This window comes from Cetorhinus maximus, chromosome 17 (assembly GCF_964194155.1).
Source record: "Cetorhinus maximus chromosome 17, sCetMax3.hap1.1, whole genome shotgun sequence".
NCBI lineage: Eukaryota > Metazoa > Chordata > Chondrichthyes > Lamniformes > Cetorhinidae > Cetorhinus > Cetorhinus maximus.
Window position 1 is genome coordinate 58,817,222 of NC_135895.1, and position 144,179 is coordinate 58,961,400.

At 41.7% G+C, this 144,179-nt stretch overlaps 2 protein-coding genes across 8 annotated transcripts; one reads left to right on the forward strand and one right to left on the reverse strand.

Moving 5' to 3' along the window:
• The first annotated feature begins 2,630 nt into the window (after nt 1-2,630).
• LOC144692429 (guanine nucleotide-binding protein G(I)/G(S)/G(O) subunit gamma-12) lies at nt 2,631-105,939 on the forward strand. 6 transcript variants are annotated; one of them, XM_078561264.1, is made up of 6 exons: nt 2,631-2,781; nt 18,750-18,791; nt 24,133-24,191; nt 98,653-98,709; nt 98,815-98,922; nt 103,368-105,939. In XM_078561264.1, the coding sequence occupies exons 5-6, from the start codon at nt 98,842-98,844 to the stop codon at nt 103,491-103,493; spliced, it is 207 nt and encodes a 68-aa protein (XP_078417390.1). In that variant the 5' UTR covers nt 2,631-2,781; nt 18,750-18,791; nt 24,133-24,191; nt 98,653-98,709; nt 98,815-98,841; the 3' UTR covers nt 103,494-105,939. The 6 variants fall into 6 exon arrangements, 3 of the variants coding, with proteins under 3 accessions (XP_078417390.1, XP_078417391.1, XP_078417392.1); XM_078561265.1 differs by lacking the exon at nt 18,750-18,791; XR_013579319.1 differs by lacking the exons at nt 98,653-98,709; nt 98,815-98,922 and having other exon boundaries at nt 103,368-103,469.
• An 18,658-nt stretch (nt 105,940-124,597) lies between these two features.
• On the reverse strand, nt 124,598-126,625 carry LOC144692430 (growth arrest and DNA damage-inducible protein GADD45 alpha-like). Of its 2 annotated transcripts, none has more exons than XM_078561269.1 (4): nt 126,444-126,625; nt 126,046-126,267; nt 125,728-125,941; nt 124,598-125,278 (listed from the first exon to the last, which is right to left on the reverse strand). In XM_078561269.1, exons 2-4 carry the CDS (start codon nt 126,180-126,182, stop codon nt 125,168-125,170), a joined length of 462 nt encoding a protein of 153 aa, XP_078417395.1. In that variant the 5' UTR covers nt 126,183-126,267; nt 126,444-126,625; the 3' UTR covers nt 124,598-125,167. The 2 variants fall into 2 exon arrangements, with proteins under 2 accessions (XP_078417395.1, XP_078417394.1); XM_078561268.1 differs by having other exon boundaries at nt 126,046-126,147; nt 126,444-126,624.
• Nucleotides 126,626-144,179: the final 17,554 nt, after the last annotated feature.

Sequence of the window (144,179 nt, forward strand, 5' to 3'; positions counted from 1 at the left end):
GTAGTAATCCAGAGATTATAACCCTTGAGGACCTGTTCTTTAATTTAGTTCCTGATAATCCCCAAACAGGTCCTCTTTCCTAGTCTTACCTATGTTATTTGTCCCGACATGGACCACAACAACTGTATCCTTCCTCTCCAATATCCTTTCAAGCCGGTCAGAGATGTCCCTCACCCTGGAACCGGGCAGGCAACATACCATGCGGGACTCTCGATCCTGCTTACAAAGGATGCTATCAATTGCCCTAATTATAGAATCCCCTACAACTACCACTTGCCTTTTTGCTCCCCCCTCTTGAATGGCCTCCTGTGCCACGGTGCCGTGGTCAGCTGGCTCATCCTCCCTACAGCCCTGTTCCTCATCCACACAGGGAGCAAGTACCTTGTACCTGTTGGACAAGGTCAAGAGCTGAGGCTCCTCTGTTCCTGAACAAAGGATCCCTCTATCTGCCTCACTTGCAGTCACACCCTGCTGACCCTGACCGAATTTGAGGTACTTAATCTACCGGGTGTGTCCGCCTCCTGAAACAAAGCGTCCAGGTAACTCTCCCCCTCCCGGATGTGCCACAGCATCCGGAGCTCGGACTCCAGCTCATCAATTCTGAGCTGGAGTTCCTCCAGCAACCAACACTTGCTGCAGATGTGGTCACTGCGGCTCGCATTGGGATCTGCCAGCTCACACATCATACAGCTACAGCACATCACCTGCCCAGCCATCTCTACTTAGTTAATTAATTTATTAATTAGCTTTGCAGTGTTTTTTTTCAAATTTGGTGCAGATTTCCTTCCAACCAATCAGGTCACAGCTTTCCTGTGATGTCACTTTTTCAGTCTTGGCTTCAGTTACTCTGTGCCCCGAGGTCACCGCTCTGGTGCTCCTCCCTCTGAGTCTGCTCCCTGGAGACAAGGACGCGAATCCCCAAGGTAAGATAGATTTATACTCACCGCTCCAGTGCTCCTCCCTCCGAGTCTGCTCCCTGGAGACAAGGCTGCAAATCCCCGAGGTAAGCTAGATTTATACTCACCGCTCCTGTGCTCCTCCCTCTAAGTCTGCTCCCAGGATTTACTCACCAATCAGCTGCTTTTTCTTTAAAATCCACTTTCAGAAGGGTGTCCCTCGCAGGTCTGGTGCACTCCTGAAAGCACTGTGTCTTCATCTCTCTTTTCTTTTAGGTTTGAGGAGGAGGGAGGGATGGAAGCACTACAGCAATGTAATGTTTGGGGCTATTCCGTTCTTTGACAGTGGGTCCTCCTCGATTCCCTCCTGAGTCATGGTGTCTGCGGCGACTTCTCCCAGAATGCTTCAGTCACTTCTCACCAGCGCCCTCTGTTGGATGCTCTTCCTCCTGTTGAGTGCAAGAGTCCTTCTCCTCGATTCCCTTCTGGGTCGTGGTGTCTGTGGTGACTTCTCCCAGAATGCTTCAGTCACTGCTCACCAGCGCCCTCTGTTGGGACATGAAGTGGATGATGCACCTCCAATCAGCTTGGATTGTTTACCACCTCATTTAAGTTGGCATTCTTAAAACAGAAAATGCTGGAAAGACTCAACAGGTAGGGCAGAAGGTTTTTTATCCGATTATCAGTGTTGCACTAACTGTGTCTTTTGATGTTTTGCTCTGCTTCACTCCAATTTCATGGAATAGGTGTGCCCAACCTGTGTTTATCTTGATTTGGAAATAGAATCCTTCCCAGTGCTGCCAAATCACAACTGTCAAATCATCTCCTGCTCCCAGATTCCAGAATGCTTCCCTCCATTTGCTGCTAAATCCAATGAGCTCCATTTCTCTAGTTGTCTTGTGTCTCGTAGTGTGCCAAGGGTACAATCGGGGTTTATGTCATGTAGGCTATAATGGTCTGAATGGCCTATTCTTTTGCAGTGAGCGACGTCCTTTCAGTGTTTTTAATAGCTCAGTTGTCCAGTTAACATGAAATTCAACCATAATGGTCAGAGATGGGTCTCGGTCTTACCAGTCTCTGCAGGGTGAGAAACAGTACACTGACGTTGGGGTTCCCCTTCCCAATTGCTTATTCAGCGAACGAAAAGCAGAATACCACGAATGCTGGAAATCTGAAATGAAAACAGAAACGCTGGAAATAGTCAGCAGGTTATGACAGCATCAGTTGAGAGAAACAGTTGATGCTGCCATAACCTGCTGAGTATCTCCAGCGTTTTCTGTTTTTATTTCTTATTCAGTGACTCTTCCTGGAAGGTGGAAACCTGTGGAGCTGAGATAAGAGTAGGATTGCCTCCCACTGTTGACCAACCTCCTTACACTCACTGTCTAGGTTGTTACATTAAAAATGACACAAAAAAATTCCAGAGAGATTCCTGTCTTGTGTGGAGCATTGTGTCAGCGAGAACTAGCACCTTCAGGAGAGGTTGCAGAAATTTATTTTTAAAACTGCTCAGTCGGTACAATTACTGAATTCCAAAACAAAACGAAGGCGAGTAAAACCTGCAGAGGGCGCAGCTCTAGCGACAACTCATCAACCTGTCATTCACCATTTCCTCCCCTTCCTCCAGTCGTGGTTGGGAGTCCTCCGGAGGAATTCTCAACTATCCCGGCAATCCCAGCGGCTTGCCTCCCCGCGCCGCTCCCCCCCGCCCCCGCCCTCCCGGATTGTCGGGAACGAGGCTGGAAAAGAGGTGAAAGGTCAGCGGTGTCGAGCAGCGGCTGGAATCGGGGTTTAAAGAGGAAAATTAGAAGTGAAGGACGGGGTAGCGGAGTGAGAGTCGAAGGCGGCCGGCGGGGAAGTTCACAGACAAGTACCCTTGGTTGAGGTCGGTTTATATTCGCCTCCGCACCTATAAAATAAATGATTTCGGAAGAGTCTTAACAGACAAACACTGGGGGAGTGTTGCAGTGTTTGGAGCTCAGACAGCGCGTCTCCCCAGGAGCAGAGGCTGTGGTTGGGGGAGGAACAGCAGCCTCAGCCTGACTGCTAACTTCGTAAATAACTCCCTAGTACATTATTATTTCAGTTGACCTTGAGCTCAATTGAGTCTTCGTTCTGGATTAAGTTTTACTAATGGGCTAATGCTCTGTGTGTTACATATTTTGGACATAAATATTCGTGATTCCATTTTCATAGCGCAGTCAGGTGCTAGTTACATTTTTTTTAAAGTGTGATCTGCTTTTTCTCCCCATTAATTCAAGGGATTGAATGGCGGAGCAGGCTAGTAGGGCCGAATGGACGACGACTATTTCCTATTACGTTTGGATGTTGTTTCTCCCCCACCCCCCCCCCCCCCCCCAAAAAATGTAGAAGAAAACATTTATATCTGAGACGAATACTCTTTATATCTGATTCTGATTTGCTGTGGCTAGTTTTCGTTTGTTGTTGATTGAATCTAATTTTATCCGTCATTAATTTCTTCATTTCGGGGTGTATAATTCCACTTGTTATATTAGACTGAAAACAACTAGAAACAACAATTGACATCTAACTGTTCTCATGGGTGATATGCTTTAAATAGGAAGTTCTGTTATGGTTTTTGCTGTTTGATTTTGGTGTCCTTTGGTAATGCAGGATATGAACTGTGCTTATCTTGATGGTGACTTCTGAACAAAGACTTGCAAAATTTAATTGCAGAATCAAAATGATGATTATCTTCAGATTGAACATGAATAAGCAACAATATTATTTTAAATTGATTTTGCCTAATACACAAATGTTTTAGTTTTGTCTGCTTATTTCAGTATATATCTGGCATGTTTAGACAGTCACAGTGTGGTGGTAATTAGTCACTTTGTTTTATTAAATCCCAGTATTAGTGTTGTAAGAATACTTTGAATATACATATACCTTTTAAAATTGTTGTACCAATTTCCACACAAATTAAGTACTTTTTATTCTTAGTCATTCTCTCACACAACAGCATTAATAAATCATTAAAGTGCATCTCATCCTCAGGATGCCATTTCCAGATCAGTCAACAGTAGACAACTTGTGTTTGATCTTTTTGGTTTTGTATTATTCTGATGAATAACACTTTAACTTTAGCTATTTCAGAACTGTGTGAATTAAATTTAAAAATTGCTTATTTTATTAGTTCCTTCCAACCTGTTACTGGTGTTAACTAAAAGAAAATAGAAAAGCAACAGGGATAAAACTATTCCATTTCTCTAAGTTGATATTTTTCATTTAAATGGTTGTGCTGGACGCAAGGATAGTTCTGTGTGACAGATGTTGTAGTAATATTTATTAAGATTGTGAAGCCGGTTGCAAAATGGCAATTGAAAATGCATGTGTGTTGGGTGTTGCCTCTGATGTAGTGCATTCCCGGCTTCCAGCCTTTCCTCTTCCAAACGTGAGAACGGTAGAACTCCCAGGGGGAAATCCATTCTTGATCATGCAGAACTCCTTTTAAATTCTTTCTGCAAAATTCAGTCAATACCATTTTTAATCATCATCTACTGCACCTTTTTCAGTGTTGGAAGTGACTTCCAGCCAAACAGTTACAGTATTTCTCTCTTGTAAGTAGTTTGAGCATCTTGTGTTCGGAGATGTGTCCATACTACCAAATAGTTAACTCAGTGATAGGGTAAACCAGGGCTGCAACAATAGTAAGCATTTTGTCTTCTATGTAATAATGTAAAATAACACATGCAGCACATTTCGCCGCACCAGAGGTCACCATGATAACTTGCACAAAATAAATTCTAACTAGCATCCAAACCAGGATCTTGCAAAAGCATGCTCTTGCAGCCACTGATTGTGTTCTTTTTTTTGTTAATCCCCTTATGTTCACAACCCAAGGGGGAAGGGTTTATGCCAGATGATTCCTACTGAGCACCTGGGATGAGACACATCCCAAAATATTGAGGTGTCAGTCAGTTACTGACAGGCTAACAAATTGATTCTAGTTCATAGTCTTTGGGGAAATAACTTGAAATCCTAGCTTATTAACATTTTAACCACCCTTTCTTTCATTTTGGTTTGCCACGTTCATGTTTTTGTTCCACCAGACTCAAGTATTTCAATACACTCTAGGCCAGTCTTCTCTCTCACACCCTCCATAAACTTGAGTTCACGCAAAATTCTGCTCATTTCCTAACCCACACTGAGTCCAGCTAATCCTGTGGCTAACATATGCTGGCTCCTGGTTCACCAGCACCTCAAATTTAAAATTCTCATTCTTTTGTTTGAGTTTCTCCATAGCCTTGTCCTTCCCATCTCTTAACCTCCTCCAGCCCTGCAACCCTCCAAAAAGTCAGTGTCCCTTGAGCTCCAGATTCCTGTGCATTTTGACTCTCTCTTCCTCATTCTAAAAATGTCCTTCCTTCTGTCTCATCTAAATGTGTCTTAGTTCATGGGGAGTGGGTTCTGGCCTGCACCTGCTCAGAACCGTAGAAGGGAGGTCAGCCGCCTTAGAGTGGGCACAACTTTTTATTTAAACCCCTCATGGCACCTGAAACAATGGATGATGAACATGCCTCTTTCATGACATTGGACTTGTCTTTCTAAACCTCATTCCAAGCTATTCTGCATTACGCCTTTTAAGCTGTGGAGGCAGTTGGGATTTTGAATGATGGCTGCCAGAATGGGCTACCCACAAGCTGGGTATGAAAGCATATGTAAGTATAATCAAAATTCAATGTCTGTCATGATTGATTTTGAGAGGCAACCTGCTGATGGTACATACCCCCACATGGTGGACCTACCATTTGGAGTATTATGATATGTGCCTTTGTTGAGATTAGATGATTAATGGCAGTGCAGTCAGTTATGCTGTTCAACCCTGTGTTTTCGGTGTAATTACTAACTATTGACTATCTCCCAAGGTAAGTGGGTTATTTTTGGGATTAAAGTAGCTTGAAGGTGAAACTTTGTGATGGAAGATTGGAACTATGTCAGCACTCTACTTCTCCATTTCCCTTCCTTTCCAGCACCTTCCTACAGCATCTTTTCATGCAAGCAGAGGAAATGTAACACCTGACCTTCTATCTCTGCCTTTCTCACTGTTCATGATCCCAAATACCCCTCCCAGATGAAACAGTAATTTATTTGTACTTCTTTCAACTTAGTATGCTGTATTTGCTGCTCATTCCCTCTACACTGGGGAGACCAGACGCAGACTGGGTGAGGCTTTGCACAGCACCTCCGTTGAGTCTGCAAATGTGACTTGAGGCTTCCAGTCACCTGTCATTTTAATTCTTATCTTGCTCCCACTCTGACCTTTCTGTCTTCGGCTGCCTATAATGTTCCAATGAAGCTCAACACAAGATGGAGGAACAGCATTCCATCTTTCAATTGAGCATTTTACAGCCTTCTGGACTCAACATTGAGTTCAACAATTTTAGATTATAACCTCTGCCTCCATTTTGTTTTCTTTTTCCTTGCTGGTTTGCTTTTTTTCCCCCCATTCGCCCATCACTCCTGTCCTTGCTGACCTAAGTTGGCTCCTGGTTAAACAGTGCCACAATTTTAAAAATTCTCATTCTTGTTTTCAAATCGCTCCATTGTCTTGCCCCTCCATATCTCTCTCATCTCCTCCAGCCCCACAACTCTCCAAGATATCTGTGCTCTAATTCTGACCCCTTGAACATCCCTAATTTTGATTGCTCCACCATTGGTGGCTGTGCCTTCAGCAGCCAAGGCCATAAGCTCTGGAAGTCCTGTCCTAAACCTCTTCATCTGGCTCCCTTGCTTTTCTCCTTAAAACAACATCTTTGATCAAGCTTTTAGTCATCTGTCCTAATATCTCCTTATGACACTTGGTTCAGATTTTGCTTTATAACTCCTTGCAATATTTTATTATGTTAAAGGTGCTAAAATGGGTTGATGGGTATGATCAGGTGATGTGAGAAAACTTTTTGTTGGAGTTCAGGATCTTGGGGCAGCATTAGGAATAAATATCCCACACGAAGAATCCCTTCTCCCAGTTGATGGGAATTATCAGATAATAAAAGAAGGCATAAATATATGGTGCAGTAATATCCTAGTAGGGATATTCTGGCTTAACCTACTATGTAAAGCTGCAAGTTGTCGTTTCTTATCCCAGGTCACATTGCCCCATCCCACCCTCTCTCTTCTGTGCTTACCTGGATGTTTTCTTTGACAGTTGTAACTCAGCCCCATTTGATTTCCTGGCCTGGTCTGACATCAGAATTGTTCTGGTCTGCTGTACTATGTTGTACTCTTAAACTGCTTTGACTGTACGGTACCATTAATTCTCCAAGTTTAAGGTAACCAGTGCCCGCTTGCCTCTTGAAATTTGCCAACAAATCAATAATCACTGCCCCTCTCCATATCTTCCTCCAGGATGTCAGTTCACTTGCATACAAGGCCCTTACCATCCACAACCTTCTTGTGGATGATGCATTGGTGTTATGACCTTGACAAAACTTGGTTCATGTGTTACTGTCCTTACTGCAGTCCCCTGCCTGGCTATACTTTCCACAAACTGCTTTAACTTCCCATTGCGGTGGCAGTGCGGCCTTTATCACCAAAGCATGCTTTGACCTCTTCCCTTACTCTTTAGGCCTACTCTCTTTTCAACATTTCACCTTCTTTTATCCCTCTCAACTCATTGTTAAAATCTTTTGTTCTCCACTGCCCATCCAGTCCCAAGTTTTGCATTGAGATTTCCTCATCCCTTTCCTCCTTCAGCTTGTGCAGTGTGACTTCTCATCATCTGTGATTTCAATCTCCATCTTAACTTGCCTTGCCCTCTTTGAATTAATTGCCTCTTTTAGTCTGTCCCTCCATATAAACTCTGCTACACAAATGTTTGACAACTCTCTCAATCTTGCCATCTCATGGCATACTAGCCTGAGGACCCTCTTAGCTACCCAACTCTGGCCTCTTCTGCACTCCCACTCCCTTTTCCCTACAGTTAGCAGCTGTCTAGGCCCTAAAGCCTGTAATTCCCTTCCTAAACCTCTGTCTCTCCACCTCTCCATTTAAGACTAAAACCTACCTCTTTGGCCAAATCTTTTGTCCCTATAAATTTCTCCTTCTTTGGCTTGGTATCAATTTTTGTTACTTACATTTCCATGAAGCTCAATGGGACAGTTGTCTACTTTGAAGGTGCTATATAAATGTAGGATGTTGATTGCAGTGCCCATCATCTACCTATTGCTGTACTATCTGAGCACCCCTCTTGGAATTCACTCCTTATCCATTCTGTTGAAAGTCCTTTCTCTTACTCGTGCGCCTCTTGAATGCCAGGATACTGGGAGAGCTCCACTGTTGCGCTCTGAAAAATGCTATGCGATCTTTTATGCCCAGTTGAGAGGCAAACGGAACCTTGGTTTAATGACTCCCCAGAAAGTCTGCACTTCGGGCAATGCAGTGCACATTCAGTTTTGCATCAAAATGTCAGCTTAGATTATGTACACAAATTCATAGTTTAACTTGAATCCAGGATTTTATGATTTAAATCAAGAGTGTGCCCACTGAAACAAACATGGTATTTTTTTAATGTAAAGAGTCATGTATGTTCTTTTATTTCCTTCTAAAGGTCTACTTAAGTTATTGTATGCAGTATGAGAGTGGGCTAGTAAGTTCTATGTAGAAGGAGATGTAACCGGATATTATAAGGGAAATGGGTGCCATATAATAATAATAAAAGCAGAAACTGCTGGAAAAACTCAGCAGGTCTGGCAGCATCCTATGACTCTTCTTCCTCACCTTCAGCATTGAAGAGTCATATGGACTCAAAACGTTAACTCTTGTTTCTCTCTCTCCACAGATGCTGCCAAACCTGCTCAGTTTTCCCAGCATTTTCTGTTTATATTTCAGATTTCCAGCATCTGCAGTATTTTGGTTACATCTGGCTGTCATACTACTTTTGTATGCTGGCTTTACAGGACATTCTCCTTCATTCTGTTTGCACATGAAGCCTGACTGCTCTACTGGGGGTTTCAATTGAGACAACTATAAATAGCATTCCCTTTAGTGACTTAAGCATTGGGGTGAATGCTACCTGTGGTGGTTGTTGAATCTATTGCTCATGGGTCTGAATTAGATTAGATATCTGAAGGCTGATGGCATTCACTTATCTTTGGGCAGCCAGGGTTGTGGAATAATGAGTGGATTTGAATTGTAAACGAAGCATGCTGCCGAGGACATCTGTGGAAAGCATGTATTTGATTAAGAGGTATGTGCTTCTTAAGATTCACTTATAAAAGAATAAGTGAGTACAATTTACAGAAGTCGTGCAGATGTTTCTGAAAGGGTATCATCCAAGAGAGCTTTCTGCAGATTAACATTGGGTACAGTGTATTTGTGTTGTGCCACATAAGTTTGTGCTAAACTCAAAGGAACTATACAGCACTTCCTTAGGTTTCATCCTTTATCTGGTTTTGCCTTTTTTGTTTTTTTCTCTAACTAGCTGATTTGCAAAGCCCTTTTCTTTGTAGTTTTTATTTGTTCCAAATTGTGTTTGTACGTAGAAGGTAGTGAATGTTTTGCTATGATGAACTGATTCCTCTGGATGTTAAGTTAAAGCTAAGAATTTGACATATTAGTTGTGGCTTTCTGTGTACTGTCCTTCATTGGTTTTTAAAATATCATAAATTGAATGATTTTGCTTCAGATTGACTTGATTACAGAAGGAATTTGATCTATGAACTCAAAACAAAGGTCTTGGTGTATGTACAGTATATGTCATCCAGCTAATTCTTAACACTGATGCTTTTGCATGCAAATCTAAGGTGTCAAAAGCATACTGACGCATGTGCTGGCATTACTGATTTATATTGACATTTTGGATGAAAAGGTTGGCTTCAAATGTATTTTTTTTTAGTTGAAAGTGGTGAAAGGTCTGATATTTTGAAAAATTTGGATTATTTGTTCACTTGCGTGGCATGTTGGATGTTATTTGAAACTGCATTGAATTCCTGTCGGCAATTTGATTAAGCAATGTGTTTCAGTATCTAATGTTTCATTTGTAAAATGTTAAACCTTTACAGTTGAGAGTTCTGAATTCTTACTGCATTCTGTGCAGACCAGTAACTGTTCAATGCAGCCATTGTGGATGCATGAATTGCCATGGTTTAGATTTCTAAAAAGCAAATAAAAAATCTTGCAGAAAAAAAGTCTCTACTCAAAGCATAATAGAGAAGAGAAAGGTTGGTCCATTAAGCTGGTCATGTTGTATGTTCCTAAAATTTATCCTACCCACCATTATTTTCTTGGGGATTGCAAAATATTCTTTTCAAAGAAGCACTTGACCAACTCTGGGAAATTCCTCCCTTTAAGCTAGGTCATAATCTATTGACACACCTGTGAATCTTTTCCAGTCGTTCTAAATCAGCCGCCATGTCTAATGACCAAAACCAGATACGGTATTCAGGGTGAGACCTTTAGAGTGAGTGGTAGCCTGGTGAATATAGTGTTCTGCTTTAGATTCCAGAGGTTATAATTCAAATCCCACAATGGCAAGCTGGCCGAATTGAATCTGGTGGTTTGAGGAATGACACTAGATAATTAACCATGAAAACAGCTTGAATACCCAGTTCAGGAAAGCAACCTGTCACCATGGTCTGGCCTAGATCAAACTTCAGTCCCACGCTACACACTGACTCTTAATGCCCTGGGAAATAAATGTGGATTTGCCAGAACTGCACACATCCCCAGAATATAAAAACACACCAAGACCTTTTTTATATTTATTGAGTTGCCCTAATACTCTTAGTTGCTTTTGTTATAGTCTTGGCACTAGGTTTGAACCTTTAGAAACTCATGCACTTGGATCTCTTTCATGCTCAACAATGTTTGTTGCCCGCATACATAAGACAATATTTATCAAAAATAAATGTAATTTGGTAGCATCACTTCCTCACTGTTTAAAATTCCAAACTCTGTTGAGATAAAGGCCAACTTTCCATGAGCTAATTTGATTACCTATTGTACTTGTGCACAATATTTTAGTGATTTCTGTACTCTGGCACCTAAATCCCTTTGTTCTTCTACAGTTCCTAGTCTTTCAACATTAAGATAATAGTCTTATATATCTATCTTTGGTCCATAATGAATGATTTCACCCTTGCTCATAGTTTTGCCCCTCATTCAATCTGTCTATATCCCATTGTAACTTCCTGCCCTTATTTACGGAACTTAAAAATAAAAGTCTTGCAAACTGAATTACGTATATAACATGGACGATTAAAAGTTAATAAGCATTGAATGTAAAGTGTCAACTGCAAACTTTTTGGCCAACAATTTTGTATTCTTTCATCCAAGTCAGTAATATAAAGTCAAGTAATGTACAGTCAAAAACTGAGGCCCCAGTACTGATCACTAAAGAACATCACTTGTCACATCCTACCCTATCTCCTACCACCCAACCAAGGACCAGCCCATGTCACAGTTCATTTTTGCTAATAATTTTTTGTATGAAACACCAGTCAAAGGCTCCTGAGATGGTAGCGATTATTGACGAGGTGTGTGAACCAGAGGTGGCCTAGTTGCAGTTTGCTGCATTTTCGTAGCTTGGAGGATGGTTTGGGCTTTCATGCTTTCAGAATTTATTGAGCATGTAAGGGGGCCGAGATATTGCTGTCTCTCTGGGTGACAACCTTATTTGTACCCATCTCACAACTGTCCCTCTTATTAGGCCCACATTCACTGACCTGCAGGAGAAGAGACTTGACAAAAGGATTGAACTGATTCTGCCCCCCATTCATTCATATGTCTGAAACTGACACTAGGAGCATCTCCGAGACCTGCTCTCACTTGGAGTTACAGGTTTTGTCGTGGGGATACAGGTGGGAATTTCTGAAGTAGATGGCCTTGAAGTGACCATATCTTCCATGGCAGACTGCAGAGTTTAATTTCACATATCAGAACCTTGCACATGGGATATAGAATACTGGAGTGCTCCACAATCAGCACCATGAAAACTCATATTGCTGAAGGCAATGGGCATTGTGCCTATATATCAGGCCTAAAAGTATCCTTTTAAAAAGTCTGCATCCCTATCCTCAACAGAAGAGAGCTGGCTGTTGTGAATAGCTAATTCATTTTCCTCTGTTCCATCATTGCTTGCTCTATTGATTATGATCTGTGAATCAGACAGTTCGCTTTTCTCCATGTCACCTTTTTAAAATCATGTAGGGTACGTTATCTCTGAGCTGGTACTTGCAGAGTATGAATGAATGTCCTTGCACCTTCAGAAAAGGTTATTCACATTACCCTCCATGAATCCCAAATGAATCCCAAATCCAAGGTGTTCCACAGGAGCTTCATAAAGCAAAATTTGACTGAATCACATGAGATATTAGGTCAGATGACCAGAAGCTTGGTCAAAGAGGCTTTTAGGTGTGACTTAATGGAGGAAAGTGAGCCAGAGTGGAGGAGAGGTTTAGAGAGGGTATTCCAGAACTTAGGGCCTTGGCAATGGAAGGTATGGCCACCAATGGTGGAGCAATTAAAATCGGGGATGCTCAAAAGGCCAGAATTAGCAGAGCATAGGTAGTTTGGAAGGTTGTGGGGCTAGATGAATTTGCAGAGTTAGGGAGGGGGTGAGACCATGGAGGGATTAGGAAACGAGAATTAGAATTTTAAAACCGGCAGTGCCTTTTATTCGTTCGTTCGTCACGGGTGCCAGTGGCAAGGCCACCATTTGTTCCATATTCTTAATTCCCCCTGAAAAGATAGTGGTGAGCCAGCTTCTTGAACCACTGCAATCCATTCTGGTGTAGATATGCTGACTGTTGTTATGTAGGGAGTTCTAGGCTCTTGATCTAGCAGCAATGAAGGAATGTCTATATTTTCCTGAGCCAAGATGATGTGTGACTTGGAGGGGAACTTGGAAGGTTCTTGTGCACCTGCTGCCCTTGTTCTTATAGGTGGGGAGTTTGCAGGTTTGCTGTTGGAGTCTTGGTGAGTTGCTGCAGTGCACGTTGCAGATGGTGCACATGAAAGCCATTGTGCACTAGTGGTGGAGGGAGTGAATGTTTAAGGATGGGATACCAATCAAATGGTCTGCTTTTGTTCTGGACACTGTTGAGCTTCCTGAGTGTTGGGGCCACCTCATCCAGGCAATTGGTGAGTATTCCATTGCATTCCTCACTTCTGGTTTGTAGATGATGACTTTGGGGAGTTGGGAGGTGAGTTACTTGATGCAGAATTTCCAGTCTCTGACCTGCTCTTGTGACCACAGTATTTATGTGGCTGGTAGTTATGTTTCTGCTCAATGGGAACCCTAGGGTGTTGATGGTGGGGATTCAACAGCAACTTATGTTTAAATAATGCCTTTAATGTAATACAACTTTCCAATGTGCTTCACAGGAGCATTAGAAAACACAATATGACACCGAGCCACAAAAGGAAATATTAGGTCAAATCGGCAAAAGCTTGGTCAAAGAGGTAGGTTTTAAGGAGTGGCTTAAAGAAGGAAAAGACAGTGGAGAGGTGTAGGGAAGGTATTCTAAAGATTAGGATATCTGCAACTGAAGGTCCAGCCACCAATGTTGGAGCGATTCAAATTGGGGATGCTCGAGAGGCCAGAATTACAGTAGTGCAATTATCTGAGGGTTGTGGGGTGGGAGCATCTTATAGAAATAGGTGAGCCAAGGAGGAATTTGAAAACAAGGATGTGAATTTTAAAATCAAAGCGTTGCTTGACTGAGAGACAATGTAGGTCAGTGAGCACAGGGGTGATAGGTGAAAGGGGCTTGACGCAAGTTAAGACATGGGCAGCAGAATTTGTGATGACCTCAAGCTTAGAGAGTAGAATGTGGGAGTCCAGCCAGGAGTGTGTTGGAATAGTCGAGTCTAAAGGTAACAAAGGCAAGTGGTAAATCAGATAATGTTTCAGTGGTGGAATTAGGTGGTCTTAGTGATGACACAAATATGAGGTCGGAAGCTGATCTCTAGATTGGGTATGACACCAATGTTGTGAACAGACTGACTTAATCTCTGACTGTTGCCAGGGAGAGGGATGGAATCGGTAGGAAGTGAAGTTTGGAGTGCTAACCGAAAACAATGCTTCAGTCTTTCCAATATATAATTGGAGGAAATTTCTGCTTGTCCAGTACAGGCTGTCGGATAAACAGTCTGATAATTTGGCGGAATCAAGAAAGGTGGTGGTGAGGTCGAGCTGGGTGTCGTCGGCATATATGTGAAAACTAGTGTTGTGCCTTCAGATGATGTTGTTGCTGAGGGGAAGCATGTAGATGAGAAATAGGGGGCTGAAGGTCGATCCTTGTGGGGGACACCAGAGGTAAAGGTGTGAGAGTGGGAAGAGAAATCATTGCAAGTGATTCTCTGTTTACAATTAAATGATATGAATGGAATCCAGCTGGATGACAGTGGAGAGGCTTTGAAGGGTGGTGTGGTCAATCAAAGGCTGCAGATGGTTTGAGGAAAGATGGGGAGGGAAAGTTTACCTTTGTCACGCATAGGTATGATATTTGTGGTTTTGAGAGTTGTTCAGTACTGTGGAAGGGGTGGAAACGTGATTGGAGGGATTCACGCATGGTGCTTCAGGAAAAATTGGAACGGATTTGGCAGGTGACAACTCATCCAAGAACTTTGGGAAGGGATGTTGGAGAGGGGATGGTAGCTTGCAGGGGCAGTGAGGAGAAGGATGATTTTAAAGGAAGGAGGAACAGTACCTGAAGCGGGAGAACTGTTAATATCATCTAACATGGGGACCAGGAGGAGAAGTTAGGTGGCTTGCAGTTTAGTAGCAATAAGGTCGAGGGAGAAGGTGGTAGTTTTCACGGACAATCGGTAATGATAATGCCATTGAATGTCAAGAATTGGTTAGATTCTCTCTTGTTGGAAATGGTCATTGCCTGACACTTGTGTGGCGTGAGTGTTACATGCCACTTATGATTCCAGACTGAAAGTTGTCCAGGTCTTACTGCATATGGACACAGGCTGCTTCAGTACCTGAGGAGCTGCGAATGGTACTAAAAACCGTACAGCTGCCATCAGTGAACATCCCCGCTTCTGACCTTTATGATGGAGGGAAAGTCTTTTGTAAAGATGATTAGGCCTGGGACCCTACCCTGAGGAACTCCTGCAGCGATGTCTTGGGGCTGAGGTAATTGACCAACAACATACCCAGCACAAAGATAGATGGTTGACTCCAACCAGTGGAAAGTTTTCCCTGATTCCGATTGACTTCAGTTTTATTAGGGCTTCTTGACATCACACACTGTCAAATGCTGCTTTGATGTCATGGGCAGTAATTTTTGCCTTCCTTCTGGAATTCATCTCTTTTATCCTTGTTTGGACTAAGGATGTAAAGAGATCTGGAGCTGAGTGATCCAGGTGGAGCCCAAGCTGGACATAGGTGAGTAAGTTATTCGTGAGAAAGTGCTGCTTAGTAGCACTGTGAAGAACACCACCTTCCATCATTTTGGTGATTGAGTAACTGATAGTGGTAATTGGCTGGTTAGGTTTGTCTTGCTTAACTAGGAGCCAACCTAGGTCAGCGAACACAGGTGGAAACTTGAACATGGGTAGCAGAGTTTTGGATGACCTCAAGTTTACGAAGGGTTAAATATAGGGACAAGAGTCAGCCATTTAGAACATGGAAAACTGGCCAGAAGTGCATTGGAATAGCTGAGGCATGGGCAGAGTTGGGCAGTATTATGAAAGTAGAGTTAGATGGTGATGGTGCAGATATCTGGCTGGAAGCTTATCTCTGGCTGAGATATGACACCAATGATGTGAACAATCTGGTTCAACCTCAGATGCCAGGAAGCGGGCAGGAGTTGATGCCTAGGGAACAGAGTTTGTGATGGGGTCTGAAGACAATGGCTTTGGTCATCCCAATATTTGGTTGGAAGAAATTTCTACTCATCCAGTTCTGAATGCCTGACAAGTAGTCTGCCAATTTAGAGGCAATGGAAGATATTAGGGCTCAAACCTGAGCCTATTACTGTACTCTTCTCTCTGGACCTGTCCAGTGAGGATGCTCAATGGTTTTTCAAGAGGACCTGCTGTAGGTGAACCCAGGGGCGCCAACAAGCTCAATGCTCCACTTAGCTTGACAGAGCTGACCATTGCCCTTGACCAGTTCTTGAGAGGCAAGTCCCTGGGGCTGGATGGGCTGACAGTGTAGTTCCACAGGGTATTTTGGGGCATCCTGGGGAATGACTACAAGTAGGCCCTGGAGGAAATTTTACTGACTGGGGAGGTGCCACACTTGTGGCACAGGGGTGACATTGCCCTGCTGCCTGAGGGCATCTCTGCCTACTTAAGAACTGGTGCCTAGTCTCCCTTCTCAACACGGATTATAAGATCTTTGTCAGGGCAATGTCGTCTTGCTTGGCGGAAGAGATGATTCAGGCTGCCAAGGTGACCAGAGTCAGTGATGTGCTAGATGGTGGAAGTGAGGGCTGGATGGCATCAGCCAAACTTGTGTGTCATGCGATGGTGGATGTCCAACTCACGGCCAAAGCTGTCCACAGCCTTAAAAAGGCCCCAACTGCACTTTTAAGCGGCTCAATTGTGCGGCGCACTTCCATCCAAACTGACCTCCGTTTGGGCAGAATTTCTCATTGGCCCCAGGTCCCGAAGCCTCCCTTGGAAACTTCAGCCCCACAATCCCCTTCATGCCATTCCACCCTGCACAGAGAGGTTTCCTGTACAGGCTGTGGCTGCACTCCTTCCACTTCTTCACCCTAGTTGGCCGTAGCATTCTGTCCCGCCAACCAGAGGAGGTGGGGGCGCTCCCAGTACAGGGCCCTCTACTCAGGAGCCCTTCCCTTTTCCATTCGGGATTTGGCATGGAGGGCATTCCACACAACAGTCCTGTGCAATCATAGACTAAGTTGGTTTACTGACACCCAGGCCTCCTGCAATTTCTACAGGCTTGCTGAGTCTGTGTTCCATGTTTAAATAGGTTTTGTGAGGTTCCAGTCCTTTTTTATCTGAGGGGTCTGATTTTGGTTCCACTTCAGCTACATGCTCTTGATCCTTTGGTATTTGGTGCTGAGAGGTGAGGGCAGACCGGAGAACCACCTCATTAGTCTGTTCCTAGGCCTGGATACAGTGGCCATTAGCAGGCCAGGCAGCAGGCAGTTGAGGGGGCTGTTCGACTCAATTATCTGCCTCTCTTTGGTGGTTGCGTTCATGCCAGGGTTTTCGTGGGGAGAGAGCATGTGTTGTCCAATGGTACATTGGAGGCCTTCCATGACCGGTGGGCACTGCAGGAGCTGGAGTGTGTCATCAGTCCCCAAAACAATATTTTAAGTTTTTTGATAAGTTTCCTTTCCCAGTTTTGATTTTGCTGCAGTGCCCGTTTTAAGGGGTTGTTAATTTAGCCTTTTTGTTTTTGTTTGCTCATGAGCTTAAAGAGACGCTCATTGACATTGGTGTGGGAGTAGCGTTAGGAGCTTTAACTCTGAATCAGTGTAAAACTGAGTAAAGATTGGTTTCTTCCCTCCTAATTCAACCGACTGACTGTCAGCAAGTTTTATCATCATGTAGGATCTCAATTCTAACTTTGATAAGAGTTGTTTGCTTCTGAAGCAGGCATGAAAACTTGATTGGGATGATTCAAACATGGAATTCCAAAGATTTCACGTATCTAGGTGTTGATAACACATTTAAGATTTTGGAGAGGAAAGGGAGTTGGAAATTGGGTGGTAGTTTGTAAGGATACTGAGGGATGGTGGTGAAGGTTTTTCTTTCTCTTTGAAGAGAGGGGTAATGATAGATTTGAAGGCGTGGGGAACCTGAAGGAAGAGTATTGTTAACAATTTCTGCTAATATAGGAGCAAGGAATGGAAGTTGGGTGGTAAGGAGTTTAGTGGGAATAGGGCCGAGGAAACAGGAAGTAGGTTTCGTGGACAATACGAGTTCAGAGGATATGACGTAAGATGGGAGTGAAACTCGCAAGCAATGCATGTTCAGGGTTGGGATAGGTTGAAATCTTGAAGGGATGTTGGAAATTTTAGAAGAGAGATGGGGGCAAGTAATTTTCATTGGCAACAGGACTTCAGCTTTGCCTTGGATATAGTGATGACAGAAAGTATCATGTAATTATAATCAATGGGTGGGGTTTTCTGCTTTAGCATACCTGGTAGGCCTTTGAAATTTTTTCTGCATTACACCCTTAGACTTGTCCTTGACATTGACTTGGTAACTTGATAAATCCTTTTTCAAACTCTTCACAGAACGTAGCATCTGTCCAAGGGGAACGTGGTGTCCGTTCTTTTCTGATTGTCCTGCCAACGTCATCCCTGCCTCAAAAGGAGAATCAAATCGCCTTGCCACATCTTGAGCCTACTCATTAACATCATGATGAACTGGAAGTTAGTTGTTTATGCTCTTGTGGCAGGAACATTGCAATGTCCCTTTTTAGAGGAAGAATTTATTGCTGTCAGTGGGCGAGCTGCCAAACCTAAGCACTATTTATGTGTGCAGCTCACCCACAATACGTAATTGAAGAGCCACCTGGAAATTCAGTGTTACTCTGGGATGCTTATCTAGCTGTTTGAAGTGGGTAGGTTAAAATCAATTGTTAGATCAAGGCCTCTGGACCTCAATGGTAGATACTTAATTAGTTTCCACAGGGCAGAGTTTATAACACAAAATGGAAAATGTTTGTGCATTGGTGTTTTAATATATTAGCCCTATTTCATATCCTGAAGGTTGAGGATCATTCTACTTAAGCTACAGCTGCTTCCTGGTTTTCTCTCAATCAAATTTCAGTTGATAGCAATTTAACTGCAGTCTGTGCTGGTGCCTTTAGAAGATTTTGCTTTGGCAGGTAGTATGGTTACTATGCAACGGTTCACACTCCTAAATTTTTGCTCCTTTTATGTGCTCCTACAGTGTGTGGAGGATGCAGAACGAAGACGATAGATTATTTGCCTGGTAAGTTAGTTTCTTTCTTTAAATGATGTGCATTATCCATCTACCACTATTGAAGTCAACTATCCCTCCAGGGATGATGTTTTGGTGAGGTTCTTGTTAACAGATTTATTAGTTTCATTTTGCTGTCCGGTCATACTGAGCTGGTGTAACCTGTAAAGAAAGAGAATTTGCTTTTGTATAACGCCTTTCCTGATCTCTAGCTGCAGAGCATTTTGGGACATCCTATGAAGTATTTTTGAATTTTAGTTACTATTGCAATGCAGCAACCAATTTGTGTATGGAAAGGCCCCACAAAAGCCAATGAGATATTTAGTAAAATCTGTTTTGGTGATGTTGGCTGGTGGATAAATATTGACCAAGGCACCACGGAGAAGTCCCTTGCTCTACTTTGAATAGAATCATGGGATATTTTATGTCCCCCGAAAAAGCAGACAGCCTTAGGTTAACATCTTATTTGAAAGCCAGCTTGTCTGACAGTGCAACACTGCATGGAAGTGTTTAGAAGATTGTGCTGAATTGTCTGGGGTGAGACTTGGAAGCCACAATCTTCTGACTCCAGCAAGAGTGCTACCACTGAGTGGAACCTTTATAGCATGGTAGTAGGAGGCCATGTGTTGGTTGCCTATCTACAGCATCAACAAATTGTATAGCAATAATGTAGTAATAATAAAAGGTCCCAATATTTCACAGGTGCATTATAAAACAATGTGACACTGAGCCACGTAAAGATATTAGGTCCGGTGACAAAAAACTTGGTCAAAAAGGAAGATTTTAAGGAGTATCTTAAAGGAGGAAAGCAAGGTAGAGAGGCAGAAAGGTTTAGGGACGGAATTCCAGAGCTTAGGGTCTAGGTAACTGAAGGCCCAGACACCAATGGTGGAGTGATTTAAAGTCGGGGATGCACAAGAGGCCAGAATTAGCAGATTGCAGTCTCTAGGAGGGTTGTGGGGCTTCAGCAGGTTAGAGGTGGGGAGTGGTGAGTCCATGGAAGGATTTGAAAACCAGAATGGCCATTTTAAACTCAAGTCATTGCTTGACTGGGGGCCAACATGGGTTAGCGAACACAGGATGAGACACGGGCAGCGGAGTTTTGGATGACTTCAAGTTTATGGAGGGTAGAATGTGGGAGACCAGCCAAGAGTGTGTTGGAATAGTCAAATCTAGAAGTCACAAAGGCATGAATGAGGGTTTCAGCAGCAGATGACTAATTCAGGCAATGTTAGGGAGGTGGAAATGGGTGGTCTTTGTGATGGTGCATAAAGGTGGCCTGAAGTTCATCTCTAGGTCAAATATGGCACCAAGAATGCAAAGATACTCGTTTAGGCCCAGACAGTTGCAAAGGAAAAGGATGTGGTCAGTAGCGATGGAATCAAGTTTGGAGCGGGGACCAAAAGCAATGTCTCTTCAATCTTCCCAGTATCTATTTGGAGGAAATTTTTGCTTATACAGTACTGGATGTCAGATAAGCAGTCTGATAATTTAGCGACAGTGGAGGAGTCAAGAGAGGTGGTGGTGAAGTAGAGGGAACTGCGAAAACTAACACTATGCCTTCGGATGATATTGCCGAAGGGCAGCATGTAGATGAGAAATAAGAGGGGACCAAGGATAGATCCTTGGGGGACACCAGATGTAATGGTGCGGGAGCATGAAGAGAAGCCGTTGCAGTGATCATGACGGCACTTTCGGGTGTGTGCTCAGGCTATGGCTTTCCCAGAAGCTGACAAGTTGAAGTTGTGTGTAGTGGATCGGTATTTGAAAAATGAAGATCCTATCGGGTAGGTTATCTCATTTTACTAAATCTCTATGGGTCAAATATTTCATGTGCTTCAGTTTACTAACTAAATTATACAGGTTAAAGTGCATCAGAAATTTACTAGGCCTTCATTTAAAGCATTTTTGTAAATTAGGATATTTTATGTTTTGATTTGTACTGAATCTGTCACTGCAATTCAACTAATAAAGGAAGCTGCTCTGAAAAAGATTTTTTTACTCATTCATGGAATGTGGGCTTGCTGGCAAGGCCTGCATTTATTGCCCCACCCTAATTGCGCCTTGAGAAGCTGGGGCTGAGCAGCTTTCTTGAAACAAATGCGTATCTGGGCCATTTCAGATGGCAGTTAAGAATCCATCACATTGCTGAGGGTCTGGAGCCTCATATGGACTAGACCAGATAAGGATGGCAAATTTTCTTCCTGAACTGGCACCAGTGAACCAGATGGGCTTTTCATCAGTCTGATAGTTACATGATTACCATTACTAATAGCAGCTTATTTATTTACTTAAACTCCCCAGCTTCCAGGATGGGATTTGAACTCATGACTCTAGGTCATTACTTCAGGCCTCTGGATCATTTGTCCAGTAACAAAACAGTTATGCTATTCCAACAGAACAGATTTCAACCTTGTTGCCTAATTGTTGAATAAAGAACATGTATCACTTACCAAGTTGCTGGTGGTTTGGACCTAAATCTGTGACCAGCATCACTACTGCAGTGAAGTTTGAAGTACAAAACATTTTGAATATTGGATTCTGACAGTTTGAATTTGGTTGAAATCTGGGCTGTGAATTATTGTTGAAATTCAATTTTCAAGCTGGCAAGTTTAATTATTTTCCTGTAAATAGATGTGTCAAATTGCGACAGTATGCCTGGTTTTAGCAATTTTACTGTATTTAGGGTGGAATATTGCATCTTGTTATTTATCCGTTGTTGTGAAGATTCTGGCATCATTTTCAGATCAGACCCACTGGGTGTATTGGATGAACTCTGATAAAGACAGGAATGGCGATTAATGACCTTGATATTGTGGGGAAGAAGTAGGGTAACCGTTTCTTGGTGGCCTGACAGGACCTCATTTCAAATCTTTTTTTCTGAATTTCCCACCTGGTAGCTGACCAGTTATGGGACAGCAAGGTTTACGGTAAGAGATGCCATCCAGGAGGATGGTGGTGTGGGGAAGAGGGTTGTAGCGGGAAAGGGAGATCATGGGGGTGCAGGGTGGAATGTGGAAGGGAGTTGGAATGGAAATTGTGGCGATGAGGAGGAAAATCGCAGATTGGATCATGGCGCCCCCCCCAGCTGAAACTGGATTGTGGGGAGTAGGGCAGATTGTGGCAGTTAAACCTGGGCCAGTGAGAAGCCCTCAGCTTCTCCTGGACGGCAAACAGTGCCTTAGCTGCTGGATCTGTCAGTTCGCATACAACCCCATCCCTGCCCCCTTCAACTGCCAGATTTCCCTAGCACTGATAGATCTGTGCCACAGCTGTTATGCTGCTAAAACCTGAGTTGGCCAGCCTCACTTAAACATTATAGTTCCTGACTCGCCTCTATAGTGCGGGGTACGTGCCCGATCCCCAACCCGCCCCAGTTAAACAAGATGTAGATGCGTTCCCAAGATTTTTAAGAACCCACTCCACTGCTGTCTATTCTGGGCATTAAAAATCCTAACCAAGCTTTTATAATAGTTTCAGTTCTGCAAGTTGAAGTAGAGGAAACAGTTAAAGTTTCAACTAATTTTACAGTCAGTGAGACTCTCTCAAATTTCTGAGTTTTGCATTCATGACAATTTTCTTTTAATTCTATTGAACATTGAAGTAAACTTAAGATAAAAGCAAAATACTGCAGATGTTGGAAATCTAAAATAAAAACAGAAAATGCTGGAAAAACTCAGCAGGTCTGGCTGCATCTGTGGAGAAAGAAAGAGTTAACATTTCGAGTCCTTATAGGAGGGCAGAGATAGGTTGGAGCCAAGGAGAAATTTGACAAAGATGTCATGAACACAGGACAAAAGGAGTGTTAAAGGAGTGTTAGAGACTAAAGAAGGTGTTGATAGTGGCGTAAAGGTAAGATAGCAAAATGTGTTAATAGCAGATTAAGGATCCATGCCCTGAGAAAACAAAACATAAAAATAAGTGACAGGTTGCCCTGTTGTTGTGGACGGAAGGGAGGAAGGGAGAGTGGGGTGGGGGGGAAAGAATTAAAAATAAAGAATAAATAAGTAAATAAATGGATTTAAGAAGGGATAAAGATGGAGGAGAGAGTTCATGGTCTGAAGTTGTTGAACTCACTGTTAAGTCTGGGTACATGTCTGTCCTTGGCTTGCTGCAATGTTCCAGTGAAGCCCAATGCAAACGGGAGGAACAGTACATCATCTTCCGATTAGACATTTTGCAGCCTTCTGGAATTAACATTGAGTTCAACAACTTCAGATCATGAGCGCTCTCCTCCATCTTTACCCCTTTTTTAAATCCAATGTTTTAAATTTTTTTTTTATCCCTCCCGCACCCACACCCACCCCCTCCCGAGGCCACAACAAAGGGCCATCTGTCAATTGTTTTTATGTTTTTTCACAGAGCACGGATCCTTGGTCTGCTAATAACACTTGTTATTATCTTACCTTTTATGCCACTATCAGCACTTTCTTTAGTCTTTAACACTACCTCTAACACTCCCTTTGTCCTGTGTCTATTTGACAAATTTCTCCTTGGCTCCTTTCCTATCCCCGACCCCCTATTTTGCTCCACCTGCTTCTTCCCCCCCACCACAAACAGTATAATGCCCATCACATTTTTATTTTTTAGCTCTGATGAAGAGTCATATGGACTCGGAACATTAACTGTTTTTCTCTCGCAGATGCCAGACCTGCTGAGTTTTTCAGGAATTTTCTGTTTTTATTTAAGTGAACTCCCTTGGTGAATTGATTATATTGTATGAGGATGTCATACTATAGTTCCCGCATATCATACTTGTAAGTTCGAAATAAAATTGGACAAATTGCGCGCGCGCACGTGTGGTGTCCTCCTCTCTCTCCCCCACCCCCCCACCCTGTTCTGACTTTAATTCTGATGAATTTGGGTTTGGGTTATTCAGCACTGGTTTATTGCCAAAAAATGTAAAGAGAATGCTTTTCAAAACAGTTATATTCACTTGTACCATGATTTTGGTTTGTGCATAAACTGCAGTTCTTTCATATAAGGATTGTGTTGTGTTTTACCAATCTGTATTTCCTATTGTGTGTAGTTTAATTTGTAAATAAATCTGGAGCAGTAGTTTAGCCTGAAGTTGTCTGATGGTACAATATTTATTTTCCAGATCCTGTATATTTAGTAAGCAATGCACCATGATTGGTTAGTTGTTAATGCTGGGCTGCACTAATTTAAATACATTAGTAAATAAAGATTTCAGTTCATGAAAGACCTCAAACTGGGTTATTGGAAACTAATATGCGATAACTTATGCACTTAAGGGGGCATGTTTAAGGTAACAATCTATGCACTATTTTCATTATCAAGACCGATAATGGTATTGACTAGTTAAACATTTGCAATTTGCATTATTTTTCAGACTCCTGCAGAATAGAAACAAGCTTTTAACCAGTTCCCTTTTAAGACTGCCTGCATCAAGTGAGTGATTTTAACTTTTTCCTCTTTACAGACTGACTGTCGCAATGGAATTATCTTAGTGCATGTGATTTAATTCATGCTGTACCTTTTCTGCTTTCTCAAATTGAATTCCAGGGGAATTTGTTGTTTAGGAGCTTTTTAATACAAATTTTTAGTTCAAAGATGAATCTCGGACAAGCTCTCCAAATATAGTCCCTGCCCTGGTTCCGCTTCAGTAACATTAGTCATAGCAGCACCGGTTCTGAGTTTAAAAGCTCCTCTGCAATATCTGCAAGCATTCTGGCTTGCCAAAAATTACCACCTTTCACCTTGCTACTGAGATTTTGTGGTATGCTCCCTCTCAATAAGGGTAGTAAGCTGTCTGTTAAATTAAACCATGGGAATCTTCTATGGCCACTTTTGAGTTAGGTGAGGAATTTTCACTGAGAATGAATTGAAGTACACTAACTAATCCACACTAAAGTATCTGCTACAAAATCTGATGAAGGATTTGACTTCTGGGCATTGCGATGTTAATTTCTCCTCAACACATATAATCCAGATAGTTATTCTCTTTTCAGTTATTGAAGAACTTTTCAGACATTTTATCCAGCTGCTGCATAAATGTGGCCTAATGTGCTGTTTTGCGAATGATCAAATAGTTCAGGCTCAGACAGGCATGTGTGCAACATTTCCATATATAGATTTTATAACATTAATTTCAGGTGCTCAGCGCAATTCATGCAGAATTTATTGTCTTCTGCCATATCCGCATATTGGTTTTGTAAGGCAGTGCTATCTCCTGTGGCTATACATTGATGAATTAAACTTTGTTTTCGTCTGTTATTTGACAGTCCTCCTTTAGAAGCGCCAAAGTAATATCTTATTTATGCTGGAATCTGGTGCCTCAGTCTGTTTGAAATCTGCAAGTGTGTGTTGAGTGGAGTTGCAACATTTGTACAGTTGATTCCATAAATGTGTGTATCCTGTCTTTTTTACACTTATATCATGTAAGTATATTATATGACCTATGTGCAAGGGAATTGCTTTTCTTGTACAGCAAATAATACAGTTGACGGGTAGAAATGCAATGGGAAATTTTTTCTGTCTTCGATTTGTGTTGCCGGGCATCTGAATTGGACACTTGACATTAATTTAACATGTAATTTGGCCTTTTTGTGGTGAATGTCATTATGCTGTTTTGTAAGTTTAGAACCATGTTTACTGTTAGATTCACTTCAGGCCCAGAAGCTCTACATTTATGGGATTGATCAGTCTGACTAGTTCACTTATTAATCAACATTAAAAATATAATGCTGATAAATCCTGGTTTGTAAGTTTAAATATATTTAAATGTTTAAAACAGAAATCAATATTGCAGCAGTACATCACCCTATCATGGTCAGGAAGACTTGTGCAACATGCTAAAATCATGTTCTCCAAATAACCTTTGGTGTAAGGGCAATGTCAGTCTCCAAATGTGTGCTCACGACAACCATCCTCCTCAACACCTTCACTGTATCTAATTTGTCATACTACTTGTCCGATATTCAATACTGGGTAAACCGAAATTTCCACCAACTAAATATTAGAAAAACCTAAGCCATTGTTTTCAGTCCCTGCTACAAATTCCGCTCCCTGGCCAGAAACTCTGTCCCTCTCCCTGCCAATAGTCTGGGACTGAACTAGACTATTTATAGCCTTGGTGTCATATTGACCCCAGGATAAGTTTCCAACCACATATTCATGCCACCACTAAGACTGCATTGTTTCACCTTCGTGACATTGCCTGATCTCCACTCTCTTGCCTCAGCTCATCTGCTGAAACCCTCATCTATGCCTTTGTCTCTGAACTTAATTGTTCCAATTTACTCCTGGCTGGTCCCCCCACAAGCTGCACCCCATAAACGTGATGTCATCCAATACCGGTGTCTGAGCTCTCCCCTGTATTTGGGACCATAGGTTTTGCAGTGACTGAAGGCATCACATTCTGTTTTTATTTCTTGAGATTGAGAGAGTTTCTGTTTTGTTTTTCAGCATTTTGAAGTTACATCTTGAATTTCTGTCTTTTTCTGTGAATGCCACAAATCACTGACTTGAGTGTTTTTTATTGGTGCAGATCAAATGTAGGACTTGGAACATGGGCAAATTGACAAAAGGACCTGCAATGCTGTTTTTTTTTAAAAGTAATTATGTCTGTTTCTTTGTAGGTTAAACTACACTAATTTCAATGAACTTGTCGAGTGAGATTGATGTGACTTTCCCCAATCTTAATGTCTTCAGCTGCTCATTTCTTCAGTGATTTGAGAATGTTTTCTGCTCATCCTGATGTATGAATATTAGGACACACACTTGGCGTAAACTTAGCCAACTGATATCCAAATGATTTTTTAAAAATCTATCAGTTTAACATTGGCACTAAGTTTTAGTGACCCACTTCCTTCCTGGTGCAAATGTTAGTATAAGATGGAACTTTGAAGAGATTGTCAGTATTAAACACCAATTATGCTTCTTTTAATGTTGTTTAGATTCATGTGCCAAACTGAGATGCTGTTTGAAAACTTTGCATGGCAATAGTGCATTGGAGAATTTTAAGTAGCCATTCACGATTTCATCTAAAAATTTGCCAGTTGTGGCTTATGTTCATGGGGGAATGGAAAGAAAAGAATACAGAAATTAAAACTTGTAAACACTCAGATTGGGTGACCGTTTTGCGGAACACCTCCACTCAGTCCGCAAGCATTACCCTGAGCTTCTGTTTTAATTCTCCACCTTGCTCTTGTGGACAGATCCTCCCTTGGCCTGTAGCACTGTTCCAGTGAAGCTCAACGCAAGCTCGAGGAACAGCACCTCACCTTTCGACTCTGCATTTTAAAGCCTTCCGACCTCAACACTGAGTTCAACAATTTCAGTCTCTAATCCCTATCCACACGTTTTGTTTTTCATGTTTTGCTTTCAGATACAGCTGTCCATTATTCTGCCATTCACACCCAATCTGGACAAATCCTTTGTTTCTTTACTACACCCATTACTACTCCCTTTGGCTTTTTGTACCATTAAAATCTTTTGTCAGTTAATCTCTCCCACTCTTTACTGTATCACAGACCTCCCCTTTCACTTTCCTAAAATCTATTGTATTTCTATCTTCAGTTCTGAAGAAAGGTTCTTGATCTGAAACACTAATTCTTTTTCTCAACAGATGCTGCCAGACCACCTGAGTACTTCCAGTATTTTCTATTTTTAATTCAAATGCCTTGAATGGTTCAGCTGATTTTTATATAACATGCATGTTTCCCTCCTCATCCCAATAGTGGCAGTTGTAAGATAAACATCATAAGAGGTGACAGTGTTTGTTTGAAGACAACACAAAAAGTGTTTTTATTGGAGAAGGAAGCTTAAAATTGCCAGGAAAGAGAAATTGCCTATGTTTTAACTGTTGTCCCTTTATTTTAAATTGACTAGAAAGCATGATATCATGCTCCCACTTACACAAAACTATTATTTTCTATCTGTATAGTCTTTGGCTTCATTGTAAAAATATGTAATACAAGGTTTTTTCTTCTAAATTTTAGGTACAGCATTTTTAAAATTTCTACATATTTTAATAAGGAAGGGTGCAGAAATGTAGTTAATACAGAATGTCAAATCAGTATTCAGCTTAAAATGTGGTCTCCCAAAATGAAATGTGACTTCGGAAAATTTTGTTTTGAATGCTTGCATGCTTCTAAGATGGAGATGAGGCATTTCTTCTCTGACGGTCGTTAGTCTTTGGAATTTTCTTCCACAGAGAGCAGTGGAGGCTAGGTCATTAAATATATTCAATGCTGAGTTAGACAGATTTTTGATCGACAAAGAAATCAACAGTTATGCAGGGCAAACAGGAAAGTAGAATTAAGGCTGCAATCAGATCAGTCATGATCTTATATAAGGGAGGGGGAGCACCTCTCATAGGTGGGTTTTCAACACTCTTTGGAGTGGCTCATCCTGTATTGACCCTCTCCTTTGCCCAGTTCTCACCTGTGGCACCTGGTAGTTGTTGTCATGTGACAATGGCCACACCCGAGTAAACAACTTTGGATGGACCAAATCAGGTGGTGGTAGCTGTTGGGTCTCCAACCCTCAGTGACTTGGGGATTTGTCTACCCTGGCAAGCAAAGACTGATTCCGGCAGACTAGGCAGATGAGACTGGCCTTGAAGATAGGTCAGCAGTGTGTTGTGGAATGCATAGAGCTCGACAAGACATTGTGGTCACTTAACTACATCCAAACCCATCTCCAGCTGTCTATACTCATCTTGCCACCAGACCAAGATGGGTCAGGACAAGAGGGTGAGGCTGATATCCAACTCCCTCTCACTATAATCCAATACACATAAGTTCCGTTGATGTTCGTTCTCTCATCTGGTTTCCATCTTCTGTCTGTCATAAGCCCTGTGACGATGAGTGAGTGATGTAACAGCAAGTGTAGATTCACTGGGAGCTGTAGTCGTGAACCTGCACGCGGGCAGTTCAGGGCCGAGTCTACACGTGGGCAATTCAGGCCATAGAGTTGTCTTCCACTTGAAGGAACAAGTGGAAATCTTCAGTCCCCTGAGCAATGGAACAGACCTTTCAGGACCACACTGCTCAGAGTATGAGGAAAGGGCTTGAAAAGGTGCCCTAAACATTGTCTGCTTCACCTGGCCAGCAGTCCTCAGTTGGCAGGGATTCCATCAGTGCTGTTTTTAAGTCAACCTCAATACAGAAAATAAAGGTGGCATCCGTCACAATTGGTGCCTGGAGTGTGCACACACTCATGGACAATCCCACAGCCAACAGACCTGAGAGAAGAACTGCTCTTTGTTGATAGAGAACTGGCTAGGTACAACACCAGATCGCCACACTGAAAGCGGCTTGCCTACCTGAGGAGGGTCAGCTCAAGGAAATCAGTGCAGGTTACACATTCTTTTGGAATGTGCATGGAAAAGAAGAACAGTGCAAAACTCGCATAGGCTTTGCTGTCATGAACCGTCTTGTCAGAAAATTGACATGCCTTCCCTAGAGTGTTAATGATCATCGGATGGTGCATAAATTCCCCCTGCATGGCAACAGGCAAACAACTCTGTGTGTATGCCCTTAACCATGACGAAATTTGCAGAAGTCGAGGGTAAGTTCTTTGATCTTTTTGTCCTCCGCTTGACCTCCTCTCCTTTGACTACTGTGCCAAAGTTAGACAAGCTAATCATTCTTGGTGATCTCAATGCAGGGTCATCAGTAAAAACATGGTTGACAGTCGTAACAGCAATGGTCTGCTCTTGCTGAAGATGTGGGCTGAGCATGAGCTGTCTTATTCTTTCATGGGATGGGGGCATCACTGGCAAGGCCAACATTTGTTGCCCATCCCTAATTGCCCTTGAACTGAGAGCTTGCTAGGCCATTTCAGAGGGCAGCTAAGAGTCAACTACATTCATGTGAGTCTGGAGTCACATGCAGGCCGGCCAGACCAGGTAAAGATGGCAGATTTCCTTCCCTAAAGGAAACTAGTGAGCCAGATGGATTTTTACAGCAACCAATGATAGACTAGCTTTATATTTCAGATTTATTAATTGAATTTAAATTCCACTAGCTGCCGCAGTGGGAGTTTAACCCTTGTGCCCTGGGTAGTAGCCTGGGCCTCTTGGATTTTTAAAATTCATTTACGGCTTGTGCGCATTGCTGGCTAGGCCAGCATTTATTTCCCTTGAGAAGGTGGTGGTGAGCTGCCTTCTTGAACCACTGCTATCCCTGTGGTGTAATTCAGTGGCATTACCACGCACCATTCGCAACCCCTCGGATACTGAAGCAGTCCATGTCCAAATGCAGCAAGACCTGGACAATATCCAGGCTTGGGCTGACAAGTGGCAAGTAATATTTGTGCCAAACAAGTGTCAGGCAATGACCATCTCCAACAAGAGAGAATCCAACCATCGCCCCTTGATGTTCAGTGGCATTATCAACACTGAATCCCTCACTATCAACACCCATTGACCAGAAGCTGAACTAGACTAGCCATATAAATACTGTGGTTACAAGAGCAGGTCAGAGGCTAGGAATCGTGTGACGAGTAACTCACCTCCTGACTCCCCAAAACCTGTCCACCATCTACAAGGCACAAGTCAAGAGTGTGATGGAATACCCTCCACTTGCCCAGATGAGTGCAGCTCCCACAACACTGAAGAAGCTGGACACTGTCCAGGACAAAACAGCACGCTTGATTGGCACCACATCTGCAAACATTCACTCCCTCCACCACTGATGCACAGTAATAGCAGTGTGTGCCATGTACAAGATGCACTTAATTCACCAAGGCTCCTTAGGCAGCGCCTTCCAAGCTCACGCCCACTACCACCTAGAAGGAGAAGGGCAGCAGATAGATGGGAACACCACCATCTGGAGTTTCCCCTCCAAGTAACTCGCCATCGTGACTTGGAAATATATCGCCGTTCCTTCACTGTCGCTGGGTCAAAATCCTGGAACTCCCTTCCTAACAGCACTGTGGGTGTACCTACACCACATGGACTGCAGCAGTTCAAGAAGGCAGCTCACTACCACCTTCTCAAGGACAACTAGGGATTGGCAATAAATGCTGGCCCAGCCAGCAAAGCCCACACCCTGTGAATGAATGAATTTTTAAAAAAAATTACCACTGCCAACATCTCCCGATCTTAATCACCAACATAGTTCCCTTAATCATAAGAAGACATCTTGGATGCCCCCCCATTCTATGCATTAGCATTTAATCAACTATATCATCACCAAGCAGAGGGCCAGGCAGGATATGTATGTAATTAAAGTCACCTGTGGCACTGACTGCTGGACTGACCACTTGTCTTATCATTTCAAAGCTAAACATAAAGATCAACCCCCCCCCCCCCCCCCCCCCCCCCAGATGCTCTCAATGCATGAAGGTCTAGACGCATCTCAAAAGCTCAAACAGGCAGTCTCTCAACAACTCGAGTCACCTGTATGCAGCAAAAATGGACACTCACTGCATTGAGACTGACTGGGTAACTTCAGGGATGTAGCGTACTCCAGTCTGTAGTGGCCCTTGGCCCTACCTCTTGTAAGCATCATGATGGGTTCGATGACAACCACAAGGGGATCCAGAAACTACTGGAGGAGAAACATCATCCCTACATAGTTTACCTCAATGACAGGTCATCCCTATCCAAGCACCATGCCTACCAAAACTCTGCTGAACTGTCCGGTGCAAACTCAGCGATGCAAAGCGCTTGGCTGAATCAGAATTAACTTCAGTCAAATGCAGATCGCAAAGACTGGAAGAGATTCTACAATACTCTAAAATCTGTCTACGGGACCGAACCTACTGGTCACCACTGAACCTCAGTGCCAACAGGTAATCACTGCTCACAGAAAAATCCCAAATTCTAGAAAGATGGGCAGAGCACTTTAATCACATCCTCAATCAGCTTTTACCCATCAGTGAAAGAATATTAAACAGGCTGCCACAGGTTGTTCTCTTGATGACCCTCCCACACTGTTAGAAACAACAAACGCAATCAAACTCCTGTCTAGTGGCAAAGCTCCAAGACCTGATGTTATCCCAGCTGAAATCTACAAAGCTGGAGGTCAGTGTCTGGTTAAGAAGCTCCCTGAACTGAGTTTTTGTGAGAGCAAGCAATTTTCCCGCAAGAATACAAAGATATTGCCATTATCCATATGTACAAGTGGAAAGGAACTCGCCAATTTTGCAACTATCATAGAGGAATCTCGCTCCTCTCCATCCTTGGCAAAATCTTCGCCAGAATCCTTCTGAAACACTTAGTGTAACATCTCGACTAAGATCTGCCAGGGAGTTGGTGCAGCTTCAGAAAATGATGAGGAACCACTGATATGGGTTTGTGGTTAGATGGCTCCAGGAGAAATGTTAAGAACAGAACATGAACCTCTACACCATGTTTGTTGACCTGACCCAGGCTTTTGAAACAGTCAGCCATGAGGGCCTTAGGGAGGTAATGGAGAAATTCATTACAATGGTTTAGTAGTTCCAGGACAGCATGCTTGCACGTGTCCTGGATAATGGAGAGTCCTCTGACCCATTCCTAGTCACTAATGAAGTTAAACAGGGATTGCATGCTAGTGCCAACCCCCATGTTTTTTTCCACCATGCTGCCCAATACCTTCATTAATGGTGATCCTCAATGAAATAATGTACTAGCCTGCCCCAGGAAAATCCTATCTTGAGCCCAAGGTTTCAGTCCAGAACCCCTCAGCAGTGGATAATTTCATTTATTTCAATAGCACACACTCTCAAGTTTCCTATATTGATGCCCTATGTAAGAATTGCCAAGCAAGTGTAGCATTCTCCATACTTCGAACATCAGACAGGGAACAAAGAGGTGTAAATCTGCCTACCAAGCCATAAGTCTCTATAGCAATCGCCCTGCTCACTCTGCTGTACGCATGCAAGACTTGACATGACACTGGCATACAGTCCAAAAAGCCCAACCGCTTTTGCTTGAGCTGCCTTCGCAAGCTCCTGAAGATCACATGCAGGACAAAATACCAGACAGAGGTGCTCACCCAAGTACATATGCCAGGCATCCACCCCATGTTGAAACAGTTGCAGCTGAACTGGGCTGGCCATGTAGTCAAAATGCCTGACACTTGCTTACCAAAACTAATCTTCTATGGAGAGCTCGAGTCTGGGCTGTGCTCTCCTCGTGGTCAAAGGAAGCACTACAAGGACACGGAAGACTTCACCTTAAAAGTTTTGATACAACTTGGAGTCCTAGGAAAAGCTTGTCCAGGATCACTGCATCTAGCACAACCAGAAAAAAAGTGTGGCCTCCTTTGAAAGCAAGCGCATATCAGAAGCGGAGAGGAAATCCCGAAAGTCAGAAACTCATCCATAACTCAAATCATCGGTGGTATCCTGTCTTATTGCAGCACAGCCTTTTGGGCGTAGATTGGCCTTGGCAATCACCTATGTACCTACCCTAACTTTACCAAATACTCTAAATGATGAACATGGGCCATCTTCGCCTTGAAGGACAAACAAGAATGATGTCTTATAAAAATTATATATTGAACACTGCAGTCTGTGAAGAAATGCAAGAACAGTGTTGCAGTGTGTCCAGTGATTGCTACCTCTCCCTGGTGGATGACTGTTGAATTGTTTCTGTGCACACTTTTTTTTAAACCTAAAAATACTCTCTGCCTAGTGTGCTCTATTTTTCTCTGCTACCCACTTTTCCATCCTTCCCCGCCACATAAAATGAATACTAAAACAAAACATATTTGGAAGAAGTTTAGGAACAATGGAACAAATCTTGATCAAATTGTTTAACCTTAACCTGTAGAACTGCAACAAGAAATTTTAATTGTGATTCTTATAGAAGTTCTTTAATTCATCATTAGGCTAGTGATATAAAACATGCTAGCCATTGAACCTGGGATAATCACTAGGCAAGTTCTATATTTTTTTCTTCTTTGGAGCTTTTACCTGAGTATGTATTTTGTCACTTCTTAATAAATGAATAGAGATCATTTCATGTCGAGTAGGACTTGAGCTCTAACAGCCCACACAGTCCAGATCCAATCCACCATCAGGGTGTTATTCATGCTTCACTTATTATGTTCTCTTGTAAGCACATCTCAGGACTTTTTACAGGTAGTGCCTTACTTTTAAATGTAATGTAAGGGGATAATGTGTTTGTGCCTGGCTTGCCTATGAACGTTAGTGAACCACAATGTTTCAAGCCCTGTGATACTGATAAACATGAATTTGGCACTATTTGTGACTATGGTTTTTAAAATTTGGACCACTCTAAGTGGGATGCAATGAGACAAGGTTAACTTATTTTCAAAGACAATGAGGAGTTTCTGTACAATGGTGGTGGAGGGGGTGGGGGAAATTATGGCTATTTGTGCTTTCTCTTTGCCTATCTCCAATTTATTTTGGACATTGTCCTAATTCACTTGCAACTTGTACCCAATGACTCTTGCTGTTCTTCAGCATCCCTGTTCTGTACTGGTTACTAGGGCAGTGGATAATTAGCTTTAAACAATAATAAAGTTAATGGCGGGGTGGGGGGTGGTTTTGCAGCCAGCTACGATTGAATGCATTCACCATCCATTATGCTTACAGTTGCCCACAGAGCTGGACTTTTGTGTGGCAACTTACAATAATTAGAGAACCATTTTAGTGTCCCATCCTCTACAGAGAGGATCTAGGACCTTGTGAACAGGGCAAGCAACAGTGTGCCTCTTCAACCAATCAGATTGAAGAATCCTTACTGAGACATGTAGCATCAAAACCAGAATGTTTAATCAAATATTAATGTACAGGAGGTTAAAAAAAAGAGAGGAAAAGAAAGCTAGGATTAAGCAAGAGCGTTAAGAGACAGTTTGTTTTATTTATTTTTTAAACCATCAGCAATAATTAAAATGAGACTCCACACACACAAAAGTAAATTTTTAGTGCCAGAGAGATTGTTTTCTCATATTTAAGACTTATCACACTATTAGAAATTGAATTATTTATGAATGGATAAACCCCAACCTTTTCTAGCAAGTTTAATGTGTATACAGTGGGTAAGTCATCCCTTCCATGTATTTGAAGGCAGAGTCTCTCAGCTAGATACTGTTATCGTGAGGCCTCTGAAGGTCAAGACAACTGTTTTCAGTCCAACTGTGCTAGATACTTAGATCATTGAAATTGATGCTCTTCTGATAAATTTTTCTTTGTCCCTTCTCATAGTTTCTTTAAACCTAATTTCATTATGATTGCTATTAATCAGAAGTACCCCCACTGCAATACAGTCCACTCTCCTTAATTCACCAGAACTAGATCCAGCACTGCTTCCTTCCTGGGATAGAAACATACTGATTAAGGAAGTTCTCCTGTACATGTTTTAGGAATTTTTCACTTTTTCTTTTCCTTTTTATTCTTTTTTTCTCCCATTCTACATTAGGGTAATTGTGGTCCCCTACAACTATTGCTGTACTAGTTTTACATTGCTCTGAAATTTTCATAGATTTGCTCCTCTCTTTCCTCCTCACTATTTGGGGGTTGATGATAAATGCAGAACATAACCGCTCATTTTCTGTTCCTTTAATCAAATAGATTTAGTCTTTTGAACACACTATATTGTCTGCCTCAAACTGTAATATTATTCTGCCTTTTTCCCCTTACTGAATACATTGTAGCCAGGAATGTTCAGTTCCCAATCCTGCCCATGTTTAAACTAGGTAGTCATTATAGTCAGTATACCATAACCCAGTGTGGCAATTTGCACCTGAAACTCATTAACCTTATTTGTAACACTCCTCGCAATAACATACATGTATTCCAACAACATGCTAGTTGGCTCTGTTTTTCTTGCTCTTTCTACTCTATTCTTCTATTGTTTGTCCATCCTAGTTTTCTTTCTACCATGTTTTTCCTTGCTACAACCTGGTGCCACTCCCCATGCCAAATTGGTTTCACACTAGCTAACCTCCCCGCAAAGGCATTGTTTACACCCTTGTTCATCTGGCTTGTAGAGGTCCTTCCAGAGCTGGCCCCAATGACTCAGGAATCGGAAGCCTTCCCTCCTGCCACTACTTACCCAGCCATTCTTTCACCTGTATTATCTTCTGTTTCTGTATTCACTAGCCTGTAACAGTATTTAAGTTCCTGACAGATTGATCTTTTGCTCAATTTTTTTTGCTGGCTTCATTAGGGGCTATAATTCTCCATCAAGATGACTTGCTCTTGGTGAAGCTGTCCATTATTCAGATAAATGTCATTCTTCTCAGTGGCAAGATGCACTTCACTGGCTCTGTGTAAATAGGAAACTTAACTGGACCAGCCACATGAATACTGTGGCTACAAGAGCAAGTCAGAGGCTGAGAATTCTATGGCGAGTAACTCACTTTCTAATTCCCCTGATATCTCTTAGTGGGAAGTATTCAGTTCCTCAAACTCTCAATGTGATACCCTGCTATAAAATATTTAATATTACAATGTTGCATATTGCATTTTAGTATTGCAAAAGCAACCCTTTAGTCACAAATCCTAACTATACTGTGATACATGAATGTGATACATGAATATAAATTAAAGAATACAGTAGGAGAGTTCTTAAATCATACATGGGAGCTTTTTATTTATCCTTTCATGGGTTTTGGGTGTCGTTGGTAAAGCCAGCATTTGGCACCCTTCCTTAATTGTCCTTGAGCAGATGGTCATGAGCTGCCTTCTTGAACTGCTTCAGTCCATCTGATGTAGGTACACTCAGTGCTGTTAAAAATAAGTTCCAGGATTTTGATCCATGAACGGTGACATAGTTACAAGTCAGGGTGGTGTGTGGTTCCCACGCATCTGCTGCCTTTGTGTTTCTGGGTTTGGAAGGTGTTGTCGAAGGAGCCTTGGTGAGTTGCTGCAGTGCTTCTTGTATATGGTACACACTGCTGCCACCGTGCATCAGTGCTGGAGGAGGTGAATGGGGTACTGATCAAGCGGACTGCTTTGCCCTAGATGGTGTGAAGCTTCTTATGGTGTTGGAGCTGCACTCATCCAGGCAAGTGGAGAGTATTCCATCACGCTCCTGACTTGTGCCCTGTGGATGCTGGACAGGCTTTGGGAGGTCAGGAGGTGAGTTACTCGTCAGAGAATTCTCACCTCGGTATTTATATGGTTTGTCCAGTTCAGTTTCTGGTAAGTGGTAACCCCAGGATGTTGATGGTGGGGCATTCGGCAATGGTGATGCCATTGAATGTCAAGGAGAGATGATGAGATTCTCTTGTTGGAGATGGTTATTACCTGGCACTTGTGTGCTGTGCATGTTACTTTTCTCAAGCATTTGGTATGTCATTAAATTTAAAAGTTAAGTTTAAATTTTATGATGTGTTATTTTAATTTCTCAACTAGCTGTTCTATGTACTGAGCGCTTATAACCTGTTGATGCAGTTGTTGCCCCTTAATCCCATTACTTAGTAATAAATGGTTTTTTGATGACTGCTACAAAATCAGTAGTGGCACATAACATCTACCGGCTAGGGTGTGTTTGTGTATCTCCGTTTTAGTATTCTGGTGGGATTCATTTAATAGACACTTCATTGAGATGAGCTGACCTGTGTTATATATGTTTGCACCTGTCATTAAACTGAATTTGATTGATTAAAAATGTCATTCAGTGTATCCGGCTATTTGTGATGGCCATTATTTCATAATTTAATATTTGTGTGTATACTTGAAGATACTGAATGAGACAAGAACAATTAAGAATTTAAAGAATGATCAAGATTAAGATTAATTTCATTGTTACTTCATACTACAAGGTTACCCCTGACATAGTTCTCACCGTTGGTGGCTCTGATTCTCCCTGAATAGAGATTCTGTTTGGTGACTGTGACTTACTGCCACCTACAGTATAGCTAAATAGCTACTGGAGGGCTGGGGTGTTGCTGACTAATCAGTTTGGCACTTTTGCCAGCAATTTAGGAACAGCTGAACATGCCAAATTGTGAATGTGAGCAGTTTTCCTGTTTGATAATCTGATATCCAGCATCAGTGGGAGCTAACTCAAAGGGATGCAGTTCATTGATGTAAAAGCGACATCAGCATGGAATATTTATTATTCCAATTGATCTTGTCCAACAGCAGAGACAAGTGATAGAAGATCATTTGATTATATAGCAACATAAGTATCAAACTCCATCTCTGGAATGATTCTACTATGAATGGTTAACAGTTTTAAAGTGCTTCCCATTGATTTTCTACTTGATTATTACATAGGTAAAAAAGATTCGTATCGAGCCATAAAACCTGATAACCCATAATGGTAGTTATAGGTCAATTGACTTAATACAGGAAACTATAGGCCAGTTGGCATAACATCTGTCATAGGGAAGGTGTTAGAGCTATTATTAAAGATGTTACAACAGGGCATTTAGATAAATTCAAGGTAATCGAGCAGAGTCAGCATGGCTTTGTGAAAGGGAAGCCATGTTTAACCAATTTTTGGACTTCTTTGAAGAAGTAACAGATGCTGTGGATAAAGGGGAACTGGTGGATGTACTGTACTTAGATTTTCAGAAGGCATTTGATAAGGTGCCTCAAAAGTTATTGCAGAAAATAAAAGCTAATGATGTAGAGGGTAACATTGGCATGAATAGAAGATTGGCTAGCTAACAGGAAATAGGCATGAGTGGCTCATTTTCTGGTTGGCAGGATGTGATGAGTGGTGTGTCACAGGGATCAGCTCTGGGGCCTCAATTCAATGTTTTATATAAATGATTTAGATGAAGGGACCAATGTTATGGTTGCTACATTTGCTGTTGACACAAGTTGTAGAAAAGTAAGCTGTGAAGAGAACATAAGGAGGTACAAAAAGATACAGATAGGCTGGGTGAGTGGGCAAAGATCTGGCAAATGGACTATAATGTAGGAAAAGGTGATGATGTCCATCTTGGCAGGATGAAGAAAAATGAAGTATATTATCTAAACGGTGAGGGGATGCAGAGGAATCTGTGTACCCTATTGCATGAATCACAAAAGGTTAATATGCAGCTGCAGAAAGTAATTAGCAAGGCTAATAGAATCTTATTGTTTATTGCAAGGGGAATTGAATACAAGAATAGAGAATATGCTTCAGTTACAAAGGACGTTGGTGAGACTGCATCTGGAGTACTATGTACAGTATTGGTCTCCTTATTTAAGGAAAGATGTAAATGGTTTAGAAGCAGTTCAGCGAAGGTTTACTAGATTAATAGCTGGAATTGGCAGGTTATCTTATGAGGAAAAAGGCTGGGCAGGCTAGGCTTGTATCAGCTGGAGTTTAGGAGAGTAAGATGTGACTTGATTGAAACTAAGTTCCTGAGGGGGCTTGACAGGGTCAGTGTGAAAAGGATGTTTCCCCTTGTGGGAGAATCTAGAACTTGGGGTCACTGTTTCAAAATGAGGGGTTGTCCATTTTGGACAGAGTTGAGGAAATTTTTTTTCTGAGGGTTGAGACTTTGGAATTTTCTTCCTCAAAAGGTGGTTGAGGCAGAGTCCTTGAATATCTTTAAGACAGAAGTAGATAAATCCTTGAGGAGCAAGGGGGTGAAAGGTTATTGGGGGTAGGCATGAATGTGAGATTAAAATCAGATCAGCCATGATCTTAATGGGGGAACAGGCTTGAGGAGCCGAGTGGCCTACTCCTAATTTGTTATTGGGGATAGGCAGGAGTATGAGATTAAAATCAGATCAGCCATGATTTTATTGGAGGGGGGAACAGGCTGGAGGGGCTGAGTGGCCTACTCCTCCTAATTTGTATGTTCGGATGTAAGCCACCTGTTTGCAATGGAAACTTTGTTAATTATTTTGTTCATTATTAAATCTGTAATATAATTAATCATGAATGATCTTTGAAAATGTTTTTTAAAAGCCAGGTGAACAAAATTAAGGCTGATGGAATAAGGAATTCCATTTGGATAAAAAAAATTGACTTAAGGACAGAAAATGTGGCAAATGGGTGTTTTTTGCCCTGGTGGATGGTAGACAACTGTGTTCCCCAAGGGTCATTGCTTTTTTTGATTTACATAAATGACTTGAAATTTTACTCTGTATTTCTATATCCAGAATTTGCAGTTGATATCAAACTTAGTTTGATATACCTGTATATTATAGATTTAATAATGAATAAAATAATTAACATAGGCAAATGGATTTTTTTAAAGCAAGTTTACAGTTTTTAACACAGATTTAAGTTTCCATTGCAAACAGGTGGCTTACATCTGAACATATGAATTAGGAGCAGGAGTAGGCCACTCGGCCCCTCAAGCCTACTCCATTCAATAAGATCATGGCTGATCTGATTTTAATCTCATATTCCTGCCTATCCCCAATAATCTTCACTCCCTTGCTTGTCAAGAATCTATCTACCTCTGCCTTAAAGATATTCAAGGACTGTACCTCAACCACCTTTTGAGGAAGAAATTCCAAAGCATCTCAACCCTCAGAAAAACATTTTCCTCAACTCTGTCCTAAATGGGCGACCCCTTATTTTGAAAGGAGGTGTGGCTGTCATTGAGGATGATACCAATTGACTGCAATGGTATATAAGCTAGCAGAATGGATAGATAATTAGAAGATGGAATTTAACACAAGTATGAGATGATGCATTTTTGGCAGAAGGGATAGGGGGAGGCATTATAGACTTAATAGCACAGTTCTAATGAGTGTGCATGGATACAAGGACCTGGCCTTCATGTGCATAGGTCTTTGAAAGTGACAGGACACATAATGAGAGAGTAGTCAGCAAAGTGTATGGAATCTTGGGTTTCATAAATTGAGATATTGATTAGAAAAGCAGGAAAGTTTGCTGAACAAGATCTGTTTAGGCCAAAACTAGTTTATTGCATTCAGTTCTGGTAACCACACTTTAGGAAGGATGAAGGCTCTTGACGGGGTGAAGAGGTGATTATGGGAAAGGTTCCAGGGATGAGAGAATTTAGCTACTATGTTAGGATAGAGAAGCTAGGGTTGTTTTCCTTGGTGGATGTACAAGATTATGACAGGTTTAGATAAAGTAGACAAAGGCTATTTCCATTTAGCTGACAGTACAAGGACACAGATTTAAGGTTTTGGCAAGAGATGAAGGGGGTTGTGAGGAAGAACTTTTTTTATGCAGAGTGGCAATGACCTGAGACTTGCTGCATGAGATGCTGGTGGAAGTGGAGCCAATCAATTGGATGGGCACTTGAGGAAAATAAACTTGGAGACTCGTGGGGATAGAGCAGGAGAATGGGACTGACTGGATTGTTGTACAGAGAACCGGCATCAAGTTGATGGGCCATTTGGCCCATCATGTCGCAATGACTCTACGATGCTATTGTCATTGAATTTGCAAGTATTTAAAATAATACTTATGGCAGAAATGAGCCTTAATAATGAGCTGAAATGCAAAATAATTTTTGATGTTGTAGACCCATTTTGTTCTCATCTAGCAGAGGAATCCAGCACTGGGGATGGAACTTCTATGTATGTTTGCTGCCCAATAGTTGTGGGAAATGGAGTTCAAAACAATTTCCTCTACTTTTCAATGGTTTCTGTGACGAACCTCATGCCACTAATTTTTTTTTTTGTCTTCCATGCACAATCCATCCTTAACTGCTTTTTTGCCATTGGACTGTGTGCCCATGGCTGTTGGGAAATATATAGGGATTGTCCAAGACTCAAGTTCTTTTATGGTTTTTGCAGCCAACTGCAATATCATTGCTGCATCTTTCATTGAATCCAAATCCCACGGGCAGATAAACTGTTCGTTAATACTGTGTCAGACAGACGCTTCACGTTCTTTTTGTGAATGGAACAAGGAATTATTGCAATAACTGTCAGATTTTGTGGCATATGTTAGATTCTTTTCATTGGCCAAAATCCAGAGTGGAAAAATGTTGGCATTCCTGGCATTATCCAATCATGAAATTTTGTAGCATAGAATAAAGAAGCCATTTGCCCATCTCGCCTGTCAGCTGTCAGAAAGCTATACAATTAGTCTGCACCCTTTAAAATTTGTATTTTTCAAATGTTTATAAGTCATAAATAGGAGAAGGAATAGACCATTTGGCCCTTCGAGCCTGTTCCACCATTCAATTAAATCATGTTCAAGGACTATTAAGATCAGACGTGCTGTTTCCTCCCAAGTCTGTCCCTTCTTTCCTGGAACTCGTGTTTGAATTCCTCCAACCTGGTTTTCCGTCCCTCCTGTACAGTTAAGCCCTCATTTAAAGTTGTGGTTGCTTTCCTGAAAATCACGACTTTAAGTGAAGCGGCTTTGATTTCTATGGGAACCCATGATTCACTTAATGTTATAGCTGGAGTTAGGTTACTTCAGGCATTTCTCACCTGGAAAAAACAATATACAATTTGAAGTACTGTACCATACATGTGCAGCACTGCATTCTTAGCTGAAATAACTTGCAACATAAAATAAATCACTAAATATAAAAAATACTTCACATTCAAATTAGATAACACTCACCAGTCCCTCTTTCTTAGGCAGTCATTCGGGTTCGGGGATGACTTGCTTCCACCCTGGCTCAATGGACTTAGCAGCTGTTTCAAGTCAGTCTCCAGACTCTGCCACGTGTGGCAAGTGTTGCTTGGAAGGTCAGTTAGATGAGTTGCTTGAAGGCTTTTGCACTATCTGCAGCCTGGACTTAGCCTCTGCATGTTCCTGATGAAGTCTGTGTTCAGTGCCTTCCCAAATGAACCATCTCCCATTTTGGTCAGTCGCCATGAGTTTGTGGAGACGGTTTGACCTCTTCAGGGATGATTTGAGGACATCCCTAAAGCATTTCACTGGAGGTAGCTTTGAGTTCTTTAGAGCCTTGATGCTGATCCCTGCTGAAAATGGCTGTTTCACTGGATTTAAAATGGCTTCTGCCTCACCTGCTGTAGACTTGAACAAGGGCCAGATTTGGGGGAGCTCCAAAATTAATCACGATTGCAGAGTCAGCTTCCCGAAAGATACATCTTGTATTTTTCATCCAAACAAACCTAAGACAAGGAAAGCAATTTTACTATACCTGTGTACAGTAGCAAATACCACTCTTTCAGACTTTGATGGCTTCTGTGCCTCAGCCACAGCAGGCAGTACTGAAGCTCTAAAATTGAAATCAGCTTGCAGAGTCAAAGAAATGAGCAGCCCAGATTTCAACTTTTTGCTTAGAAAATAAAACCCCTTGCTTTGGATGTTCTTTCTCCAGAACTTTGCCAGGTTTTTTAAATCAAAGCTCCCTCAAGTGCAAACACCTTTCTTCACACTGATGCCGATCGGGTCATGATGAGCCAATGTGCGATGACACTGTGTGTGCAATGAGGACGATGATGACAACATTGGCAATGACACTTAACGATATAAAAACAGAAATCACAATGTAATTTGGAGAAACAGGCCTTGAAAAAGAAACAACTTTCAAATGAAATGATGTTAAGCTGGGCAACTTGAAACAAGTACATTTTGTAGCCCATATGGCTCTTATCAAAATCACAAATGACATCCTTTGTGACTGTGACAAAGGTTAACCCCCTCATCCTTTCTGCAGCCTTTGCCATGACTGATCACACCATCCTCCTCCAACACTTCTCCATTGTCATCCAGCTGGGTGGGAATGAGCGCAATTGGTTCCATTCTTATCTATGTAATCGTAGCTAGTGAATCACTTGCAACGATTTCTCTTCATGTTCCTGCACCTTTACCTCTGGTGTCTCTCAAGGATCAATCCTTGCACCCCCCCCCCACCCCACCTATTTCTGATCTACATATTGCTCCTTGGCAACGTCTTCTGAAAGCACTGCATTAGTTTTCACGTGTACGCTGACTACACCCAGCTCTACCTCGCCACCACTTTTCTTGACTCCTCCATTGTTGCTAAATTATCAGATTGCTTATCCGGCATCCAGTACTGGATAAGTAGAAATTTCCTTCAATTAAATATTGGGAAGACTGAAGCCACTGTTTTCGGTTCTTGCTCAAATCTCTGTTCCCTAACTACTAATTCCATTCCTCTCCTTGGGAACAATCTGTGATGAAACCAGTCTGTCGTATTTGATCCTGAGATCAGCTTTCAACCTCATAGTCATACCACCTCCAAGAGTGCCTATTTCCACCTTTATAATATTGCTTGACTTTGCACCTGTCTCATATTGGATGTTGCTAAAACCCTTATCCATGCCGTAGTTACCTCCAGACTCCACTATTCCAATGCACTCTTGGTTAGCCTCCCACATTCTACAGTCTGTAAACCTGAGGTCATCTAAAACTCTGCTACTTAACTCGCAGCAAATCCTGTTCCCCTATCACCCCTGAGCTCATTGGCCTACGTTGGTTCCTGGTCAAGTAATGTCTTGATTTTAAAATTCTCACCCTTATATTCAAAATCCTCCATGGCCTCGCCCCTCCCTAGCTCTGTAATCCTCTCCCCACAACCCTGTGAGATACCTGTGCTTATCTAATTCTGCCTCTTGTGTGTTCCCAATCATCATTGCTCCACCATTGGTGGCCATGCCTTCAGTTGCCTCAGCCCAAAGCTCTAGAATTCTCTCCTTATCAATCTCTCTCTCTCTCTCTACTCGCTTTCCTCCTTATTAAAACCTACGTCTTTGGCCATCTGACAACCTAATATCTCCTATGTGGCTCAGTATCATTTTTTGTTTATAATGCTTCTGTGAAGTAGTTTGGTATGTTTCATTACCTTAAAGGTGTTATATAAATATAAGTTATCTGCCTCAACTCCATCTTATATTTGTTGCAAGTGCTTTGCGCATTCATACATAGCGCCTTTAGATTTAACTTTTTTTCTATGTCACCTTAGTCACTAATGCCCTATTCCTGACCCACTGTTTGTTTTTACCCAAATTGTATCTCTGCTCTACAGCCTTGACATTTCTTTTGCTGCTTTTGATCTTGCCCTTTCTTGAATACTCCCATGTATACCCCCTTCATAACGCCCGTTTACTGCCCTAGTTATTCAGTTCACCAGGAAAGTGGTCCCAGGCTAGTTTAAGTGGAGCCTGTCCCAGCTGAATAGCTCCTTTCCCTGGTACTGGTGCCAGTATTCCATGAAGCAGGAACTCCTGCCTCGTGCACCACTCTCAGCCACGCATTATCTATTTACCCCTATGCCAAATTACACCTGGCACGGGTACTAATCCAGATATTATTACCTTTTTGAGGTTCTGTGTTTTAATTTTGACCCTAGCTCCTCCAGTTCTCTCACCAGAACCTCGTTCCTATTTCTGCACATGTCATGGGTTCTTACGTGGGCCACATCAAGTGGATTCACCACCCCCCCCCACCCCACCCCCAGGCAGTTACTACAGACATGGTTGCCTGGAATCGCAGTGCTCTCCGCAAATTCCCACTTGCTGCAGTACAGCACACCACCAGCATTGCCATCCCCATGTAACCTTGTATTTAATTAAAATTAAATCGAAATTGGAGATGCCTTTTTTTAGGCTGTTCTGATTCCCACTCTTTTACTCTGGCCTAAGCCTAGTTTTTGTTTATTAGTTCCTTTATTTTCTTAATTAATCATTATTTGTCAGATTTTAACTTATTGAAAGCTCAGAACCCTTTAATGTTAGTATCCTCTATTTAGTTAATTGATCTTTTTATCATATAATTAGATTTAGCTTTTAATTAATTAAATTATACACTTGAACTGGTTGTAAAATAAATAACTGAGTTGTAGTTCCTCAGCTTCCACTGTCCCGCTAGCGTCATTTTTTTTTCAAATTTAGAATTTTTTATTCAGGTTTTTCTCCTGTCTTTGATTTATAGCCTCTCCTCAGCTGCTTCTCCCTTGCTTTACAGCTGCCTTAAAACTGTTATGGAATCTGCTTCCACAACTGTTTCTACTAACTTGAATGAGTAACAATCTTCTGCATTAAAAAAATATATAGTATCCGAACCTCTCCCTTTGTTTGGGTGTCAGCTAGAATTATGCCTACTAGTTAGCGTTTCACTGAGCAGTACGATTAGTATATCGCCGTATACCTGATCAAAATACTTGAACTCTTCTATCGGATTTCTTGTTATCTACTTTTGTTCTAATGACCAGAGCTTTGCAGATGGAAATTTTTAGAGTGGGAGCTCAGCATTTTTGGGCATGCATTGAAAACCTTGTAGTAGATCAAAAAGGACACAACAATTTCAATAATGTTTGAGATCTACGGAAAGTTGTGGAGGATCCGTGTTCACTGATGATAAAAGTCAGAGTAGAACCCTGTTAAATTCATATAGTATTGGTATTAAACTGTTAGTAAAAGAAGAAATGATTGGAAAAGGTTTCTCTAAAATAAATTCGAACGCTGCCTCAGCCTGGCACACTTAACTGAGCTACTGTTAATAGGGCATATTATCCCTTGCTGCCTGCTGTTAGTTAATCATAAACCTGTAAGATTTTAAAATAAAATCATGTAATTAAACTTGAATCTTTACATTCAGAAGCTGCATAATGCATGCACCATGGTTGGGAGCCACCCCAGCAATATGTTCACTATGAACAATGTGTAAAGTTCAGCAAACTATCTCTATCCCAGTTCTTGATTGGGTTTTCGGCAATAAGCTGTCTTCCTGTGCGCACTTCCTACATATTGTCTTTTTGTTGTTTATTATGAACAAGAATTGAGTGTGGCAAGATGATGGCTTGTTCCAAGCAGAGAAAAGAGGGTGTGTTTATCTGACAGTGCCACTAGCAGATGAGGAAGTCACAGTTTAGCAAGTTAAAATTCTGGGCTGTTAGCCAAAGATTTGTTCCATATTCTTCATGTAAGTTTCACCATTAACAGGAAGTACTAAAAATTAGCTGCATTAATTGACAGCCTAATAAAATACTACTTTTTGTAGATTAGATGCTATTGATCATATAAAGTTGAAGTCTATGCAATTTGCAATAAATATTTTGTGTTGAATTGGGCAAAGAAGATTTTGCTAGTGTGCTTAAAATGACTGTTCATTATTCTGCTCCATTACCTTCAAATTAATGCCACAAAAATCTAAATCATAATTGAATTCTTCCATTATAGTTTCCCACACAAAGCCAATAGAAGAAAAAAATCATGTTCTTCTTTTCTCATTGGCTAAATGAGCACGTAAGCATACAGATTTGTTGAATATAAGTCAGAAAATATCTCTTGAACCACACACACTGGCAACCTCAAGCCTGCAATTTCAACCAATCAGTTTTTTTTTCAGTAATTCAAGCTGCCATTTTATTTCTCTGAGCTGGGCTGTGTAAAGAACATTTATAAGTTTAAATCCATTTATTTTTATATTCTTTCTTGGGATATGAGCATCACTGGCAAGGCCAGCATTTATTGTTCATCCCTAATTGCCCTTGAGAAGGTGGTGGTGCCTGCTTAAACCTCTGTAGTCCATCTGGCATAAGTATACCCACAGTGCTGTTGGGAAGGGAGCTCCAGGATATTGACCCAGCAACAGTGAAAGAACAGCATGTTTCCAGGTCAGGGTGGTATGTGGCTCAGAGGGGAACTTTCAGGTGGTGGTGTTCCCATGCCTCTGCTGCCCTTTTCCTTCTAGGTGATAGAGGTCATGGGTTTGGAAGGGTTTGTTGAAGGAGCCTTGGTGAATTGCTGCAGTGCATCTTGTAAATGGTACACACTGCAGCCACTGTGCACCGGTGGTGGAGGGAGTCAATGTTTAAGGTGGTGGGTGTGGTGCTGATCAAGTGGGCTGCTTTGTTCTGGATGGCACTGAGCACTTTGAGTGTTGTTTGAGCTGCACTCATCGGCAAGTGGAGAGAATTCTATCACACTCCTGACTTGTGCCTTGCAAATCGTGGACAGCCCCTGGGAATTCAGGAAGTGAGTTACTCGCTACAGAATTCCCAGCCTCTGACCTGCTCTTGTAGTCATAGTATTTATGTGGCTATTTCAGTTAAGTTTCTGGTCAGTGGTAACCCCAGAGTATTGATAGTGGAGGATTCATCGATGATATTGCAGTTTGAATGTCAAGGAGAGGTAGTTAAATTCTTTCTTGTTGGAGATGTTCATTGCCTGGCACTTGTGTGGCATGAACGTTACTTGCCACTTATCAGCCCAAATCTGAATGTTGTCCAGGTCTTGCCAGAAAATAGAATTCTGATCAAAACAAATTACTGAATGCACTTAAAATCGGCCATCCTATGTTAGAAACTCCTTGAAGTTTTGTTTATGAAGGCTCTTTGAAGCTTCAATTCTGCTGCAGTCCTTGGGTATCTGACAGGGAAGGTTGGGCCCATTAGTAGAATGTACCGGTGTCACTCAGTGCATTTTACATTGGTGGAGTGCAACTCCCAGAATTCAGTCTAAGACTACCTCGCTCTTCACTTAACACAAACCTGCACAGGTAGGCAACCCAGGTACTAACAGGAAGTTATACTCTGGTCTGCAAAATTGCTATTAGCAATTCGCAAGTTGCCTGCCTTTGTAACCTGCCCCTGTATTAAGGCCTCAGAGTCTAAGCTAGGGAGTGTAAACTAGAATTATTTAATTCAATGCAAAAACCATGTACAGAAGCTAAAGAGAGGGAAACAAAGATAGGATTAAGACTTAAAAGGAAGGATGTGAAAGCATTGAGGGTTCAGAGAAGATTTCATGAGAATGGTTTTGGGGTGAGGAACTTCAGTTATGTGGATAGATTGGAAAGCTGGGACACCTCTCCTTGGAGAAGAGAAGGCTGAGAGATTTGATAAGTGTTCAACATCATGACACAGTAGACAGAAAATATTCCCATTTGCAGAAGGGTTGAAAACCAGAGCACACAGATTTAAGGTGATTGAAAAAAGAACCGAAGACAGCATGAGGAAAAATCTTTTTACACAGCAAGTGCTTAGGATCTGGAATGCATTGCCTGAGTATGTGGTGGAGGCAGATTCAATCATGGCTTTCAAAATGAAATTGGATAAACATATTTACAGGTTGTGGAGGGGTTGGAGGGGGACTAGCTAAATTGCACTTGCAAGAGCCAGCAAAGGCTCAAGGCTAAATTGTCTCCTTGTGTGCTGTGACCATTCTATGATTCTAAGTATGCAGGAAAGTTCCTAGCAACATCTCAAACTGCAAGATTATAATGAAACAATTTTTTTAACAATTCATATTTTTTGTTGTTGTGTTCATGGCCAAAATTGCCAAAGAGGTTCAAATGTACACCATTTTAACTTGGTTTATTCTTATTCTTTTATGAACTACTCCCTCCCCCAAGTAAATGTTGAAAGTTAAATGCTGTTTTTAAACATGAAGCAAGTTTTTATTTCAAGTCTGCATTCTATATTTTTGATTTTCTTGTTTTAGAAAAGGAGTGGAGAAACTTCCCTGTTGAGGGCAGAGGCTGCTGTGGCAGTGCTTTATGTTTGAACTTAATGTCTGTATCATATTACTATGCCTGCTTATAGTCCATGCATAGTACAATGAAAACTTTTTTGACATTGAACTCAACATGCTGTAATACCCAACAAATGTCATCAACAGAAGTAAAACATCGCACTTGTTGGGGCAGAAAGGTGAGCGTCCCTGAATTAAGGACATTTTTTTTTTCAGCCTGAGGAACTATTCACAAATTACTAGGATAACAAGTTCCAGTGTCCCTTATCGCATAAAATAGCATGTCATTCCAAAATATTTCAGCATAGCCTCTAGCAACTAGCCAGGTGCCAAACCTCAACACCACCTTGGATTAAAGTGAGTTGATCTTTCAGCCAGTGTAAGCCTGACCAGAAATGAGGTGGTGCAGAACTGCAGATCTTCCATTTCAAGTGCTGGCCCAATTTGTATCCCTGTGGTCAGCTTTAGTGATGATACTATTGAGAAGTTTCAGGTGTGTAAAACAACACTGATAGGAAATTAGTGGGCAGGAAATTACATGACACACCTCTGGAACAAGTGCAGAAGGCATGTGTGCTATAGGTCTCCAGGAAGAATAATTGAGATTCCCAATCCTCCTAGAATTCCCAGGAACTTCTAGAATTGGTGTTCCTCCCCCAAGTGTTGCCTTCAGCGGCCCAGGAAATCAGTGATTTTAAGTTTCCTGCCACAGTGCATCCCCCCAACTCACTCTGTGCTGTTATCTAACCATTGCTGCTGGTGAGATGCAACTATCTGGAGTGCAGTTATGAGGGAAGTGGAAAACCAGGAGTTGTAGCATCTCGACAAGTCGAGATCAGTGAATTCAGAGGGGTGGGTCCTGAGTTTTCTCTCCCCTGCTGTATTCTCCCCTGTTTCCCACCTACTGTATTCCTAGCCTGCCCCCTCTACCTGCTCATGAGTGCCTCCTGTTGCACAACAGCTGCTGGTGCAAAACCACAAGGCTAAATAATCAACTGCAGTGGATTGAACCTTTTTTAAGATAATGCTGTAATATTTACAGATGGCTTGTGATTGAGGATCACATGATCAGATCTCGGGTAGTCAGAATGTTGCATGATCAATCCTTCGAGGACAGTTCGAGGTGACCAAGTTTACGGGGAATAGAATGTGGGAGGCTAGCCAGGAGTGTGTTGGAATAGTCAAATCTAGAGGTAACAGGTATGATTGACGGTTTTGGCAGCGGGAGAGCTGAGGCGGGAGTAAAGTCGGGTGATGTTACGGAGATGGAAATAGGCAGCCTTGGTAACAATGTGGAAATGTGGTTGGAAGCACATATGACACCACAGTTGCCAATGTTGCCAGTGAGAGGGTTGGAATCTGTAGCTAGGGAATGAAGTTTGAAGGAGAGCTGTAAATAATGGCTGCAGCCTTCCCAATATTGGAGGAAATTGCTGCTCAAGCTTAACTGGATTGTTGGACAAGCAGTCTGATCATTTAGCAACAGTGGGAGTTGAAAGAGATGTTGGTGAGAGAGCTGGGTGTCATCAGCATACATGTGAAAACTCTTGCTGTGCTTTTGGATGTTACCAAGTGGCAGCATGTAGCTGAGAAATAAGAGGCGGCCAAGATTAGTTCTTCAGGGGACTCCAGAGCTAATGGTGCGGGAGCAGGAATGTACTGGATGACAAGTAAATAAAAATGGCTGGTGATGGCAGAAGAGAAACAACCTGCTATTTGGAAGGCTAGATTGTGTCTTACCTTGATGTGCTGTAATTTAATATCGATATCTACTTTGAGTATCGAGTTAATGCAACACACAAACAGTAACTCTGAAAGATGAGTCCACTAGCCATGTGTACAAGCTTGCCTGCTGGTTTTGCAGCACCATAATCAACCATGTGGGAACTCCAGGGTTATCTGTAGCGGACCCCCAGTGATAGAATCACAATGGCTCTTGGTGCTTTTCATTCAAATGCTCAAACCATTGTAGTAAAAGGTCTAGAATCTCAGAACAGAGCAACAGGCTTATTTTCCAGATTTTACGGACTCTGGGATTGGTTGGATAGAATCATGAGAGAGAGCTTCATTAATTCTATTGGTAATGTTATTGTTAATCAATGGCCATGTGGAGGCGGAGCCCAGCAGCAGTGGCATGTGTTCAAAGAATCTCATTATTAAGCTCTTTTAAACATCTAAACCACTAGCAACCCTAGATATCCATTTTATTTGAGTAGCTAAATCAGTCCTATTGCATTGGAAAGTTTCGTCAGTCATTGGAATATTATTTGAACACTGAAATGACACCACTACCTAATACAGTCGTTTTCCCCACTGGAAGTGAGTGATGCTGCAAATAAGTGGGAATGCAGCACAATACACCTCAGTTCCTTTTCCCAATGAAGTATGCTCTAGTATATTTAAAAATGTTGCATTATTGATTGTAAAATATGTCTGAAGTTGACATCTAACAACTGTGTCAGGACATGTAATTTACCCCCATGACTTTTGCAATAGTTACATTTCTGAAGTAAATGGGATCCAAAACCTATTATATTTGATTTTAAAAGTAATATTTATTCTTTTTCATGACATTTTAAATAACCTGGTTTTGTACTGTTTCATAATTGATAAATACATTAAAATTTCTGTTAATGGCAATAAACTGAATTGTAATATGAAACTTTATATATGAAAAGTGAGACCATTATCGTAATCTATATATTACAAACAGCACTTGATCATAGTAGTCCAAATGTATTGCACCTCCAGGTGGTGCTATGAGCATAAAGTTCTATAAAAGTGCAGACCACAGCAAAAATGATTAACCTGTTTTGGAGCCTCGTAAGGCGGGGGGCGGAGGGGTGGGGAGGAATATTTTAATACCCCTTCAAAACAAAATGTAGAATACTTTTTATAAAAAAAACAGTCTGCACCCCCCCCCCCCCCCCCCCACCACCTTCATTCTTATTTCTCTCCTCCTACAACGAACAAATTCATAGCCTAAAAACTCAATGTCCTCTTAACTGAGCAAGATTTTGATCCAAATCAGTCATGATCTAATTGAATAATGGATTGGCTTGAGGGGCTGAAGGACCTACTTCTGTTCCTATATGTCAACCCCTATCATCCTCCTCAAAGTAAGTTTCAGTAATGAACTCCTAGCCCATGAAAATGGCTCCCATTTCTCTCCTCAATGAGCCCTTCCTACCTCCATAACCTGCTGGATGCATTTTCCCTACCCCATTTCTACCTTGCACCTGTTTCCCCAACCCACCTACCATCTCCTCCTCCTCCACCCTTTCCACTCCTCCACGTAGGTTCAATTTCCTACCCTTAACCCTGTTTTATTGTTAGACATTAAAACTGGTCTTGACTCCCCATTTGCAGAATAATGAGCAGGAAAGCTTAAAATGTGCAGCAAGTTAACCAGCATTGAAAGAGAACTGTAGATGGAGATGATTATTGTAGATGGTTCCTTCCACCAGAGATGGCTATTTGTCATTTTTGCTTAAATTTTCCAGTATATGTAGTTTTCCTATTTACCGATATTATTCCACTTTATCTATTTAATTGTATGTGCAATTATTTTACAGTGCAGAATGCAGCATTATGAAATTAAAGGGTTAAGCACTTGTAAGCCGCACCAACAGACACTTGTCATGCCTAGTGCTGGCATGTCCTAGTCTGAACTTCAAACTAAATTTTATTTTTAAAAACTGGACACAGGCTGGGAAAGATGGCCACCTGAGTGTTACCTGCTGCCTTTTGTGGTTTAGAACCACTCCCCTGTCTTAACAGGGAGTGAAGGAACATTCCATACTGATATGAATCCATGCCTTTCCCTGAAACCAATCAAAAGGATGCTATCAGATTAAATGGGGTATTCAGGAACAAAGACATTGACTTTCTCAAACCCGCGGATGATGAACCGTCCCAGATTTTCCCAGGCCCATCCCATAATTTGGCCCCTCATCCCATGTCCCGGGTCAGGTCTTCTGGGAAGTGGTTTGTCCTGGATTTCTGATGCCTCCGAAGGCTTAGTTTTTTTGCGCATGCACCAGGTACGGAGCCAGCAGCATCAGAATTGGGGCGGGGTGCACAGTTGTGGGGGTGGCATGACCCCGCTCACCAGTATCCTTGCTCTCAGCATCAACTAACTCTCTTTCCCTCTCCCCCCACCTCCATGTGTTCTCAGGGTCCTGCCACATGTTCCACGGCAAGGTGTCTCTCATTTTTTTCACCCAGAGTTGGTCACCGTGGTGTTAACCCACAGCCCTGGATGTGGAATCAACATGACCGCTACCCCATTATTTGGAAAAGACTTTGAACTTGTGAAAAGTCACTTGGAGGGACAGCTATGTTTTCTTGGTCTGCTTAAAGGAAGAGAGAGTTGTAGTTTACAAAAGCAAAATGTAAACTAGAGTGTTTGATTGCAACCCTGTTAAGTGCATTGTGATATTTTATTATGTTAAAGGCAGCATAGTAATTGTTGTATTCAAAATATCTTTTGTCTGAAAATTAATGTTCTTGTACTTCAAAAGAAAATAAATATATTTCTGTACAAGAACATTAATTTTTCAGGCAAGAGATGTTATAAGTGTAAGCAAGTAATGAATTCATGGCCCAGCATGTACATGGTCACATTTTAGCAAATTACTATAAAAAGGAATGATAAGTGCTTGAACTAAGTGTTGCAAGTTCCTTCAATCTACATTGTCTTACTAGAAATGAATACTTCCTGTTCTTGGCAAACCTGTACATCCTTTCCCAGTTATGAAGTAAGCAACCCCGCCCCAGCCTCCCTTCGCAATTATGACAGGAAATTCAAGGCACATTACAGTTAATGATTTGTTGCTCCAACTGTTTGGATCAGCAACTATTAGCATTGTTACCAACATTAGAAGAAAGAGATTTCAAACTTCTCAATTTAAGCTTTATGCTCCCTTAAAACCATGGTGAGGATAGTGGGTTCTCAGATTTTTTACTATTAAACTTGCAAGTTTTTATAATAATTTCAAAAATCTCTTACTATTACATGCCCAAAAAACACCACTGCACCCAGCTTGGAAAATGTATTAATTTTTATGAAGGACTACATCCAAAAAAACCTCAGGCACTGAGTGACACTGCTGCACATTTCCAACATTTTAATTTTTTCAGGTTTTCAACATTTTCTGTTAACATGCTAGTGGTCGTCTTGTGGTTTTGACACAGATATTCTAGATACTTCAGTCCAGTTTCTGATGTGTATCATGCATGCAGAATGTGACAATTTACCAATCACAATAATGCACATAAATTGTAGGAGGAATATATCGCAAATGTATCAGACAAAAATATTGAAGACCCACTTAGCAGAAAAACAGGCCTAACAGACATTAGTAACACTTTTTTATGTACCAATTTACAAAAACTTACTTCATATGCAAGTAACTTTGTTCTTTCTCCCCCCCCCCCCCCCCCCACCATTGCCTCCCACCACCCCACAAACCCTTTATTTCCAATTACTTTAAGATTTTTGTTTGCTTCTCTTTCCAAGAAGCTGATGAATTCTTCCCTTCTCCCTACCCTTATTCCTTTTTCTGGTCTTTCTGAACATTTGAATTATTAGGCAAATAACCATTCAGTGTTGCATTGCACTGAAAATAATTTTATTTTGTATTTTTTTTCTTGTTATTCACTTCACAAAGTTATTTGTAAAAGCTACCTGATCTTTAAGGTACACCTTGCTTATGCTTTAACACCTTTTGTCTGAAAAATTAATGTTCTTTTACAGAAATATATTTATTTCCTTTAAAGTAATATTTTTTCTCTCTCAAAGCTATAAGCAATATAAGTTTTAAATTCCACACTTTCAAATATAAATCAGTTGAGTTATACTATTGCAAGCAAGGTGCATGCAATTGTTTAACTATTCTGGTATATATTTGAAGACCTATGCTTGCAATAGTATGACTGATTTATATTTGCAAATGTGGAATTTAAAAATTGTATTGCTTATAGCTTTGAGAAAAAACATTACTTGTACAGAAATATATTTATTTCCTTTTTAAAGTACAAGAGCATTAATTTTCAGACAAAAGATATTTTGAATGTAACAGCTACATATATATACATACGTATATATGTTGCCTTTAATGTAATAAAATATCGCAAGGTGCTTCACAGGATTCCTATCAAACAAAATTTTGCACCAAAATGCATAAGGAGATTTTGAGACAGGTGACCAAAAGCTTGGTTGAATAAATATGTTTTATGGAGTGTCTTAAATGAGGAGATAGATGTGGAGAGGTTTAGGGAGGGAATTCCAGATCTTAGAGCCTAGGCAGCTGATAGTATGGCTTCCAAAGATTGTATGATTAAAATTCAAGAAGTGCAAGAGACCAGAACTGGGTGCATGATAGAGAACTTGAATGTAACTGAAGTTTTTCACAAGGATTACTTTGTTATTTTTGTAATACTTTCATCCATTTTGTTTTCCCTCAAACCGATGCATGCGCACTTCAGTTTGGAAAACAATGCCAGTGAGACCCACATGTTAATATAGGTCATTGATCACTCTATTCAGATAATGTAATCTGGCCAAATTTCACTGCTTTACAACTTTTCCTGCAGCAACATTGGGATCTGGTATTTAATATTGTAATTAGAGGTCCAACCCAAATTTGTTTTGTTAAACAAGATTACATTTATTATAGACTTATTACTTGTTTTAACCATGAATGCACCCCTATAAATTTAATCTCAGGTGAAATTCCTTTACAGTTCTACTGCAAAAAACAGTAGATGATGTATAATCCAGGAGCATAATACAAACATACCAATGGTCAGTGAAAGAGTTAATTGTTTTCTAAGAAAGGACATATCCACTTGCGAATTAGCAAAAATTAGTAAGGTTTTGTTAGCGTGTGTTTGGTGCAGAAACTTGACAGCCTTTAGTTATAGTCTTAAATATGTAACCTATTTAATACAGCATTACTTTGTTATGTGAATGAAACTTTAAAGCATATGCCTGTGAAAAGGAGGTGGGCCATTATCAGCATGAGCATATGATCCTCACACTTCCCCTGTATAACTGAAAATTATTTGCTTGGCTTTGTAACACTCCCTCAATTCACATAAACTAGCAGAGACCCACAAAACTGTTATGGTCAAATTAGCATATTGTGACAGTGCAGTGAAATTATGATGAGTCAAACTTGGATGACACAATTCTGGTTATGTCAAAGTCAGCAATCATTCCCGCCGGCAGAATAGAAAGTCCCATAGAATGATGCCTGTGATGAGCTGAAATCCCACACTGGTAACTCCGGATTATCCAAACTTATCTAAGCACTGACAGAGCAGAGTTAGATCACATGTGAAATCATGGAGTGTTGAGCAAGCCATCGTTTGACATTGGGATCCCCCTGTGTAAGGATGTGCAAAGCTTGTGAGTATGGCTAAACCTGTGAGAAAGTTAAGAGTGTTATCAGTTGGACGGAAGGTGAGGTTGATGCAGCAAGTGGAAAACTGTGCAGCAAAGTGGACATTGTGAAGGAGTGGGAGATTCCACCGTTGAGTTTGTCGACCAATGTAAAATACAAGGCAAACATCTTGAAAGAGTTTGACAAGCAGGCATTCTCTCCAGCAAGGCGAGAATGGCTGCCTGTCCAGACATTGAAGGAAGCTCTGTTAACATGGTTCAAGGCAGCTGAGCAGAGAACGTTCCCACCTCTGGTCCAATCCTGCAGGAAAGGTCTTGGCAAAGAACCTGGGCCACATGAAATCACCTACAGCAACAGATGGCTGCACCGATTGGAGACTAGGCATGGCATCATCTGCTGCATGGCAAATGGTGAGGTCCGGAAGTTACGGCAACATTGACCTTGCTCAAGTCTTGAACAATAATACGACCCACGACTTTTTTTTTTAACACTGATGAAATGGGACTGTTTTACTGCCTTTTGCCAGACCATTTTTTGATGTTTAAAGGTGAAACACATAATGGTGGAAAGCAGAACAAGGAACGTGTCACTGCTATGGCCTGCGCTGACATGGATGGCATCAAAGAGCTGCTGCTGCTTGTGATAAAGTGCAAGATGCAAAGTTGCTTTGCAAATGTCAAGACACTATCCATGTGGTACAATGCTAACTAAACCACCTGAATGATCTGCAGCATTTTAGAGGTGTGGGTTAGGAAAGTGGACAAAATGTATCAGCGAAAGAAAAGGAAGATTGCCATCATTACAGGCAGTTGCCCACACCCTGACATCATAGGCTGTAAGGGCGTCAGGCTGTTGCTCTTGCCTTCCAACACCATAGCTAATGGGTCATGGGTGACTAGGAACCTGAAAACCCATGCAGCTAATCCCGCAGGTTATCAAGGCCATCGATAAGAAGCAGGAGTACAATCCAACTATTTTAGAGGCCGTGTTCATGTTGAAGACGTGGAAGATCATGACGGAAGCCACAATTGCTAACTGCTTCCACCACACCTGGGTTCAAACAGGTTAGGACTGCACAAGATGATGAGAATGAGGAGGAGTAGGGTGAGGCCAACCAAACTGGATGACGAGGCATTTTTTGCTCACATGCAGGAGGCTGGCATGGAAATTCCAGCAGAGACAACATGGAGGTGAATGATGCTGTACTCTGCATGACGGAACTGACATTTGATGCAATCATAGATGCAGTAGGTTCTTCAACTGAGGAGGCTGAAGAATATTTGCCTGCCTGTCTCCCTAGCTGATGCTACAAAGGCTGTAGAGATGTTCCAGGATTTTGCACTGCAGCACGAAAACACCGAAGACATGTTTGACTGGATTGACGACGTGGTGGACTGTATTGTGCAGGATCGAAGGCAGCATGCTAAGCAGAAGCAGATAGTTCTTCTGGAGTTAACTCCTGACATTTTTCAATGCAAAGTTCTGACCATTTACAAGGTCATTTATAGGGTGTAAATAAAGAATCTTTCACACATTTACTGCTCTACTCTCTTTTCATTTGGCACTTGAATCTTTTTTTTTTACGTAGACCACATTTGTAGGCATATAGAGATGCACTTGTGGAATAGAGGCCTCCTTGGCTATCATGAAACTCCACTTAACATACATTTGTGGGCGGATCCCCTGGATTTGACTCCTTGGGATTTTACTGTACTACTTTTATTACAGAATTTATAGTTACTCCTTCACCAAAGACTTTAACAGAATCAAGACTTCTCGCTCAGGATAAAGCTACATAAAGCAGTCCCATTGTGAAAACAGGCTTAGGAATAGAAATACAAATTTTGTCAAGAGTCTGGCCTTGTGACTGATGACTTGTTTACAGTTATAGAATATGAAAGTCTAATTGGGAACTGTTTTCTCCTGAGTTGAAAAGTCTGGTTTATGACTCTGTATTGTTTGAGGAATAAACACGTTATTTTCTTAAAATCTAGCTGTTATAATTTCAGCATCTATCATCAAAATAAATAGCTTCCCAACTACCAACCTTGTTCATGACAAAGTCCTTGTTTAGGATTCAAGTTTCATACTTACATTATAACTGCTCCTTCCTAGAGTCTAAGTCTGTGCGGTGGCATGGCCATTGGAGTTGGACTGTGTAAAAATTTTGGCGAGTATAGACTGTTTTTGTCACCTTTGCCTGTAGAATAGTTGCTGATTTATTCTTTTAATTCATCTGACAACTTTTCTAAAACTACTTCATTCAAATCTAGTGAAGCTTCATGTTTAGCACAAAGAGTAACTTCTGAATAATTTGTATGAAATAATTGGCCCTGCCATTTTGCCACACTTAACCAAAGCCATCATCTCATCCCATGCCAACCTTCTTGTTCCACACCCATACCATTCCCTCCATCCAGCCTATGCCATTCCTATCCCGCTCTTGCCATCCTATCCCTTCCTTCACAGAAACAATCTCTTCAGCCAGAGTAACTTTGTTGTTGGACTCCCCTCCGATGTCTCTGTCCTCCACCACACCCCGCCCCCCCACTCCAATCCCAGCTCTGCCATCACCAACATGTTAGCAGCTGCTTGCATGTCATGAGCTCCAGTCCTCCATGTGCCCCACTTACCTTTACATGCACCAAATAAACCCACCAACAGATGCGCCCCTTAGACCAAACAAAAGTCTTGCCTGACAAGACTGAGTTATTAGATTTGTAGCACCATCACATTTTCACTTCCAACAATAGTTAACATTTTATAAAGTGTTTTAAAGCCTCTGTTCATGCATTTTGTGTTTTTTTTTAGGGTACATTATAGCTTTCTCAGATGGGTTGAGTGTCAGTTTGAATCATACTTGGCTGTTGGTTATTTTCAAACTTCGAATTGTGATATAATTGTCAACCATTTAACATGGGCATCAATGACTGTAAATATTCAAACTGAGTGCTCTATTCCTCATATCTTTTAGGGACAAATTATTCATCATTAAGATGGTCCGCCGCCTTGTGAACCAAAACAGCTTCACCGATTCCTGATTAAATACTCAACTTGCACAGTGTGCATTTAGTAGCCTCGCAGAGCATTTTCAATTTCAAGAGTTGATTCCAACTGTACTTTCCACTGAGGCAGGTGAACTCTGTGCCTTTGATAAATCGGGCCTAATTTCCCAAAAGCACAGATTGGAGGCACAGAAAAATAGTTATATAATATGTTGTCTCAAATTTGGCTGTCCAAAAACCAGACATTTTTACGATGTGCGGTACATCAATTTTAATTGGAAAAAAAATGTTTTAAACTTACCTGGGCAATTTAGCTAGGTGCTGCATTGGCGCGGTTTGGGGCCAGACAACGTATCGGCTTTGCTGTTTCATGCTCTGGTCTATTCCTGCACTCCCGAGTGACCCTTGACCCAGACCGCCCAATCCAAAATCCGGCAAGATCTAAAATCCGGCATGGCCTTTGTCCTGAGGTGCCAGTTTTGAGACACTGTACCTGTATTAACCCTCATAGACAAACAACAGCTCAGAGATGAATGAAGGGTGGCACTTAAAAGGCCACAAGTCTCTATGAGCTTCACTAGCAATGCAGCCTGTTGTATGGCTCAGCTAGTAGCACACTCACCTTTTAACCCAAAATGAGTTCAAACCCCCATCCAGAAAATTGAGCATAAAATCTGCACTGATACTCTGGTGCAGTACTGAGGGAATGCTGCACTGCCAGAGGTGTTGTCTTTTGGATAAACCAAGGCACTATCTGCCCCCTCATGTGGAAAGATCCCATGACATTATTTTGAAGAACAGCAAGAGCGTTCTCTCCATTGTCCTGGCCAATTTTTATCCTTGACCAGTATCACTAAAGTAAATTATCTTGTCAAAAATAGCAATGTGATAATGACACTTTTTTTATAAAATCGACTGCTGTACTTAGTATATTATAACAGTAGATACATTTCAGATGCACTGTAAAGGGCTTTGGGTGTCCTTGGGTCATACAAGGCATTATATAAATATTAGCTTTTTGTTCTTCTCTTATGCTAAAAGTTCCTACATTCAGACAATGTTGCAGAGTATGCCTCCTCTCTTTGGACTTATTCATATTAAAAGTGGGTTTAATTAGGCCATAGGGAGAATTTTTTGTTTGTAGCATTGCCATGTTGAGATTTACCTTCAGTTAAATTATAAAAGGAACAACAATCTTGGCAACTGACTTAATCACCTTGCATGATTGATATGTGATGCCATGTAAGAGGAGACATCAAAGCGCTAAAAGCAGACATTAATACTGTATCATGAGAAGCACAGTTGCTTTTATCTCCTACACCTCAAAGCAGTCTTGATGCCTTTAGGCAGGGTTGGTCCACGTTGTCCCTCAGGAAAGACAGCCAAAACTGGAAAATATTTGGCATATGCAGGTGGGTTAGAAGTACTGGACAAATGCTAAATACACACATTAAAGCTTAATTCATGTTAAATATCTAAATTTAAGCGATAGATTTTGTTGATGAAATAAATACCACTTTAATGGACGTTTTCGAATCCTGATTGCAATTTCATCTGTAAAAATACAGCAAACATGCGACCCCCTACCTATGACTGCATCTACTATTTCCCTCCCGACAGCCTGCATCACCCTCTCTAAGCATCCTGCCCTCAGTGCCCAGCAGTCTGCTTCTGCTAACCCTCATTTCCATCTCCAGTGGTTCATCAGAGAACCTGAGGGAACTTAAAGCTACTGATTTCTTGGCTGGAGTGGAGAGAAAAGGATACTGAAAGTTTTATTGCTTTTGACATTGCTGCTATTCTTTGTGCTGTCAGGATGTGACGCTGTACTTTAGCTGCAGCAGTAGTACAATACCTATCAGGAGCTGCATTACTGCTTTAAATCTACAGCAATTGCTTCCTGCTCCCAGACACCATTATTTCTGGAGTCCCCAAGGATCCTTGGCCCTTCCTATTTCTCCTCTACATGTTGTCTCTCGGCAACATTGTTGGAAGAAACGTCAGGTTCTACCTGCACACTGAGAATACCCAGCTCTGTTTCACCACTCTCAGTCCGTCCACAGCTTGTGTTGTTGGACTGCTTGTCCAACATCCAGTCCTGGATGAACCGAAATTTCTACCGATTAAACATTTGGAAGACCAAAACAACTGTCTTGGTTGTGGATACAAACTCTACCCTGGCCAATGTCTCGGGCTGAACTAGGCAGTTAACATTCTCGCCATCCTATTTGACAATAAAGCTGAGCTTGCGATCTTGTTGTCCTCCGCATCACAGAGACTGCCTATGTCTACTTCGTATAATATTGCTTGTCTACATCCCTACCTCAGTCCATCTGCTGCTGAAACCCTCAATCATGCCTTTCATGCCTTGACTTGATGGCTCCAATGCTCTGCTGGCCAGTCTACAATTTTCTATCCTTAATAAGCTTGAGCTGATCCAAAATTCAACTGTCCATATCTTGACTCTCACTAAGGCCCTTTTACCTGTCACCCCTGAGTTCACTGATCTACCCTGGTTCCTGGCCCACCAATGACTTGATTCAGCCTCATGTTCAGGTCACTCCAAAGCCTTACCCTTCTCCTGTGTGACCTCCTCCAGCCTTGTGGCCCTCTGAATACTACGCATTCTTCCAGTCCTGGCCTCTTGAGTGTTCCTCGCTTCCTTCACCTCACCATTAGCAGCTACACCTTCAGCTGTCGCAGCCCTAAGTTCTAGAATTCCTTTCCCAATTCTCTTTGCATGTCCACCTCTCACACTGCTTAATGCTTATTTCTTGGACCAAGCTTGAGGAAACCTCTCCAGATGTTGTTGGCTTTGGCTCAGTATTGATTTATGTCTGGGTGCATTCTAGTGAATTGCTCTGGGTCATTTTTGTCCGTTAAAGGAGCTTTATTAATTTAAGTTGTGTAACAATGAGGGCCCCAGCATAAAACTGCAGTGAGTTTTCTACTAATAAGCCAATCGACAGGTGGAGAATTCAACCCAAGGTGCTTATTTCAGGCAGAGCTCAAGGGTCCAAGCAAGAAAGATTGCAAACCTTTGTTACGTTGAATTCCTTCGCTTTATGCAAGACTAGGAGTTTCATCGAAGTAATATTGTGCTTTGTGAGAGGACAAAATTGACATTTGTACTTTACCCTGCAGCATTAATGCCTCCAGTCAGTTTGTGGTCTGGAATGCATGCCTTTACACTTGGATGAACTTGTAAGTAGGTTGCAGCATAAAATCAAAGAGCAAAAGAAGGAGCAGAAAATGGAAGAGGTTTATTTGTAAAAGGTGATTTGTAGTTGGGTGGAGGCCAAAGTGGGCAGCAAACTTACTGTGGCAGCATGAGGCCTGGAAGAATTTAACTCGATCTCCCAAACCTCAGGGCAACAAGACAAGTCAATAAAAATATTTTTGGCAGACCATAACTTTTGTGCTCCTTCTGGCCTTGAATCGACTGAACTTCCCATTAGATTGGCCTGACTGGAAAGCCATAGCCACTGCTCCTTACCCAAGCCTTCAACACAATATAGAAGGAATTTTCCACCCACCTGAATTCTGCTGATTGGATGGACTTAAAATTACCCCTTAAGACTTTTTTAATATATCAAAATCTAAAGATTTCAAAGCTTTTCTATTCACTGGATCACTTCAATTTTCTTTAATGTATAAAGGCTGAGTTGAAACTTTGGGATACCTCTTCTAGTTTATTTTTGCCGCCTCTTTACCAGATCTGTGTTCATCAACTCTTTCAGTGGTATACAAGTGCTGCTCCACCTGTTTGGGATTGGGGGGGGAGAAGAGAAGATAGGTCCCCTCAAATGGTAGGTTTGGCACTAGGTATTAACTGAAGCAGCTGGTGCCAAAGCACTTGCGTCAGCAAATGCTCCACCTTATGTAATCACTGAAGGCTGTTGCTTAATACACTCTCATGCAATGTCCTAGTTCCTGGTAAACAAAAAGGAATGAAAAACAAATATCTTTTTTGCCCATGTAGTATCTTCGTATCTTCAATAAGTTTTTAAAAATGAAATATTGAAGCTCTTGGAACCCTGTTTGCATGAATCCTCAGTCTTGGCCCTTGCTGTAATAAAATTACATACTTTGAAATTATCTTAAGAGTATGTTTGCTGTAATTTGGCCTTTTCATTGTCCTTTAAAATATTTCTTTCATTCCCCCCCCCACCGACTTCTTCCAAAAGGATTGACTCAGGAAGTTGATGTTTACATGGGCAATGACCATCCTTGCTTAATTTGCTCATGTGAGTATATTTCTTTGCAGACTTTCTACCTCACCTTGACAACTTAATTTCCTACCTATGTTGGTGTCATCGGCAAATTTAGCTACCATGCATTCAGTCCCTACATCCCCAAGCCATTGACATAGATTATAAATAGTTGAGGCCCCAGCACTGATCCCTGTGGCACTCCACTAGTTACAGCTTGCCGACCCAAAAAAGACCCATTTATCCTGACTCCCTGCTTCCTGTTAGCTAATCTATCCTTCATCCATTCTAATATGTTACCCCCTACACCATGTGCTCTTGAGTAATCTTTGATGTGGCACCTTATCAAATATCTTTTGGGAATCCAAGTGCACAACATCTACAGGTTCCCCTTTATCCACCTTACTTCCTCAAAAAACAAATAAATTAGTTAAACACCATTTCCCTTTCACAAAACCATGTTGACTCTGCCTGATCACATTATGATTTTCTAAATACCCTGCTATAATCTCCTCAATAATAGATTCTAGCAATTAATTTAATTTATTAATAATTGTAAGGCTTTTTTGGGACAGAATTGGCACTTTTCAGCAGGTTTTTAGGCCATTACCAAACCATTAATAAATCCCCTTGCCTGTGCTTTTTCTCTCCCCATGCTGAGATTCCAAACATATTATTAAATGACTAACTTTATAATTGGAAAGATTCCATAGTTCCTATGTAAGTTTGTTTACAGTACACTACTTTGCAACATTCTTGGAAGACTTTTGGTTTTGGGTGGAGTGGGGATGATGGAACATATGCCTAACTTTACCATAATGCAAAGGATACATAGATATCTAAATAAAAAAAGGGAGAAAGGGCTTGGTTTGGCCATAATAGTGTAATTTTTTATTCAGGGGATGGGTATTTGTTGCCCTTGTTCAGAGGGCATTTAAGTGTCAACCATATTGCTGTGGTCTGGAGTCATAGGCAGATTTTTTTCCCCTGAAGGACATTAATTTTTACAACAATCGACAAAGGCTTCATGGTCATCATTAGACTTTGAATTCCAGGTTTTCATTGAATTCAAATTCTGCCATCTGCCGTGGTGGGATTCGAACCCAGGTCCCCTTGGATTACTAGTCCAGCGACAATACCACTAGGCCATCGCCTCCCCCAGACTGTTGCAAAGGTGAAAGTTTTATTTTTGTATTTCTATTTCAAAAACAAACATTTAAAATACAATTTTTAGTTTAAAAATAAAAAGTGAAACAATATACCTATTTTTTTTGTGCTTGCCGCCTACGTTCAACTTCTATTTAACTTTATTTGTAGCTAGTCTATTTTTGTACCTTATTTTCCAATGCAAACTTTAATATATTTTTAAATTATTTTCTTTTATATGTACCATTGTTCATTTTTTGAAATAGGATCAAGATTTCTGAAATAGGATTTTTATTGTTCTAACAGTATAAAAGTTTTTTTTAAATCAATCAAAAGTCCAGAATGTAAAATCTGACAAAATTGCATTATAGCGGCTCACCCAAACAAGTAAACTTTGTGGCAGCTTTTTGCGGTTCGTTGCCATAGATGAATAAACTCTTCTGCATCAACTTCTATGTCTCCATTGCAAAGGCATCCAGTAAGTATGCAAACCTAGACAGAAACTTCAACACTGCAAAAGGTGTAGCTGTTTATTCAAATACTTTAACCTAAGATATTGCTGACAGGTAGTTTTGAGGGTGTTTCCATATATGTTAACATACATACCAACCTAGAAAAGCACTCAAAAGCTTATGCAGCTCCTCCTAAAAAGCTGACAACTCTCAAAGGAACAGCCCACCACTCCTAAACAGCCCTAGATATAGGCCTATGGCCAAGACCATTGTTTTAGGTTGACTAAATAATTTAAATTCCATATTTGTTATACACGATCTTAGAATTTTTCACCCATGTACAGCACAGAACCAGGGCGCTCAGCTGAAATGGCCTGTGCTGGTGTTTATGCTCCTTGCTCCACTTCATCTAACCCCATCAGCATATTCTTCTATCCCTTTCTCCCTCCTGTGTTTATCAAGCTTCCTCTTAAATGCATCTTCACTATTGATCTCAACTAATTCTTGTGGTAGCTCATTCCACATTCTAGCTACTCTTTGGACAAAAAGCCTGAATTCTCCTGAATTCCCTGTTGAATTTATTAGTGACTATTTTATATTCAAGACTCCCAGGTTCAGCCTACCCCATAAGTGGAAACATCATCTCTATGTCAAACTCTTGCATAACCTCAAGCACCTCTATTAGATCAACCCTTGGCCTTCCCTTTTTCTTTCTAGAGAAATTAGCTCCAGCCTGTTGGATCTTTCCTGATGGGTATAGCTGAAGTATCATCCTTGTAATTCTGTGATTTGATTCGCTTATGTGATAACTGAAACCCATTTTTCTTATCCATGACATCTGAGAGCATAATACCTTGACTGCAGTTTGACTTTGTGCCTGGTTGAAAAATCGGGATGGGCATAAAGGACTTGTCTTAGTGCCAACCTGCTCTGCCTGGTCACCTGCATTGTGAGCACTGCCATATTAGTATAAATGGCCACCCAAAATAGGCGTGAGGCTCTCATTAATGTAAGAAAGCTGTCTAATGTTGATTGAAGGACCCCTCTGTAAAATTAGTTAATGATGAGCAGAGCAAATGTGGGTCCTGTTCCGCTCAGAATTCTTCAGTGCCTGCAACATGGTGTTTTTTAAATCTCCACTCTCAAACATTTTTTTCCTGAGTTTGTATTTCGGCCACTGCCGAACGTTAGTCATTCAACAATGCGAACTGCCTCTAAAGGCGCAATAGGTGACTCTGAGATGAAGGATCAAGTGTGACAGGAGCATCAACTCCTTTTAGGGGCTGTGTTGACCTGGTTTTCATGAATGCAGCTGAGAATTGGCTGCATTCATGACAATGGCACTTGAGGAAATTAAATTCACTGGGCTACAGGGATAAAGCGCGTAAATGGGACTGACTGGATTTGGCTCCAGAGAGCCAGCATGGATGAGATGGGCCAAATGGCTTCCTCCTGTGTCATAATAACCTATTACAAAGGTGGCTTCTAGGTTTTTAGGCCGCTTATTTCCATTGCTAAGTATGGATCCAGGATGACTTTTTTTGCCTATGCTTATAGAGCAGGCAATGCACTTTCTAGCTTGTGAGCATTAACCTCCTGACCACCATATTGGAGGCTCAAGAGGGTAGTTTTTAGTGTCCAAAAATTGGATGCTGCTTTCTAGGCCAATAATTCCAGATAAAGTCTAAAGCATGACCACGTCCACCTGCTACTTTATAAGGACTTCATTGCCAAAAACAATGTAGGAGAATTTCCCTTGTTTACCTTACAACAGGCCACCATATTGCATGAAGCCAGATGGATGAGACTAAGATGCATCTTTTTTCTTACGCTACAGGCCCCTGATATGTATACCACCAAAAGTCAAAAAGTAATCCTAAAGCCACTGATGTCCGTGAGATTCGTCTGTTGTTGAGCTCACTAGGATCCTCCCTTCATGAGGATAGAAGTCAATCTGGAACATTAAGGGTATATCAGACATCACATTCTGAGGCTGATGAATAGGATTATCTCCAAAGCAATTTGGTGACTTTGACCATTGCTGTTCTCTTTCAAACCCCATGTCAACCTAGAGCAACAATCAAACATCAATGGTTGGATTGTATGCAATCAATTGCAAGATAAAGTGAAAGTGCTGTGTTATATTTGACTTACAAAATGTAGTATTGGATAGCTCGGGGTGCATAGGAGGCAAAATTCATCATTCTAAATTATTGGTTACTGCTCCTGTTCCCACACGTACATATTTGATACCAGTGTAAGTGCTGTTTACAAAGTCGTCTGCAACATACTCAGTGAAAAGAAGCATTTGCTTTTTACTTCATAGGTAATATGGTTATTTCTTGGTTGGACTTTGTTTTACTGGTCCTTTGCCTCACACTGTTCACCCTCCTTCCTTTAAAAAAGCACCTATTTTCATGATTCACAATGATATTCTAGAGAGCAAGTGTGTGGGAAAAGAATTGAATACCAAGGCATAATTAGCTGCAAAAGAAACCTGCAAACCTAAGTTGTAGGTTTTAGCCCTAGCCGGGTAGGGATTGTAACAATAAATCCTTTACATGAGATTTCACTGGGTCTAACGTGGTATTAATTGTCCAGGGCAGGTGGCTGGAAACATCAAGTTTGTACATTTCTAAATGCATCCAATCCCAGCAGCTTAGTGAATGGCATCAGCTGTAATTTTGCAGCTGTCCTTATTTTCAAGATGGTCATTGTACATGTCTTAATATTCCCAACAATCTTGAAGAAGTAGCTGAGATGGTGATCAGCAAGTAATAAGCTATCTGCCAAGAATCCCATTTAGAATACAACAAACCAATTCTTCATTACACAATCTCTTTCAGAATCCATTTCCCACTGCTTCATCTTAATAGTTATTTTAAAGAACTTTAAGTTTAGTCATTTTAAAAATGTAGTTGTCTTATCGAACTCTGAAATATTGAAATAGTTACAGTTTATAATATTGTCCTACCCTAGATTCCATGGCTCTTTGAAATTGCTAGCAGATTTCCTAAGGTGTGAACCATCCACAACACCATTCACAGCAAGTTAAAGGATGTACTTTATAAAGTGAGGAGCTTTATACCCTGTAATGCATCATGTATTATTCTGCTGCTTAAAGTATTGGGGTATGTTGCTTAAGATTACAAGTGGTAATTGTTCTATATGTTTGAAGTCAGTGGTTAAGGTAGCTAATGTTGCTGATTTCTTTTTCTTGGAAGCACTTCAAAGTCATAAAATCTAATTGCCAAATAATAAATGGAGGCTGAGGCGAATCAGAGATGAATTATTTGGTCAGGAAATTTTGCAGACTGCGAAGAACTTGTCAGTGTCTGGTTCCAGTTAGTAGCACATGCTGGTAATCTCCATGTGTTTCTCTGATTGGAGAAGCTGGAGCAGTTACATGGGATAAACAGAATCTGTGATTGGAGGAGCAGCTCTTCACAGACTGTCTCTCCTGCGCTCACTGCTCCTCCAATCAAAATAGACATGGGTGATCTTGAATTTTTTGCTCCATCATTTGAGGTTTTCAGGGGGGCTATTTGTGAGGCTTCCAGGGTGAATTTAGTATTTGGAACCCTAATCTTACTGTAGATTTTCTATCTTGTGATTTGGGAGACGAGAGAATTTGTTTGGTTAATTTCATTTTTCTCCAGATCACTGACTTACCTCAAGGACCTGCTCCTACAATGGTGTGCTGGATATAATTTTAGATGATGGGATGAGCTGGCAGAAAGTGAGTAGAGGCGATTTTTGTAAAGATGGAAGAACTTAAATCATAAGTTAGAAGTTCATATAAAAGCAAAATACTGTGGATGCTGGAAATCTGAAATAAAAACAGATAGAAGAGTCATATTAGATTCAAGATGTTGACGCTGTTTCTTTCTCCACAGATAATGCCAGACCTGCTGAGTTCTTCCAGCATTTCCTGTTTTTATTTAGGAATTCATATGTTGTATTTCTTCAGTTTTTTTTATCTTCAAAACTTTAATAGTCATGTCCCCTGAAGCAATTTAGATGATTTTCTAAAACCATTTCTATCACATCCAAATTAATTATTTTTGTACCTATGTCTTTAAATGGAGCTTTTGTCGCTATGAATTGAGTTTCCAAAATTTAGATATGCCAATTCCAGGAGAGAATGCAATAAATACTGTAAACATGCTTTCATTCTGGAATGACTGTGGGATCTCTTAATCTGTCTAGTCTGTTAGTTTTGAGAATCGATGTAATGTTAAAGCAGGTAGAATGGCTATAATGTGAATTTGTTGTTAAACCTTTTGATGTTCATGCCAGTAATTTGAAACTTTGCACAAGGGTTTAATTGTATCTAAGTGCTGTACAGTGTGTCCAACTCCAATTGCTCTTGGTTGATTATCTCAAATGTTCAAAATGCAGCCCATTAGTGAGGGGAAATTATGTCTTTAAAGCCCATTTATGTTGTTAATCAAATAGAAACTGTTTAATCTGCTCTCTTGGTCACCCCTTTACTGTAATGTAGTGATGCACAGCTTCTTTAATGTTCAACATGAAATGTGTCATCTATACATGTGGCAGGGATTTGTGTTTCTGCCGCAGGGATGTTATTTTTCCCCCTTTCTGAAGTGTTCATTTTAAGAAAACTAGAGCTACATTTGGGAAAAATACAAATCCTTTTTTGGGGCCCAGGGATGGTAGAGGAGAGTCAGTGGTTCCACTAACATTCCGCATGATATTAACCTTGTCCATCTTTTTTGTTTGATCTGTACTACCAGCAGGGAAAATATCATTGGGCTCAATAGAAAACCACCTTTTAAGGCAACTGTAGGAAAGTTTTTGTAATTTCAGAAATTGTAAAAGAGTTTTGCAGATGAAGTGCTAACGTGTTCATGCTGTCCTCTTCTCCTGGTAAATTCAATGCACTACTTTGGTAAGGAGCTTAGCTAACTAAAAACTTCCCCCTCCCTCATGCCCCCTTTCTCTCACTCCACATCCCACCCCCCCTCCCCCCCTGCCGTTGTCCTTGTCTCTCTCCATTCCGTTGAGCTCACCTCATCTCTTTCCCTTTGTCTCTCTCTGACCTTTGCAGTCCTGGTGAAATAAACTCAATTAATTGTGTAGTTCACCTTCGATTGGGACTCCTGGATCAAAAGCTAAATCCAATACTCAGTTGACTGATATCCATGTGCCTCAATATAAGGATTTGTGTATGCGCGGGCACATATTTAATGAAGGTTCAAATTGAATTCGCTTTGCATGAGAAAAGGGAATGCTGCTAGACGACTGACAGACAGCTAATGTGACTCTTATATTTAAAAAGGCTGATAGAACAAGTCCAGGGAATTATAGACCAATTAGCTTGATGTCAGTGGTAGGCAAGGTAATAGAATCCTTAATCAAAAAAACAAAATATAATAATATTCAGCACAGGTTGCAAAGGTGAAGGTCAGTCTTGATTAACCTTATTGAATTTTTTTGAAGAAGTAATATAAAGGGTAGCCAAAAGTAATGTTGTAGACAAGACCTTTGACAAAACCCTTGATAAGGTATGCCTAGTTGACTTTCGGCCGAGGTCAGCAGACAAGAAGCAGAATGGATAGCGGTTGGCTATCAGAAGTAAACAGTAGGGACTAAAGGTAGATTGGGAGCAAAGTGGATGGTCAGGAAGAAGACTGGTTTGGTATTGGTGGCATTATCCAGACTGGCAAAAGTTGGGAAATATCCTTGAGCTGATACTTTTCCCCCAATTTCATGTAAGGATTCTTGCCTGCAGGTAATGCCCATTAATAATGTGGAGACACTTTTTTTTTTCTGGTTATTTAAATGTATGGTTGAAAAACATGGACACGTATGCCTGAATTTCCAAAATGCATTTCTGGCAGGTGAATCAGACCTGCCTATTCAATTTTAAAAATCTTTAAAATTGTTTGGTTCTGATGGATAGTATTAATTTCCGATAGTATAAGCCTCAACAGGTGGGAAGTCGCATGAGTGGTCAATAATTACTAAAATGTATCCTTGATGTCTTGGAGATGAGAGCCATCTGGACACGTGTCTCTAAATACATAAAAGGGCCAGAATTATTCAACTCTGCTTTAAAAGCAGCAGCACCCTAACTTGTTCTCTTGAGTACTATTCCTTTGGTTCCTGCTGGTAGAAGTCACAGTCACTGAATGTTGTAGGGATTAAAATAATAATGAGAGGAAGTTTGCCTTTATACTATTCCCTATAAAGGGTCAGGTAGTGCTCAATTAGGCGTCTCATATTTCTCCCTAGTGTGACAGTCGTGATTTTCAGAAGCTTTTTTCTCCACTGCCTCATTTCACGACACAGGCTACAGGATTTGAAGTATATGCTTTTTCTTATGGCTGGGTTAAGCAAATCAGCTACAGAAATAAACTTAACTACATGTATAATTTTAATACTTCCCATGTTGGGTGTACTGAGGACAAGTCAAAGGTATGATATACTAACTGCTACAATTTATGCCTTTTTTAAAAGCACATAATTGTTTCTATTCTAATTGAGGAAGGGAGTTTTTTCTATTTTTGAAAGGGTGAAGTGTGCTTTTCTTGCAGAAGGAACAGTTATTAACTCTACACTTTCTGAATTGCAATGAACAAGTCTGAGTGTTCTGTTAACCTTTTGTGGGGGTGGGCAAGTAAAGCCTTCAACCTATCAATGTCTGTCAAAAATTGCCCATCAGCAAAGTGGGGTAACTTCAGTTGATAAATATAGATAAGTTGTGAATGCGAGTCATAGAAAGATTCCAGGTTTGATTGTGCAGAATTAGCTGATTTCTGTCAATTTGAGGATCAAACTACTTAGCATCCTTGAACTATGAATTAGTCAGGGATCCCACTCCTATCTACTGTTAGAAAATGTGCATGTGTGGATGTTAGATGATGCATCCATAAATGTTCATAGTTTAAAATCACTTTTTAAAAAAAAAAAAATAGCTATTTGGAGGAGGTGCCAAAGGACATCCGACTCCCACGGGACTATGCCAAAGCTGGAACTTACACTTTCAGGGGCAAAGCAAAAAATTGAAGGGAGAAAATGTGATGCTTCCATACCTTCTTGAGTGGGATAGAAATAAACATGATTTTTAAAAAATAAAACAAGCTAAAATCCTTTTTTGAGAGAATATGGTTAGAACATGGTTAATTGCTGAGCTTTATTCTTGGGTAGATTTGTGAAGACTCAAACAAAGTATTGGGATTATTTTATAAATGCAAATTTATAAAATGACTGGAACTTATCGGAGAGTTCAGCAGGCACCGAGTTGCAGCCTGATACCTGCAGTTACACAGGCTGTGCCACTGACCCTAAATAATTAACTGGTTTAATTATGCTCCTTGTCCTTTCAACCAACTTAATACTTGGTAGCCAAAAGCAATAAGCATGCTATTTTCTTGCCATTCTTTAGATTGCTTCAGTCTTTTTAGTTAACCTTTGTTTTAACTTAAAAACATATTCAAATGCTTTGTGAGCTAACCGAGGCTACTTTGAAAAATTTCATGTTTCTGGTTGGAGCATTTTAAATAAAACTTGTACAGTTCCAAAACACGGGTTGACTGTTGCACTATAATGTGGCTATATAAACTTAGTGGTTTCCCAAAAATATGGACATGAAGGTGAGGCTAAATTGTGACATTTATATTGGAATAATGAATGGATTAATTCAGTGTACTTTGATGCCACAAAATAAATGAAACCTAACGATGCAATCTACTCCTGATAATTCACCTGCTCACTAATATCCTTTAGAGGAGGAGACCGGCTGACTCCACCCAGTGTAACCTGTGTTATTCCAGACCTCAGTAAGGTGGTTGACTCTTAATTGCTCTCTGAAATGGCTTAGCAATCCACTTGGCTGTATCAAACAGTTGGGGGGAAAAAGCATAATAAGAATAAAACGGAATAGATCACCCAACTTCGACCTAGGCATCAGGATTGGGCAAGACCAAAGACACATCCAGCTTAGTCGACCCTACAGTGTCCTCGTCACTAACATCTGGGGACTTGGTACCAAAATTGGAAGAGCTGCTCCACAGACTAGTCAAGCAACAGCCTGATATCTATATGATTCTGAGTATGATGATCAAGATACACCCCCGATTCCATTGCTGGGTATGTCCTTTCTCAGCGGCACCAGAGGTGGTGTTACATTGGTATACAGTTGGGAGGAAGTGGCCCTGGGAATCCTCAACACTCACTGCAGACCTCAAAGTCTCATGGCATTAGGTAAAACATGGGCAAAGAAGCCTCCTGTTGGTACGACATATTGCTCTCCCTCAGCTGATGAATCAGAACTGCTTCAAGTTGAACACCACTTGGAAGAAACACCGAGAGTAGCAAGGATACCGAAGGTATTCTGGATGGGGTGCATCAATGTCTATCACAGAGTAACTCCAGTAACATCACAATTGATCGAGTTGGCAGTGTCTTGAAGGAAATAGTGATGAGACTTGGCTTGGTACCGGTATTGAGAGAACTAACACGAGGGAAATAGAGAATTTATTATTTGTTGTGGGGCGTGGGTGTTGCTGGCTAGGCTAGCATTTATTGCCCATCCGTAATTGCCCTTGTCAGAAGGTATTTTGAAGAGTCAACCACATTGAACGCATTCTCGCCAGTCAACTTGCTGCAGATGCACTTGTCCATGACAGTGTTGGCAAGAGTGACCCCTGTACAGCTCTTGTTGAGGCAGAGTCCCATCTTCATACTGAGGGCAACTTCTGTCATTATTGTGTGGCTTTACCACCTTGCTAAATGGGATAGATTCAGAACAGATCCAGCAGATGAAAACTGGGCGTCTATGAGGTACTGTGGGCTATCATCAGCAACAGAATTGTATCCTGCGACAATCTATAACCTTGTGGTTCAGCATATCCTTACTCTGCCATTACCATCAACCGAGGGGACCAACCCTGGTTCAGGGAAGAGTGTAGAAGAGCAAGCCAGGAGGGGCACCTAGGTGTACCTGAAGACCACGTGTTTACTTCCCTTATTCTCGCATCCCTATGCCAATTTGCACATGGCTCGGGTAGTAATCCGGAGATTATAACCCTTGAGGACCTGTTCTTTAATTTAGTCCCTAGTTCCTGATAATCCCTAAACAGGTCCTCTTTCCTAGTCTTACCTATGTTATTTGTCTTGACGTGGACCACAACAACTGGATCCTCCCCTTCCCTCCCCTCTCCAATATCCTTTCAAGCTGGTCAGAGATGTCCCTCACCCTGGCACCAGGCAGGCAACATACCATGTGGGACACTCAATCCTGCTTACAAAGGATGCTATCAATTCCCCTAATTAGAATCCCTACAACTACCACTTGTCTTTTTTCTCCCCCCTCTTGAATGGCCTCTTGTGCCACAGTGCTGTGGTCAGCTGGCTCATCCTCCCTACAGCCCTGTTCCTCATCCACACAGGGAGCAAGTATCTCGTACCTGTTGGACAAGGTCAAGAGCTGAGGCTCCTCTGTTCCTGAACACAGGATCCCTCTACCTGCCTCACTTGCAGTCACACTCTGCTGACCCTGACCACTGACGAATTTGAGGTACTTAATCTACCGGGTGTGACCGCCTCCTGAAACAAAGCATCCAGGTAACTCTCCCCCTCCCGGATGTGCTGCACCGTTCGGAGCTCGGACTCCAGCTCATCAATTCTGAGCCGGAGTTCCTCCAGCAACCAACACTTGCTACAGATGTGGTCATTGCAGCTCGAAATGGGATCTGCCAGCTCCCACATCATACAGCTACAGCACATCACCTGCCCAGCCATCTCTACTTAGTTAATTAATTTATTAATTAGCTTGCAGTGTTTTTTTCTTTCAAATTTGATGCAGATTTCCTACCAACCAATCAGGTCACAGCTTTCCCGTGATGTCACTTTTTCAGTTACTCTGTGCCCTGAGGTCACCGCTCCGGTGCTCCTCCCTCCGAGTCTGCTCCCTGGGTACAAGGCCGCGAATCCCTGAGGTAAGATAGATTTATACTCACCGCTCCAGTGCTCCTCCCTCCAGGTCTGCTCCCAGGATTTACTCTCAAAGAAGAAGCGGTGCCAACCTAATAAAGCTACAACACAGGACTACATGTGTGCTAAACAGCAGAAGAGCATGCTATAGACAGGGCTAAATGATCCCACAACCAACAGATCAGATTAAAGCACTGCAGTGCTGCCACATTTGATCATGAATAGTGGTGAACAATTAAGCAACTAACTGGAGAAGTGACGAAATGAACACCAATCCTCCACAATGGTGAAACCCAGCACGTGAATGCAAAAGATAAGTCTGAAGTTTTTGCAACCACATTCAGCCAGAAACGCCAAATGGATTATCCACCTCTGCTGTCTCTAGAGGTCTCCACTATCTCAGATCCTGGTCTTCAGCCAATTTAATTCACTCCTCATGATTTCAATAAATGGCTGTAAAGCACATTGGATACAGCAAAAGCTATGGGCCCCAACAGCATTTGTCTGTAGTGCTGAAGACTTGTACTCCAGAATTAGCTGTACCTCTAGCAAAGCTGTTACATTACAGCTGCAACGCTGGCATTTCCCCAACAAGGTGAAAAATTGCCCAGGTATGTCCTGTCCACACAAAGCATGAAAAATCCAATTCTGCCAATACCAACCCACCAGACTGCTCTCAATCATCAGAGTGATGGAAGGTGCCATCAACAGTGCTATCAAGTGGCACTTACTCACTAGTAAGCTCTTGCTGATGTTCAGTTTGGGTTCCACCAGCATCATATGATGCCAGACCTTATTAGTGTCTTGGTACAAACCTGGGCAAAAGAGCTAAATGTCAGATGTGAGACAAGTAACTTCCATTGATTTCAAGCCAGCATTTGACTGAGTGCAGTACAAAGGAGCCCTAATGACATTGAAGTCAGTAGGAATCCTAGAGTCATACTCAGCACAAAGATGATTGTGTTTGTTCGAGCCCAGTCATCTCAGCCCAGGGACATTACAGCAGAAGTTCCTCATTGGCCCCATTAATCTTTGTCTGCTTTCTCAGTGACTGTCCCTAATTGCGGATGTTTGCCTGATTGAATAGTTTTCAGTTTCATTCACAATTCCTCAGATAACAAAGCAATTTATACCTGCGTGCAGCAAGACCTGGACAACATTCTGGCTTGGGCTGATAACTGGCAAGTAACATTTGTGCCAGGCAATGACCATCTTTAATGAGAGAGAGTTTAAGCAATTTGCATTGACGTTCAATGGCATAACCATTATCAAATGCTCAGCCAGAAACTTAACTAGACCAGCCACACAAATACTGTGGATACAAAGGTAGATCAGAGAATGAGTACAGTATTCTGTAGCAAGTGACACACCACTTGACTCCCCAGAGCCTTTTCACAATTGACAAGGCACAAGCCAGGAGTGTGATGGGATACTCTCCACTTGCTTAAATTGAGTGCAGCTCCAACAACAGCACTTGAGGAGTGACACCATTCAGGACAAACCAGCTCAATTCATCAGCAACCTATCTACAAATTCACTCCCTCTACCACCAATGCACCATGGCTGCGGTGTACTATCTATGTGGCAAAGCATCAAATCACCAAGGTTTCTTTGACAACACCTTACAACCCCACAACTTCTAGCACTTGGAAGAACAAAGGCAGCAGGTGCATGGGAAGATCACCACCTACAAGTTCCAAGTCTCTCACCATCCATACTTGGAAATATACCACTGTTCCTTCATCATCATTTGATCAAAATCCTGGAACTCACTACCTAAAAGCAAAGTGAGAGTACATTCACCATATTGACTTGCAGTGGTTGAAGTAAGCAGTTCACCACCTTCTTGAGGGAAATTAGGGATGAGCAATAAATGCTGGCCTTGCCAACAATGCTCACAACCCTTGAATGAATAAATGTGTTTTTTGTGCTTAAAAAAATTATTCAAATATTCAAATTAAGCAATACAAATTACATGGCAAAGCATGAACTTATTGCTTAAATTTTTTAAATATTTGAATGATCAGATCATATTAAGTGGCTTCAAATTGCGATGATTAGACAAACTACAGCAGTTTTAGTCTGGTTTGAGGAAAGTGTTTTTCCACACTAGTGGTGGAACTTGTGACCCAAAGTCATACAACATAGCAAAAATGACCCCAAGTACAAAATAAGTAAAAACATGAGCCACTTGAAATATTCATATCAGAATATGTTACTAGAATTGACATTGTAAGCTGAATTTCCAAGGATCCTGTCTGGTGACAAGTCAGAGACCCAAAAATCATATGTTTAAAAAAAAATTACTGTTGATGGTGTTGCTGATGCCATTTTCCAAAGGCTGTAGCGGTTAGGTGGCCAAATGCAACAGTGGCCTTATGACATGATTAGGACCTGGATGTAAAAGTAAGTGACGTTGAGGGGTGGGCCCCATCAACAAAACTTGCCAGTTTGGGCATTTAAGAGTATTCAATAGCATAGGCTGCAGTGCACAAATTGGTCAGTAGTTGTGCAAAAACTGTATTGAGATTTGGAACCTTGTGTAGTGAATACAGGCGGTTTTTTTTGCCAAACAAACCTGAATTCTGTTTTTCCTTCGGGTGAGGTGAGGAAGACCAGGTGTCATTTTAGCTACCTAATTGTGGTCATATGTCCTGGAGGATGAGGAGGATTAGCAGCAAGGAAAGCATGCTGAAGCTGTAACAGGTCAGAGTTGTGCTCAGCCATACCCTACATGTTGGGTTTATAGACTGCAGCCTATAGCTAACTGCTAAACAAAAATTCAGGACCAACCCCTTCACATCACACCTGCATTAACAGTCTTTCAGTGCCATTCGATTTAACCCTCCATGTTATAAGAACCCCCTTCCCCGGACTCTGATCGTCATTTCCACAGATGGTACCTGCCATGCTACTTACATTTGTTGCAAGGGCAATGCTAATATCTTGGGTGCTGCTGGGGCAGCCTGGCCCAGTTGTCTTTTAGGTGCCACTGTAGGCACCAGTTCAGTGCATGTCAAAGCAGCAGATGTGCTGTCATCCTGAGAGGATGTAACATATACCCTTCCATTGAGCCACTGCCTGTCCTGAGAGCCTAAATGACTTCACTCCTAATGATCAGTGGGAGAGCAGACTGTAGGAGATCAGTGGCACTTTGGAAGCTCTTATCCATGTGTTCTGCAAGCATTTTGAAGCTGGAGCACACTGATGGCACCCCGCTGTGGCTTTCGTCAGCTTCACTGTCACTAATGCTTCTGCTGTCTCCCTGGTTGTGTACCTCCACCATGCTTCCCTCCCCATGCCCCACTTCCACATTCACTCAGATGACCTCCTATTGTTGTTCACCATCTTGTTCTGTAGAAAGACTTGCAGTGTGTTTGGTATTTTGTTGTTATAACATGGTGCTCAGCCATGTGAGGCTTCTTCATCTAGAAAGCATGCCAAGAGGGAGAAGCTGCAAGTTCATAGAAAAATGTGAAAATGCTCTTGTGCAAGAGTGTGTTGTGAGTAAAGAGTGAAAAGTCTTCTGGTTGTGAGCAGACGACAGTTTGATTGTTGTGAAGGCATGAGTGGCAGGTGAGTGTCTGTTTGTGAAGAGAGAGGGAGGTGCTGGCATCGTCTGATTTGATTGGAGAAGAATTAATGCAGACGGTTATGGGGAGAACAGTGAGATGGCAAAAACTTGTGATGGAAAGGTTTGATTCATTTGAATGTAGGGAGGAAGACCTGCATATCATCCTTGCTGTCCTGGTCAAGTCATGAAACCCTTTCTGCATTGAAGCCATGTCCTGGCTGTAATGCTGCACATGCTCACCACCTTGGTAGCTTCCCTCCAGGATTGCACCTGGGTGTGTTTTTGGCATCCCTGTGCCATCCTTTGAGAGGGAGAAATGCTTCCCATCTTGTACTTGACTCCACCAGTAACTCCACTGTAACGTCACTGAAGCATGGAGTTTTTGTCCTCGTTCTGTAAATGCTGCAAGCAAATGTAGAAACACAACTTACACTTTTGAAGATCAGTGAGTCATTGTGAAATTGCTTCCAGTCAGTAAGCAACACCATTTTTGACAGCGAATGTACGTCTCTCTTTGAGAGTTGGATTCTCCCTTTAAATACTGGAGGTCTGAAACAGAAGTTCCACCTTGCTATTGAACAGACTCTCTGTCTGTCTGTCAGCACCCTGGATGCTTGGACAGCCCTGCCAATGACATGCAAGTAATATTCGGCTGTCCGAAATGGCTAGACTTACCAGCTAAATGAATAGATAGCCAGAACTGCAACGCTACCCAACAGAACTAGTCTAGGAGATCACTCTGACCCTGAATTCCTCACAATACCTACCTTTTTGTAACTGCACCCCAGCCAGGAGCCGGTCCAGGACGCGCTTGAAGGAATTCAGTGAATTAGCATTCATGGCACAAGCCAGCAGCCTGTTCCAAATGTGTACATTTCTCTGGGTAGAACAACCTTCACTTGATATCTAACCTGGATCTGGTGTTATACAGCCTAAGATTGTGACCTTGGTCCCTGACCTAATTAATTGGAACAAACTGTCAACTTGAACACAATATATTCCTTTCATTGTCTTTTAAACCTCAATCATAAACTTAAAACTGAAAAACTTTTAACTATAAGCCTTGGCAAAAAACTTAACTAGGCAAGCCACCTAAAGACTGTGGCTACAAGAGCAGGTCAGAGGATGAGTTTTCTGCAGCATTTGACTGGCCTCCTGGCTCCCTAAAACTTTTTCTTCATCTGCAAGTCAGGAGTGTGATGGAATACTAAGATAAAAGCAAAATACTGCAGACGCTGGAAATCTAAAACAAAAATAACTGGAAAAACTCAGCAGGTCTGACAGCATCTGCGGAGAGGAAGACAGTTAACGTTTTGAGTCCATATGACTCTTCAAAGGAGTGTTTGGGTCCTTGGATGGTGAAGAGGGAGGAAGTAAAAGGGCAGGTGTTGCACCTTCTGCGGTTGCATGGGAAGGTGCCTTGGGAGGGGGTTGAGTTGTAGGGGGTGATGGAGGAGTGGACCAGGGTGTCCCGGAGGGAATGGTCCCTACGGAATGCCAACGGCGGGGGTGAAGGGAAGATGTGTTTGGTAATGGCATCATGTTGGAGTTGGCGGAAATGGCAGAGGATGATCCTTTGAATGTGGAGGCTGGTGGGGTGATAAGTGAGGACAAGGGGGACCCTATCATTGTTCTGGGAGGGAGAGGAAGGTGTGAGGACGGATGCACGGGAGATGGGCCGGCCGGACATGGCTGAGGGCCCTGTCAACCACCGTGAGTGGAAAACCTCAGTTAAGGAAGAAGGATGGAATACTCTCCACATGCCTGAAGCAACTAAAACACTCAAGCTTGATGCCTTCCAGGACAAAGCAGCCCTCTTTACTGGCGCCCATCTGTCATCTTAAACATTCTCCCCCCTGGCTGCAGTGTGTATGAGCTACAAGATACACTAGCAACTTTCTGAGCCTCCTTTGACAGCGCCTCTCTAATCCACGAACTGTACCACCCAAAGACAAAAGAATACCACCATCTACAAATTCCCCTCCAATTCACACACAAAATAAGTAATTACTAAAAATGATCATTAAAAAGTGCCGTGCAGCAGAGTTAACCAATGAAAACATTTTTGCCTTTTCACTTGAGCAGAGCTGGAGGGAGTCTGATTAGGCCCCAAGACCTGGTCACCAGGGAAGGGGTGGGGACCAGAGCTGAGCTAAGGAGCTGGGTTTAATTAATACTGACCTTGCCTCTGGTGGCACAAGCGCCCTGCTGGCCTTGGCGGAATACATGAGAGTGGGGGTCAAAAGTGGCTTGCCTTTCGGCCTGGGTTTGTCTCCTCCCCTGGCCTGCTTTGTGGATAGAATTTGGGGGAGGGAGGAGAGGAGGGTGTGTATGTGTCCAACTCACTCCCTGTCTTGGGTGCACAGACTCGCTCACTTGCACAGACTTGCTCACTGCCTGGGAGGTTTAGACATCTTGCAAGGAGGTGTTCAGCACACTGTGAAGAGACACACTTCCTCACTCTACCCTGTCTGGGACTCAGCTGCCTCTGGCGGGCAGCTGGGTGGGTGCTATTGCTGCAATTCTGCTGTAACTCATGGGTTGATTGGAGGAGCAGCTTCTTGCAGAATCTTTCATTGAACTTACGGTAGTTTGAACAGTTGCTCTGTGGGTCTGTACAGAGGCTTGGTGGGCTGGATTGTGGCCCGCAGGCCATGGGTTGGTCCAGCTTGATGTAAATGGTGCAAAAGGGTCAAACCCTAGATCCTCCTACCTTCACCACATGAGCTCCAGCAATTCAAGAAAGTGACTTGACGTTGCCTTCTCAAGTGCAACTGGAGATGGGCAATAAATGCGGGCCTAGACTACATCTCATAAATGATTTTTTTAAAAATCAGTTCACCCCAAAGTAGCACTTTTCTAAAGTCTAGTGTATGAGCTTTTTTAGTCTATCATGTTAAATGAGATGTTTTAAACTAGAAATTAGTCTAGCCCCCCTCAGCATTCTTTCCAAAACCTCAATATCACCCACCATGTGAGGAGAGGCGAACTGCGTGCTCTATTCCAACTGAAACCTGACTAAAGTCTTGTATGAGGATAATATAGTTCATTCAAGGGTGCTTTTAATTCTGACCTGTTTCTTCCAAAATACAAATTTCAGTTAATTTCTAAATACTAACCTGCTTTGTACAATACCTTGTTTTAAACTAAATATGGGGCTTGGACTATCTCAAAAGTTAAAATGTGCTGACTCAAGCGTTTATATAGCACCTTTTTAATGTAGATAAATGCTCCAAGGTGCTTCAGAGGTTTAATCCAACATAATGACCAACAAGACGAATAAGGAAATATTAGGAAATACAGGCTAATGCAACTCTTGCTATTAGCTGCAAGATGATGCATCCCCCTCTCTACTGTGCAATGCAAGCCTTCCGACAATGTGAGTGCTTCACATGTGGAACTTAGATGATTTCGAACAAGTGGGGAGCGTTCAGCCTTGAGCTGGATCTGAAGAAATGTCTTGCAGTTTGGGTCTCATTCCACCCACTATTGTAACAGATCAACAGATTTGTGGACTTGTAGAAATGGCCTGAGCCAATCTGGCCACTAGCACGCAGAACCTCTTTCCAAACTCCTCAAAAGTGTGCTGTTATTTTATAATTTCATTAGTAATACTTAGATAAAATAGCTCAAGTTAATATTGAAATATGTAACAAAGCTGGTAATATAATCTTCATTGGAATTAGGAGTATCCTTTGCAAGAGAGATGAAGAAATTTTCTTCCAAAAGATTATTTTTAATGAAATCCAGAGCAGGAATTGCAGACATCTCAGATCTGTAAAAGTTTCAAGTTGGTTTTCTGTTAAACAGTGAGGTGGCACTTGCATTACAGATTCTGGTTTGTTTGATGGTTCTTGTTAATCCTGTATATGTTGTAATAACTAAGATACAATGGTTGGACATTAAAATAGTGATTTCACAGCGGCAAGATGGAAGTGTGACTTTTTGGAAGCTCGTGCTTTGCATTGCTCGTGCAAGCACTGTATTTTCTATTGTATGCTTTATAATACTTCTCCACAAAGTTAGTTAGGTTGAGGATGAAACAGCACTGGATACTAACCAAAATATGTTTTTAAAGGCATTATTGTGAAAATTAATTACAATATTGTGACAAGTGAGGAAGGATTCCTTATTTGCACAGGATGGGTGAGATATTGATTTTTGTCGTTAATTACTAAACAAATCTTGTGAATAAATCTTAACTTTCACAAGAAAATCTTTACCAATTGTGAGTTCTCCTATACAATTGCTTTGGAGTCAGGAGGAGTGAGCCACAGGTATCTCTAAAAGAGGCAGTTCCACTATATAGCCCTGTGCTGGTGAACACTCAGCCCAACCCAAACCAATCCAGCCAGAAAAAAGTAGTTGCTGCTTCTGGAAGCATTTATATTTGTCAGCAGCAGAGTCATCTAATTTATTTTACAGTACATCCATTGAGGTTTCCGTGATGAAAGAGAGCTTTAATGCTGCAGGTACTGTTTAGTTGACTAGTGAAATTCTTGCATATTGGCAGTTTGCTTCAATCCTTCATGTTCAACCATTACTAGTAGTACTCAAGCCATCATCATTGCAGAAAGGCAGCTGCTAATGTTTTCAACTACAATGCTTCAGAGTCAACTGTCTGTCATATCCATACTGATTTGTCATTCTTTGACCAACTTGTCCTCAGTTTATGACCCTACTAACCTCACATGTCTAGTACTGTTTCCATTCATGCTGTTGTTTTGTTGGTAGGTCTTGTCCAGGCTGCAACTTTAGATGGTAGGATTTGCATTGCTTAGAGCCATGCCTTGGCATCACACCTGAGTGGCAAACCGTTTAATGGACCTTAGTTCAAAGCTAGAACTTGGTGAAAGGTGGTTGAGTACCTAACAAAAAAAACCCAAAAATGTTCTTATTTAACCCTTCATTCACCATGGCAGGCCAATTTTCTGCAGATTGGTAGCAGATTAATGCTAACAACTGGATAAAGATCAAGCACTGAAATAGTCATAATCAACAACACCAACAACTTGCATTAGCATAGTGCCTTTAACATAGAAAAACGCCCTAAGGCACTTTGCAGGAATGTTATCAAGAATTCCAGGGTTTAGGAATTACTCAGTACTAATCAACCAGTTATGTGATGATAGGTTTTTACGTCAGGCGTTCTGGAGTGCACCACCTATTCCAGAGCAATTAGCAAAATGATGTTTTATTTAAACTTCAAGTTACTAAGAAGCACAAGTGATCATTATATGTTATTTAGAGGTGAAACATGAGCAATAGTTCTTCCAATACAGTGTATGCTGTAAAGAAGTATAGGGAAAATGTTAGAAGCTAATATTAAAGATGTTATAGGGCATTTAGAAAAATTCGAGGCAATCGGGCAGAGTCAACATGGATTTGTGAAAGGGAAATCATGTTAGACCAGTTTATTAGAGTTCTTTGAAGGTGTCACGTGCTGTGGATAAAGGTGGGTGTGCTTAGATTTCCAGAAGCTATTTGAATGTTTCACATCAAACTTCTGTGTGGAAAATAAAAGCTCATGGTGTAGGGGGTAACATATTGGCATGGATAGAAGATTAGCTAGCTATCAGGAAGCAGAGTTAGCATAAATAGGTCTTTTTCTGGTTGACACAGGGATCAGTGCTCGGGTCTCAACTTTTTATAATTTATATAAATGACTTGGATGAAGGAACCAATGGTTTGGTTGCTAAATTTGCTGATGACACAAGATAGGTAGGGAAATAAGTTGTGAAGAGGATGTAAGGAGGCTACAAAGGTTAAGTGAATGGGCAAAGATCTGGCAAATGGAGCATAATGTGGGCAAATGTGAAATTTGGCAGGAAGAATAAAAAGCATATTATCTGAATGATGAGAGATTGCAGAGCTCTGAGATTCAGAGGTATCTTGATGCCCTAGTGCATGAATCTCAAAAGACTAGTATGCAGGTACAGCAAGTAGGAAAGCTAATAGCATGTTATTGTTTATTGTGAGGTGAATTGAGTACAAAAGTAGGGAGATTATGCTTCAGTTGTTCAGGATACTGGTGAGACCACATCTGGAGTACTGTGTACAGTATTGGTCTCCTCCTTTAAGGAAAAATGAAAATACATTAGAAGCAGTTCGGAGAAAGTTTACTAGATTAATACCAGGAATGGGCAGGTTGTCGTATGAGGAAAGATTGGACAGGCTAGGCTTGTATACACTGGAGTTTGGAAGAGTAAGAGGTGACCTCATTGAAACCTTTAAGATCCTGAGGGGTCGTGACAGGGTGCATGTGGAGAGGATGTTTCTACTTGTGGGAGAACCTAGAACCAGGGGTCACTGTTGAAAAATAAGGGGTTGCTCGTTTAAGACGGATGAGGAGAAATATTTTCTGAGGGCCGTGAGTCTTTGGAAAACTTTTCCTCAAAAGTGGAAGCAGAGTCTTTGAATATTTTTAAGGCAGAGCTAGATAAATTCTTCATGAGCAAGAGGATGAAAGGTTATTGGGGATAGGTGGGAATGTGGAGTTGAGGTTACAACCAGATCAACTATGATCTTATTGAATGGCGGAGCAGGCTTGAGGAGCGGAGTGGCCTACTCTTAATTCGTACGTTCGTAAGTAGAAACTAAGATGCTAAGTAGCGAGAGAGATGAAACCACTTTCAAGTAATAGTTTAGCAGCTCCAGCAAGAAGTTAAAGATATTGCTGTTCTTTAAAACAATGCTTTGCATTTTGGCATGGTGCTAATACAAGCTTTTGTTTTCAGTGGCATCTTTAAGCAACCTGAGCATGTTTTATGGGGTTGAATCACACTGGGCCGTAACTTCTTTGGAGTGGCTATCAGCGTTGGATTGCCACTCCGTGCCCACTTACCTATGCCAAATTTCTTCCGTGCCTGTCTCGCCCGATCTTCGGACTCAGGCCAGTCGAGTTCCAGGCAGTGCAGCTGTCTCTAAAGTCCAGTATTGCAGTCCAGCACCATCGAATTGAAGGAGGACATGCCCCGTTTACTGCACTAACTGCCGTAAAGCAGGTACATTTTACGGTCCCATTAAAATTGACAGGCCAGGGAGAAGGTAAGTGCCTAAAGTAAGTTAAAAGGATTTGGTGGGGCAGCGGTATTCAGAGGCCGGGAGGAGGGGGGCCAAACATTGGGGTGATGTGGGGGAGTCAGACATCGGGAGGGGCTGGAGGGACGTTGGACATCGGGAGGAGGTAGAGTGGGTTGGACATTTGGGGGGCCGGGAGGTAAGTTTTGGGCCCACCGGGGTGGGAGGGTGTCGGTGGGTGTGGTGTCGGGTGAGGAGTCCCGTGTGGGTGGGTGGGGGGAATGCCATGGGGGGGTCGGCAGGTGGGGAGTACCGTGGGGGTTGGTTAGTCAGGGGTGGGGGAGTGACCTGGTGGGTCGGGGCTGTGAGGGGAGTCCTGTGGGGCATCGGCCTGGGTCTTTACAATAGTTACTCAGAAGTTAGCATAGGTTTTAATTCTAACTTTTTCTGAGTAACTATTTGTATAACCCTGATGAAACCATCCGACATTTGCAATTTAAACTGCATTTTCGGATGGTCCCCAGCGCAGTTGTCCAGAGGAAGTGTGTACTCCTGGGCAATTGCCATGCAAACCCTTACCTGGGAACTTCCCAGAGGGATTATTCAGCGATTCTTTGGGGTACCCCCCAGATCCGACACTGGGAAGTTCTGAGCTCAGGAATCACTGGAGTCAGGGAGGGTCCCGGAGGACTGGAAAATCGCTAATGTAACCCCCCTGTTTACGAAGGGAGTGAGGCAAAAGACGGGAAATTACAGGTCGATTAGCCTGACCTTGGTCGTTGGTAAGATTTTAGAGTACATTATTAAGGATGAGATTTCAGAATACTTGGAAGTGCGTGGTAAAATAGGGCAAAGTCAGCATGGTTTCATCAAGGGGAGGTCGTGCCTGACAAATCTGTTAGAAATCTTTGAGGAGGTAATGAGTAGGTTAGACAAAGGAGAGCCAATGGATGTTATCTACTTGGACTTCCAGAAGGCCTTTGACAAGGTGCCGCACAGGAGGCTGCTCAGTAAGATAAGAGCCCATGGTGTTAGAGGCAAGGTACTAGCATGGATAGAAGATTGGCTGTCTGGCAGGAGGCAGAGAGTGGGGATAAGGGGGTCCTTCTCAGGATGGCGGCCGGTGACTAGTGGAGTTCCACAGCAGTCGGTGTTGGGACCACAACTTTTCACTTTATACATTAATGATCTAGATGAAGGAACTGAGGGCACTCTGGCTAAGTTTGCAGATGATACAAAGATAGGTGGAGGGACAGGTAGTATTGAGGAGGCAGGGAGGCTGCAGAAGGATTTGGACAGGTTAGGAGAATGGGCAAAGAAGTGGCAGATGGAATACAACGTGGGGAAGTGTGAGGTCATGCACTTTGGTAGGAAGAGTAGAAGAATATTTTCTAAATGGGGAGAGAATTCATAAATCTGGAGTGCAAAGGGACTTGGGATTCCTAGTCCAGGATTCTCTTAAGGTTAACTTGCACGTTGAGTCGGTAGTTAGGAAGGCAAATGCAATGTTGGCATTTATTTTGAGAGGACTAGAACATAAAAGCAGGAATGTGCTGCTGAGGCTTTATAAGGCTCTGCTCAGACCACATTTAGAATATTGTGAGCAATTTTGGGCCCCATACCTCAGGAAGGATGTGCTGGCCCTGGAGAGGGTCCAGAGGAGGCTCACGACATTGATCCCAGGAATGAGAGGCTTAACACATGAGGAACATTTGAGGACTCTGGGTCTATACGCGATGGAGCTTAGAAGGATGAGGGGCGATCTGATTGAAACTTACAGAATACTGAAAGGCCTGGATAGAGTGGACGTGGGGAAGATGTTTCCATTAGTAGGAGAGACTAGGACCCGAGGGCACAGCCTCAGAGTAAAGGGAAGACCTTTTATAACAGATGAAGAGAAACCTCTTTAGCCAGAGAGTGGTGAATCTATGAAATTCATTACCACAGAAGGCTGTGGAGGCCAGGTCATTGAGTGTATTTAAGACCAAGATAGATAGCTTCTTGATTGGTAAGGGGATCAAAGGTTGCGGGGAGAAGGCGGGAGAATGGGGTTGAGAAACTTATCAGCCATGATTGAATGGCGGAGCAGACTCGATGGGCCAAATGGCCTAATTTCTGCTCCTATGTCTTATGGTCTTATGGTTATTGTTTTTCATCTCCTCGTATTATATAGTGCAGCCCTGACCTATTACAACAGTATATCGTATGATCTGAACTGGATATTTGTGTCTTTCCGACATTTTGTTCAGTTTCTCCTGAAGGCAGGCTCAATACTAGTTGGTCTTTGGGCCGAACCATTTCATAGCACGAATCGTTCCCTGCGCTGCATTATTTCTTGGTCATTGTTTACAATTAAAGAGCTGGTCAAATGTGGAATTTGGATTGGATGTAGTGTGTAAATATGATACACACATTGGTCTTCTCCACAGACTTGCGGTCCAGTACAGTATAAGGTAATTTAAACTACTGACCTGTTTAAGCAGCAAAATACGCCAGTTAAACATAGAAACAGAATACACCAATGCAACTTTGTTTGTAAACAGGGCTGCAGTCATCAGTTCCAGTACTGTAATATCATTTCAACTTTGCATTCTCTGTTTTGAGTAAAGTACAGGTGCTAGCATTAGCATATCCTAATCATCAAGTAAGAGGTTGTTCTTTGTCCTATCCTCACCCAACAAACATGCGCTTATCGTTTAGCTATTCAGAACTTTCCACGGGATATGTTATGAAAACATTACTGACCATGATTAGCTTTATTACCCAAGGAAGATCATAGATGGATTTTAGTGGCCTTGTCCTTTACACCTTTGATTCACTTTCTGCCAGCACTTCAGCTACGTCAATAATATATAATTTATGTCCTGTATCTTTGCTTCAATAAATCTTGGTAAAAGTGTGTAGGAAGTAGTTTTTTGATTAGCTGATTCCAATTTTAAATTTCTCATTTTTAAAATCTGGAAAGTATTTTGAGGTTTCTGTATGCAAAGCAGGGTATTGCTGTGTACTCTACATGGACTACAACCAATGTGCCTACTCCATATATTACCAAAATAGGGAAAAATTCAGATTCTCACATTTTCAATTAACTGAATATTAATTTTATGTAATTAATGATGGCATTAATAAGCATTTAATCAAGGCATTTAGCATGGCAGGTACAAAGTTTAGACGGGTATTAAAGCAACCACTGCTATAGTTGGAACTCTGAAACACATGCCTTGGAACTGATGAATAGAATAGATCAGAAGTTTTATATATTATCTGTGGAAAAACAATTAAAATAAACTTTCAAGAATATTGAAAGAAAAAAATGACATTCGTCAAGAGAAAATACTTGAAATATCCACAAGAATTTCTCCCAAGCTACTGCGGTAACTTGGCAGAAGATCGTTGGAAACCCAGAAACACGACATAAACAAAACCCTTCTACGTAGTTTTAAGAAACAGTAATAGACCATTCGGTTTGAACAAATCATTTTCTTATTCATATAGTGTTGTGCCAACTATCTGTATTTCCTGTGAGCATTCAATGAATTGAGGCCAAAGTTGTCATTTGCAGATGAAAATCAGTGGTTCTCCCAGTTACTGCTTCAGGGAATTAAGTGCTGCTGTGATTTTTTTTTAAAAGTGCTGAACTTTTAAATAGTTTTTCAGGTTGATATACATGCACTTATGACTCCAAACTTAAAGCAGACAAACTGTAACAAAGGGTATGGGGAGTGAGCAATTTAAAATTTGAGCATTCACAATTGTGACTGTGTTAATCTGCCATTCAGTCACTTCATTCTTCTGCACCAGTTTTGTTCCATTCACCATCTGCTTAGTATTGTCCTTTAATGACTTTATTCCTATATGTCCCAACGTAGCTAGCCATCTTCTCTGATGGTAACTCTTCCCATGCACACGGTCACCTCTGGCATATCCCAGAGTTCCATCTTTGCCCCATATTCCTCATCTATGTGCGTCCTCTCGCTGACACAGTCCATAAATATGCATTCAGTTTCCATGTGTATGCTGATAATGCACAGCTGTAATACTGTTACTGTTGTCTATCTACCTGTCATATACCAAGTCCTGGACGAACCAAAGCTTCGTCCAACTTGGTGCTGGCTGTTTTATTCAGCTCCCACCAGAGGCTTCTCACATTTGGCTAATGTTGGGAAAATTTAAGCAGGGCTTGAAATAGCTCTCCATTTGATCCCACCAGTTATGCCTATCAGGTGAATATGGGCTCTGTTTAGATATGAGGTCCCACAATCTCAAGTTTGAGGTCCTGGAGGTTTTCCACCTGTGTAAAATGTAAATCACTGTGGGCAGTAAAGGAAAGAAAATAATCTCCACTATTGCCACTGCCTATAATGTATTGGTAGATTGTGATCGAGTAGCAGAATCAGCCACTTGTACCAGTAGCTTTAGTGTAGCTTTCATGGGTTAATACTCTCATTGCCTTTATTGACATTGAATTATTTTTCTGTTTTAACTTACTCCACTATCTCATCCTTAACACTATTTTTATGTTTTGCATTTGACCATCATGTATTTATCAGTTTTAGTTGTCCAACATTGTGAGACCCCATTATCGACATTAATGCTTATATTCTTGCCCTAGGTCATTGTTGTGCCTCAGTTGACAAAATACTATAACAACTTTATTTTATCTCTGTATGAATTAGTGATGTCACTTTCATGTTAACATGGCTGTCTGTAGCAATTGCGCATGTTCATTGAATGTATGTTGTTGACTCTCTGCTTAGCTGATCAAATATTTGGAGAATATTTATTTACTAGGGAGGCAATAGAATAAAAATTTGATTTTAGAATTAAGGAAGAAATAAACTGCCTACAAAAGATGTAGACCCTCCCACCACCAACCCCCCTTTTATTTGACTGCTGAAGGTGGTAGTTTTTGCTGAGCTCAAGTTCCATGACTGCTGGCAGGCATCTGGTAACTTTTCTAAGTGTTCATTCATCGCAGATGAACCTAGAATGCAAGTGGGCTATTCTGCCATGGGAGTATGGCAGGCCTGACAGTCACACACATTTTTTTCAAACAGAGGTCAATGCTTATCATTAAGAAATGGGAACTCCAGGGACCAGAAATTAGCCTGGACCTGTTTTCCACAGCAAAGACTTCAGTTTGGGCCATCCGCCTCACTGGCGATGGCTCTCAGGTCACGAGGCTTATTGGCGGGGCAGTGGGGGAATGCATTGGAGACTCTTGTGTAGGGGAAAAAAGTTAAATTAAAATGTTTTCACAAAACTACCTTTTGGTTGGCAACCTTCAAGGACATTGAAGATCTCTTGCACATTGGCAACAAATTTCTAAAAGATATCCTCAACTATAAAGTAGTGATAAAGGGACCATTAATCATCTTGATATAGACTGGGACAATAATACTGTAAAGAGCTGAGAGGGGGCAGAGCTTCTGAAGTGTGTTCAGGAGAATTTTCCCGATCAGTACATTTCTGTATCAATGAGGAAGGAGGAATTGCTGAATCTGGTTCTGGGAAATTCAGTGGGTCAAGTGTCAGCAGGGGAACATTTAGGGCACAGTGATCATAGCATCATAAGGTTTGAATTAGCTATGGAAAAGGAGGAGCAGCTATCTGGAGTAAAAATACCTAATTAGAGAGAGGCCAATTTCAGTGGGATTAAAATGGAGATCTCCCAGGTAAATTAGAATCCACAATTGGCAGACAGAACTGTAATTGAATTAAATGTGCTGCATTTAGAGATGTTTTGGGTACAGTTGAATATGTTCCCACGAGGGGTAAAGGCAGGACAATCAAAACCAGAGCTCCCTGGATGATGAAAGAGGTGGCGAGTAAGATGAAACAGAAAAAGGGTGCGTATGACCGATGTCAAATTGTTAATACAATTGAGAACCAAGGCTAAAGATATATAGAAAGTTAAGAGGGTAAGTGAAAAGTATAGGAGAGTATGAGAAGAGGCAACTAACATAAAACCGACTCCAAAGTTGTCTATAGACACATAAATAGTAAGAGGGGGGATAGGGTCAATTGGGACCAAAAGGGGGTCTATGCATGGGGACATGGCTGAGGTACTAAATGAATACTTCGCACCTGTTTTTAGCGAGGAAGAAGATGCTGCCAAAGTCATAGTGAAAGATCAGGCAGTTGAGATACTGGATGGTTAAAAATTGATTGAGAGGAGGTATCAGGCTGGCTGTACTTAAAGTTGATAAGTCACAAAGCCTGGAAGGGACGGAACCAAGGAAGCTGAAGGAAGTAAGGGTGGAAATTGTAGAGGCACTGACAATCTTCCAATCCTCTGTTAGATACAGGGTGGTGCCAGAGGGCTGGAGAATTGCAAATGTTACGCTCTTGTTCAAAAAGGTGTGGAAAGTTGAGCCCAGCCACTACAGGCCAGTCAGTTTAACTCCAATTTGGGAAAGCTTTTAAAAGTGATAATATGGGACAAAATTAATAGTCAATTGGGCAAATATGGATTAATTAAGAAAAGCAAGCATACATTTGTTAAAAGCAAATTGTAATTAACTAATATGATTGAGTTTTTGGATGAAGTAACAGAGATGGTTGATGAAGGCAGTATGGTTGATGTGGTTTTTACAGACTTCCACAAGGTGCTTGATGAAGTGCCATATAATAGACTTGCCAGCAAAGTTGAAGCCCGTGGAATAAAAGGAAAAGTGGCAGCATGGATACAAAGTTCGCTGAGTGACAGAAAACTGTATGTAGTGGGGGATGGTGGAGAAGGCACACAGTGGGGTTTCCCAGGGTTTGCTACTAGGACCACTGCTTTTCTTGATATACATTAATGTCTTAGACTTGGGTGTGCAGGGCATAATTTCAAAATTGCAGTTGCCACAAAACTTAAGTATTGAGAACTGTGAGGAGGATAGCAATAGATTTCAAGAGGGCATAGGCCGGCTGGTGGAATAGACGGACATGTGGCAGATGAAATTTAATGCAGAGAAGTTTGAAGTGATACACTTTGTTAGGAAGAATGAATAAATTATATTTCTCAACAGGATTCAGGAACAGAGACCTGGAGGCATATGTACACAAATAATTGAAGATGGCAGGGCAGGTTGAGAAAGTGGTTAAAAGGCACACAGGATCCTGCATTTTATAAATAGAGGCATAAAGTACGAAAGTAACAAAGTTATGATGAGCCTTTATAAGACGCTGGTACAGCCTCACCTGGGGCCTTGTGTCCAATTCTGGATATCACACAGCAGGGAGGATGTGAAGGCTTTAGAGAGGGTGGAAAAGATTAACAAGAATGGTTCCAGGGATGAGGGCATTGAGTAATGTGGTTGTAGAACTGGGACTGTGTTCTTTGGAGAAGAGAAGATTGAAAGGAGATTTGGTAGGGGTGTTCAAAATCATGCAGGGTCTAGACATTAGATGGGAGAAACTATTCCCATTTGTGAAATGATTGCAAATTAGAGGAACCCAATTTAAGGTGGTTAGCAAATGAACCAACAGCAACATAAAAAAAATTTTTGCACGCAAGTGGTTAGGATCTGGAAAGCACTGCTTGAGATTGTGGTGGAGACCGATTCAATTGTGACATTCAAAAAGGAATTGGATAAACACCTGAATAGGAAATATTTGCAGGGGTGGGAGGAGTGGGATTAATTGAAATGCCCTTGCAGAGGGCTGGCATGGATGGGACTGGCTGAATGGCTTCCTTATGTGCTGTAACCATTCTTTGACTCCAAGTGTTAGGCCCCTCAATTAAATATTCTAAAAATACAAGGGCTAAGGGGAAAGAACAAAGAAATGGGAATAACTAGATAGCTCTTTCAAAGAACCAGCAAAAACACAATGAGCCAAATGGCCTCCTCTTATTATTATTCTGTGATGTGCATCTGTCTTAGGCATCCACCCAAAATGCCATTTTTTTTTAAATGGCCCAATGAATAGCAGAGGGTCCAACATTGCAGATTGGTAGACTTTGTACCCACTTTATGCCTGAAAGATCGGTGTAATATGTACCAATTTCTAACCCTGGTGACCCTCCCCACGGCTATCCTGGCGTGGGAGTACAGAGGCCAATTGTGATGCTCCAATTATTACCTTGGCTAGGATCAGCTAACTGCACACAGACCATGAATCAAGCTCCAGCTTTCTGATCTGTAGGGCCTCACCACATGCTGGGGAAGAAAAATAATTTATACTTCTGAAGCATTTATTCTGTCTGCCTAAATACTCTTTTGTACTCTTGCATAAATTGTGGCAATTGCAAATGGCCACATTTGCTGTGTATTTTAGGGTATATCCAGAGCATTTTACCCAGCCTGTGCAGAACTACTTAACCATGTGAAGGTCAACCATGTGAATGCAAATTACATTATGCATTATGAATGAGTATTTGAGTCACAATACAGTGCTAAAGGCATTACAACGCCCCATCCATGAGGCTGTTTGGTTTACCAATTGGAAAAACAGAATGGTGCTGTCTTAAACTCTGTGGAAGCAAAAGGGTGGAATTGCAGGAAGATAGAGACCAAACCCAGCCATAATTTTTTTCCAAATACATGTTGACTGTAAGATCTTCAACTAGAGAGCATATCAGGGTTCCTCAACTATTTTACAAGTATGTGTGACGACAGGGAACAGCTTTTGCTGTGATTACCCCAAGTTTAAAAGCTTGCTAACAGTCATTGCCTCAGTTCACACGCAAAGATTACTATTCATTCCCAAAGGGACTATCGGTGCTTGTGGGGAACCTTATGCTAATACAAACCGTCACCTTCAGGAAATGAAGGGATAAGATTGGAGGGGAAAAGCTCCCTTGGTAAGCCAAAAAATAATCATCTTGGAGCAACAGTGAGAGTCCATAGCTTAATTAGTTTGAGAATATTGCTAAGCTTTGGTAGAAAAATGTCTTGGAACATTGCATTCAGACAGGAATACTTACCAGAAGATGGGATACCAGTCCAAAAGGCTCCATCTCTGGGCAGAGGTGCCTGCAAAACTTTACCTCCTGAGGGCTCACAAGTCCCTCCGACTAAACATACTGAAAATCCAAAGCGCACTAGCCAATATTTTACGCTTTGGCCATATCCCACTGAATCTTGTTGTGGCACCAATTCCGCTTACACAGTGGTTTTCCCCTGACCCCAGCTGACTTTGATGGTGGTGGTGGGGGGAGGGTGTGGAAGAGAGAGAGGTGTCAGGCAAAACGGAGTAATGCTGGCAGGCATCAAGCACCTGATACAGTTTGGAAAGGCCCATGGCCCCCGACCTGAACGGAGGGAAATTTTTTTTCAAGTGCCTTCCCACTCGCTCCCAGCAGCTCTGAATACCAGGAACATTACTAGGGTACAAATAATGGAAAACATTGGCATGCCTGTGGAATATGTAAATTTGAAATGGATATATTGTAGTCTGATCTCCTTTCTGCTGGAAAATCCAAGAACTGATGGAAACAAGTAAGAAACTGTTAGAGAAGCTTCTGAAGAACTTACTGCCGGAGGCCAGTGTAACTGCATTGGGAGATCTAGCCTGGTATATGCAGATTTGAGAAATGGGAGCAGATTTACTCTCTCATCATTTCACATTAAACAGTCAGGTGCCTCGAGCGCATAGTGGAATATCAAGGAAGAGGATGTCCCATCCGTTAATTTTAACCTTTAAGAGAAAAAAGTCAAAACTTTGCTCGAAGATGTATCATCTAAATCTATAAAGATCCTTTTCCTGAGATAATTGTCCAAATTTAGATTTTACTGGTACAAGAAACATTTTCATAACTAATCACTGCAGAAATAGTGTTGATCTCTTGCCCTGGAAAGCTCTCTTCGAAAGGAGACCTTATGTTATATCTTTCTGCCTTGTCATGGCTCTACAACCATTTGGCTCAAACATTACAGACCATGAGAGTCAGTTATTTGTAAATTTGTAAGTATTATGGCATAGGCAGATTTCACCACGGACGTTTGAACACTATGCAGATCAACGAGTTGTTGAAAACAAAACAAAAAAATAGTCAGACCATATTTCACTTTTAAGGAAGTTTTAAGTTTCCAGACTTGTGTGGTTTGCCCAATTTATTGCTTCAACTTTTGTGGGTATATTGCAGTAATATGTAAAAGAAATCGCAGCATTTTCAGGAATAAAGAACCACAGTCATAAATTACTGCCAATTTCGAGTAATGTTTTGAACTAGAATGGGATTGATTTCTAGGAGCTCTGACTGATGTTTCAGCATTCAAAGTAGTTTCCATGCATTACTACTAACTTATTGCATTGCAGTTGAAAACTAACACGCCACATGCTGCTTTTAAAACATGTACAGACAGTGATTTAATAATGTTATTGATACAAAAATAGAAGTAAACCATCATATTAAATTAAAACAGTTCTTAATTTTGCTGCTTCAGCTGCTTTTCCATGAAAGCAATGGAAGGAAAATATTAATTTGGGATGCCAGACAAGCAGATTAAAAATACCAACAATTCAAGCACAGTGGTTGCACCATCTCTCTCTGCATATGAAAACTGCCTACCATAGAAAAGGGGCATGCATACCTGAGCAATCCAAATATTCTAAAATCTGCAGATGAACTTTGAATGGTCCCTCAGTCTTACCTTCCTCCTAAAATCTACAAGCTTTCATAGTACGAATATAGCATTATCTAATCACTTTTTCTTGATTTGCCTGGTCTTCTCTGCTGCACTTTTGACACCCATGGTTCACTTGCTGGCATTCTTTCCTCCGAGTCAGAAGGTTGTGAGCTCAAAGTCTAACTCCAGAGACTTAATTACAAAAATCCCAGCTGACACCCCAATGGAGCACTGAAGCAGTGCTGCATTTTTGGAGGTGCTGCCTTTCGGAAGAAACATTAAACCAAGGCTCTGTCAGCTCTCATGGGTAAAGGTAAAAGGTCCTGTGGCAGTATCTTGAATAAGAGCAGGGGAGTATTCTGGCCAATATTTATCACTCAATTAACACTGGAGTCAATGGAAATCAGGTGGGAAACTCTCCTCTGGTTGGAGGTGTGTGTAGCACAAAGGAAGATGGTTGTGGTTGTTGGAGGTCAATCATTTCAATCCCAAGACATCACTGCAGGAGTTCCTCAGAGTGGTGCCCTGGCACAACCATTGATGAAGCAGCTGAAGATGACTTTCCCTCCATCATAAAGTCAGAAGTGGGCATGCTTACTGCTGATTGCAGTGTTCAGCATTTGCAACTCCTCAGATACTGAAGCAGTCTGTGTCCATATACAGCAAGACCTGGGCAATATTCAGTCTTGGACTGATAAGTGGCCAGTAATAGTCATGCCGTGCAAGTGCCAGGCGATGACTGTCTCCAGCAAGAGAGAATCCAACCATCTCCTCTTGACATTAAATGGCATTACCATCACTGAATCCCCCACTATCAACATCCTTGGGATTTCCATTGACCAGAAACTGAATTGGGCCAGCCATATAAATACTGTGGCTACAAGAGCAGGTCAGAGGCTAGAAATCCTGCAGTGAGTGATTCACCACCTGACTCCCCAAAGCCTGTCCACCATCTACAAGGCACAAGTCAGGAGTGTGATCGAATATTCTCCACTTGCCTGGATGAGTGCAGCTCCAACAACACTGAAGAAGCTTGACACATCTAGGACAAAACAGCCTGCTTGATTGGCACCCCATCCACCAACTTCAGCATCCACTCCCTCCACCGCTGACGCACAGTGGCAGCCTTGTGTATCATCCACAAAATGCATTGCAGTCACTCTTTTGAGGTTTCTTAGACAACACCTTCCAAACCGCGATCTCTACCACCAAGAAGGATAAGGGCAACAGATTCATGGGAACACCACCATTTGCAAGTTCCCCTTCAAGCCACACGTCACCCTGACTTGGAACTATTTTGCCATTCCTTCACTGTCGCTGAGCCAAAATCCTGGGACTCCCTTCCGAACAGCCCCATCGGTCTACCTACACCACATGGAATGCAGCGGTTCAAGAAGGCGGCTCACCACCACCTTCTGAAGGGTAATTAGGAATGGACAATAAAAATGCTGGTCTGGCCAGTGATGCCCATGTCCCATTAAAGAATAAAATAATTCAGCCATTCTCACATTGCTGTTTGTGGGAGCTTGCTGTGTGCAAATTGTCTGCCATGTTTCTTACATTAGAACAGTGATTATGCTTCAACAGCACTTAGTCAGCATACTGCTGGGGCTGGAAATCTGAAATAAAAACAGAAAATGCAGGTCAGTCAGCATCTGTACAGAGAGAAACTGAGCCAACGTTTCAGGTTGATGATTGATGTTACATCTCTAATATTGTCAGTCCTGATGAAAGGTCACCAATCTGAAGCATTAATTCTGCTTTTCTCTCCACAGATGCTGCCTCACTGGTGAATGTTTCCAGCATTTGTTTTTACTTCAAAAGTACTTAATTGTCTCTAAAGTGCTTTGTAATATCATGAAGTTGTGTAATATCATGAAGTTGTGCAAGACAAGCCTGTCTTTTCAATCTTGGTGTAATGTGCCACAAATAAGAATTCATTCTTGACCATGGTTTCTTAAATCAAAAATAAAGTTTGATTCTCTAATTTCCATTCATCACAAGTGGCAAAAGCCACTAATTTTACCACTTCACATTTGGCGTTGCACAAATAAACTGATGTGCGACATTGTCAAATTCATTATTATGACACAACTATTACTGGAGTAGAGATGAAAAGATTTTTCAGAAATGTGATCAAATAACTGCATATGTGGAAAATTGTAAGACTTTGAAATTGAATTGGAAAGAAGCAATTAGAAAGGAATTGTTGTATACCAAGACTCTGAACAGCAGTTTACTGTGAAGGACAAAGCTGGTTTAATTTTGATGCACCACCATTTACTGATATTGAAATAATTTCTATTTTGTAGGATTTTGCACTGCAACATCTCTGAAAAAGCATCAGTTGCTTCTCAGAACCAAGCTAGGTATGTTTTACAAGCATAATGTGTTATATGTTCTGTGCTTCAAATAAATTCCATTGTTCTTCTACTATCTCACTTCATACACTACTATATGCCTTTTTGGTCCAGGTTTTAACTTTCAAAATATCATCAAAAATGGCTAGCACAAACAGCATAGCGCAAGCAAAAAGGACAGTTCGACAACTTAAAGTAGAGGCCAGTATTGAAAGGATAAAGGTAAGGAATTTGAATGTTGTAATAGGCTGGGGCTTTGTTATACTGCTGTAATTGAAAATAAGTGCACTGCAGGGTTTATCACTTTTCAAACAAATTTAACTGATGGTACTGAAATTTTGCATTGCAGTGGTAAGTCAGTCAGATGTTTGAGCACAGTTCAGCAAAGCCTTGTTGCATTTTAACTGCAAGTTTGCATAGTCAATTTGCATGTTTCACAAAGTCATAAAGGGGCTAGGTAGTTGTTCATTGATTTATACTTTGCTTTTACTCAGCTTAAAGGACCATTGAACATTGGCACCACAATTTATCCAAAGTCCTGATTTTTTTTTTTGGCAAGTTTTATGCCTTTCACCCATCTTTACCTTCAGGCCTTGGCACTTACTGAGATATAATTCTACTGGTGTCAACAAATTACCTCGTCCAAGTGGCCATTCCTCATTGGCAAGATTAGACAACAAGTATCAGCACGTTCTTCAGTTTTGGATGGCACCTCGGCTAAGTCCAATTCTGGCTTATTTGCTCCCCGTAGATCGAATGGCACTGAAACTAGCTGCTGCACCAGACATGATTAGCTAACTCAACACAATCTGTGAATCAATTCTGTTTGTTCTAGTGTATATGGTTTGTTCTGTTTTATTCTGATAGCCATGCAGGAGGCATTGTTAAGTGAATGCATTTGCTTTTTCCAGCCTTACTGTAACTATTGAAAATAGTAAAAAATCAGCCTGAGATCACCCCTTGAGTGGCCTTTTTTTACAGTACTGTTAAGGTCGTTATCATATATGAGGAATTATACTACAGCGGCAACAGTAATTAACTTTCAAACATTATGACACTGACCCCAAATCTGCAATGTGTTGCGTAGACAATAATTAAAATTATATGCCTGAAATTCTTCGTAATTTTTGCTGGTAAATATGGGATACAAGTGGTATAGTGCCAATTTTTAGCAAGGAAACTTCCGTGTACATAATTTCTTTCACTTTCTCACTGAAAGGTCACGTCATGCATGTTCTCTTGCTCCTGGCCAGTTTTCACCATCTGTTCATTGAAACTCTGTATCACTCTCGTCCATTGCTCTACACCCCCTCCCTGCCCCATCCAATGGTGCAACTGACATGAGATTTCTGCTTTAACACCACCAATATTATGTTGTAGATTTACATGTGAATATGAGGTACGGTGGGATCTCTGTCACCTGAATTCAATGTAGCTGAGAGTTTGAACACTGAAGCGCCCCCGAACTCTTTTTTTTGCTGTAGTTTTGTAACATGTGAGCTTGTGAGTTTACTGCTAACATCATCCACAGATATGGGGGTCAACTTCCGCATTTACACTGGTAATTGTCTCAAACCGAACCAAACTGTTTGCAACCTTGGACCCAATTTGATTGCAAGCTGAGCTGTTCACCCAGTATCTTCTCCATTACTTAGCTGACTGAATGCAGCTGCAACACTCAAGAAGTTCACCATCATCTAGGACAAAGCAGTCTACTTGATTAGTACTTCATCCATTTACCTACACATGCAGTGTGTACTATCTACAGGATGCCCAAGGCTTCTTTGGCATCACCTCCAAAACCCACAACCTCCACTTGCCAGAGCAAGGCCAGCAGGTGCATGGGAACACCATCTCCAAATTCCCCTCGCACCTTCCAGACATGGTCAAATGTGACTGTTCCTTCATTGTCACTGGTCCAAAGCCCTGAAACACTCTACAGCATTATGGGAGTGCCTTCACCACAGGGACTACAATGGTTCAAGAAGGTGGTCCACTACCACCACTTTGGCAACTAGGGATGAGCAATAATTTCTGGCATTTCCCACATCCCATGAATTAATTATTTTAAATTGGGGGAGTTAAGAAATGGACCAAGCTATGAGTTTTACTCTAGCGGAGTGGAAGTGCCGATATGTTCTTCGCTTTAGTGATGAGGAAAAAGAGCTGGCTGCAAACTCTGCTCAGTGACTTTTTTTTAAAAAAAATTCATTCATGGATTGATAGCATCACTGACATTTAATGCTCATCCATAATTGTCATTTAGAAGATGCTGGTGAGTTGACATTTGATGTAGGTGGTCCCAGTGCATGGAACTGGTCATGTGACTTGGAGGGAGCCTTGCAGGTTATGGTGTTTACATACACCTGCTGTCCTTGTCCTTCTAGGTAGTAGAAGTTGGAGGTTTGGAAATATTGTTGAAGAAACCTTGGCGAGTTACTGCAGTGCATCTTGTAGATGGTACACACTGCAGCCGTGGTGGTGGTGGAGTTGAATATTTAAGGTAGTGGGTGGGGTATAAATCGAGTGGTCTGCTTTGCCCTGGAAAGTGTTGATCTTTTGAGTGTTGCTCCATCACGCTCCCAACTTACCCCTTGTAAATGGTGGAAAGCCTTTGTGGGGTTGAGCGATGACTCACTTCTGCAAATTCCAAATCTCTGACCTACTCTTGGTTTCTAGCCAATGATGACTTCCAGGATGCTGTTGGGGGAATTCGGTCATAGTAATGCCATTGAATGTTCATAGGGAGGTGGTTAAATTCTTCCCTAAGATGGTCGTTATTTGCCACTTGTGTGGTGCAAAGGTTATGTTATCAGCCCAAGCCTGAATGTTGTTCAATGATGGCACTATTAAAATCAGGAATGCTAAAGAGGCAGGAATATAGAGGGGTGCAGGTCTTGGAGGATTGTAGGGCTGGAAGAGATTACAGAGATATAGAGGGACCAGGCCATTAAGGGATTTAAAATCACGGATGAGGATTTTAAAATTGAGGCATTGCTTAACTGGGAGGTATGATGGAGACAAGGTAATTGAGGAAGTGGCTGAAGATAGTTAGGTTGAGGACACTGCCTTGAGGAACTTTTGTAGCGATGTTCTGGGGCTGGAATGAGGAGGTTGAGAGGAGATTCGACAGAGGTGCTCAAAATCATGAGAGGTTTGGACAGAGTAGATAGAGAAAAACTGTTCCCGTTAGCGGAAGAGTTCAGAACCAAAGGACACCAATTTAAGGTGAATGACAAAAGAACCTAAGGTGACATGAGGTGTAGCTAGGATATGGAATGCACTGCCTAGGTGTGTTGGAGAGAGCCAATTGTGGCTTTCCACAGGGAGTTTAGAGGGCTATGGGAAAAAGGCGAGGTAATGGGACTAGCTGAATTGCTCTTGGAGAGCCAGCATGGACAAGATGGGCTGAATTGCCTTCCCCTGTGCTGTAACTTTTATTACTGGGGTGATCACTCACCTGATGGAGCGGATACAGTTTATTAATGGTTGAATTTTGGCTCTGGGTTCAGGGACAGGGAGCTTTGTGTTGTCTGGTACAGTTATTGGGTGAGGGTAGCAGTCTCTTCATTGGAGGTGAAAGCATTGTGATTCAGTGCTGTGTTTCATTGATTCTAGGATTGAAGTATTCTCTGTTCTTTTCTAGACCACTGGTACTGTCATTTCACATTTGCTATTATTGTCTCTGCAATCTTTAACTTCTCAATGTGGGTCAGGCTTACATCTTTATGACTGAGGTTTTATTGGAAATGTTGCCTGTAGCTAGCTTTATCTCTATTACAGACTGCTTCTGCTTTTTGTGATGTTTGGCTGTTGCCAGTGGAGAAGGGCTGTTATTTCTGGTTAGTGGGGAAGGGCTCTGGAATCTCTGCTCTACTTGGTTATTTTCCACACTAATTCAATGTTTTCTTAATATTGAATGTACACTCCTCCACTGGATGGGCTAACACTATCAGATTCTGTTCAAATGACATCCTTCTTAATTACTGACAGCCATGTCTCCATTTCATGATCTCTCCATTTGGCTTGATATTCCATTGTGAGGTCTAAATTTAACTGTTTTCCGGGCCTTGTTCATTGACTTCTGATTATTTTTACATTTCTGCTTTATGATTTGCAAAGGCAGATTGCTTTGAGGTTCTCGATTCTTTAAAAATACATAATTCAGCATCATTTAGACTGTAAAGAATTTAGCTGTTAGTGTTTATGTCACAGGTGCCATGTAATTTTGTATCGTACCCTGTTGTTTTAATTAGTCACGTAACATTACATTCACAACACTACCTACAAGTGCAGTGCTTTTGAAATTCCAAGACCACTCAGCATTTTTAGTAAGTAGTAGGTATATATTTTTTAAAATAAAAAGAATTTGGGAGAAGACATGAGCTTTAAAAATCTGTTACTAAAAGAGTAAACAGCCAAGGGTTTGGTATTTAAAAAGAACAAAAATAAGTTAACATTTTGGGTGGGACCCTCCATCAAGCCTGAGTCGCAGACTGACATACTGTGCATTTCTAGAAGTTTCTGTCCGCTAACTCCTTTTGTTTATGTACATTAAATGTTATTTTTAAAAAGACAGTTTTGTAATGTTCTTGTGCCATCCAGTAACAAGTTACATCCTATTTCCTCAAATATAAACAATTCGGCCTCTTTTTCTTTTGTTGCAGGTTTCAAAGGCTTCAGCAGATCTTGTCCGCTACTGTGAGGAACATGCCAAAAGTGACCCTCTGCTCATGGGCATCCCAACCTCAGAAAACCCCTTTAAGGATAAGAAGCCTTGCATTATATTATAGTTATGATCACCTTGTGCTTTTCTTTTTAAACAGACCAATATTAGAATAGATCTTAATGATGCCATTTTAATGCCCTCTGGCATTCAGACAAAACAGTTTTGTTTTTTTTCCTCATGTTGGATTTTTCATTTCTCCCTTTTTTCCCCCCAAAATCAAATTAGATTAGAGTCGGGAACAGCTTATGAATTCAGACCAAAAAGATGTTTTTAAAAAAAAGTTTATTTGTGCCAGAACAGAATAATGAAGTTCGAATGTAATAAATAACACTTACAATATGCCTTTATATTTACCATAGTTTCGGAAGTTTAAAACAAAAGTGTGCAGTTTTTAAACTTGCAAATGTATGTGTTATATGTATTTATCTGAGACCATTGTCCTCATTGTTAACCTTGAAGTAGATCTTTTCCAATTCATTGAGTGCAAAACTCTGTCTGTGGACCAAAAGTAGCCACATTTGACTTCTTATCCAACCGAATGCTACAATGCAGTATACCACTGGAACACTTGAGTTGATCCCAACGTCCTGTCTGCCCATGGTGATCTTTGTCATTCCTCTATTCATTCACCCAGATCCCATATCTGTTCAGGAAGTCCATCGGATCGAAGAAAATTAATATCTCCCCAGTCACCTGGGCTTTAACAACGCCCCTCCACACAGCTTAAAGTTACATTTAACCTTCATCAATGTGACTTCAATCCTGATGAAGCTTGGAGAGCGGAAGTCACAAACAAATGCCTCATGAAAGGCTCAATGTAGAAGATCACCTGCAAAGTTTGAGAAACCTAAAACTGCATCAGCACAAACCAAGGCAGATGCAACTACTTGATGTACAAATGGAGAAGTAAAAACCCTCCAGTGTGTGACTGTGGTTGCCTGCAACAGACCATGTCAATGTCAAATTCACAAATATAAAACAGTCATCAGAGTGATACACTCCACTATTCCTGATGCAACAATCAGGTTTAAGCACCTGAACTTAAAATGTAGTTGCTCAACATCAGCCATAAGAAACAGAGACCGTCCCATCACTTCTGACTCTCATCCCTCTGTCCACCTTATCTTTGCACTGAACCAAGTTTGTGCGTCTCACCTAGCATCCTGATGCCCTTTTGGCTCTGATCTTCTTGCCTAACCTCCTCCTCTTACCTCAGCAATGGTGACAGAACGTTTAGCTGCCTCAGTCAGACTCTTAAACCCTGCCCTTTCTCTTGCCTTCATCTTTTAAAAACCTCATTAAAACACAGGTTTTTTACAATGATTTAATTCATCTCTCTTAACTCTCCAGCCATATCTCTCCATATTGATGGTTCAATATCCATCACTTTTTAATTTCCTTCTATAACACCCATAGGGGAATTTTTTTCAGATTTATCATCACAATCATTGTTTGAGACTTCCATAACCAACATTTTCAAAACAAGGAGGAGTGAGCTTGCCTATTTACGGTGTACACAGGACCTATGTTGTCAATCTCTAATTTTGATGGCTCACGTACAAATGCAATAAGTTTGAAAACCTGTGCATGGAAGTGTAGGTCAGATCTCTTTGTGTCGGTGAAAGAAAGGTGAAATACAGAAAAATAAAAATGAGCAAACGTTGTTTTGGCAGCCTGTCCTCCAATATGTCCAACAGGTTGTAAATGGTAAGAACTGAATGTTGTGAAAACCGCTCAATAATTATTAAACTCACTGGCATGCAGTTTGAGATCGAATAATAATACTTTGTTTAACTGGATTAAGTTTTGTGAAGAAGACTACTTTCAAACCCATTAGCCCTTGCTTTTATACTTGCTAAATTTGGATCTTTGGTGGTTGCACCGATATGCTGTCCATATTCTTTTCGGTTTTTTCAATATCTAAATTCTGGCAATTGGCAGCATGATTATAATTTTTAATGGTGTTCAAAGAATTTTGTATCTGCAGTATTAACCATGGTATTGCCTTAGATCAATACAAAGATAAAATACTATTTTTTAGAACTTGCCAAAATGAAAACTTCAATGCAAATACCAGTTAAATGGTATTATATTGCCTGTGAACAATATAGAATAGCTTTAATTATTATAACAAAACACTTTCAAACATTCTTTTCATTTGAATTCCAGGAGCCAGCTCCCAGTATTTATGCTGTTAAATTGATTTTCAGTAGCCCCTCAGAGTTACAGATACATTTTATCCCAAGTCTGTGAGTCTGCCATCGCCTAAACGAACAGTAAATTTTAACAGCAAATGCACCTGTTAGAAAAAAGAGGTGCATTGAAGATGTCACCATGTGACCAGTATTTTACAACCAAACTAATTTTTGAATCATCTATTTGAGCTTACTTGCATCCATGAAAATCACCTCTTCCATTTGCATGTAAGATATTAAATAGTCTGTTCCATACAATTCCATAACTAAACATGGTTGAAGTAGAACTTGATTTCTGGTGATTTGCACAATTTGGCCTTTTAATTTCTACTCCACTCTTTATTCATTCAAGGGATGTGGGCTTCGCTGGCTATACCAGCATTTATTGTCCATCCCTAATTGCCCTTCAGAAGGTGGTGGTGAGCTGCCTTCTTGAACTGCTGTAGGTACACCCATAGTGCTGTCAGGGAGGGATTTCCAAGATTTGGACCGAGCGACAGAGAAGGAACGGCAATATATTTCCAAGTCAGGATGGTAAGTGACTTGGAAGGGAGCTTCCAGATGGTGGTGTACCCATGTACCTGCTGCCCTTGCCCTTCTAGATGGCAATGGTCGTGGGTTTGGATGGGGCTGTCTAAGGAGCCTTGGTGAATTCCTGCAGTGCATCTTGTAGATGGTACACACTGCTGCTACTGTGTGTCGTTGGTGGAGGGAGTGAATGTTTGTGGATGTGGTGCCAATCAAGCAGGCTGTTTTGTCCTGGATGATGTCAAGCTTCTTGTGTTGTTGGAGCTGCACTCATCCAGGCAAGTGGAGAGTATTCCATCACATTCCTGACTTGTGCCTTGTAGATAGTGGACAGGCTTTGGGGAGTCAGGAGGTGAGTTACTCGTTGCACAATTCCTAACCCCTGAGCTGCTCTTGTAGCCACAGTATTTATATGGCTAGTCCAGCTCAGTTTTTGGTCAGTGGTAACCCCGCCCCAGGATGTTGATAGTGGGAGGTTCAGCGATGGTAATGCCATTGAATGTCAAGGTTAGATTCTCTCTTGTTGGAGATAGTCATTGCCTGGCAATATAGCTGTGTAGACCCTAGTTTAGCTCTTCTGGTAAATGGCTACTGGGAACGCCATTGTTCTAAGGCAAGTATTTCCTTATTTACCCAAATTTCTAGTTGGAAAGCCCTGATGGAGGGTCTGGTGGTAGATCTTCAGCACCTCTCTGCCTTGAAGTTGTGGATTTTTCTTTAATTCCAAAATTGGATCACAGGAGCCTTCCTGAAGCGTAATCATGCAGTAGACCAGAAGCCAAACTCATTGATGCATTGACAATATTTATTATGGCATCACCAACCACTTCAGTCATTTCCTTGAGAAGCTTTAATTAGCTTGCACTATTTTAATGGTAAAGCAACCAATTTGAGTTTTACCTCAACTTTCAATAGATGGGCCAGCTCAACACTCGGCGAAAAACAGATACTAAGTATTTGTTCAAATCATCTTTTGTGCTCTTATCGTTTATTATTTGCCCAAGTCTCCCTCCAACTTTTCTATGTGTTCTCTAATGGACCTCTGAAACATAAACAAAAGGGGCCTTCCCTTTATTTTTACTGCATTCAAGTATTCTTTCCAGATCTATTTTAGCCTATTTAATTATTTTTGTTAACACCACATTTCCTTGTTCAAAAATCTTTTAACTTATTTTATAAGCCTTTAGTAACTTACTTGGATGCAAGTTACCTAAATCCCCGCAAAGCCATTGTGGCTTTCTCTCATCATAAACTCTTCATAGGGATCTCACAGGCTTCACATCCTTTCAGGGTTTTCTGGAAAATATTCTGTTTCCTTTGCATGTTAAAATAATGATCATTAAGCTCACTCTCTTCAGTATCTTTTCATTTTGATAAAGTGAGCCAATGGAAAATGCAGAAATTACATGCTATCCTAAATTTTTTACAGTCCCATACTTCAAATCGTGTGTAAAATAGTCCAAATCAGCAAGGTGATGGGAGCAATTATAATCAATTGCTATATCTATCCTTCAGTGGTTGTCCTCAAGCTGTATTAAGAAGCAATCATTTGAATCAGCAAATGTTTCTTGGGGGGGACTCCCCCATCTCTTGGGCTTGCTTCTTGTTTATCTTCCTTTAAGAATTGGATAACTGAGCTCCCTATCATCACCACCCTACTGAGTTGAGTACAAAACTGTAGCTTCTTTATTATGCAGCTTCATTCTTCCTTTTTCATTTTAATTATTCCACAGGTCAGTTTTTGCTTCTGGGTTGCAACAGTTTAATATCTCTCTCAAATTAGAAATCTGTAAATAAAATTAAAGCTATTATCCTAATGCAAATCATATTTTTTAATGATTCCAGACTCACATTCTTAATAGATAAGTTGCTTCAAATAAATGATCTTCACATTGATGGAGGTGAATGAGGAGGACAGGCTATCAGCCAAGCTAAGAACATAGCTGGACTTGTGTTCTTATGAACTGTATTGAATAAATCTGTTATCTATGATTTTTAAATGGCAAGGGAAAAGGTGTTTGAATTGCAATTTAATGGAAAAATTGTTTCCGGTTTAATCATGTGCATTGATAAATCAAACTTTAAATGCCTTAGTATGAAGGAAAAATATGAAGTATTAAAATTTTGTACACCAAGACTGTACGTTAACTATTTTACAGTCTTATTTATGTTCATGTTGAATGAAAAGCTTAATTGTCACAATAGTAATGTTGCCTGTGCCATAATGGAGTCTAAATGTTACTGTTAAGAGACTCGGAAACTTCATTCTTCTGTGGTCAATAAACCAGCAAAGAGAACTGTTAGAAAATGGACAAAAACAATGTAGAGTCAGTGCAATATGGTAAACGTCTGTCCATTCACCTCTGGGATCTAAGTTTGAATATAGCGCAGGCTGAGATTATGTCTCTGTTGCTGATTTAAGGATTGTATGAAATTTTAGTCTGGTTCAAAGTTAACATGAATCTGCAGTTCAATGCTAAATTGCCAAGCATATTCCAAGATTGTAAAGATCACTGAGAGTTCATACTGGTAAATGTAGTGGTTAAGACACATTATGACACTGTTTTTTCCACTCCCAACCTTGGGCATACTTGATTGGAACACTAGATTCCAATAAAATGGAATACTCTGTTTCCTAATACCAATATCCCTCTCTTGATGACCCAGAATATTTGAGAAGTCAAAACTGTACACAAAATTCATAACTCAGAACTTGAGTCTGATTGCATTTCTACATGAGGACTGCCTGCTACTCAGACTCTATAGCCATGACACACCATGCTGCACAGTGGTGATGTTTATTTTATGCCTCAGAATTAACACCTAAATTCACCATTTCATGTTTAGACTAAATCTCACAAGGTAGTAAGTAGTAAGAAAAAAATGCATTGTGTTTTCTAAGCACTGGTTCTGTACCATCATAGTATGAACTAGGAAGCCGGAGTCATTATTGAATATTCATTTAATCTGTGAATGTTGTATTTCTACTTTCTATGTATTTTCTTCCTTTGATTTAATCCTTGCAAAAAAAAATTGAAGTTCAGCTTTACACAGACATGTTGCTATTTACCGTTAGAAGAAAAAAATCAGTACTACAACTTAGAATGATTTTTCTATTAATACTATTTGCCAACACAAATTATTAGACAGCAAATAATTTTGTATACTTTTGTCTTTATTTCACCAATTCCACTTTGTGAAAAAGGAAATGCTGAAATTGTTCAGTGCTGTGAATGTAAGTATTATGGATCCAGTTACTCAATTCATTTTAGTAATAAACTCATTGCATTTTATAATTTGTTTCTTGATTTTATTAATCACTGATGAAATGTTTTTGTGCTTGTGGCAGTGTAAGGATTGGTCCTAGTTGATTACCTAAAGTGAAAATGAACCTGCCTTGCAAGCTTTCTCTGACCTCCCTCATCCTCAGCCGAAACCAAGAGAGGGCTGGTTAGTGCAATATGTGCACACATCTATATAAGCAGCACTGCTCATAAGCAATACTGCTCCCTTGGGAAATGGGTACAGATAGCAGAAGATCTGAGTAAGTTCCGGTTTGAGATATAGTAAACCACATAGTATTGAAATTGGTGGAAACAAACAGATTATCTACTGGCAACAGGTATCGAAAGTTTGAGTCCGCTTAAGAGAAAGGACTGAATATAAAATCATAGAACAGTTACAGTGCAGAAGGCCATTCAGCCCAAGGTGTCAGTGTTGGCTCTGCAAGAGCAATGCACCTCGTGCCGCTCCCCCGCCTTTTCCCTGTAACCCTGCAAGTTTATTCTCTTCAGATAATTATCCAATTCTCTTTTGAAGGCCTTGATTGAATCTGCCTCCACCACACACTCAGTGCACTCCAGATCCTAACTCCTCACCATGTTTTTTTTTAAATTCCTTAGGTCGTCATTGCTTCTTTTACCAATCACCTCAAATTGATATCCTCTGCTTCCCGATCCTTCTGTCAATGGGAACAGTTTCTCCCTATCTTTGTCCAGACCCCTTATGATTTTGAAAATCTCTATTAAATCTCCTCTTAACCTTCTCTTCTCCAAGGAGAATAGCTCCAGCTTCTCCAATCTATCCATCTAACTGAAATTCGTCACCCCGGATCCATTCTCGTAAATCTTTTCTGCACCCTCTCTATTGCCTTCAAATCCTTGCTAAAGTGCAGTGCCCAGAACTGGACATAATACTGCATTTGAGGCTGAACCAGTATTTTATACATATCATAATTTCCTTGTTTTTGTATTCTATGCCCTTTATTTATAAAGCCCAGGATCCTGTACGCTTAATTAACTGCCTTCTCAACCTGCCCTTACACCTTCAATGATCTGTACATGTATGCCCTCCGGCACCCCAATTAGAATTGTACCCTTTATAATACCCCTCCTGAATCACTGCACACTTCGGGTTCTGATTGTTATCCACACAATGCCTGTTTCACAGGCATGCTAAATGTCTGGATACTCTGACTTCATTATGGTGTTTTGGCTTCATTTGAATTTTTGGAACGGACATGGGTCTCAATGTCACAAATGGTAATGTATCACATTATTATGGGAGATGTGCAATGAGTGCATTCGTATCTCAACTGCAGACTCATAAAACCTCAATTGCCTGGTGAATTCAGGGAATCGAATTTAGTAGAATGCTCTCTTAGAATCTGTCTATCACCCACTATAAAAGTTCCTTTCAATTTCCCAACTGTCATCTTTCTGTTTCATTGTGTTCACTTACAGCAGGATGCACTGTGTGTTTGTAGGATGTATTTTTAGAGCTAACATTTCAAAGAGAGGGATATAAAATTCAATTTTCTGCTAATCTAATGCAAACAGTGGCTATGGTTAAAAGTGCCAGCCAGGTGGCAGAAAATTCCCAAATTCAACCATTGGCCTGTCGTTACTCAAAGCTGAACTCAAGACCCCTGCCTCAAGTGGCTAAAATTCAACCAGAGGTCTTCTTTGTGGTTGCTACCACCTGTGCTGGTGAGAGCATGCATTTGGACATTGAGAGGAACAGTTCAGGCTTGGCTTTGTTGCTTACTGTGGTCCAGAACCTGTTGTTTTCTATCCAGGCATATTTAAAGGCTGACGCATGATGGGTTAACAGAGGGTCCCCATGAAACTATACCCAGAATGAAAGTTGGTAACTTCAGGAGTGAAGGGTGGATACTGCATTATTCTTGACATTTTCTTTTGTTTTTACCCTTAATGGCTCAGTGATTTTTGTCAGGCATAGATCTGAAACATACAGACCAGAAAAGTCCCTAGTGCTCAATTAGTTAGGGTGGTAGCAGTAGGAGTGCAATTGGCCTCAGCACTCTGGATAAGTGAAGGATAAATCATGATCAAGAATCCCCTGTTAGAGGTGTGTGTTTGGGGAACATTTAATGGAAGCCATGTAAGAGAGATTTCAACCAGGAGTTACCAAATAGATTAAGGTGGGAGGTAAGAACACATTCAAATTTTTGAGAGATAGGGAAGGAGAAAATTGAAGGGGAAAGCTTTTCCTTTTGAGTTTTTTTGAATTCGGTTACTTGACCTTCTCAATTCGACACTGTACAAATCTACGACCCAAAACTGCATTCTTTCACTTCTGAAACTTTGTCCACTTTTGAACCTAAGTCAAGATGCAACCATCTCAAGACATGAGATAGATTTTTATCTTTACCTGGTGGAGCAGATTACCTACCCTTATAAAACCTGCCTGCTGTTGATTCAATTGATTTCAGTGGAATGAAAATTAGGAGCGGTTCTATAACTAATGAGTTCTGCTTTGCCAGTTAGTGAAGACAAAAATCTACCTCTTAATTTCTTCAATGTCACCTCGCCAGCCTCTCTAAACTCCAATTCGTGTATTCTCCTACAAAAATCCCATAACCGCCCTAACCATCCCTCCTTACCAAGCCCCCTAACATCTCTTCTATTCAACCAGGCTTTCAGTCCCCAAGTAATTATTTCACTTTAGCTAATATCACCACCATCAACACCCCTTTGACCTTTTGTTTATGACGTCTTTGGCAATCTCTCCTTTGCCTCCACCTATCACTGGCCCTCTATTCAGCTCCACCTGTCCCATCCCCCAAAAACAGCTTATATTTCACCACATTTCTATTTCTCTTCAGTTCTGACGAAGAGTCATACGGACTCGAAATGTTAACTGTCTTCCTCTCCACAGATGGTGTCAGACCTGCTGAGTTTTTCCAGCAATTTTTGTTTTTAATTATTTCATTTTCTGTTCTGCTTTGTATATCTTTTACTCATGTCATTGCAAAGTGCCAGGATGTTTTCTATAGAAATGCAAGTTATATTCACCAAACTGAATCAGCCTCCATGCAAATAGACTAATAAGCAGGGTTTTTTTTTAAAATAAGGTTTACAACTCTCTCTAATGAGTGCTTCACAACATGACAATATGGCCTGAAGGATCAATACCAAAACTTTGAAACCCTGATCAATCAGTCTGAGAAAGTCTTTGTATACTTAACTCTTACCTTTAAGGCACTTAAACATTTTCAGAAATTACCACCCCCTGCTTAAACAAAGCCTCTAAGGAGTTCACTGGTTATACAAAGACACTACTGAAACATGTCAACATGTAATTTTCACTTGGTTTTACAGCCTCATTGGACATTTGCATCGAAAAGAAAATACCACTTTGCTTAATTACATGTTGCTTTTGTAACAGCTTTACTTAATTAAACCTACAGGTAGACCATCAAACTACTAAACAGACATTCAAGGATCAGTGTGTAAATCCATTAGCCTTAAAGCCATTCTGTGCCTTTGTTTTGAGCTCTGTTCAAAGGTTTTCAGACTCTATGCATTCTGCCAAATGAATGGATGTTGGGTTCACTCACTTGTTCAGTACTTAAGTTAAATGCCTAATGTGGTACTATCGTGTACAGGTGAGAGTGCTTTAAATTCCAGCGCTAAGTTTGGGAGAGTGGAACTATACCAGGTGCTGCTGTCACCCATTTACATTTTTACCTGGCACTGTTCTCCATAAGGCAACCTCCCCACTTTCCCTGCCACTCTGGCCCTGAGCACCCAACTCTCTGCGGCTTCTCCTTGTAACCTTCCCTGCCTTCTCCAAACTCGGTTTGGTTGTGAGACCCATTTCTATCTTGCTTCCCTTCCCATTCAACTTCTGACCATTCAACTCCACTTCCAGACCCCCAGGCTAACTGATATCATCTTTCCCCTCTCAGTTAATGTCCACATCTCCCTCAAAACCATTGTTATCATTATCACCTTGTTCTCAAAAAAAAAACCTTCAGCTATTGAGAGGAGATTTGATAGAAGTGTTAAAAATCATGAGGGGTCTAGACAGAGCAGATTGAAATTTCCAACTGGCAGAAGGGTTGAGAACCAGAGGACACTGATTTAAGGTGAATGGCAAAAGAACTAATGGCAACATGAGGAAAACCTTTCATGTGACAAGCGATTAGGATCAGGAATACACTGCCTGGGAGTGTGGTGGAGGCAGATACGATTGTGGCTTTCCAAATGATAATTGAGTGCAATAATTTGCAAGGGCTACAAGGAGCAGACAGCAAATGGGACTAGCTGAATTGCTCTTGCAGAGAACTGACAAGGACACGAAGGGCTGAGTGTCCGCCTCCTATGCTGTAACCATTCTGTGGTTCTCTCCTCCACTTACCACCCCGTATTCAACTGCTTGCTAAGGTACTTGAACATGTCACCTCTTCCCAGCTCCAATACTGTGTTAGCTGTGACTCTGTTGGATTCAACTCCCACTGCAGAGACTTGACAAAAAAAAATCTAGACTGACTGACACTCCAGTGCAGTACTGAAGGATTGTCTTAGGTGTGCTGAGATGGTAAAGCAAGGCCTCGCCTATGCCCTCAGGTGGCATAGAAGATCCCATGGCACTGTTTTGAAGAGCAGGAGTTAGTCCCAGCGCCCTGGCCTATATTTATCCTTTCCTTCAATCAGCATCACTAAAATGTATTATCTTGTCATTATCATATTGCTGTTTGTGGGAGCTTGCAGTGCGCAAATTGTCATCTTATATTGCAAAAGTGACTACATTTCAAAAGTACTTCATTGGCTGTAAGGTGCTTAGAGATGCCCTGTGGTTATGGGAGATGCTATAAAAATTCAAATCTGTCTTCTATTATTCTGTTTGAATCTCTCTTACATCAAAATGACTGACCAAAGTCATTTTGATAAACCTTTGGCTATGGCACTTTACTCCAGCTCAAACTCTCTGCATTATCTAACGTTGATAATGCCGTCCCCTCCAAAGCCGTCTCTTTGTCCGGTTTCTGGGACTTCCCTTTCATGGTTGAACTGTCATGTATCTGAATATAACACAAGCATCTCCAGAAATGGCTTCTCTTTGCACGTAAATCTTCAAGTATCTATCTTTGGTCTCCTCTTATACCTCCTTGGCAAGCTTTCCCTTGGTAGCATTATCCACAAGTATGGGACCAGCTCCCACATGTGTCATGACACCCAGCTTTACAAGCTCACATGACCTTTCCAGTCTTTCTTTATTGTGAAGCTGCTTGTCTGATGGTCGGCCTTGGCTGAGTCTCACTTCAGGCTCAATGTTGGTTCATATGCTAACCACGCAAGCTTCACCCTTTTGCCACTTAAACTGCTTGCAGCCTCTACATCCTAGTTGACCCAGAGATATGCTTAAAGGGTGACCAACTGTCCTGGATTTTCCAGGAGTGTCCCATAATTCATTGTTTCGTCCAATCAGGCCTTTCTGGGATGTGTTTTGTCCCAGATTTCTTCTGTCTCTGCAGGCCTCGGCTGCGACAGGCAGGTTGGTGTTTTGCATAGGGGCTGTCCAGCACCACCACCAGCCTCCTCCCTCCCCAGCCGCTGCAAGGCATAGAATATATGAGAGAGAGCAGGTGGGTATGCTAGAACTATATAAAACTCTACTTAGGCTATAGTTAGAGGACTGCATACAGTTCTGGTTACTGCATTACAGGAAGGACATGTTCACACTAGAGGAGATAGAGAGAAAATTTGAGTGAGTTGTCAGGAGTGAAGAGTTTTAGCTCTGAGGAAAGATTAGATAGGCTGGGGTTGTTTTCTTTTAGAACAGAGGAGGCTGAGGGGGGATTCTTGAACTGCTGCAGTTCATATGGTGTAGGTACAGCCACTGTGCTGTTAGGGAGGGATATTGAGGATTTTGTCTGTGACAATGAAGGAACAGCAATATATTGCAAGTCAGGATGGTGTGTGACTTGGAGGGGAACTTTCAGGTGGTGGTCTTCCCACGCATCCACTGCTGTTGCCCTTCTAGATGCTAGAGGTCGTGGGTTTGGAAGGTGCTATCGAAGGAACCTTGGTGAGTTGCTGCAGTGCGACTTGTAGATAGTAGTCACTGCTGCCACTGAGCATTGGTGGTGGAGGGACTATGTTTTAAGTGGTGGATGGGGTGCCAATCAAGCAGGCGGCTTTGAGCTAGATGGTGTCAAACTTCTTGTTGTTAGAGCTGCACTCATCCAGACAAGTGAAGAGTATTCCATCGCACTCCTGACCTGTGCCTTGTAGATGGTGGATAGGCTTTGGGGAGTCAGGCGGTGAGTTACTCTCCACAGAATTCCCAGCCTCTGACCTGCTGTTGTAGCCACAGTATTTATATGGCTGGTCCAGTTCAGTTTCTGATCAGTGGTAACCCCACGATGTTGATGGTGGGGGATTCAGTGATGATAATGCCATTGAATGTCATGGGGAAATGATTAGATTCTCTCTTTTGTTGAAGATGGTCATTGTCTACCAATTGTGTGGCACGAATGTTAATTGACAATTATTAGCCCAAGCCTGAATGTTGTCCCGATCTTACTGCATATGGACACGGATCACTTCAGTATCTGAGGAGTCACGAATGGTGTTCAATATTGTGTAATCATCAGCAAACTATGGTTGGGCCCAGGACACTACCCAGAGGAGCTCCTGCAGCAATGTCCTGGGACTGAGGTGATTAACCACAATCATTGATAACCACAACCATCTTCCTTTGTGTTAGGAATGACTCCAACCAGTTAAATGTGTTTGACAGCGTATCAGTAGAGGAAAGCTATCACCTTCCATGGCAGTGATGCTGAGCTGTGGTGGGATCAGCACGAGCACAGCGACTGAGGTCACACTACCCATATCATAGGGTTTACAAATAGAGATTTGGCTTCCTTGACGTTTCAGAGAGGTGGTCATGTCAGGTGATGGCAAACACCTGCAGCCTCCTACACACCGATCCGTTCCCTGAGTGGCCACATATTACCAGTAACTGTCAAAATGATCACTGCTTTCAAACTTTTTACCTCATGATCCTTCCACGGCGTTACCTGTGATGTATCCAGTCAACATATGGCAGGTTATTAGGGCTTATTTGTCAGGGCTGCCCATGTAAATTTCCCCTGAGATGTCAATAGCTAGACTTGAGCACATACTGTTAGAATCATCTCCCTCAAGACTGAAGTTTTCTTTTACAAATTGGAAGGATTTGGCATGTTCTGGACATGCGGATGCTAACCAGGGATTTTTTTTTTTAAAGAAGGTCATAAGTCCACCTTGGAACTGTCAACGAGCAGGCATCTTCCAAGAAATCACCTGACCTATACGGTACTTGAGGAGAAGTTGTTTGTGTTGAACTGCAAAGAACTTTAATGAAAAGCTGGGAGACAAAAAGGCAATTGCATGGGAGAGAGGGAAAAAAGCTTAAGTTGTGAATCTGCTTGTTTTGAAGGCAGTCTTGTTGGAGAACAAGCTGCGAAATGAAGGCTACCTTGACTGGCACCCTCTCTACCTTTTGCCTAAACTTCGCTATCAACCTGTAGTCAGAGAACCCTCATCTGAGTGTAACTCATCTGCATTTGGACCTTCAAAGCTGAAACCAGTTGGTGAGAACTTGCAGGCATCCGCCAGAACCAGCGGCCTGTCTTCACCTGAGAGAACTCCAGGTTGACAGTGTCGAGACCCTGTGGACTTTATCCTTTGTTTTATAACGACCATACTCCAAAGCCCATCTCTGCAGAGAGGCTCTATCTGTTCGTCCTTTGTCTTTGTGTGTGCGCGCGCCCTGGGGGAATTCTTTAGGAAGAGATAGATGATTACACTTCCTGATTACAATTGTGTGTTAACCAGTACTTGCAACTTGTTAAAATAAGTTCTGTTTTAAAATAAATTAAGTTTTTGAATGAAGCCTGGCCAGAGTCTCCTCTTCTGGGTACTAGAGATATAGGTACACAATTGGCCATTTTGGTGAGAAAAGTAAATATTTAAGTTAATGGTACGGCCTGCGGAGTATTGGGGCTTGAGATTTAGCACACTCCTCCCATCCCAGTCACAACAGTACTCCGATGTGCTTATGTGGCTGGATTTTCCCAAGTAGAGGTGCCATATTGACTGCACAAACATGGCAATCCAAGCATCACTACATCAGGAGGTTTTATAAACTATAAGAGAGATTCTTCCATCAAAATGCAGCAAGGTTGCAACCATAATGAGAGGTTCATGCAAACCTGTTCCTTGGGAACTGTAACGATACTTTTATACTGCACCAGCCCAACATTTCAAACCTTTTTGTTCCAAGAAGCAGACTTAAGGGCCAGCTCATTGGAGATGAGGGATATCTACTTCAAACTTTGCCCGTGAGGAATTCAATCAATGAGATACAGGAGCACCACAATAAGAGCCATATGACACCAGGTGTATCATCCAGCAAGCCATTCACATGTTGAAGATGTGCTTCAGGTGCCTAGATAGGTCTGGAGGCACCCCTTAATACTCGCCAGTAAGGGTGTCCAAAATAATAGTGCTGCACTGCATCCTGCACAACAGTGAGCAGCAGAGAGGATTGCAGATGGAGGAGGACAAAGAAGCTCATCACTCATCTTCAGATGAGAATATGGAGGAAGAGGAGGATGATGAAAATGAGCACCCATCAGTAGGCCATTACTAACATTACTCCCTCTGACTACACCCAGCAGTTATTTCAGTGAGGCATCATTGAATCTTTGAGTCTTGACCTGTGTTCACTATCATCCTGAACATTTCTAATTTCTATTTGTGGATATCCCTTTAAATAGAGCTGAGGTTCTATGCCACTTGAAGAGACAAAATCAGAAGTCAACATTAATTGCCACAATTGAGTTGAGATCACAGATTCCAACCTGTTCCAGGTTCCCTCCACACAATTTAACCCCTGGCTCAAAAGTAATCTTCAAGTTAATGTCAGGACCTAATGCACTCTGAGCTCAGACAACAAGAATGGCTACCTGCACAAATCCAGCCAGTGCCTTCAGAAAATGAGGGAGAAATGTCAATTTAAAAAATGGAATTTTCCAACCCTAATTTCACGCTAAGGGCCTGTTATGAATTCTATATACACCCTGTTCTCTACAATCCAATTAATATAATATGATCTGATGTATGGACCTCAAAATCAAAACAGTTAATTATTTTGGATTACACATGCCTGATTGCAGGGAGTTCATATTGAATCAGAGTGTGTAACTTACAGTACTTGTAATTTAGCTTGGATCTTTAATTAAAGCTTTCAAAATGGACACTGGTGGCTCAGTATTACACAATGTGATTAAAATTATCACATCATTTCCATATATAGCATGTAACTTTGGCTTAGTGATTTCTAATTGTGTTTTTCAACCACACCCAAGCATTCAAAACTTTTAGAAAAGTAACCTATAGTTCACACCATTCCACAGAAAGCACATTACTGTCCCAGTAAAGACAAGTGCAGGGGCCCTATCGTCATGCCTGATTTCATAAATCTAAATAATGAGAAAAATGAAGGTTGCTGCCATTATAAAAAGGGAGTGTTCAAAATGATGAATTAAATTGATATAAAGATCCTCTGTACAAATTATTTATACTGATTGAAGGGTTCAAAATTAAGCCACAGCATTTAAAAAATAAAGCTATTGAGGGGTGAATATCTGCAGAGGGTTCTCCCGCTCGTCCTCCATAACTACGGTGGAAGAGTTGAGGAAACTCAGGTGAAACGGGTTAAACTTCTTTGCCGTTTTTCCAGGGTTTCCACCACTTTTCTGCCATAGTTATGGCAGATGAACAAGAATTCCCCCACATAAATTCATCCCCACTGTCCAGTTGGTAAGGCACTGTCCAGTGCATAGGCAAGAAGCATGATTGGCGGTAGCCGTGAGGAATTGATGCAGTATTTTTAACACACTGGTTTCTGTGAAATTACTGCAAGTTCTACTTTAACAGCACTAGCCAATTTGTTTGAGCTCATAGCTTAATTAAAATCGCCACAGAAAAATTTGAAAAATAACGGAGAAATTTCAACTTATTGGCCCCAGCTCTGATGATATCCTGTCGCTCACTGTTTCAAGTCATACTTAAAAGAATGACTACTTTGGAGGGGTACCAGAAAGCTGCAAGCATATGTGGAACTAAAGCTCAGTAAAAATCAATAACTTCAGGAACAGCAGAGAAAATTGGAAAGAAGACGTATGCCCAAAAGCTATTAGCTGTGTTTGCTTTGAGGCATAATGAGATCATGAAAGACACTTTATCAAATTTCCTTAAATACGTTAAGGTAATAGGATATGGGGAGAAAGCGGGAGCAGGCTATTGAGTTGGATGATCAGCCATGATAACGAATGGCGGAGCAAGCTCGAAGGGCCGAATTGCCTACTCCTATTTTCTACTTGTTGGGTAGTGTAAGCATTTGTAGTGCACACCTACTATTCATGCAGAAACACTCAAGCTAAATGGAATGCAGGGTTTTCCTTGGCCTACCTACCACCTGCCTATCCCTTCTGAAATCAATTACTAACTGCTAAATTTTATAACTATTAACCTGAGACATGACTCAGAGAATACATTCCTCTAAACCGCAGCACGGTATTGGAATGCGGCCAGAAGAACAAGGTTCTAACCCATTTAGTGTTCAGGTTCCTGCCTCTGAATTAATTTCTTCTGTTAAACTTTGACCTAGCATATCGATTTGGATCTGACTTGTGCAATCTTAATTACATCAATCTAATTTAAAGGCATACTTATTTGAACCCATTTCAAATTGCTCACCAAGTGAGCACTCTATAATATGAACAAATATTTCTTTAGCTTTTCCTCAGTAATGTTGTACTCTCTTCTGACGATATGGGCTGCAACATTCGACTCCATAACACCTATACTTTCAGTGCAATGGTGCTGTTTTGTGTCCAAAATGGCATCTGCGCTGTGCACATGCCTTTCTGATATGGCCCACAATGCACATCATTTTGGTGGAGTCAGTGGCGTTGGTGCTAGGAGTGCGCACCAGATAAATGCATAGTAGGCAGATAGTAATGTCAGTCAGTGTGAGACGCTGATTTAACTCTAGCAGTGCCATTTTCAACTTCAACGGCCCAGTTAACACCACCTTTAACCTCACACAGCTGAATAGGCATTCAACAAGGACTCCCCACCAGTGCTATTAAAGGGAATCATCAACCACTCAGGTTAGTTGCTGATTGATTTTAACCACTTGCTGCCGAGTTGGTAAAAATATTTGGTGGTGTGTTCTGGTATTTAAAGTTGGTAAAATCTGCAGGGAATAGGGTAGCACATGCTTCAAGGATTCTGTTCAGACCACCTGTCATGACTTCTTTAGTTTCTATCTCCCTGGCCTCAAACTCAATGAGGAACAGCGTCGTAGATGCCTCTGTTTCACTAAGGAAGTGCTTACTGAAATCTGCCACCTGTTGCAGGCAGATCTGCAGCCTCGGAGCAGAGCAAGCATAGCATTGGCAGTGACTATGGAGGTGGTGACCATGACAATGAGCATCTTCACTTTGGACTTCTTTCAGGCTGGGGCAGGCATCTTCATGATGTCCAGTTCGCCATCCATGTTGTATAAGGGAGGCAACTGATGTGTTATATGCAAATTCAGGGGAATACGTTGGCCACAATGATAAAATAATGAACCACAAAACAAGCATTCCAAACCAAACTTATCAAAAGAAACATCCAATATTGCAGTCTATTAATCACTGTGGTCCATTCCCTTAGTGTGTTTCTTCCTTTTGACTTTGTTTGGCCTAGTACTGCATTGCAGAGCTACTCCAGTGGTCACAGCATGTTTGATGGGAGCCAGCTGACTTTCACTGGGGGAGACTTCAGGTGGACATGCAAGATGCCCTCAAGCAACTCTAGCCCTGGAAAGCCCAGCTTCAAACTGCGTCAATTTAGCATGGGTGGCAGCAGTCTAGGCATGCTAGCTAGTGACAGTGGTTGGAGGAAAATGCTGTCATCCTAGAGAGAGAACTGCAAGTTTGTACCCCATGGAGCCAATTCCATTCCTAGAACAAAGCTTCAACAGTCCTAGTAATCTGCTGGAGCACAGATTGTTGGACTATTCTGAGAAGTTGTAAGGCCTTTTGAGCACTGGTATCCGCAGCCATGAGCCTGCATAGCAGCAAGCTGAGTTTACGTACTTTTACTTAGAGTTTCCAATGCAACACTGAGACATTGGGTGGCTTCTGCTTGTGCTGCAATTAGGAGGTGGTGATGTAGTGGTAATCTCACTGGACTAGTAATCCAGAGGCCCAGGCTCTAATGCTCTGGGAATGTGAGTTCAAATCCCACCATTGCAGCTGGTGAAATTTGAATTCAATAAAAAGAAATCAGGAATTAAAAGCTGGTCTTGGAAATAATGATTGTCGATTATTTTTAAAAACCCATCTTGTAATGTCCTTTAGAGAAGGAATTCTGCCATTCTGGCCTACATGTGACTCCAGACCCACAATGTGGTTGACTCCTAACTGTCCTCTGAAATGGCCTAGCAAGCCACTCAGTTCAAGGGCAATTAGAGATGGACAACCAATGCTGGATTTGTCAGTGATGCCCACATCCCATTAAATAATTTTTTTTTTAAACGGAAGCTGAGACATAGGCCATCAGATGCTGCATGATGGTTGGGTCCACAAATGCTGTCATGGAGTTAGCTACCACTTCCATGTTGGAAAGCCTGGGCTCCAATCTCTAGATTGATGCTGGACTCCTCCATGCCCCTTGACAATGAAGGCAGGCTTTCTGGCAGGCCTGTTAATGCACCAAGCATGCCCATCAGCCTTTTTCTGTACCTCACCCCATTGAAGCCCTCATCTGAGTCACCTGCTGCAGAACCCATGCTGCAGAACACTCTCTGGCAGGTTGGTACCTACACTACCCTTTCCCCTTTCTCTGGCTGCAGGCCACTTGGACCCAGTGCCTCGGATGCAAAACCTGCTAAGCTGCCCTTTAAACTATGTGCAGTGTTTATGTCTGAGCCGGTGGCTTCAAGTGTCAGCGAATCATCGTGTTTCTTCATCCTTAGTCTCTTCTATCACTTATTGTGCCTGCTCTACTGCCTGTTGCAGTTCTTGTAGATCTGAATGAAGGAGGACACAATGATAGGGTTATGGTGAAGGGATGGGTGAAAGCAAGGGGTGCATCCATAAACCATCTGCAGCTTGTAAATCAAGAGATTGTGTGATGAGAACAAAATAGGATGTGCAAAGGAGGATTAGGTATGAGCACAACATTATCTTCTATTGTTTCAACCATACTGCTGGCCACAGCCTCAGTCATGGTGACTCCAGTAACGGTGAGCACCGTCTCCTCTAATGGGGCGAGGACATGTAGCTGCTGCTGCCTGCGATGTGTGCCACCTTGACCTGCAAGAGAAAGGGAAGTATATCACTGGGTGTGGTACAGGGTGCCAGTCATAGTTGAATAGCTGACAATGTGCACAGGCTGAGAAGGATGCAGCAGTGCTATGTGTGTAAGGGTGAGGTAAAGCTATAAATGCAAGGTATGAGTCATGGTTGATAAAGAAATGGGTGCTAGGTGAGTGTGATTAATTGCGCAGTGTCTGAGGCTAGTAGTTCAGTTGTAAAGATAAGGCATGTGAACATACATGAATGATCAAGGTCAGTGAACGTAAGGTCATTAAGCTTTTTCCTACATTGCATCCGGGTCCTCAGGGCTACATTTCTTGCATTGACAATGATGGCTGTCTGGTCCCTAACTCCATGACAGCACAAAGTTTGGCTGGAGGACTTTCTGGCCCACTTAATGTAAAGGAACCCCCTCCTATACATTTCAAGCAGCAAAGCCTTTAGTACTGCATCAGAAAACCCAGAAGCATGCTTTCTGCCCTATATTCACTCTTCTCCCCTTAAGGAGGTGCAGGATGGTTTTAAGTAGAGCAAGGCTTGCATGAATTTGGCTCCCCTGCTGTGGTGTACAGCCACTCAACAGCTCATTTATACTGAGCTGCCTAATACTATCATTTAAATTAGCAGGCAGCATGAAGTTTGATGCTGCCTGCATCAGAAGAAAGGATGGTGGATTCTGCATCATGACCCTCATGGCCATTTTTCCGAGCTATTGAATTTTGTTCCATTAACTCTTGCCAAAGAAAGATTCCTTGGGCATCTTCCAAAACTTCTGTCACGATTACATGTGATTATTGGCAGAAAATGTCAGAACCTATTTGACCCAGGGCAGTGATGGCAGCAATGAGAATAAAGGATTGTAGCTGAACATAAAAGGTAAATACTGCAGATACTGGAAAACTGAAATAAAGACAGCAAATGCTGGAAAAAGTTCAGTCAGGCAGCATCCATGGAGAGCCAGAGGTAGGGTTAACATTAATTCAGGTTGATGACCTTTTGTCAGGGTAATTGATCTGAAATACAAACTGTACTTTCCTGTCTCTAAAGATGCTGCTTGAACAGCTAAGCATACTCTTATCCTCAGGTTACATGCACACAAGCAGTTCTAGTAGTGGTTACTGAACAGGGTGGGAACACGGGCTGTATTTTCCACCTCTAATCCTGGGATTCTTCATGGCCAATTGTAGCATCTCTTCGTCCATTCATGCTGTCTGTTAACACACTGAGGTTGTACATACAATCTTCTATATAATTATTTACTATCTTAACTAGCTGACCAAACTAGGAAATCAGCCAGTTTATTTTCACCACTGTATTCATAGGACACATGGCCTTTGGAGGTATTGATGTAACATTAATGAAGTGGTGTATATGCATCAGGATATCATCTTGCAGAAGGGAGTAGTCACTAAATGCAAACATAAATGGGCACTGCTGCATTTTGTCCTGGTCACAGGCAGCCTGCGTTCTCAACTTACCTGTACAGAGCAGTGGTGTGGTTTTATATTGCTCATCTATATAAACTGTTCCCTGACATAGGGGAAAGTCCCTGGCCCAAATGCGATTTAAAAAGAATATACCACAATAAAAACAGGCTGAAATTAGAACATGAGCAATCCTACTGTATTGTGTTGCAACTGTTTCCAATTAAAACAACCCAGTAATGTGCAAAAAAAAAGCTTCAGCTGTGTAGATGTTGGTGAATGAAAGTGTAATAATCTTTACTAGCTGGTTAAAAAATTATAGTCGATCCTTTCAGTTAAACATAAATAATATAAAGTCCGTTTATATAAATCGCAAAATAACTTAGGTAATTTCATACTAAGACAAAACAGCAAAGAAAAATTATATTTACAGTTAAAGTACAATAAGAATTCTTAACACATTACGTTTTTTTAACTTTCCCCTCAGGTCCGTGACATCTTGTAATTAGTGAACAATACTGCATTTTCACAACTAAATGAAGTGAAACACTTCTGTTATCCATCCGCCCAGTTTTGTCGAAACAAGTTTTTTTTAGTTCTAGTTCCCGAACTGGAAAGTTGCAATTCCCCGCAATTCTTCCGGCAGTTCTATTGCTCTCTGCTATGAAACCAGCTCACCCTTTACTTCAGTTCCCGTCTGCTTACTCATCGTCACAATTTCCAAGCACAAACTGAAGCTGAGTCATGGTCCAGCGTTCAGAGAAAATAATTACAGAGTCGAAACTCCAGTCAAGCCCGCCCTCAGCAACAAAAATCAACCTTAATTTTGCAGTGCCAAGTTTTCGGGCAGCTAACGAGAAAGTCTTCCGAGCAATCCCTTCGAAGCTCTTACATCCAATTTTACGATTAAACGGGATCACCGTTCGGGCAAGTTGATGATTGGGACCCACTGATCCAGATAACGACTTTCTTTGCAAAAACAGTTGACTTTGCTGAACGCTGCATCTTTCCATGGTGCAACTTGACTCTGAAGTAAAGAAAAATAGTCATCCTTTTGGAACAAACAGCATTAACAATTTGCATCATTAATTAACTCCACATATGATCTACATTGGCTAGTCACATACACGTCATTCGAACAGAGGAGCTACTTTACGCCATCTGTTGGTGCAAAACTTCAAAAAAGAAACATCAGTTCATCTCCGAGTATCGTCTACATCTGACCGCAAAAATCAAAAAACAGTTGGGCGTCTTTGCAATAAATTGTTTAGTCTGCTTCCAGGGGGGTTGCACCAGTTAATTAGCAATAGCCTAGACTTATTTCAATCAGTCTGTGAACAGTTTCATCTTGTCCATAAATTGCATAATTTAAACCTTCACAAAAGCAAAATTTCTGTCAGTTTTTGTTTAAAGATGATGACAGTTCTATGCCTCGGTTGTTGGATTTGTTATTATTGTTCTTAGAGTAATACTTACTGTGACCAATATGCAATGGAGATCTTTAGGTTCGCCTGTACCGTCCATCCCGCCCAAGATCTCAGCCAGACGGTGCATATTGTTCACCCTCATGATGTTAATGTCGTTTTCGCAGCAAAAGGCTTGGATCAGAGTAAAATGAATTTGCAAAGCCACGTCCAGATCGTCCCCTTCCTCCGTGGCAAGCAAACATAAAACAACGTTGTCAGGATCCCTGTTGAAAATCAGAAACAAAATCCAGTGGTTTTCATATTATTAATATTTTATTGAAGTTGCGAGAAAAGAAACGTGTATGAAGCTTAGATCTTGAACACTTACGCGTTTAGAAGTTTTGCTGCCTCATACACTCCAACTGTGATACAGCCTTGCGCTAACGCGGAGCTCAAAACTTCTTCCAGAGCTTTTCTCACCACATCCATCCTATCAGCAGAATCAGAAATAAGGAAATCCCTCATCAAAAACAAGGGCAGAATCGAGCTCCAGAGACTAACTATACCGTGTTACAATCGCCTCAAGCAAATGCAAATTTGCGAGCTTCATCTTAAAAAAGATTCAAATATGAAGAGAAATTTAAACTTTTTAACCGACAGTCAATGCAAAATAAGAATCAGCATCTCCTACAGACTATCCAAATTAATCAGACATTGTTTCACTTTTTCTAAAAAAAAAGGTTTAGTTTAAAATGCAATCGATGAGTTTTGTAGCATTATTTTTACCTGTCTGTTTTCTGATCGCCGGTGAGTTCTTCAAAAGTCATTCTGTTTGTAGGTCTGGGTGAGTTACTCAGGTTGCTATAGGTTTCTTTGCTTGCAAATAATGCACCAAATCACTGTGACTGCTGCCTGTGTCCCCCTGTAAATCCAATCGCTTCTGTCAGCTCCCGCATTCACTTCAGCCCTCGCGAGCAGAGGGTGGAGCCACAACCAGGGGCAGGATGTTACAAGCCCAGCCCACCAACCCCCGGCTCATTTCCTCGCGTACTTGCACACTCGCTTCGCCATTGGTTGCTTTGCCTCATGCTAATAAACCCATGGCTCTCTCTGCTGGGGCCAAGGGGTCAGCCCGATGAGGGCGGGGAACTCATCGCCTCACTCACATTTCATTGGATAATGCTGTTTGTCAATCAGCGCGCATCCCTGTTGTGATTGTTGGTGTTTATGGTTTGCAGGTTTGCTTTGTGAAATTATATACAGAAATAGAAACAGAAACAAACTGCCTTTGTAAGAGTTCTACTCGTAACGTTAACTCGGTCTTCCTCTCCACAGATGCTGTCAGACCTGCTGAGTTTTTCCAGCAATTCTTGTTTCAGATTTCCAGCGTGCGCAGTATTTTGCTTTTGCCTTTGTAATTTGCTTAAAACGAAGTATGAATAAAAAAAAAACGCGCATAATTTGTAGATACAATAAACAAACCTACCCTGCAACAACTATCACCAGGGGCAAGGGCAACAATGTTAAGGGAATGAGATCAGCTCCACATTCACTCTCAAATCACGTCGTCAGGATTTGCACATAACAGTTATTCCCTCATCATTGCTGAGTCAATATCCTGGAATTTCTTACACTTCAGAAGTAGTACATTGACTGTAAAGCACTTTGGGAAATCCTGAGGTTGTGAAAGAATGTGCATTTGCGTAATATCTTTTAACGATCTCAAGATGTCCCAAAGCACCTATCCGTACAGCAGCCTAATACTGCAGCCAATCTGCATTCGGCAAGGCCTCACAAATTGCAGTGAGGTAAATGATAAAATACTCAGTTTCATAGATGTAAATTGAGGGATTAATAATGGCCAGGGCACAGAGACATCAACATGACTGCATATGGTGTCTCCCTGGTGCCAGGATAAAGGGCATCACTGAGAGGCTGAAGAACAATTTGAGGGAGGAAGGAAGGCATCCAGAAGCCATGATCCATGTAGGAACAATGATATAAGAATAAAAAGGGTTGATGTCCTGCAGTCAGTTCTTCAGAGTTAGGGAGGAAATTAAAAAGTGGAGCCTCCAAGGGAGTAATCTCTAGATTACTCCCAGTGCTACTCAGTAAGAATAAGTGGTAGGACAAAGCAGATTAACATGTGGCCGGGCAGGAAGGTGGGCTTCAGATTCTGGGGGTATTGGGACCAGTTCTGGCACAAGAGGGACCTGTTCAAAGTAGATGAGTGGCATCTCAACAGAACTGGAACCAATATCTTTGTGGGAAGGTTAACTAGTGCTGTGGGGGCATTTAAACTCAGTTGGCAGGGGATTGTGCACCAGGATGAAATGTTAAAAAGAGGCAAAGTGTAGAGAGGTCTGGGAGAGGCAAATAGCTCTAAAGAATAGTTCAGAAATAGGAGGGATCAGGTAGAGAAAAGGAAAAGAAGTTTAATATAGGTTTGGAGTGCATATCCATAAATGCATGGAGGAGATAAGTAGGGCTGGTGAGCTGCAGGCACAAGTCACCACATAATATAGTGGCAATAACAGAGGCCTGGTTTAAAGAAGGGGTGGATTGGAAACTTAATATTTCTGACTACAAAATATTCAGGAAAGATAGAGAAGGCAAGGAGGGGGAGACAGTTTTGATCAAATAAACTAGTATTGGAGAGGAAAACAAAAAATGCTGGAAAAACTCAGCAGGTCTGACAGCATCTGTGGAGAGAGAGACAGAGATAACATTTCAAGTCCATATGACTCTTCTGCAGATCTCAGATTGGAGAGGGATGATTTAGATGAGGGGCCAAAGACAAAATCTATTTGGCTAGAATTAAGGAACAACGGAGGAGCTATTACTCCATTGTGTGTATACCATAGACCACCAAATAGTGAGGAGGAGATAGAGGAGCAAATTTGCAGGCAAAATACAGAAATATGCAGGAATAACTACAGAGTAGTGATGATCGGAGAATTCATTTATCCTAATAAAGACTGGAATAGTAACAGTGTAAAGGGCAAAGAGGGGGAGGAATTCCTGAAATGTGTACAAGAGAGCATTCTGAATCTGTATGTTTCCAGCCCAACAAGGAAGGAAGCAATGCTGGATCTATTCTGGGAAATGAAATGAAGCAAGTGGAGCATGTTTCAGTGGGAGAGCACTTTGGGAACAAGGATCATAATACCATCAAGTTTAGATTTGTTATGTAAAAGGACAAGATAGAACCAAGCATAAAAACACTTAACTGGAGGAGGGCTAATTTCTGTGAAAAGGGATCTGTCAGAGATCAAATGGAATCAAAAGTTGGTAAGCTAAACAGTAATTAAAGAATGGATGGCCTTCAAAGAGAAGATAGTTTGTCTATAGAGCAAATTTATTCCTATGAGGGGAAAAGGAATGGTATTCAAAGTTAGAACTCCCTGTATGACGAAAGATATGGAGGTTAAACTGTGACAGAGATAGAATAATACAGCACAGAAGAAGACCATTCGACCCATGAAGTCTGCACTGGCTCTTTAGAGCAATCTAGTTAGTCACACTGCCTTGCTCTTACCGCATGTTCCTGCATTTTTTTTTCTTTCAAGCATTTATCCAATTGCCTTTTGAAGGCTACTATTGAATCTGTATCCACCACCCTAACATCAATGCATTCCACATCCTAACCACTTGTTGCGCAAAAAAGTTTTTCTCATGTCGCCTCTTTTGCTCTTAAGTTTGTGCCCTTTGATTACCAGCCATTGGAAACAGTTTCAAGGTTTCTGTTTGCATACCCTTTAAAGTTGTACTATTTAGCATGTCTCTTCTCATTCTTCCTACCATAACGTATCACCTCTCCCTTTTCTGCATTTGATTCTATCTCCATGTGTCTGCCCATTCCACCAGCCTATTTATGTCCTCTTGACGTCTGTTACTAGCTTCTTCAATGTTTACTAGATTTACAAGTTTTGTATCATCTGCAAACTTCAAAATTGTACCGCCTAACCCAAGTCATTAATGTATATCAACAAAGCAGTGGCCCTAATACCAAATCCTTGGAAACTCCATTGCATACATCCCTCCAGTTCAAAAAACAACCATTTACCACTATTTTCTGTTTCTACCCCCTAGCCTATTTTGTATCTATGCTGGTACTGCCCCTTTTAACCCATTGGCTTCAATTTTTTCTAACAAGCCTAATGTGAGGTCCTTGATCAAATTCCTTTTGAAGATCCATGTACACAACATCAACTGCACTGCCCTCATCGACCCTCTCTGTTCCTGCATCAAAAAACTCAATCAAGTTAATCAAACACAAATCTACCCTTAACAAATCCATGCTGATCCTTCTTTATTAATCCTTGCTTGTCCAAGTGGCTGTTAAATTTCTCCTGGCTAAATGTTTCTAAAAGTTTCCTTGCCAATGATGTTATATGGACTGGTCTCTAATTGTCAAGTTTATCTGTTTCCCCTGTTTTTGAACAAGGCTGTAACAGTTGCAGTCCTCTAGTCCTTTGACACAGCACATGTATCTAAGGAGCATTGAAAGATTGTGGCCAGAGCCTCTGCAGTTTCTTACCCTTGCTAACCTCGGATGCTTCCCATCCAGGTCGGGTGACTTATCTACTATAAGTATTTCCAGCTTTCTTAGTTTCTCCCATTTATTTATTTTAATCTTGTTCGGTATCCCTGCAACACCATCATTTCCCAAAATTTTGGCTAACTCCTCTTCCTTGGTGAACATCGATGCAGAGTGTTCATTTAATATCTTAACCATGCCTTTTGTATTCACCAATAGATCATCACTTTGGTCTCAAATTGATCCCACCACTCCTCTGACAATCTTTTCATGTTAATATGCCAAAGACTCTTGGATTCCTTATTATGTTCGTTGATAATCTATTCCCCTCTTATTTCCATTTTCACTTCTTATCAAGTCATATGCCTCTTTTTACTGCTTCATCCTATTCTCTAAATCCTTTGTCATCTGGCTTTGGTTGCCCTCCTTATTCCCCTTGTGGGAATGTACCTCAACTGTGAATTATCTCTTCTTTAAAGTCTGCCCATTGCTCTTTTACATTCCTGTCAGTCAGTCATTGGCTCTTATTTAACTGAGTCAGATCCCTGCTCAATTTCCTGAAATTAGCACTCGTCCAGTTAAGTTTTTTTTTTCTAGGTCATTTATCCCGATACCACTCAGTTCACAGTCTTAGATAGGGTTTTTGAGGGTATCTGGGTGTATATATGGGTATATATCTTATATTTGCTTTTGAATTTTAGAGGTATGGTTATGAATACTTGCAGATTGTTGCTTAGCTGCACTCTGATCAACAAAGGTATAGTACTAGAGCCTCTAAAATATCAAGTACATAGCTGTATGATCATCGGTCTCCAATGTGCACTGCAACCACATTATGTGAGAATGAAATCACTATTCACTATTGTCAATCAGATTTGAACCAGTGGCTGAAGCTAATAATAGGTTTTGTTTTTGGGAGATTGTGCACCTGCTTGAATGGTCAGCGTAAGATGGCAACAGGTGGCACAGGAACTTGTTTTTGTTAGCTGATGTTATAACCTTTTCAGAAAACCTGAGAAAGGGCAAGGGATACCGTTCATCACACCATGTTGGGTATCGCCTTAGAACTGGAGATGAGAGAGCAGTAGGAGTGTAGCAACTACCCAAAGAGTGAGGTAGCGCATCCTGATCTGACTTTGGCAGGGGTGGAAGATAGTTAAATATAGATACTGACTGACCTACGCTGCATTTTCTGTTTTCATTTCAGATTTTCTACTTATCAAGTTGAAGCATGTCAGTGCTTGGAATACCAACAAGCACTTAACAGGCCAGATATAGGGAACAAATGCAGAATTAACATTGCCTTTACTTTTGGTTTGTCTTAATTAGTGGCAGCATTTAAAACGTGAATTTATCTTTCAGATCCTGATAAACTGATGTACATCGGCAGCATTTAAAATTTTTTTCTTCAGCTTTATGCATGTCTTTAAATCTATGTCTGGAAGGGATAGCATCTTAAGCGTAAAGTACAGAATTTGGTAAACATTTGTTCTCCTTTTACATTCAGGGACTTGAATCCAGACAACCAGTTTAGAATATTTCTGGTTTACCATGATCCACCTGATTCACAAAGTATAGTCACAATAAGACACTGACTGCTTGGAAGAGCTGAGGTCACCAAGCTCACACCCTCCCAATTCTTTCTATATTAATTCCTGAGATATGGAAGTCACTTGGAAGGCCAGTATTTATTGTCCATTCCTAATTGCCCATGAACCCCTTTTGAAAGACTGCAGTACATTTTGTTAGGTAGTCCCACGGTGTTCATAGGTAGATTGTAATAGATACATTGAGCCAGGAACAGAACAGTATCTGCTGGATTTCATGTTACTAGCTGACTAACTGACTGCTATATAGACAAGCTGAGGCATATAAGATTTAATGCACTGTTTGATAAAATCTGTCCCATTTTGTCCCCAACATCAGGATTCCTTCCTGCACCACTGTAATATTTTCTATTTTCATCAACAGACATATCTGTGTGTTTCTTTGAGTGATGCTGCAAATACTTGGGCAGTTTGTGTTTGGTTCCATGCCAGCTATAAACTAGAACAAGGATACTTGAACATATTTCACATTCAACTCTTACAGCCAGCAGAGGACTGGATTCAAACTCAAAATTCAGCAGTGAAGGTGATAAAGCATTTTGACTCACTACATTCCTTAGCTTGCCCCTCCCTTGTCCCCCCCATCCCTCCCCACACCCAAATAGTTTATAAAAGATACTGAAAAATGTTAACATAACATCCATTTTTGCTTTTGCATTAAGTGCAATTGCTAAGAGGCTGAGATTTCTATGGTGGGATAAGCTCAACTCTTGTGGTTCATCATGAGGGAGCAGGAATCTGGGGGAGAACTCAGATACCCTGTGTTTCCGCTCCATTTATAATGCATCTGATAGCCTGATTGGCCAGGGGTTCAGGGTGGCAATGGGTGAGTCAATGTAAATTTTAAATCTGAGAACGATGTTTTGCATTATCCAAAGGCATGATGGGAAATATGGCAAAGTTGGGCATATGGAGTTAGGTCGCAGATCAGTCAAGATCTCATTGAATGTAGAGATAGGTTTGATGGGCTAAATGGCCAACTCATGTTCCTACTTTCCTTAATATGTTCCTATGAGTCTTCCAGCCACCCCCCACATTCTCAGCCATCTTTGAGAGTGTGGGGGTATGCCTGTTTTTAAATTGTGATGAGATACTCACAAAGCTGTATTTATTTCCCATTCCCAGATGCCCTAGGAAAGTAGGGCATCACCTTGTACCAATGGTGCCCCATAATGGTGTAAGGCCGGGAATTCTAGGATATTGCCCCTGCTACAATGCTGCTCTTATCCTTCTCAGTGATAGCTGTCATAGGGGAGGAGATACCCAAGTGCATCCTGTACATCATACACAATGCAGCCTCTGTGTGCTGGTGATTGAGGGAATGGATATTGAGTCTGGTGAAAGATGGATCAATGAAGTAAGTGGTTGAGTGTTGTTTTGGCTACACCCATCAAGGTGAATAGTGAGTATCCACAACACTTTTGAATTAAGCCTTGTAGAGGCTGAAAAATCTTTGAGAGGTCACGAAGTGAGTGTCATAGAGTACCCAGCTTCTACCTGTTGCAACTTCTGTTGATCTGGCTGATACAGTTAAGCTTGTGGTTAATGGTTACCTCCAAGATGTTGAGGATAGTGGACTTGTCAATGACAGTGCTGTCATGGTGAAGGGGAGATGACTTTGTTTACTATTCTTCGAGATGCTCATTACCTAGTGAATGTTACATGCCACTTGTCATCCCAGGTCCTGCTGTAGGATGGCTTAAGCTGCTTTAATATCAGAGAAGTTGCAATTGTAGCTGTGCATAGTGCAATTGGTAGCAAACAACCACTCAAGACCTTCTGATGTAGGGAGGCCATTAATGAAGTGTCTGAAGATGGCTGGGCCAAGGATTCCCTGAGGAAATGATATAGTGATGTCCTGCAGCTGCGATGACTAGCTTCCACTAATCACAACCATCTTCCTTTGTGTCAGGTAGGACTCCAGTCACTGGAGGATTTTTGCTTTGATCCAAATTGACCTCAGTTCTGCAAAGTTTCCTTGGTGGCATACTTGGTCAAAGGTTCCCTTAAAATCAAGGGAGTTACTCTCAACCCCCATTCAACCCGGCAGCCATGTCTCAATCAAGACTGCAGTTGAGTGATTTAGAACTAAGAGTTGGTGGGCTGATTGTTCGTAAGCATTGCTTGATGACAGTTCTTTTATCATTTGACTAATGTTTGGGAAGAGGCTTGTAGAGCTGGGTTACTTTTGTCCTGTTTTTCTGTGGACATATTTGGGCAATTGCACAGGTCTTCAGCAACCAGGATGCTGTTAGGGCCCACAGCCTTAGGTCGGGTGTCCCTACAGGACACCTACCCTGAACATTAAAGTAACCCAGTATTTTCAGGTCAAATGACTTCAGAAGAGTCTTGGGGAGATGATGGCATAGTGGTAATGTCACTGGATAGTAATCTAGAGGCACAGGCTAATGCTGTGGGGACATGGGTTCAAATCCCAACAACAGCTGGTGGAATTTAAATTCAATGAATAACCCTGAAGTTCAGTAATGGTGCCCATGAAACTATCATCAATTGTCATTAAAACCCATTAGATTTATTAATGTCCTTTATGGAAGGAAATCTGCCATCCTTACCTGCTCTAGATGTGACTCTAGACCCACAGCAATGTGCTGACTCTTAACTGCCCTGTGATATGACCAGCAAGCCTCTCAGTTCAAGGACAATTAGGGATGCTGATGCTGGTCTTGCCAATGGCATCCGCATCTCATGAAAGAATACATTTTATAAAAGTCACAATAACTGCATCTAAGACAATAACAAAAATAAGATCATCTAAAAATGTATAGGCACAAGTTAGGAATGTGATGGAATATTGTCTATTTGGCTGGATGAATGAAGTTCCCACAACACTCAAGAAGCTCGACGCTATTCAAGCCAAAGCAGCCCGTTTGATCAGCACCCCATCTGCCACCTTAAATATTCACTCTCTCGAACATCGTCCACAGTGGTAACAGTGTGTACCATCTACAAGATGCATTGCAGCAATGTGCCAAGGCTCCGTCAACAGCACCTTCCAAATCCATGACCTCTACCACCAAGAAGGACTAGGGCAGCAGATGTATGGGAATATCGCCACCTGCAAGTTCTCCTTCAAGTTTACTGACTTGGAAATATATCTCCATTCTTTCACTGTCACTGGATCAAAAACTTGAAACTCTCTAACAGCACTCTGGGTGTATCTTCAAGAAGGGAGCTCATCACCACTTTCTCAGAGCAACAAATGCTGGCCTTAAAGTGACCCTCATTTCCCAAGAACGAATAAAACAAGACAGATGAGAGAAAGCCAATTTAACAGGTCAAATTTCATTTCTCGAGTGCCCTAAATGGTGCCATTATATCATATGGCCTGGCATATCCCCCACTCTACCATTAACATCAAGCCAAGGGATCAATGCTGGTTCAATGAAGAGTGCAGGAGGGCATGCCAGGAGCAGCACCAGATGTACCTAAAAATGAGACGTCAACCTGGTGGAACTATAACACTGGACCAGTGTGCCAAACAGCATAAGCAGCAAGTCATAGAGCTAAGCAACCTCACAGTCAATGAATCAGATCTAAGCTCTGCAGTCCTGCCACATCCAGTCGTGAATAGTGGTGGACAATAAAACAACTCACTGGAGGAGGTGGTTCTGCAAATATCCCCATCCTCATCGATGGGGGAGCCCAGCACATCAGTGCAAAGGATAAGGCCGAAACATTGCTACCATCTTCAGCCAGAAGTGCTGAGTGGATGATTAATCTCAGCCTCGCCCGGAGGTCCCCAGCATCACAGGTGCCAGTCTTCAGCCAATTCAATTCACTCCACGTGATATCAAGAAACGGCTGAAGGCACTGGATAGTGCAAAGGTTATGGGCCCTGACAATATTCCGGCAATAGTACTGAAGACTTGTGCTCCAGAACTTGCCGCACCCCTAGCGAAGCTGTTCCAATACAGCTACAACACTGGCATCTACCCTGCTATGTGAAAAATTACCCAGGTATGTCCTGTACACAAAAAGCAGGACAAGTACAACCTTGTCAATTACTGCTCCATCGGTATACTCTCGATCACTAGTAAAGGCGCTTGCTTAGCAATAACCTGCTCACCAACACCCAGTTGGGTTCTGCGAGGGCTACTCAGCTCCTGACCTCATTACAGCCTTGATTCAAACATGGACAAAAGAGCTAAACTCCCAAGGTGAGGTGAGAGTGACTGCCCTTAACATCAAAGCTGCATTTGACCGAGTGTGGCATCAAGGAGCCATAGCAAAACTGCAGTCAATGGGAGTAGGGGGGAAAGCCCTCCATTGGTTGGAGTCATACCAAGCACAAAGGAAGATGGTTGTGGTTGTTGGAGGTCAGTCATCTCAGTTTCAGGACATCACTGCAGGAGTCCCTCAGGGCAGTGACCTCGGCCCAACCATCTTCAGCTGCTTCATCAATGACCTTCCTCCCATTATAAGGTCAAAAGTGGGGATGTTCGCTGATGATTGCACAATGTTCAGCACCATTCGTGACTCCTCAGATACTGAAGCAGTCCATGTCCAAATGCAGCAAGACGTCGATAATATCCAGGCTTGGGCTGACAAGTGACAAGTGACATACACGCCACACAAGTGCCAGGCAATGACCATCTGCAACAAGAGAGAATCTAACCATCGCCCCTTGACGTTCAATGGCATTACCATCACTGAATCCCTCACTATCAACATCCATTGACCAGAAGCTGAACTGGACCAGCCATACAAATACTGTGGCTACAAGAGCAGGTCAGAGGCTAGGAATCGTGCGATGAATAACTCACCTCCTGACTCCCCAAAGTCTGTCCACCATCTACAAGGCACAAGTCAGGAGTGTGATGGAATACTCCCCACTTACCTGGATGATTGCAGCTCCCACAACATTCAAGGAGCTTGGCACTATCCAGGACAAAGCAGTTGATTGGCACCAAGTCCACAAATATTCACTCCCTCCACCACCGACACACAGTAGCAGCTGTGCACACCATATTCAAGATGCACTGCAAGAATTCACCAAGGCTCCTTTGACAGCACCTTCCAAACCCATGGCCAGTACCATCTAGAAAGACAAGGGCAACAGATAGCTGGGAACATCACCACCTGGAAGTTACCCTCCAAGTCACTCACCACTCTGACTTGGAAATATATCACTGTTCCTTCGCTGTCGCTGGGACAAAATCCTGAAACTCCCTTTCTAACAGCACTGTGGGTGTACCTACACCACATGGACTACCGGTTCAAGACGACAGCTCGCCACCACCTTTTCAAGGGCATCTAGGGATGGGCAATAAATGCTGGCCCAGCCAGCGAAGCCCACATCCTGTGAATGAATTTTAAAAATTCATTTGTATTTTTCATGTATTTAACATCTTACTTAAACTAACGATGCTGGTCATTTAGTTACGCCTTGCATACAGCTCCAGATACATTTTTGGACAGCATATGAAATCTGTAATGTATGTAATATTAGTGGTGTTCTCCAGTACTATATAAAACAAGGCTATTTTTAGAATATTGTATTTTCTGTGAGTCGTTAAACGTCTTTAATATTTGCTGACAGCTGCAAACAAATACAGCTGGGCTGTTAATGTTTACAGGCGACACTCGTCCTTCTGTTATCTTCGTTCCCACACAGCAAGGGAAAGAGGTAGGATCCTGGCGCCATCAGGCGGTCAAACGTGATTCAAGTTTGGGTGTTGACTCACATTTCGGGTTTTTTTAAAGTTGCATTTTAATACACGCGTCCTTTTCCTGAAATGTTAATAATTTCTCAAAAATGCAACTAGCATTGCTGAAGATACACACATTTGCAAATTGAGATTAACACACATCTTACTCTATGATCCGGGGATGAGACATTCATGACAATGATATAACAAACGAGGAAATGGAAAACGATATCTTTAATTAACGAAGTTAACTCAATTGATCAACATTTATTTATAATTTATTACTTGAGTATGAACATCAAAAGAAGTTTAATTTCTGGTCATTATTGTTTGCAGCATTTAGTGAGTATAAGCGAGAGCTATTCGGGGGCACCCGAGCTGTTCCGATGCTTGTGCCTCTAGCCACATTTTACTGCAATGATCTTCACATGAGAAGGACCTCCATCCGAACTCCGGATTTCATTCCTTTTATTCCCCCTTTCATTGGATCGGTGCGGTGTTCCGTGGTGATCGACCTTTGGTCCCGGATTATTGTAACGCATGAGATAACCAATCGCGGCCTCCTTTCTTTCCCAATCCATGACAATCTTTTCCTGAAAAGAGCTGGATTAAACAAACCAGAAACTGTTCGGGATGCAATGTGTGAGGTTTGAATATCCACTGCCTTACTTTGTCAGGAATTCTTTGCAAGAATTGTGAAGAAAAATGCCAGAATGTTTGGGGTGTTTATAATAAACTTCCTCACGGTGACGACGCCTCTCAGGTTTACAGAGATGTTGGACACCTAATAGAGATAAAGGGATTATCAAACGGGGCTTGATTTTCTTAATTGCCCACGAGGGTGTTGGCGCGCATTGAAAATCGCGTTCTTGTGATTTTCAAAAGGAGGACAGGAGTCCCAGCAACCTGTACGCCTCCAATGAAACTCTTTTGAGTTATCAACAGTCACAGATTGCAACTCTTTTGAGTACAATCACAGTTCTTGGTTTCCGGGAGTGGGACATGAACCCACAACCCTCTGATTCAAAGGCGAGGGTGCTATGAACTGAACCACAGCTGACACCTAGTTATGCCTCCAATGAACTTGTCCTTGAGCTCGCAGTAGAGTTAATTAACAGGCCTCAGAGGAACAACTCCAAGTTTTCAATTGGGAGACATGGGGAACATGCAGTGTCTGGATCATGTCAGGGTGCAGCTAATGTGAACACAGCAGGAAACCATGAGGGCTAAAAGATTCACTGGTCAACATATTTAACAAATGGAGAATAATGCTCAGCTGCTCAACCAGTTACACAGAGTTGCCATTGCTGGTGCACTTGCAAGGAGTGAGTGGTTGGGCTCATGAAAGGGACGTGAGGTTGGTGGCATCACTTGGGCAGTGAAGGTTGGCAAAGGAAGCCCATGTGAACAAACAACCAACAGCTGAGGAAGTTGAGATGGGCGCAGGCAACTCTGACATTGGACCGAATAGCAAGGAGGAGCTTCAGCAGATGCTGCATCCTGGTCAGGAGGAGAGCAGAGGAGCACAGCGAGGCACTGCAAGGGTAAGGCGCTACTCAAGATATACTCTTCCTCTGTGGAGGATGGGAGGAGGAAGAGGAGGATGGAGGGGGTGCTCAAGAGGAGCCTGGTGCCCAGCCATTGGAGGAAAACCGCCAAAAAATGCAATTCCAAGGCTCACGGTGATTCAGTAATGTTCCACCTAAGCAGTTCTCAGCCCTATGAAGATGACTCTGTAACTCACCTTCCATCAGAGAGAGAAATGATCTAGCAAGTACATACATTTGAACAATCCCACTGCCACCCAAATGGATTGAAAACGGGTTCTTCACCACCAACAGTCTGCCACAAAACAGATCATGGCATTGCAGGAAACCCAAACCCTTCTGGCCCTTTACTCCATGTCCCTTTTGACATCAATCAATTATAGGCATTAGCAATAATTTTTAATTATTAATGGCTACATTACCTATACAAACTGAGAAAGCATTAACTAGGTGACCCATTAAGTGCATCTAACAATGTTGTGTCTTGCATTCCCATCCAGTTCAACAGGATGTTCTCTCTGGTGGATGAAAGTGGGGTGGAAGCAGCCTGTTCTCTTGTACCTGCATCTGTCCTCAGCTTGGAGGTGACCAAGGGGGTTCCTCCACAGGCAGCTGCTTCTGCATCATTGCAAATCACAGGGCCTTGAAGCATAGATGGTTCCTCAGTCGGAGAGGCTGAGGAGGTGAGGAATGAAGCTTCTTTGACTGCCTCACTCCTTTCATGGCAGCCTTGAATGCTGGCTGAGGCCACCAACTGGGACACAGCTGATATCCATTCCATACATCTTTGTGCTATCAGCGACACTGAGTTGTCAATGCTACAGAGAGTCTCATTCTTTCAGTGCATGCTTCTCCTGCATCCACTCAGTGTGACCCTGCTGTCATGTCCAGTTGAGGTATCATATTTCTAACTTTCAAAATACAAAATTTATGCATTGTGGACTTTTTGAAATTGACGTCAAATAATGGACACCTTGCTGCTTCAAAATGGTTACCAGAAAGTCAGATAGCTTCTGTTTGTGGTTTCTAAACAGACAGAGACAATTTATCTGGGTGGATACTAAAAAATGCAAATAGATTTTCCAGGTGCAAATTGACTATCCTCATCAGCTCAATGGAAGAGATTTAACAGACAATGGCTGCCAGACCTATTGGGGCCATGAGGATGAAATATCAAATAAAATCTTCCCGTGATCATAACCGGTATGTTGATGGGTTATTAATCATTCCCCCATTGTATATCAATCACCCAGCTGCAACCCCATTATGTGGACAATGGGAAGCACTGAAATTTGCCACCACATGATTAAAACTAGCTGGAGGAGAGTCAAGACCTTATTACTTCACAGAAGAACCCAGCAAGTCAGTCTAGAAGCCAACAGGATGCAAGAGGGACCATTGCTGCAGCAAGAATAGAACCCTGGATGAACAACCAACCAATCCAGGCAATGAGAGAGAGAGATGCTAACCTGCCTTCACCTGCAAAGATTCATCTCAACAGAAACTTGACCACTACTTCATTTGGAAACCACAAAGCTTCCAACTTCCATTCACCCAAAGAGCCATGAGAGAGAACCCATCCAGGCCTGCGACACATACATCTTAAAGGACTGAAATTTGAACACATGATTTACTTCTTGTATTTCTGCTAATAATTCAAATGCATGTTTCGTCTGTAGAAGCCATCTTTGCCTGTGTGTGTCTGTGTGCGTGAGGGAGTGAGTGTGTTTAGATTTCAGGATGTGTGAATAAACATTATCTTTTCTTCTGATTTAAACTTACCTGAAGGCTGCTTTGTGTTTAGTACTGAAAATCACAACACTTGAAAAGTTTAAAACACTCCCTCTAAAGCTCACCTTATTGCAGGGAAAAGGGAAAAGTTATCCCACTACCATCTCTCTCCCTGTCCATAGCAATACTTATGGCTGCACTAGAGGTTGGCCACTCTCTCAGTGAAGGAGCTCATGCACCCAAAACCAGAGCATCAGTGTTAAATGGACTCCTCCACTGAGTTCTCATGGCTCCAAAATGTCTTAGAGACCCCCAATAATTGGGAGTTCATCTGCCTCTGATGCTCCAGAGAAACCCTCCTTATGTGTGATACCCAAGGCTCAGCATCTTCATCCAGCAGGCGCTCCATAGCTGACTCTGCTTCACCCTCTCCCTCCTGCTCAGTCGTGATGTGCATTTCACCCAGTGCTCCCCATCTTAAGCTGGATTGAGGACCAGTCAAGATGAGTGTATCCGCATTGGTGGAAGATGCAGAGGTGTGACAATGCTCTGGAACATCTCTCCCCACTGAAGAGGCCAGCGATGACTGAGCTGGAGCACTCTGCTCCCTTCCACAACTGGACCTGTGCAAAACACAAGAATGTGGTGATGAAAATTTGGCCTATTTAGCAAGTGCCTCAGCACAACTAACCCCATAGATGACACTGGTTGTATTGTCACAGTGCGCATTGTGCAGAAGTGACCTCCATGCTCTTCATCTGTAGATTGAGCTATCAAATAACCCTGCTCTTCATGACCTCCTATTTACCATTGCCCAGGGCTTGACTTGATAGAACCCTCACAATCACCAGCACCGCCTCTTCCATTTGGGTCGGTGTATGGAACTGCAGCACACTGTCACCAGTCAGAGACATTTACCTCGAATTATGCTACAGGATGAAGAGAGAAAGATTTATAAGAAGGCTGCTCTCCCTCACCTTTCCAACATGACACTTATATGAGATGTTACATTCCTCAGTGATGCCCACTGTTCAATTGCACACCATATGCTGGGGTCGCTGATGACACAGTGATACAACTGGCCACTTGATCTGACAATGTTGAAGAGTACTATGGGCAGCTCAAATATATGCTGGTGTATACAGAGTTAGAGAGCTGTCACCCAGGTGCAGCTTGCTACTCACCTTTCCAGACCTTATCAGATCATTGAAACACTTTCTGTACTGGATCCACATCTGTCTGGTGACTCGCCGGCTGCTGTGCTCTGTTGCCACCTCCGTCTGTGCCCTTTTGGCCTCTCCTGGCAATTTCGTCTTCCTGACTTCCCTGGATACTTTAAAATTGTGCAGCTGCCCTTGGATGCCTACCCAGGCCAGTTCTGGCCCTATGAACACTCTGTTGCTCCACTGCACCAGTGAATAGCAAGTCCAATCATGGTTATAGATATGTAGCTATGAGGGATCTTTGGAAAGGAACCTGACAGAGATGGGGTTAATATATTAGAAGGTTAAGAAGTTATTAGGTAGGTGGATATAGATGGCCAGGTTAACTCTTGATTTTCAAAAAGCTTTGCTAATGTGCCACACAATCAGTTCCTTAATAAAATAGGGGCCTATGGGATTAGTGGGTAGATTTTAGGTTATAAGGAATCGGCTAAATTTTCCTAGATAGAAAGTTGATATTAATGGTAGTTGTTTGTGTGGGGACAAGTTACCAATGGAGAACCACGTGGTTTGACATTAGGGCTGTTGTTGTTCTTCACATTTAATGAGCTGGTGAAGGCACCTGGGGAACTGTCTATAGATGACACAATGATTAGATGAGGAAAATAGATCGCATATAATAGATCTAGAATAGGTCTGCAATTGACAGTTGTCATTTAACATAGGTAAATGTGAGTGTAAGTGCCAATCTATCTATTGGCAATCCCATATATCAAGGATAATTTTTACAGAGGGTTGGGTGGAAATGAGATGTCATTGTTGGCTGTGGGTATGAGTCTTATCTTAGCGTTGCAGGCTCTCCCACAGTGAGGACATTGGTTGTCAGCTGGTAGAAGCGGTGGCAGATTGTTGGCTCGAACAGCTGCCCTCTCTTACATCCTGTTGGCTTCTAGACTGACTTCTCTTACCATTCTCTCTCAGTGGATGCTCTTGTTGATTGGAAGGTCTTGGCACCATTTTTGATGATATCATAATTTTGGTTGTGATTGGGCATCTGCCTCCCATGTATTGATGTTAATAGAGCAAACCTTTATTGGAGGGTTTCAGATTGTCTTTGCAATGTTTACTTTGGCCCCCGCAGGAATGGGATCCCTGGCAAAGCTCTGAATAGAGCACCTGCTTTCGCAGTCTTGACTACATTGCATGTCCCGTTCATCTCAGCTGACATTACCATAGACCTCTATACTCGGCATGTCTGCATCTTGGAGGACACTGATGTTTGCTCTTTTGTCTTCCCACTTGATTCTCAAGATCCTTGTAAGACATAGTTAATGACCTTCAAGGGTCTTGGTATGGCACCTATAAGTTGTCCAAGCTTCAGCACCATAGAGAAGCCATCAATATCAGATTTTTGGGTTAGATTACTTTCAAGGTATGGGAAGTGAAAGATATTTTCCAACACTTCATCACGAATCTCAGTTGTTCATCCCTAGTTATCTTTAGGTGATTGTGGTCCAATTTCTTGAAATAGGTTTGATGGATGATCCGGTCTTTTCCTGTCCTTTGTTTTTAAGTATCTGTGTGTAGTTGTCACACAGTGGTGGAACTATGAGGGATCAGTGTCATAGAGTTAGATGAGAGAGAGAGACAATGGAGGAGATGGAGTGGACACAAATATTAAGGAGAGGTTGATGTCAATGAGCGTGGCATGAGGAAGAGATGATGGATCATTAGGAGCTGGACTAGGAAGGGACTAGGAGCAAGTCTTGTTTTGCAACATGTTTATAGAGTAATGCAATGAACAGTGATCCTTTAGAAATGCCATGTATAAATAATAGTTGTGAAAATTAGTAGCCAGTATGACTTATGGTTGCTTGTTTTGTCCCCCTATTTTTTCCCTTTGGTGAACTCATGCTCAGTTATGTAAGCCATTAGCACTGACCACCTCTGGTATTTTGCCCAAATGTTAATTGTTATATGAGTAGCAGGCTGTTGGACTAAACAAGTGTAATAACTAAGACTAGCTCTATCCTCCCCTCAAAGTCTACATACCTGCCAGTAGAGGACAAGGATGCCTGCATCTCCTGAGCCCTACACAGCATTTAGTTCTCCCCATAATGGGACAGGCTGTGACAGAGTCCATGGCATCTGGCATCACCGAGAACATTAAGGATGACACTCTGCTCCTGCCTTACATCCCTTCTCAACTCCCAGCTTATCCTCATCCTGCTATCTAACTTAATAAGCAGCTGCAGATAGTGTGAC

What these genes read in the sequence shown, in the direction of transcription:
- LOC144692429 (XM_078561264.1), top strand. Translation starts at nt 98,842, where the DNA reads ATGGCTAGCACAAACAGCATAGCGCAAGCAAAAAGGACAGTTCGACAA. An exon ending in CCAGTATTGAAAGGATAAAG is followed by an intron (nt 98,923 to 103,367) that starts GTAAGGAATTTG and finishes CTTTTGTTGCAG; the next exon opens with GTTTCAAAGGCTTCAGCAGA.
- LOC144692430 (XM_078561268.1), bottom strand. Translation starts at nt 126,484, where the DNA reads ATGACTTTTGAAGAACTCACCGGCGATCAGAAAACAGACAG. An exon ending in GCAGCAAAACTTCTAAACGC is followed by an intron (nt 125,942 to 126,045) that starts GTAAGTGTTCAA and finishes GATTTTCAACAG; the next exon opens with GGATCCTGACAACGTTGTTT. An exon ending in TCCATTGCATATTGGTCACA is followed by an intron (nt 125,279 to 125,727) that starts GTAAGTATTACT and finishes TCTTTACTTCAG; the next exon opens with AGTCAAGTTGCACCATGGAA.